Genomic DNA, 144179 nt, shown 5'->3' with positions numbered 1-144179 from the left:
GGATACCAGCGGCTTTCAAGCATCTGTGTCAAACTACTCGGCTAATGGGTGACTGGCGATTGGACCTCAACACTGATACACAGCCAATGGTGAGGTCCAGTGAGCCAGTGCTCAGGACCGGTCGCCTGCTATTGAGAGAGCGCTGCGATGCACCTCACCATTGGTTGTATACTGCATCCAATTTGAGCGAGTTGTACGTTGTGGTCTCCAACCAGCCATTGGCCCGGTCGCTTGTTCCAGACGCTTGAAGTATCAAAATGACCAATAATAGAGGACCTAGTGGACGCGAAATGGACAGCCGAAAATGTACAGCTTATAAAATACGGCCCCAGGGCAGCATTTTGCGTACTAATAGTGAGATACTTTCTTATTACGCAGTTGACCACCACTGTTGTGCAACGAACTCTGCCACAGACTTCCAGCCATCTTTCTTCCGAGTTATTAGATGCCACCAAGGCAAGAAAAGTTCCTAACCTTCCCGTCTGATTCTCTGCTATCTCCCTTGATATTAGCTCTGCTCCCTCATCAGTCTGTCTGTTTTATGGTCTCAGCAGAAAATGCCCCACCCCTTTGCTACTTCTGCAAGCACGATATTATATATAATTTTTTCTAAAGTTTGTTTCTGTCTTCCTTCAAATGTTACTCCAGTTATATTACTTTGCTAGACTTCTTAGCTGCCCTTAATTTTTCTTCAAACTATTCCATTCAAGCGGAATGTAAAGGTGTACACTCGCCGTCAAAAGTAAATGAAAGGCGACTTTGTCAAAAAAATTTAATTTCTTTAAATCTAAAGCATAATGGTCCATGCTTGTTGGTGCACAGTGCAATTCGCAAAATCACAATTAGGCTGCACATATGTATTCAAGGATGCATGAATTGGGGGGCCAATGATTAAATTTTTTCGTGAACATCACCCTCCATTTACTTTTGACGGCACCTGTACGTGTGTTGTCCGGGTTGTTTTTGAACTGGGTGGTTTTCAAAAAGAGTTACGACTCAAATTTTTCACTGATTCTAAGATCACTGCTTCGCACTAAGCCGCGAACAGAAATAGGGGAATTTCACCTAACATAGTAATGCTTGTTGGGGGGCTAGTTTGTGCATGTTTCCAGAATAGTAGCGCTGAAAAAGACAAAACACAGCAAGCGAGACATTGCTGTGCGTTGTTTTTTTCGGCGCTACAATTCTTTTCTGGATTCACCTAACATCTGTAAGTAATAAAAAAAATTGAGTTACAATAACGCTTTATGCGGTGTAATGTCGTGAGTGGAGCTGTGCTTCAAAATAGAGCTAAAAGATATTATCTGGCAGGTACGTGACCAAATATTAGTAAAGTTTTAACTATTACAATAAGGCTACGCTTACATTTAGTGGTTGGTAGCTTACCGTAAATAATATCTCTATCTGTTTCTAGATACTCGAAAAAGCGATCCTCTCCGCCACTGCAGCGCATGGAATTATGTGCACGCACAACGGCGAGAATTAAACAACACAGCAGTGTAGCGCATGCAGCCATGCTTAAAACCGTGCAAGAAGTGGGAGACTAGCGAGAGGAGAGCACGTGATACACTTGCCGTTGTGTGACGCCTACTCTCATGCATCGCTTAATGAGGTTCGCGACCGCACCGGTCTGGTCTCGCCCGTGGGCGGACCCAAAACAGTGAGGTGAATAACGAATGAACTTACCTGATCGACACCAGCCGTCCTCATCGATAAACTCCCTCGTCAGCTCCGGATTCTTGTAGTATCCCGTCATCACGCTGGGGATCCTGAAGTACAGTTCGCCATTTTCCCCCGGTCCCACCTTCTCACCCGTGTCCAAGTCGAGGAACTGCGACAACACCGAAAGGTGGCGAAATTGCCGGTCTTGAAGCAGGTACCCAGTTTGATTATGGCAACTAGGACGCATCGCCGTGAAACGCACTTTGTCCGCACTTCCTTATCGGCTTGATAACTCAGGCGCGAGTTAAAAAGAGAAAGTTTTCTCCAGTTCAAGGCTAGAAAGATCAGTGGTCTTGAAGCAGTCACCCCAGTTTGATTATGGCAACTAGGACGCGTCGCTGTGAAACGCACTTTGTCCTTGAATAAACAGCGCGAACGAAGACGAGCACAAAAGAAAAGAAAATGGACGACACAGCGCTGTGTCGTCCATTTTCTTTTCTTTTGTGCTCGTCTTCGTTCGCGCTGTTTATTCAAGATGCTTAACCAACTAGCCCGCCAAAACGTGTTAACGCACTTTGTCCGTATTTCCTTATCGGCTTGATAACTCAGGCGCGAGTTAAAGAAGTGAAAGTTTTCTCCAGTTCAAGGCTATAAAGATCAGTGGTCTTGAAGCAGGCACCCCAGTTTGATTATGGCAACTAGGACGCGTCGCTGTGAAACACACTTTGAACAGGGTGAGCTCACGGGCTAGTTGGTTATTCATAATAATTTTTTCAACAGCGCATGCTTGACACGTGCAGTGATTTTAGGTTTTACCCTAGTGGGCGGTTCCTTGAGGGTATATATGTAGAGGTTGGCGCCTTTTCACAAATAAAGTTGCAGTTCAGCGCTCGTGTGTGTGTTTCCTCGTCTTGTGTCCTTGTCTAGCATGCGCTGTTGAAAAAATTAAAACGCACTTTGTCCGCATTTCCTTATCGGCTTGATAATTCAGGCGCGAGTTAAATAAGAGAAAGTTTTCTCCAGTTCAACGCTAGAAAGATCAGTGCCGCTGGCAGAGCACATGCGAAACAACTGAAAATGCGATCAACTTTCGCGTAAGTGGCACTTCCCTTGCGAAAAGGCACCTGCGTTTAGAGATATAAGAGGAGCTAGAAATCAATTCATAAACAAGAATTCAAACCTGTTCGGACTTTACAGCATTAGCATGGTCGTTGAATTAAGATGGAAGTGTGGTATTGGGCAGAAAATGTTTTTAGCTTCCGTTTTCGGCATACCGCGGCTGACCTCTTTGCGGAATTGTAATAATTGCAAAATGTATAGTTTTAAACTGCCACAAAATGGCCAGAAGATCATTTACTTAGTGGATGATCGATGGTTGCGACAACCTAATATGTGCACGCAATTTCACTGCTTTATTCACGCATTCATTAGCCTCAAGTGTTCTGCTTCGTGAATATATTTAATACCGGCAAGATAGAATGAAAGACATGAAAAGTGGTTATTCGCATTAAGAACCTATCTTCTCTATGCTTAGATAATTGGGCATGCTTCTTGAGAACCTGTTCAGCAGTTATGGGAAGCAAAAAGACGCAAACAGTGCCTTTAAACTGCTGGCTTCTGATGATAAATGATGGAACTATAGTAAGCTGCAGGCTGTATAACTACAGTTTAAAAATGGTTTGGCTCAAAGACTGACTCAAAAATGCGCTTAGAACCGCCAATTCACGACTTGCTTCTCACCACTTTTTGTTGGTAAATATTTCCTCCTTTCGGCAAGAGATCTGGCTGAAGTCAATGCAAGAGAACGCTAGGAAACCGAAAGGAAAGAAGGCAGCCCAAAATAGCGTTTTGGGTGGCTACTCTGCATTTGGTGAAACAAACACTATTGCCAAAGAGAAACAGGAAAATTAGGGATAAAGCAAGAAACATGGATGGCATGTGAAAGTATTCCTATTGAATGCGTCCTGCCTGTCACTCAAGCAGGATGCCCTCAAGACCGGCAGTGCTTGAGAACCCTTCGGGCTGAACGATTGATGTTGCTCTGGGTCAGTAGGCGAGCATTGGGGCGGTCTCTAACATACCAAATTGCTTGTCTTTACTAGGGGATTCAAAAAGATGTTCTGTTGTCGCATCAAAACCACAGGTGGCACCACCAGGGCTGTAGGTCACGGCAATGAGGAATACGTACTGGGGCTATATTCGCTATGCAACCGTTCGAAATTGATACCAGGGGTCACTTTCTATAAGCTGTCCACTTTCCTTTGTCCATTTCGCGTCCATTCGGTCCTCTGTCAGTGGTCACTCATATATAGCCGCGGCTTTCGAGTGCCTGTGGCAAGCGACCAGGCCATTGGACGGTTAGCGGCCGGACTTTGTCATTGGCTGCATATCGCAGTCATAGGCAGCCAGTGTTCAGGTCCGGTCGCCTGATGCTCACAGAGCGCTGCAATGTACCTGACCGTTGGCTGCATATTGCATCCAATTTCAGCCAAAAGTAAGGCCCGGTCGCTCAGCCACTCAACCGCAGGATCGCATGCCACAGGTACTTGAAAGACGTGGGTATTTCTGAGTGATTATATTGACAGAGGACCCAATGAACGCGAAAGGGGCAATGTAAAATGGACAACTTATAGAATGCGGGCCGAGTGTTTCACTTAATTGGTAGTGACATCGTTGTGACGGCTGCATCACACGAAAGCCGCACGCGGCTGATAACAGAAATCACAAGGTGGCGGGGCCCTGCGTCGACTGTAGCCTTCTGCATTCGCTGCAGGCGGCGCTGAATCAATGTCTGTGGTATGCAGCCAGTGAGGAGGCCCTGTTGCATATGAGCGAATGGTCCAGTCGCTGCCCTCTGACGCTTGAAAGCCGCAGCTACGTCGCCGAAACTCAGTGAACAATGGAGGGGATTAAATAGGAACTGAATGGAAAATTAATAACTGATCCTTATAGAATACGGAATCTGGTGTGTGTCAAGAACGTCAAGCCATAAGCAAAATAGGAAATTTGCTGTGTTTCACGGAAAGGGGAAGAAGTAACGCAATTTAGGAAATATGAATGCCTAGGTCAAGGAACTCACCCGTGTTCAAGAGGCAAGAGTGAGTTCGAGCGCACGTATGCAGAGCCAAACAGCTGCGTTCACCCTCGATATAACAATAGTTGCATAAAGAGCATTGTTTTGAGGAGATCAGGACGCTTCTTCACAGCGGTGGTTTCATGCAATACCGCAGTGATAGCGATGCCAGAAGAAAAAAAAAGAAAATTGGCTGAGGCTTAGCTAAGGTTAAGCCTAGTCAGATGCGAAGCATATTGATGGCTAGGCTTGTTCTTCAGTTGTTGTAGAACGTTGTCGCCGAGCCGCATATTGAGCACGCCGCTTAGCCAGACGTTCATCCGCTCTTCATCGGTCTCTGTGGCACGCTGAAGCTTTCGCTTCTCGTTCAAATCAGCCCTGCTTCTAGGCGGCATCCCAACACCTGGCCGCCTCGTAAGTGCCCGGAGAGCGAGGCAAGCTCAGCTTTATACCGCTGCTGTAGCGTCACGTGGTCAGCTGCAGCGCCTCTGATGTGGAGCCTCCACCGCCGCGGGCGACCGCGCGAGCCGGCAGCCCATCTCTCCTCTGCTGTGACGTCATGTTGTCACGTGGTCAGCCGCCGCGCCTCTGATGTGGAGCCTCCACCGCCGCGGCCGACCGCGCGAGCCGGCAGCCCATATCTCCTCTGCTGTGACGTCATGTTGTCACGTGGTGTCACGTGGTCACGCTAAAGGTCAATGGTAGCTCCACCGCCGCGCTCGACGGGCTGTAGTGTAGCTCTAGTAATATGCTTCGCATAAAACATATCATCGCCTCTAATGACGGCGATGTGGCAAACTTACCCTATTTCTTAGACTACGTTATATTGATCTATGCCATTGTGCAGATTGCAGAATTTAGACGGCCGCTTGATATTAGAAAAAAGAGACCTCTTTCAAAGAGTCTCTCTTAATGAACTGAATGGTGGGCTGAAGGATATGTAGCTGGGCACAAATTGGAAAAGAGGCGAGTGGCAGGGTGTGATAGACGCGGAAAGCAACCGCCGACCACGCCGCGCAAGTGAGTACCTTCCGGCGTTCTGTTTCTCTTCCGGCGGACTTACTTCAGTGCAGCTAAGATCGAACCATGGTTTCGTAGTGAGGCTTTGGTGTATTCTGAAAACGTCCAATTGCTGAACTGTTTCTGAAGACTCTTCCAATGGAATACCTCATAGGCGGAGCGTCAGCTCGTACGCAAAAATGAATAATTATAGTGAAGAATAGTGTGATGGAAACAGCAGAGAGAAAAGCTTCTATTACGTCTGTGGTGTGTACTCATTATAGAGCAGCTTTCATTATCAGAAGTTTATTGGACACAGTCCGCCCTTCTATGGCTGGACCCTTTCTGCCTAAACCATAAATTAGAAGTTTAGTGCGTTGGGACTTAATCCCGCCCTCACTGATTTCACGCTGTCTGTCGAAAGCCTGTAGCAGGTGGTCCACCTGCTAATGATTAATGATCAATTAAGGAGTGGTCGGGAGAGGTTGACCGGGAAGAGCAACCTGGGTCTCACATGCCCCACAAGTGGCAGTTACTGCCATCCCAGGGCAGTGGCGCATCGCTTAATCGCTGCACCACTGCACTATAAGTGTTGTGAGGACTCCCAGCTTGGTATGAAAATGGAGACTCGATCCAAAGCCGAAGTTCTAGCGCACCCAGTTTGCATTTAGCCGAAACACGCTAGATCGCTCGTCATTGTGTTTAATTAGACCGAAACCGCTAAAAGCTGAGTCGGTAAACTATAGATATACTAGGACTATAAGCTAAAATTAGAATCGGCGTGAGGATGACAGGTTACGCTCACCTTCAGTTCTACCATGGGCGCGGGAAAACCGACGTTTCCAGGGGATATATCTCCTTTGGGCGGCGTGCATACGACGCCACAAGACTCCGACATACCGTAGACGTTCCGTAGAGACTGTAGGCCGTCGAATGCCTCCATGATCATCTTGGCGAAGTCTTTTGTCAGGACAGTGCCGCCTACGTTAATATATTTTACTGAAGGCAGCTTTATTCCCTTTCGGAGCATTGCAGCCACGTAGTAATGCAGACGCGACGGGCCAGCCGCAAAGGTCGTCACCTGGTGACAAAATATGGCGGAGTTCTAATGGTGCACGTTAGAAAAAAGTTGATTTTGCGGTTTAGGCAAGGTGCTATATCATTTTAGATATAGTGTTGTCAAAATGTACTCGCAAAATAATTTTCTGTAGAGCCCCATAGAAGATTCATTGACCCTCTTACTCCCTGAACCTTAAGTAGGCGACGGCTGAAAGATGTCTCATTTAACTGCCTGCTTTTACTTATTTTTGTTGCTTTATTGGGTTTTAAAGTCGCAAAACGACTCAGGCTATGAGCGACGCCGTAGTGAAGGGCTCCGGAAATTTCGACCACCTGGGGTTCTTTAACGTGCCCTGACATCGCACAGCGCACGGGGCTCTAGAATTTCGCCTTCATCAAAATTCGGCCGCCGCAGCCGGCATCGAACCCGCGTCTTTCGGGTTCGATCCACTGAGCCACCGCAGCGGGTCCTTTACTTGTTTTGTATTATAATAGTGACAAAAAAAATATCTTCAATCCTAACCCTGATTTTGTATTTTAATGGAGACAAAAAAAAATGTCTTCAAACCGAACTCTGAAAGACCAGTAGGCCGGCCAGCCCAAGCCAAAAGTATTCTCTGACTGCACCCGGCAGTTGTGACTGACATCAGAAATCAAAGTACGAAAAAGAAAATACCATCGGCTTTCGTGAAATATTTTTTCGTCGTCGAGAATTTCTCTCGCAAATACATGATGTTTAATTTGTGTTTTGACACCCAGCGAAGGCATCATAAGGCAGAGAGTTAAAAACATTGGGAATGAATAAATCTCTCAAAAAAGGCCATAATATGTGTAACATCGTGGAGTTGGAAATCTCGAGTCATACCTCAAAGAACGGTCGGAATTAGGAGGAACCAAAAATTCAGGTTGCCAAAAGTGAGCACAGAAAGAGATTTACAGAAGATGGCGTCATATTTTGGTAATTGTCTGAAGGTGAAACAATTTACACCTGCTGGGGTTTTTACATTGCCGATCAGAGATTGCCTCAGCAGCAGGTCCTACTTCTTACTCACCTTGTACTTGTTCACGTAGTAGACGAACTCGTCGAACGACAGGTTGGGGTTCACGACGAGGCAAGTGGACCCCACACAGGCAGCTACAGGAGTGAACATGAAGCCAGAGGCGTAGGTGATGGGGTACCAGGCCAGGAGGACGTCTTCGGGTTCGTAGCTCACAAGCACTCTGAAGTAAAATTAGCCAGAAATGCACATATCGATAATAGCTGGACATGACAATATTGGAGCCTGCTGGTAGCTGGTATATGGCTGGCAATGGTTTATTGATTCACAGTACGAAGCTGCTTCGAAGGCCAGTGCAGTTAATGTATAAAATTCCGTGCGATGAGGAACCTTGTTCCTTTTTCCGGAGTCGGGTTCAAATGGCGTAAGTAGCCATGAGTTCATCTGTTCAATTCCCCGGAGATTCGCCCAACCAAAATTTTTTTTTCAGCAAAAATATTCATTCGGCAAGTAAAATGAGCTGAAGGCCTCCTGGAGGGATTATCTAGAAGTGACCAGTTGGCAGTGGTTCTTTTTAATTGCCTTGATGACGATTACAGCAAGCTTGGAGTGTGTGCTTGGACAACAGACAATACACAAAGGTGCGTATAGTGAACGCTTCTTTTAATGCGTAAAACCTCGCCTTATATAAACCTAGCCTCAGATAAATTCGAACAAAACGAATAACGGCTAGTCCTTTCAGAGTCCCTTCTCTTGCTTTGAGTGATTTTATCACGAGGGAACAAGACGTTTAAGTTTAAAAGCTCCACCTACTGGAAACAAGTCAACCTACACTTTTTTCAAAACTCCAGAAGTGAGCACAATGCACATTCGGTTCTTTGTGAATTACCGCAGTGGGCATACGCAGAGTAACAGTGACCTCATCTTTTACATTTGCTCTTTCTAGGCTGTGGTCTTGTCTTAGCCCAAATTAAGCGACTTACTAAAAATGACCCGCTGCAGTAATATATCACTGGAACATATAGGTGCTGCTAAAACGTTTAGGTGTATATATAAAAGAAAATTGCTATTAAAATAACCAAAGTTAGCAACCTAACTTAGAAAACAATAATTATGTGGGGAAAAGGGAGTTGAAAACGTGTGGTTCATTTAAAGGCTAATACCAGTCTTTTTCTCTTCCATGAACATGCCTTATTTGCTGTTTAATGTTACCGCTGAATTTCCTTTACTCCCTCCCAAAACATGCCTAGGTGATATAGCACCTGCTTAGGGCACACAGCTGTGCCTTCGAGGGATCATATTTTATTATAGGGGTCCTGTGGTTCGTGTAGGTAAGTGCAATGTTTTCCCGAGTTATTTTCCGACGATGTAGTGCAAGGACCCAGCTGCGACGTTGTGAGCTGCTGATGCATCACCGTCGGCGTACCTGCGGAGCCACTAATATAAAACTCCTCCATATAACCAGAATATGCTCTGAGGGCAATTGTTTGAGCTTAATCGTCAAAAGAACTCACTTTGTCAGATGCAGGTTAGCCACGATGCTGTAGTGCGAGATCTCCATTCCCTTGGCGTGTCCCGTTGTGCCCGAAGAGTAGAAGAGAGCCACGGTAGTCTTCTTGGGGTCTTCTATTCGTACTTCCTTGAAGTCGTCCTCGTTTTTATTCACGAATTCCGACACGGACGTAAAGCCGGGTGCAGAGCCGCCAATCATAAAAAGCCCCTGGGTTGAATTATCAGAACAGAAGTTGCAGTACATTGTCAGGTAGTGATGACGCCAGTCCAGACAGTGTTCTAAATGTTCTGAAAGGAAGCTGTTTATTGGGATGACCTGCGCTTACAGTGGGCTGAATGACTTGGCGCTTACGAAAGCAAGAAGCGTGCTCTGCGGTCGTCGAACAAAATTGCCGCGGGTCTCGGCCATGCTCAATTTAAAGCTGACTCATACTGCTGTGACACCACGAGGACAGGGACCGAGACAGAGTGACGACAATACAACTGCTCACTAACAACTGACAAAATTTATTAAAAACACAAAATATATAGACAAAACCAACGGTTATGTGCACAGTCAGAACACGGTTTCAAAGGTTACAGGCAATAACGCATGTTACATCACGACGAATCTACCCGTTATCATAGTTTAGTGCTCTTTGAAGATAATCAACCTCGGCGTCAAGCAGCAGCAAAGATGGCGAACTCACGCATACATCTGCCGACTTCTTTATATGGAAGGCCTCCATAATCTCCCAGGAAGTCTTATCTTTATGTTGATGTGTAACGTGCGTTATTGCCTGCAACCTTTCTAACCGTGTTCTGACTGTGCATGTAACCGTTGGTTTTGTCCATATATTTTGTACTTTTAATAATTTTTTTCAGTTGTTAGTGCGCACTTGTATTGTCGTCACTCTTTCTCCGTCCCTGTCCTCGTGGTGCCACAGCAGTATGAATTCGTACCAACTCGCCCAATTCTCAACCCTTTTAAAGCTGACAGCGAACTTTCAAGATACGGCGTGTAAAGTTACCTCAACAGTCTGGGACAACGTGGAATCGGCTCCAAGATATAATCGAGTTATATCTGGTCGCGTCTTGCATCACAAATAAAGCGATAAAACCTCGTACCGGCAGCTTTGAAGAATGAACAGACAAATAGTTCAAGGATTCGCGGCAATATTTTGACGTATGTGAAAAATTGAAGTTCAGCTTTCAAATCAACTTCTTGGCAGCAGAGCTTGACCGCCATTTTCAAGAAGACCGGGTGGATGTGAGGTTCAGTCAAAAAGCAGGCAAGGCTTAGTCATTTCACTGAGGTTTCTTTATTAATTACTGTTTTCTCCTTAATACCGCACGCATGCTGTCTTTAAATCTTCTTCTTCACGCGCCACCGTTAGCCCGTGTGTTTTCTGGTGATAAGTGTATAGCTTCTCGAAAGAGGCCTGTTGTAGAAAAGGTGTTATCCTCTGTTCCCGAATATGCTCACCGTGATGCATATGGGTGAGCATGAAATTTACATGCTCTGCATAAAGACAAGGTATTCGAGAGGTTTAGAATTCTTCATTGACCAGTGTCAATACGCGTATCTCTGTTTGTTGACGAGATCGAATGTTCCTCTTACTCACTCACGACTTCAGACAAAGCACCGTTCGATGCGAAAGTGTGGGCATGCCTTGTTTCCTGACTTATTTGTACCTACCATCACAGGTTTTATGACGACTGCTGAAGCAGCTGTGGTTAGGGTGGACATGATAAACACTACACTTGGGCTGCCACCGAACGAGCCTCACTTGGAATCTAGTGGTACATACCAAAGGAGTGCTCCGAAAGCAACTAGGAATTGCTTCCTGGAGAGCCAGTTTCGACTTTAGCATCTGTACTAGAGATGATCGGATCCAAAATTGCACAGACAGGCGCGTTCCTACCATAGCTCAAATGTTTAAAATTGTTTCCCGTGTTCTGAGGTTTGGAACGCACGGAACCACTGTCATCGGTTGGGATGAGGTGCTTTTGGGAGACGTCGCGCGGCGCGCAGACGGTTGCATGAGCTTTTAGAATTCTTGAATATAAAACTGGAGCGGACACTTAAGAACTGCCTTAAGAATAGGTCGCGATATCTTTAATCGGTTAATGCCCATATATGCGGTATTGGTAACTCTCTACTTAACGTTCAGAGTTGCTGGGAGTGCTCGTACCACTCTTGGCGAAGTAGTGAAGCCATTAAGCAATGCGCCAGTGCCCGGCGATGGCAAGTGCTGCCACCGGTGGACCTTGTGGGACTCACGTTCACTCTTCCCGAGCAACCTCTCGAAGCCAATTAATAATTTAACTGACACCTGCCATGGGCGGCAGGTTACGATGAAGCCATAACATCACGTGACCTAGGTGGTCAACCTACCCCTTTTTCTTCTCTGGGGATTCTCAGCGGATTTTGCGTTCGCTCACAACGGCGCCGACGCCTACAATGACGACGGCTTTTCTGCGATAGAACCTTCTTTACGCTATCGCGTGAAATAATAATGGCCATCGTCATCCAAGCTTGATGCACTGCCGAAGAAGGGATCCGTTCATTGAGTTTTATAAATATCTTCGGTGTAGCAACTGCAGCACCTCCTTCCCCCTATCTCAGCAGGTCTAATCTAATCCTTCAATCTGGGTCTGTCGGCTTCTCCTACATTTTCCGTGCCTTGGAATTAAACCCGTTACACTAAAGGGCAATAGAATATCTGTTACCCGCAGTTCGAAATACATCGAGTCGCGTTAGTTTTATTGCCTACTATGTACCTTTCATATCTTATTACATTGCGATATTATTTTCCCATGCCTCTCTGCGCTGGTGCATGAACCTATTGCGCAAGAAACAAGCCACGTGCATAGTGCTCGGCACGTCTACTAGGATCTTCACCAGGACAGTTCATGAAAAGCAAGTTGTTAATATTTATCTCCAGAACAGCCTCCCGTTGCTGTAATGTGGTTAATACACAAGGCATGCAGACAATAAAAAAACACTGAAGAATGCGATGCTAGGGCTCATGTTGCAAGAGGCCTATGCAGATCAGGTTTATTGGTAAATTTTGTGTAAGCGTACGTTCACCTTACACTGAAGTAGTGAGCTTAGCACATAAAAGGTTATGAAGAAGGGAGCACATTTACCGTGATAAAATCGAGCGTAATCCTTACTAACGGAAGCATAAGTTAGGCTGATTATTCAGCTTAGCACTGCTAGGATAATGGGGGGTGGTTAAATAAATTTTCATGTCATTATCAGAAATGTCAGCCTGGCATTCGTTGCGAAGAAACATTGTCATGGTATGAACGTTTTAGAACAGTTTGTGCAGGCGTACAGGTGTTTCCAGTCCTTTAGAGAGTGAAAAATAGGCACTGCGAGCGCTGGTGTCGGCGCATAAAGCCAGAAAAACGCAACCTCTGCAATCTCAAAAGTCAATCATGACCACGCGTGCTAAAACATCACCATCATATCGTGCTTTAAGAGCCATGGCAGGCTGCATTACTGTGCCACAAGCAAGCTGTTCGGATGTCAATAATCACATCATGTGCTCTCTTAGGCCCACGTAAATTAGTTCGGCCAGATAAAAAAAGTAATAAAAATAATTATGCCCAGCCCACACCACTGTTAGGCCCACAGCGAGATAAATCATTTTTACGAAGTTTTTGGTTGAGGCAAAATGCGCGCTTCGTTTGAACGACATGAGAGTATTAGCTTTTGAGGGATGCTAATGGCATCAGCAATATCATCTCCTGTCCTAGGGTCTTGATGTGCGCAACACAAACGATCGTACAAAGTTACTTACCTCTAATTTCACCTTTTCTTTAATAGCTAGAGCCTTCTCTGAATAGCGTGGAATGGTCAAAATGTGAGTTGCATCTGCGTGCTCGACTTGAAATTGAAGCTCACCTGCGAATCATTTATCATCACTGTTGATTGCGTGCTGAATGAACGATAATATAACTTACACTCTCTGACAGTTATGAAGCGGCGCACTTCAAGAAAAGTACTTTTATAATAATAATGTTCTAAAATTAGCTTTTCTATTATGATACCAGTTTTTATTTAAAGACACACGCAAGTAATGAACTGTGACCAGGCTATGAAGGCTAATTGGCTGTGAACATGCAGGATTCAAGGCCGAGAAGCGCGTATAGTTCTTTCATCGATCACGACAAAATGCAGTAAAATTTTAACTACTGTGTGGTGCCCAGCTAAAGAAGAACGTATTTTAACCTCCTCAGCCTAATTGCTTTAGCACGTTCAAAGAAGAAAGGTGCAGCGCTCCATCGCAAAGTGAAAGAGAAATTGAGAGCTAGTCAACTGCCACTTACTTTCATTCAGCACTGGGTTTGAAAGCAACACCGATGCTCCCGTGAAAGTGAGGCTGAAGAGTACCACCATGTTGTCCACGCTGTTATCCAAATGAACACAGACGCAGTGCCCCGGCCCGACGCCATGCGCCTGGAAGCCAGCCGCAAAGCGGCGTAGACGAGTGAAGAACTCGCCTCTTGTCAGCTGCGTTTTGTCGTCCACCTGCGTGCCGCAAAGAGTTCGGACTGCTTAAAGGCAATGTAGATGTGGAAGGAGTAGAGTGGTTGTTTGGGAATCGCCTTGAAGACAGAGGTGGAAGACAGAGGTGGCTCTGGTGTTGACAAACTATGGCGCATATTCCGGCGCTAGAGCAGGCTTAAACAGCTTCTGAAGTTGTATTTATGAGGATATCAATCAAATAGCGGCGTGAGTTACGAAGTTCGCTAATTATTTGAGAGGGGTCACGTGAGATATAGGCGTCATCACAACCTGCCAGTCGGCGCATGTGGCAACTGGCAACAATCTGCCCATAGGAGCAAGTGGCAACCAGCCGACCGTATTATGAGCCCACCGTGACAGGTGTGAATTGAAGTATTGACTGGTATAGAGAGGTAGCATGGTCGGGTGACGTCATCACTACCTGCCCACTAAAGGAAGAACAAAGAGAAGGAAGAAGACATGGCAGCAAATTCCGGTTAGTGCAAGTTCTTGGTAGAGTCCAAAACCAAAATGACATGCAAACATCACAGTAGGACCAATGGGAAATGTAATGTTGCATCTCACTTTTAAGTTTGATAAGTGTTGCCCTAGTTTGTAAAGATCCTGCGGCGCTTTTGAATCCAACAAAACATAGAAAAGCTTAGCCAATACAGTACGCCCACTTCGTTTTTTGTGACCTGACCCCATTTTAAGGTAAACTTGACAAACACTCCAGAAACACTTGATTTCACGTGAAAAGTTTTGCGAAACAATAAACTGGGCAAGGGACCACGGCTCTGGAAATCGCTGCTCTACGAATGCGATATGCGTTTCTTAAGCTTGGAATATCGCTATGAGGTGACTAAAAAAATGGTCTTGACGTCGCAACAGTCGAGTATCATTTTTGAATTTACCTGAGCCAGAATATTATGCTAGAGGGATGAATTGCTCTCACTCGACACACACTTGAAACAGGTAAGTCATCAAATACCCGCTTGAGGCCACTATATCTATCATCACTGAAAAATTCAGAAGTATCCATAAAAAGAACAGCTGAAAGAAATCTATAAAATTCAGTGGGAATGCTAGACGTCTCAAAATATCAATGCGTACAGAAAATCGCACTCTAAGAATCTCACATAATTATGCTTTCTGCACGAGGGCTGTCGCTATTCTTTCGACATGAAGAAAGCCCACAAGAAAGTCAACTTGCTGTCGTGTTTGACGGTGTTTAACGGCTGTTTGCATTCCTTTGAGTGTCTTTTTCACTCTGGACGAAGCTCATTTACAATTGCACATCCTGGCTTTGGTTATAGCTATGCTCCTTGTGAAAAGGCCGCGTTAGAAAGGAAAAAAAATTATCTCCCTGGAAGGCGATTTTCAATGGCTATTGGTACTGGTCAGCACTCATCCTTTTCAGCTGCGTCCACAAGCGTAACAAATAAGAACATATTGTTTTGTGTGCTTAGCCTGCTTGGAGGAACACACTGAAAGGTACAAGCATGTATGACTTACACGAAATTGCTCTTCCACCCAGGCTCACTAGGCCACAAGACCCACATTCACCAACGCCAACTAATGGTAGTACCTATAGTCTTATGTAGACAGTAGAAAAATTTAAGGAATTAGGCAGTGAGTTTAAGCGTCATTCCTGCGGTCATTTTCTGGCCTCGTTTTATTTGTTATCTTTCACAAACTTGAAAAAAATTTCGCGGTGCGCATTTTCTCTTCATTTTTTTTATGCTTTGAAAAGGGTTAAGACTTGTGAACCAGGTCTGTAGCTACAAAATAAGCTCTGCTGCAATCAGTACAGGTATCTGAAGGAAATGCTACTTAGCACGTTTTTCTCGCGCTCATCGAAACATTGTCGGTGTTGCCCTTCGGCGGTAGTTGATAATTGATTTATATGCTCTATGTCAGAAAAGCCTGAGTGCTGTCTTGAGGATAATCACATCAAGTATGGCAGCTGCCTCATAGGCCAGTTAAATATAAGAACTCAACATAGGAATAGTTGCTCCTTTTACTTTCGCTCATTGTTCGTCGGTGAAGTGCTCGAAACCTCTTTTTAGCGGAAGGACAATGAGCGTCTTACCAGTGCCAACTTTTCAGGAGACTTTGTCAGAAATTCTTTCATGGCGTTGTACACCGAGCATGTTGGGATGTCCACTTTGGGATACGGCGAATACAGGACCCCGTCCTTGATAGTCGCCTTCATCTCGACTTGGTTCTTTTATGGCTTTTTTTCTGCGACCAAGTCACCCTGGTTCTGACTTTGTCAGGCAGACCTATGTTTCAGAAAGAGTACAAATAGGAGAGACAGATGATTATGCAATTCTTGTTCTAGACTAAGAAAGATCAAATCTCGCGCACTAGACAACAGCTTTATTCCTGTGACCTTTATGCAGCGGATACCAAAGCGTTGAACAGTTGAAAGCCAACTGAAAAACAGCGCTGGCTATAGCGTGAATAAAAGCTGTCTGCTGTATAAGAAAGCGGGCAGTAGGCATTGCAAATGATCCAATAATTTAATTAATCACCGGTGCCGCACAAATTTTGTTTTAGCTAATGCTCTTATTGGCCCGCCTGTGGATGGAGCAGCTATGATATAGATGGTGGTGGCGTAAGCTGTTAACGGGACCAGAGCTAAAGATGAAGATCCTGGCGGCCGCCGCTTATCAATGCGCTTTTTTGTGGAGAATACAATGACGAAAGACGTTCTTCCGCGACTTCTGGCAGACCAAACGGTAGTGGTATTCAGGTGTGGTCCCTTCCCCACGCTGACCTTTCTCAAAAATTACAATAAAATAAAGCGTAGCGCCACCGAAATCCTGCCCGCACAGCCGCTCTGACAGACCTGAAGCGCCGGCGTGGCCAGGACACCGCTATTCAAGTCGTCGAAGCTGAATCTCGGAGCTAGCGTTGAGATTGTAATTACTGTTTAGTGAGTAAAGCAACCTTCTTGTGAGTCTTTTTTCACCTATACTGATGTCTTTAATTCTTATCTCTGATTTGAAAACGTTCACGAAGTTGCAACATCTTTGCTAGCTCCTCTATTGGTAGCAGGACTCGTGCATTTTCCCTACAGTAGCGCATGCTGCACTGACAGCAACACGCCAGGCGCTTCCTTGAAGACAAGATGCCTGCGCAAAAAGCCAGGAACTTCAAATTTCATCTTTCAGCAGGAGGGCTACTGAGTACTTCAGACGAGCCGGTCATAACAACGTACTTTCAAATGTTCTGCTAGGACTGAACACATAGCATGAAAGATATTCTTTTGCAGACCAAAGATTTTCTTGCCCCTGACGCCAGAGCGTCCTTTCCTAGCTTGTTTTTCTAACTTGGAAGTCATACCACTGTGACACACTTATTCACCCTAAACCTACTACAATTTTAATTTGTTATAATCGTTTATTACTTATTACCAGTACCATCATTTGCGCTAAGGTGCTTGCCTTGTTGGTGTTTACACTACCTGTGTCAGACATGCAAGCTGAGTTGGTCGAAAAGTTCAAGTTAACTTATTGCATAAGTTTATGAGCTTGATCGTCATAACGTAACCCTTGCTTTCCGCTCAGTCTCATTGAACTGTGCTTCCACTGCTTCGGCTGACCTCTGCTCCACCGCTGTCGTCCATCGGTCATTAAACAGAGAGCGAATAACTGCGATGAATGTTTGAAATGGATCGATAGAATGAGGATAATAATAATTACTCACTCCACAATGACAGCAAAAAAAAAAGCATTTTGGCACTTGTTAATGGCTGAATAGACACCACAGAAACACTTCAAACGCCGGAGAGAAAGCATAACGCTTCTGTTTTACCTTTGATGTGGCGCAGATCTTGCGCTGGTTCTTTCAGCCTCCGGTAAAATACTATCCTGCGTGGATCGGTGCGCGTATTTGCCGTGTCTGCTGCTGAAACACCAATAAACTGCAATGGCGCCTCCCACGTGGCGTCCCAAAAGGTGACTGCGCCTTTCTATGGCTGGCACTTGGAGCTAATACAAGCTAGCGCATACAATTGATGTGCTATGCCAGACTTCGGCTGTGAAATGATTGTTTCCTTTCCTAGTGGAGCGTTGAGGCAAAGAGAAGTCAAAAGAAAGAAACAGGATGGACGAGCATTCAACTCTCAGATTTTGATACTGCAGCAAGAAAGAGCTCCTAGAACCCAGTACAGACATCCGCTGTTCCAGATGCTGAAATTACTGTCAAGCAGGACTTCCCGTTTGATCAAAGCCTATAGCGGATGAGGAATGCTCTTTCGTTTTTCCGGCAAAGCACATAAATATGCCAATGGACATTCGTAGGTAGGTGACGTGGTAGGGCACCGGATGTATTTTTTTTACTATACTCTGTCCGTGGCCCCGTTTTCAGCGTTTTGCTTGCCCAGCTAAGCTCAAAGGTTTTCTCTTGTCAAGTAATCGTATGATAGCAATGGGGTGGCTTCTTACTTTGACGTTATTTTGAGGCTGCGGTGCCGTTTAATAAAGGTGGTGACAGAGTAGGCATAGCAGTGCGGCAAATTTAGCAAGAAACCTGAACCTAAGTGAATTTATTTATTGTGAAGGCTTAAATACCCTCCTTTCATTATGAAAATATTTTTACAGCCTTAAAATTTCGCACAACGGGCTGTAGGCTGATTAGAGCCTCAGTATAATTCTTCACATAAAACTTGATGTAACGTCTCAGATGTAAACGTAGATTCGACTTTGAAATTATGCCCATCGGATTTTCTTCAAGTGACCTGTAAAAGCCGGGAAGAAAGGCTAAGCAAAAAGGGAAGACGCATAAACTTTGATGTTTGTTTAAAATATAGTGTGTAGTAAATTATGTTGTTGTTGTTAGTGGCTATTTAATTACCCCGGTTCAAAATTCAAAGGTCCTGTTTCAGAGACAACCAAACATGATAATAAGAGCCTATGCCTTGCTCTATTAAAAAGTTTAAATTTAAATTTTAGTCAATTTGTTCCTCTCTAACTTTTCACTTAAGACAATGTTAGAAGTGGATATTAACTTGGAAGCACGACATAGATCTAATATTTAAATGTAGCGCACGTGCTACTTGCGGTGCTTCTGAGGTACAACAGTTCATGACGCGCTGCGAATAAATTATGTAAATATATGGGTTTCTACATTACTCGAATTAAATACAGTTTAATTTCCGCTCTAACTAAACGCTTTATAGCGAAATAATGAATATTACAACGTGACAGCTGTTCTTTATACCGCCCACAGAAAACCATGTATCACAATGAAATCTCGTTTTACGGACTAAAGGACAGACGATGCAGAGAGAGGCTCCATGCAAGCATGAACGCTTAGACTTTTGCTTTGGATTCTGTGCTGTAAGGCTGCGTGTGGCCGCTGTACGCGGCAAGTTCAGAACAGCTGACTCTTAATAGAATTCACACTGTGCTGTGCTTATTAGGCGGCCTGAGAAGTAGTTTCATGCTCACTACAGCCGTCAAAATGGCTGGTTTGTGCAAGCTTCGGCCGGTGCGAAAGTGAAAAGTATTTGGTTCTTTTTTGTGGTAAGCCCTCATGCACACACGCGCACGCAAGCACGTTGTCACCGTCCGAAGCACGATGCTAGTGCATGGTTTCCGTATTTTCTGCGCAGTGGAAAGGCGAATGTGCTTTGAGATGCGCTGAATATTATCTGAGAAGTACCACGTACATGCATTATTAATTTTCTTTTAGCAGATAAGAGAAACACTTTTCGTACTGCAGGCAATCATGAACAGGGTTTTACAGCTTTTATTCGAGTTCTCGTTCCCCACGGCGAAGCTGCTTCATACAGATGCGACATCCAGCTAAATCAGTATAATGGTACAAGCACTTCCGCAAGAAAGCCGTTCAGCAAGCGGATGCGAGTTCTTCGGTTTTATGTGTGTATTCCCTGCCATAAACTAAATCCGGCAGGCAGCACTGCAGCTGGGCGGAACGTACCCTGGTTAGTTTCTGCTTACAGCCGGCAGGAAGCAATAAAGGAACGTAGAAGCAAAGGCCACAGCAGAGTCGAGCACAAGGGTCGTCTGTGAGCATACTGCGTAGCTCAAAAAACACGCAATAATAAACAGCGCAATGCGCCGCTTGATGAACGTTAGAGAGCGACTGCTGCTCGCATGCTTTTGAGGATTCCTCGAGGCTTACGTGAACACTTCACGAGAGCACACAACGCACCGAAAAGCAAAATCTCGCTTTAGTGTTGCCGAATTATAGGTGCGTGAGCGCAGTAAGCGGTTTGTGGTGTAGTCTGTGGCTGTTCTCGATAACTTCATGTAGTGACCCTCGGACGCACGGAGCCTATTTGTACCGAACGCACGCGCTGCAAGGAGACGTAGACAGAGACGAAGCAGCGGTGATCATAGGCTTTTCGGTACTAGGTGAAGTACACAAAGGAGGGGGGCGGGGGGGTGATGACCGACAGTGACAGCGGACCCGCCTAGTCACGGGACCGGCAGGCTAGTTTTGGCTTCCGGCCGTGTTTCCTGCCTTTAGAAGTGGCGCCTCTGATAGACGTCGTTGCAAAGGCGTCATTGAAACGACTTCACAGCAGTGCATCATTCGCGGTCGGGCGATTGAATTGTGGAAGGGTTTCGAGAGTTTAATGTAGTTTTCTCAGCAGCGCAGCCACATTTCTGTACAAAATAAAGCGTCGGTACACGCTCACGCGCCTATGTCCAATTATGACGAGCGTACTATCGAAAGCTTCTGCGAATATGTGCAACCTGGAATGAGCATAGCAAAGACAAAGAATACTTTACTCATGGGCGGGTGCAACGCCAAGAGAGGCAAAAAGCAGGCGGCGGATAGCACAGTAGGTGACTATGGGATAGCTTCTAGGAACAGAAGAGGGGAGATATTAGTAGAGTTTGCAGAACGAAAATGCTTACGAAACATGAATACCTTCTTCCGTAAACGGGAGTTCTCTGAAATTGACTTGAAAAGTCCCAACGGGAAGAATAAAAAGGAAATCGACCCCGTTCTCTCTTGCAGCCTGGCGGAGTGCGCAATTTGGGGATGCTCGACCAGGTGAGATGTAGTCACCTTATAATGGTTAGGTCGCGAATTAACTTAGATTTGAAAGGGAACTTAGGACACTACTACTACTAAGGATGAAGCACGCCACTGAGCTAGCGGTAAGTCTAAAAGGAGGTTCAAAATCTCGCTAAAGTACAGATATTCCCTTTTTGCGGAGGATGATGGACGTAGTGCTGCGGAGAAGAATCTCTCGCAAATATTATTATGGAGTGCACAATAAAGGGGGGGGGGGGGGGGGGGGGGGTAGGCTGCCTATACAGGAAACTGGCAAGCTTTCTTAGGAGACTAGAACTCTGATTCTGAAGCGCCAAAATATGAAAACCTTTAACGTCATAGATATAAAAGAGCTGGCAGAGCTGTGAAAGGCTACCAAGAAGCTTAAGCTAAACGACTTAACGAAGTCTAGTACTGACAGAATAAAACAGGTTACAGAGAAGGAGGACCGGTGACCTAGTGGCTGAGCATTCGCTTCGGATGCGGGAGGTGCGGGGTTCGATCCCCTGTGCCGATGGGTACTCACAGGTGATAAAATAGGTACAAGCTTCTCGTGGCCTGGAGCTCAGCTTAATCAGGGTGAATCATTATCAGAAGGAGGATACTCTAAAAGCGGTCAAGAGGAAATAGCCATAGGAAAAAATCAGAAGGATACCGAGAATTTCTTGATGCATGATGCAAAGTAGAACTGCTATGCATTGCTCACATATGTGTGCAAAAAACAAATAACAGCTTGTTCGTAATTTTTTAAACAGACCTAGCTTTTCAGTAGTCCGGAAAATTCAAAAGGCCGTCAAAGGACAGGAAAATATTTCCCGAGAAATAATTTACTTTGAGAAATTGCTTTTGATGGTTTAATAGAAAGCCACAAATTTGCTGAAATAAATCGGAGAGGTTCGAGCGCAATCTGTGGTGGCTTTTGCTTGAGTTGACCCAGAATAATTGGTCTCCCCTCGCTGCTGTATTTTTCCATGCAAGCTCATCCTACATAACCCTGGAAATATCAAAAAAGCAGTCTTGGTTAGGCTACGAACGGCAGTTTATATCCAAGCTGAAATTAGATACAGTCTGTGGACATTCACAGGACGTGTAAAGCGAGGGGCTAGTAAGAGTTGGTTGCTTGAGGTGCTGAGTCATCCCGCTGAACAGAGCCCAGGATTAGGAAAGAAACTGAAAATTTATGGTCCCTGATAGCTTTGGTCGCTTTGGGACGTTAAGCCCCATGAGTCCAAACTTTATGTTGGACGTACGTATTGAGCTTCTGCGGGTAACGAACGCGCATGCGCAGAGCACTGCGTATCTCACCGCGTCTTGCGGGCGTATGCGCGCTTAAAAAGATCGCATGCGTGCGGTACGGGCATTTTGCGTGCTGCGTTTATAAGCTGGCAGCACGCTGCACACCCACTTCGTAACAAATACAAGCCGCGGTTGCATTCTTCCTCCCGATAGGTCGCTCTGAATGGTGGTGTCCGCTTTTATTTTCCCCATTGTCACCCAGTCGTCAAAGCATAAGCGGAAACTGGCTCTTGGCTTGCAGGTAATATGGCATCTCTCAGCCTTTTAGACCTCAGTATATCCAGTGTACAGTTTGCCATGGCAACGACACCGGGCTAAGCAGTCAGATAGCTTTTTGTTAGCCATTATGTTTAAATTATTTTTTATGCGAAGTATATTACTAGAGCTACACTACAGCCCGTCGAGCGCGGCGGTGGAGCTACCATTGACCTTTAGCGTCTCCACGTGACACCACGTGACAACATGACGTCACAGCAGAGGAGAGATGGGCTGCCGGCTCGCGCGGTCGGCCGCGGCGGTGGAGGCTCCACATCAGAGGCGCGGCGGCTGACCACGTGACAACATGACGTCACAGCAGAGGCGAGATGGGCTGCCGGCTCGCGCGGTCGGCCGCGGCGGTGGAGGCTCCACATCAGAGGCGCTGCAGCTGACCACGTGACGCTACAGCAGCGGTATAAAGCTGAGCTTGCCTCGCTCTCCGGGCACTTACGAGGCGGCCAGGTGTTGGGATGTCGCCTAGAAGCAGGGCTGATTTGAACGAGAAGCGAAAGCTTCAGCGTGCCACAGAGACCGATGAAGAGCGGGATGAACGTCAACCAAGGAAAGCCATGTATTACCAAGCCTAGCCATCAATATGCTTCGCTTCTGACTAGGCTTAACCTTAGCTAAGCCTCAGCCATTTTTTTTTGAGCAAGGTAAAGGCAGCGAATGCAACCACTCTTGTCATCAGTAATTCAGTATTCATTGCAGCACTAATATTATTTGACTTCTTGTGGTTCTTTGACTTCTTGTGTCTATGTGGCGCCATAGTGTGTACGTACGTGCCCAGAGTGACTGAATACAAATACCTCGGGATATGGCTAAACAAACGGCAGATATGCACTAAAAGCATGAATAGTCTGTTAGGGCAAAAGGGAGAAGAGACGCCGGGATAATGAAGCATAGGGCATTATGGGGGTCCAACAAATATGAAGTACTAAGAGGTATTTGGAAAGGAATAATGATGCCGGGGCTTACTTTCGGGAATACGGTTTTGTGCTTAAGGGCAGAAGTTCAGTCGAGATTAGACGTAAATCAGAGAGCTGTTGGAAGAAGATTAGCACTAGGTGCCCAAGGCAAAATGACAAATGAGGCAGTACAAGGGGATATGGGCTGGGCATCGTTCGAAGCACGGGAAGCTAAGACTAAAATGCTATATGAACGCCTGAGGAAATTGGACGATACCAAGTGGGCAGCTAAGGTATTAAAATACCTATACAGAAAGACCGTCGACTCACAGTGGCCGAAAAGAACCAGAAAACTAACCAGTAAGTATGCCGGACACGAGGACGGAGAAAGAAAGAGCATTAAAGGACAGGTTAAAAACGCGGAAGTTAAAATTGGATTAATTCAATTGAAAAGAAGCATAGTGTAGAACTATATCAATACTATAAAAGGCAGATCAGGAAAGAATTTTTCTATGATAACTCAAGAGGCAGTGCCCTACTTTTTGAAGCTAGGTCAGGGTGTCTTAGAACGCTCAGCTACAAAAACAAATTGAAGATGATACATGTGGTGTGTGTGGTAGATCTGTGGAAACAATCGAACACCTCATACTCAAATGTGATGGCAACCATCAGGATGTCGATGCAGGCGCAGTCATTCTTCCTGGAGGCGTAGAGTTTAAATATAACAATGGTCATGTAAATAAATCTGCAGTGGAAGTTAGCAAAAAGCGATTGGAGGATTGGTGGCTGAAAAGCAGAGAGGTGACATCAGGTTAGAAGTGTAGGAAACCGCAGTAAAAGAAGATGGCGAATCTTAATGAGAATTAACAACACAGCTGAACAAAAATAAAGTAAAAAAAAAGCTGAGTGTGGTGGCAATTTACACCATCCCGTTTCAAAGGGGGCGCTCCTATCCATCCACCCATCCATCCACATTCGAGGGACGCTGCGGCACAGCAAAGTATAAGTGTTGTGTTTTTGTTGTTTACAGCACACGCAAAACTGTGAGGGATGCGTACACAAGCACACTGCGTATGGCCATCTGATCGCGTCTGGTAATGATGAAGGTTCGGTCACGCTAAGAGTACCTTTTTTGAGAGCAACGAAAATGCGCTCTATTTGCGTGTGTTTTGCATGTGTGCACTACGCATGTGTGCACTTTAGCATTCGACTTTCTTTTCTCATACTGCCACATGTTCTAGCCCGCTTCTTGGGTGCTTCAGCATAGATGGCTTAAAGTGGCAAGCATGGCCTTCATAGAGTAACAAAAATGTGTTAAAATGTTTTTTTCGTCTAGTGTACATCTTACTAGCTTTAAGTGCAAGGTATAAGCGGTGCTTCTTTACAAAAACCGAGACAAGAAGTGTTGCGATTTGTACTGAACTTTTATAAAGAAAAGAAAGTGTTCCTACGTCCTTGTGATTCAATTTTCATTAGGGTGAAGCTCACACAAGGCGCAGATTAGCTCCTTGATTCAGCGCAGTAAGCGAGGAAACACGTTTAACAAACAGTTCGGACAGAAGCTGTTGCTGGTACCGGCACTGATATTACTATAGATATTATTATGGTTCGTCACTTTGAAAAATACTGGAAGATAATTTGAATTCATGTACCACAATTTACATTTCGTGGCGCGTTTTACCGCCCACAAACATTACAAGAAAAGATTGTTAGGTGCGTTTTACGTTTCTTCGCTTATTGGAAGTGTACCTTTTTTTTTTCGTGGCTCGGAAAAAAAGATGAGTGACAACTTAATACAATTTCCATATATAGTGCAGCATTTCTATAACATGAGAAGAGTGAACGGCGTTATCACGTTCAGGCACAGGGATTCAATAATCCGGACATATTTTGCTCAAACGCAATGTTTTGCTGTGGATAGAGAAGACTATTTTCTGGTTTTTAGTCCGATCGTGTTTAACTAGCCCTGTGCCAAAAACTGAAATGTTGAACGAAACTTTATCGAAATTCAAAGCTGAGAAACATGTTCTGTACTCCTAAGTTCGCGTGCAAACGTCAGCGACCCATTTTCGTTTCCAATTAGGTCCGTACAAAGGTATTTTCGCACATTTTTTACCTGTGTAAATAGAACAAACATCACCAAAAGAGACCTCCTGACATTCTGCGCAAAGCAGACGGAAGCATTCATGCATATTAAAGACATGCCTTTTGAAAGCATGTCCATGGAATAATTACCAGTGCGAGCGCGCAGCCTCCGATCTAAAGAAAAATAATTGTCGGGCGCCTCATGAAAATGCGAGTGTGCATTTTCAAAACAACTAAATTAGCGATGCCAGCCCAGGGGCTTTATTCTGTAAGCTTTCCGGTTTGCATGGTCCATGCCGCGTGCATGGTGCCCTGTGTCAATTGCCACTCAGGTATACCCGTGGCTTTCTAGTGTCAGTAGGAAGGGACCCCGCCATAGCGTGACCTGAGACGAGACGTCATCTTTAGCTGTACCGTTGGCTGCGATATGCAGCCAATAGTGAGGTGCATGGTAGCGCTCTGTCAACAGCAGGTGGCCACATTTGATCACTGGCTGCCATTGGCTGCGATAGGCAGCCAATAGTGAGGTGCATGGTAGCCCTCTGTCAACAGCAGGTGACCACATTTGATCACTGGCTGCCATTGGCTGCGATATGCAGCCAATAGTGAGGTGCATGGTAGCCGTCTGTCAACAGCAGGTGGCCACATTTGATCACTGGCTGCCATTGGCAGCGACATGCAGCCAATAGTGAGGTGCATGGTAGCACTCTGTCAACAGCAGGTGGCCACATTTGATCACTGGCTGCCATTGGCTATTATATGCAGCCAATAGTGAGGTGCATGGTAGCCCTCTGTCAACAGCAGGTGGCCACACTTGATCAATGGCTGCCATTGGCTGCGATATGCAGCCAATAGTGAGGTGCATGGTAGCCGTCTGTCAACAGCAGCTGGCCACATTTGATCACTGGCTGCCATTGGCTGCGATATGCAGCCAATAGTGAGGTGCATGGTAGCCGTCTGTCAATAGCAGGTGGCCACATTTGATCACTGGCTGCCATTGGCTGCTACATGCAGCCAATAGTAAGGTGCATGGTAGCACTCTGTCAACAGCAGGTGGCCATATTTGATCACTGGCTGCCATTGGCTATGATATGCAGCCAATAGTGAGGTGCATGGTAGCCCTCTGTCAACAGCAGGTGGCCCCATTTGATCAATGGCTGCCATTGGCTGCGATATGCAGCCAATAGTGAGGCGCATGGTAACCGTCTGTCAACAGCAGGTGGCCACATTTGATCTGTGGCTGCCATTGGCTGCGATATGCAGCCAATAGTGGGGTGCATGGTAGCCGTCTGTCAACAGCAGGTTTCCACATTTGATCACTGGCTGCCATTGGCTGTGATATGCAGCCAATGCTGAGGTGCTGTCACCAACCATCCATGACCAGCTAGCTTCCCACAGACGCTTGAAAGCCACGGGTACATCTCAGTGACCAACGACAGACGATCAAATGGACACGAAGTGGACCATGGAAGATGGAGAGCTTAGAATACGGCCCCAGGTGTAACAATGACAGCACTCATGCTGCTTTCTCACATTTTCTCATGTATAGTGCTTTGAGAAACAAAGAGATACCTTACGAACAATTTAACCGCAGCACTTACGGATGGCTCTGTCACGATTTCTATTTTGATCTCTTTTACTTGCACCGCATCTAAAGGCGCGAAGTGACGTTGCTGCTTGTTCTCTGTAAGTGAGATTCCGATCGCCGTATCTCTTTAAGCACTCTCAACAGCAAGCGCCCCGGCAATTTTCAGCAAGTTTCCGTTCTCTAAATCTTAATGGTGGACAGTATGACAAGCTTTACTGTTTGGTCTCTTTGATCGGACAGAAAGCGGTTGCAGAAACGTACCTCCTTGTGAAAAGCTTAGAACCCTAGGGGCTTGCATCTGTGGCACACCGTGCCGCTTGTGTCGAATATTTAGCGATTAAAATCTTTTGAATGTAAGAAGATTTTTGGTAGAGCCGCATCCAACTTGTACGACTTTCAGAAATGGCAGAGGAGCCTCCCTACACGGCTTAGAAGCCATCCCGCTGGGCTCTAAACTTTTGACAAAGGCTGTACATGAGGGTGTAAAAAGTAGAGGTCGAGCACTTGAGTGCAGTTTATTGTTACTGCGTTAAACTGTTCAATGTGGCTGCATAGCAATGAGAATCCAACACTTTCTCATTAATTAAATCTTGCGCTCCCGGGCTGGCCCGTTTCTGGCAGTGATTTTCTTTTCACGATATAGCAAAAGCGGTTGCGTTCGAGCGGGTAAACTGCAAAAAAATCTAAGAGATTCGTAAAGAATTCATATTTGTTTCTTGTTCCCAATTGCGCGAACGGCACATCTCCTTCGAAAACTGATGGTGCCCCTCACTGGCTAAGACTACATATTGAATTTAAACTTCTTAAGTAAGACAGGTAAGGAGGTTACGAATATAAAAGTTGTCATTGATCTGAATAATTAAAGCGTTTTTTTAATTTAGTTCGGTCATGAAAAATACTGATGATATTTATTGCTTGATGAACTGTGCAAGACCTAAGAGTATTTTTTTACATTGGTAAAATAAATAAACTAGTCTTATTAGTGAGCACGCGGCATACCGCTTGTGTTTACCGCTTGGCACACCACTGGTGGAATTGAAAAAAAATTTCTCCGGGTACGGCACGTGGCATGTGACATGTGCACACAGGCCGAATAATGTAAAGGCCGGAATGGCAAGTGTGATTAATATAAAAAGTTCCACAGCCAAAAGCATGCCGGAGTCAATGCGAGTACTAAAAAAGGGTTTCGCTAGGCGGAAAAAAACTGAACCGAAGTTGCAGAGGAAAAAGCACTCTTTGTGAGAAATAAAGCCCAGGGCGGCATTTACTGTAGCCATTGCGGGGCTGTAATTTTTCGGATTTCTTTTACTACTATCCCATTTGGTATGTTACGACCTCAAAAACCGTATGTTGCAGGGTGGCTGCCAAGAAGATTGAATTTTTTTGGTTCGCTTTGAAGAACTAGTGAAAAAAAAAACGGAAAAAGGCACCGGATACTATCGTTCAATGCTTTCACATATATTCAAATTGTCGGTTTCAAGATCCCCCGAAAAGGCCACTCGGCAATACTCGCCGGAACGTGGACATACTGTGCCTTCAATTAACATGCAGTTACCTGAAACATCACTGTGTTATACTGCACATCTTCCAAATCTCAACTTGCAACGAATTTTTGCTTTACGGATAACGCACGATAAGCTTCGCACTTCGCAGGATGCAATGCACCGCAATAAACCAAAAAGAATGCTAGTGTTCCCGACTTCCAAAGCAAGCATGCCTAAGTATTCAAATTTTTATTTTTGTGCAGCAAGCAATGGCTAACACTTAAAAGCATACTCTACGCAGCGTCTCTTTCTGCCCAACATTCTCGGCTTATTACATATAGTGAGAAGTTCGTCCAGATTGAGCGCGAAGAGTACAAGCAGTACTGGGACTACAAAACACTTGAAAGCTTCTAAGCGGAATATGTTTGGTTTATGGGGCTCAACGTCCCAAAGGGACACAGGTTGTGAGGGACGTCGTAGTGAAGGGCTCCGGAAATTTCGACCACATGGGGTTCTTTAACGTGCACTGACATCGCACAGCACACGGGCCCCAAGAATTTCGCCTCCATCGAAATTCAGCCGCCACGGCAGGGATCTAACCCGCGTCTTTCTGGCCAGCAGCCGAGTGCCGCAACCACTGAGCCAACGCGGCGGGTTTCTAAGCGGAGTAATACGACATATAATGGGGAAAGTTCTTCCTCAGGGTAACTTTTTTAACGATTTGGTTCGTCATTACGAAACTTGTGGCGCTTGAAACAAAAGGATATAGAAAGTGTCGGCTGTCTCCTCAATGCGAACTCGCTGTTTCAATTCAATAAAAAATCCATGATTTATGCGTCAGCAATAAAAGTCAAACGTAATTAATAAAGCTGTAGCGTTTAACTGGACAGTTAAGGTACGGCAACGAATTCCGACAAGCTTGGCCTTCAAATCGTGCTTCTTTGGTAAAACACCCGTCAAGTTAAACTGATCCGCCAAAACGGAACGTGATTGAGCGCTGCACGTATATAAAAAAGTGAAAGCGACACACATTATTATTCAGTTATTATCAATTCACAGAAATATGCTTTAGTAATGCGACGCGCCTGGCCAACCATGTTTTCTATATCGAGAGTTTCAGCCCTTGAGCTGTTTTATGGAGCCATATTGCCCTCTGTTTCAAAGTTTAAATCAATGTGAGGAAATCTCTTCCATTGTCAAGTCACATGACTACACAGTGGCCTGTGGCTTTAGATATTTCACATATTTATTATGATGCTTCATACTTTCTTGAATTACCACTGATCTGGAAGGTTTGGTGTTCGCCAAGATATAACCAAACAGGGCAATATATTACTGTTGAAATCAATTCTCATAAGCCGTAAAGTAGCTTAAGCATGATATGTTATATTCTCTGTCTAGCCCATTTCTATGTGCATATCTGCCCGACCGGAATGGTCAGTTTCGACTACGTTTGACCCGGCATTACTGTTGGGTCCTTTGCTCATATCAGGGCTGACCCCATGATTTTGTTGCTAACATATTCATGAAGTCACCTTGTCTTTCCCTGCGCAGCTGACTTAGAATGCTCGTAAACATTTAGGGCAATATGATCACAGACCATAGGCTTTATTTATTAGCCTGGTTGTCAGAAATAGAAAAGAAAATAAGAGTTTAGAGAAAAATTCTAAGGACGATTGCGATACTCTCTAATGCGAAATTTGAGCGTAGCTCCACCTAGCTTCTACTTAGCCACCGTGAGCTCCTGGGTTCTCTCGGCGGCGGCAATGAGCTTGTGTTTAGGTGGCGCGAATGGCAGCGTCCTACTTGAGTGCTTAGGCGGCGATGAGCCTCTGCTCGGGCAGCTCGTTTAGCAACAGCGGCAGACAAACATTTCCACCGGTTGTGCGCTCATTCTTCAGAAAGCACTGGCTGAGACTATTTGTCTTGTGCTATATAAGCGGACAGTTTATACCAGGAAGACAACGCTGCTAGTAGCGTGGCCAACGCGTACAATCTGTCGCATGCAACACATTTCTCAGCAGCGCCCGCCAACAGCGAGGTTTCACCTTTAGCCTACTCTATATTAAAGCGCGCAGTAAGGAAATCGGCCCCTTCGCCCAAACGCATAGTTTGGACTCCGGGCCATCAGGGCGTTAGAGGTAATGAGGCTGCGGCCGCGGCTGCTCGAGCATTTACCTACAGGGCACCTCATCCAGGCTCTTCCGACTCAGAGATTGTGCAACCTCTTCTGCGGTTCAGGGAAATTCTGGACGACTATTGCGAACGCCATCGGCTTTTCCTGGTCCCTGCTAAGGGCCTGAGTAAAGCCGATGAGCGAACTCTGAGGCGCCTGCAGACCAACACTCTGTTGTGTCCTGCAATAGCGAAACATTTCGACGCCCCAAAATTGATGGGCGCTGCCCTCACTGTAGGGAAGTATCCGATACCTTCCACATGGTTTGGGCCTGTCAGAAGAATCCTTCCCTTCCCCCCAATCCTTCCCCTTCCCGAGAGGCATGGGAGGCAGCCCTGCTCAACTGCTCGGGGCTGGAGTCTCAAAGGGCTCTAGTCCAACGGGCGCGAGTAGCGGCCTCGTCCAGCGGCGTCCCGGACTATGGACTCCACCTATGTAAAGGGCCATTTTTGGTCTGCAAACTCTTCTTTAGTTTATTAAAAAGTTGTCACCACCACCACCAACGGAGCCGAGTGTTGTGCGACTGCGAGGAGACGGTGCGTGGGCGCGCGTGGGCTCGTGCAGCCGCAGACAGACTCCCCTTCCTTAGCCACACGGCCTCCGCTCATGCACTGGTGATGGACGACGGCGCTCACGGATGGATGGATGGATAGATAGGAGCGCCCCCTTTGAAACGGGGTGGTGGCAATTGCCACCATGCTCAGCTTTTCTTTCTTTATTATTTTTTTGTTTACTGTGTTGGCAATTCTCATTAAGATTCGCCATCATCTTTACCTACGGTTTCCTACAATTCTACACAGAGCGCACCACTCTGGCGCCATCTGCGAGCGAGCGGCCGTACTATCGTTCACTCGGTTACGCCGACGACAGCGACAGGGCTCAACCCACGTACTACTCATAGACAGCTGAAGGAGGTGAAGCTCAACAGGTATAGAGAATATGTTGCTTTCTTATGTTAGCCTAAGTCGCTTTAGGAAGCTAAACCCCCATAAACGATAAAAAATCTTATATGCCATCAGTAGCGATTATAAAGAACAAAAAAAGTGTTTCCCACATTATATACGCATAACGAAAAACAGCAGCTCTTGAAGCCATACAAAGTGGATAGATATTTAAGTGCAAACACACACCGATGGAATCCCGGTACGTTTTCATAAAGTCGTGAGATGTACGCGTAGATCTCCAAAGCATGTTTGCAATACCACTTTCAAAAAGCCTGCAAGAAAAACACCGAACGTACCTGTTGGAAGATGAAGTCCATGGGGTGTCGGAAACATTTTTTGCTTCTCTTTTTGCTATGCTGAGATCTGGATGCATTACCCTCGAGCGAAGAAAAAATTATTAGATGAGCATGTGACTGATAAATACGACAATGAAATGAATTCCTTCCATAACATTTGAAAATAATTTCATTGCAATTCATCAGTTCCGATTCACACTTAGATGCATATATATCTCGCTCATGTCCGTGATATTGCCCGATGTGTCTTAATATGATTCTTAAAGTCGGCCTGGACAGGTCATTCGGACTATCACGCTACGCCGATAGGTTTATTTTGCAAGAAATCATTCAAGCAGTGGAAACACGGCCATTCAAAATCAAGTTTTAGAAATACCAATGATCTAAAAATAAACACACACAAGAAAACATAACAAGCATCCTGACAGAGTTTATTTAAACTGCGCTCTTGAATTGAACAGCAGAATGCGAAGTACAGGGCACTACGTTATTTATTGAGCTTGCTGAGAATTGCAAAATTAATGCTTTTTGAGCAGCTGATTTAAAAGAATGACTGTAAAAATGAGTTATTGCTGAAATTATGCTGTGCTGGTCCGCCCAGCTCACTAGCGATCCGCCCTCTTTCAGCTGTAGGTCAATCTACGGGCCATGTTTTGGCAATTTAACACCGTAACAAAAATCTGCTTCTTGACTCTTGTTCATGGTAGGACCATGGAACATGGGATTTTTTTTTTTTCATACTGGTCGTAAAGAATGATGGGCTTCAGTCTCAATGCTTGCCCACATTCTTCTCTATTATAAGGCAAATGATGTCTTTCCGCCCCATTGCTGATAATCCCTGTGCTCCTAGTCCGAAAGGAAAATCTTGCGGCAATTTTCTTACAACTTTCAGGCTTTCTCGCTGCGTGTTTGATAACTTTACGATCGACAGGTGGACTGAGACAGTTTCGCCACTAACGGTCTGATTTCATGTTCCGTGAACATGACCTTGGGAAGTGCAACGTCTGGAATTTCCACACTATTTTCTTTCGTGTGTCATTCAAGATTGGATACTTTGCGGGGCAAAACTGAGCTTTGCGATTTTAGCTATTGAGTTTCAGAAGCAAGAGAGCTGTTTCTAAAATCTGGCGCTTTGTCTTCTGCAACAAATGAAGGGCTTTTCAAAAGCCATTTCTGAACAAGTCCACCGTGGTGCCGGGCCCTCAAAACGAAACCCCCTGTATGTTTTACCGTCTTTTTAAAATTTATTACCGAAGGCTAAATTCAAGAGTACAATTAATAGATTTTCAGAAATAAATAATTTACTCGGTTTATCAGTTTGCATTTGATTTCTTCAATACTCTTCGCGAGTTCATTTCAAGGTATGTTCGACTACATTATTTTATTAGGTGAAGCCATCACGCTTATGAAAGGTACATCGTAGATGTGCGCCTAATAATTTGACCACAGGTAACCTATTTTACAGGGACGAAAACAGTTAAATTATGGCGAGATTTTGCGCCTCGTAAATATTCGGTTGACAGGACAGAAAGCTGCACGACAAGAAAAAACCATTTATGTAGTGTACACTACCCCTTTCCCTGCCGCTACACAAACTGCTTTTCCTGTACGTATCACAGAGATGTGCGCATGTATTTGATTGAGGCCAGCAAGCTTGGCATGTAGGGAGACAGCTAACGTATTTTTAAGACCGCAGGAACCAAAGCCAAAGTTGGGCAATTTCGTCACTGGCGTCCCAGAACCCTCCTCGCAGCGCCGCCTCTCCTCCTCCGCTCTTTTCTCCCTTCTCCTCTTTTTTTCTTTCACGGCTGTTGCGCTCTTCGGTCTATTCCTCCGGCGAGTCTGCCTCCGCGCACCGCCGCCGCGAATCTGCGCGTCTTCTGGACCTGGTCAGCGCGCCTCTCAATGTGCTGACGCCTGAACACGTAGGTGGTGGTGGAAACGTTTATTGCCAATGATGTAAATCGTAGGGGGCGCCTGGTTTGCCGCAAAAGTTTGCATGATTACGAGCATTGGTCTGGGTATCGGGCATGCAGCAGTATTGGGTATTGAGCATTCCCTGCTCACGACAGTATGAGGCATTAAAGGCTTTCGCCTTAATAAAGCGATTCTGCTCGTATTGTCTTTCACAGCTGTTCTGCTCCTGGCGAGCTTCTAGGGCGGCCGGCTCGCGATTTTCGCGTTGCCCTTCGAGCCATTTGTGTGGCCGGCACGTTCCTCGCGCAAAGAAGGCGACTGCGCACGTACTTAAAATGGCGTTAAAGGGCGATTCACACGACGGTCCGTTCGCCCGCGGCCCGCGCACTACCTGGTCTCCTTCCGTGATATTCTCTCGTATTACCGAGACAAAAGAAGGGAATACGCACCCCCCGCTCCGTCCCTCACCATAACGCAGGCTGCACATTGGCGACAACTACAAACCCGGACTGCTCAATACCCAATACTGCTGCATGCCCGATACCCAGACCAATTCTCGTAATCATGCAAACTTTTGCGGCAAACCAGGCGCCCCCTACGATTTACATCATTAGCAATAAACGTTTCCACCACCACCTACGTGTTCATGCATCAGCACATTGAGAGGCGCGCTGACCAGGTCCAGAAGACGCGCAGATTCGCGGCGGCGGTGCGCGGAGGCAGACTCGCCGGAGGAATAGACCGAAGAGCGCAACAGCCGTGAAAGAAAAAAAGAGGAGAAGGGAGAGGCGGCGCTGCGAGGAGGGTTCTGGGACGCCAGTGAGGAAATTGCCCAAAGTTGAACGCATGCTGTCTATACGACACATATGCGACTGTTACATACAGCCATGAACTGCCAACGTGCGGGAGTATTGACCCCCGTACTTGTACTCTTTGACATACTTGTCCTAGATGCCAGGGCAAAGAAGCGCGTTTACGACAATCTAATAGAGCGCTTCGCGTACCTGTATTTTTCTGACTGGGTTCTGAAAAGTGACACTAGTTTTTTTTTTACTTTCCCCCAGCCGTTTCAATTCGGCTGAAAAAATACCAGTGTTAAATTTGGCGCCTCTATTTCGAACAGATTGAAAAGAATTGGAAGGTGGAAGATCATAAGAGAAATGCCGCACCGATACTTACTTTTAATGTATTTGATGCAACCGCGGTCCGAATGAACACTTTGAACTTGCTAACTGATTACTAACTATAATAAGGGAGTAATTACTCATTGACATCCACCCAAGCGCAGCCCTGCGGATACAGAGGAAAGCTATACAGCTTTCTCAGAGTAATTATGAGTAATTACTCAATGAGTAATTACTATATTACAAATTTACTCCACCTTGGGGGTTCCCCTAAACATTTGACCAACACTGTTCCCACTTCGAGTTATTGATCAATTCGCTCTCGCCCTACCATAAGCTTACCGTCCCGGTTAGCTGAATTGGTAGAGCGACTGCTCCGGTGAAGCGGTGATCCCAGGTTCGAACCCCGGACCAGGACGAATTTTTCTTTAACTGCGAAGTTTCTGAGAAAGCTGTATAGCTTTCCTTTGTAGCCGTAGGGCTGCGCTTGGGTGGATGTCAATGAGTAATTACTCCCTTATTACAAATCTACTCCACCTTGGGGGATTCCCCTAAACATTTGACCAACACTGATTACTAACTCTGGCGCAGAAGCAATCAGACACTCATGGATTAATACACCAGTGTGTGCCTTTCGGACTAGGCTATTGTTATAAATCTGACGTCGAGTATATTGATGCTTGAGACGATTCATCATTTAAACGGAGACAACTTGGAGAAATTTACAAAAAAAGTAACAAACTGGTTGCTCTGACACCTGGGAATAATACGTGAGATCTGTGGATAGATGGGCGGCAGTGATATCAATGCCGCATACGAAATGAAACGAGAAGTAAAACAAACAGGCGGAAGAAAAAGTGCGGTGAGCATGTGCAACCACAGTACTTTTAATGTCCCGATATCATCCAAGTGTGTCACACGAGGTGCTAAGGCACGTAGCGGAGTGGCGTAGCGGAGGGTGTGATAACTGCATATCTTTCAGAGACGGCAGTGGGCAGCCACAAGGACGAGGTAGAATACTGGTGGAACATCCACGTGCTGATTAAAAAGTGTAAAAGAGCGACAGCTCGGTGCATCCCAGCAGAATCGTTAGCGAAAAATCGTCACGATGATAGTGCGAGACAAAGGTGAAATCAGATCGATAGATCTGAAATCGAAAGGGAACACGGTAGCAGAAACAAGACTCAATAAATAACGTACGTGGCATTTGGACGCTAGTGCGCGTTAGTAGTGAAGGAAACAATACAGACGTTAGTGCGCTAGGCACACTTATTTCGCAACCGTCCCTTCCAAGGCAGTAACCAATGCATGTGGCAATTATAATATAGCGTGTCTGCTTTCTACGCTTTCAGAGTCGGTCGCTTCAGCTGCTTGCTATTTCTTGTAGACGCCGAGCGTGGCGCTGACTGCGCGAAAATGACAGGCATGGGAGCGAACAGACTCTACTATGGGTGACACAAATGTCCCTCTTATATGTGCCTCTTCGCAAGTGCTAATAAATAAAGATGACTCCTTTAGCAAGCGTAAGTTTTGGCGTCGAGAATGTAATGAAGAAGTCTCTTGAATCAGAACGCTCATGAAATGACTATCATCTCCACTACGTGTCTCGTTATTGCCATTAGTCGTGGTCGTTTATGTGCAGATGGGGAGACGGGCCCGGCATTCGAGGGGAAGTGGTAGGTAAAAATGCTTCCGTTCCAAAGATGTGCAACTGCATGATGAAACGAAGAAGCTATGCTGTGTTGACTGCAAAGAAGGGAACGCAAAACTCACTATAAAAATAAAAATGTCGCTATAGAAGACTTCGGTTTTGTCTTTATTTCTACTAGGGAGAAATTTTAGAAGCCATAGAAGTGCTCCATTGCGTTTTTTACTAACGTTATTGTGAAGAAAGCATTAGTTGCAAAACAATAAAAAAAAAGGGACGGAGATGTGAAGGAAGGAGTACTGAGTAGGACGCATTTAATAACTGGTCATTTCAAACTTAGCCAATTTCTTAATAGAAGGAAGTCCAAATAGTGAATAAATGTGGCTGATCGCGCTAATCGTATCGCGGATGGGAAAGGTGACCAGAGTTCTGGCAAAACGGTGCACACCGGTCACGGCTTCAGGGGTGAGATATTGTAGTGTATGAAAAGCAAGAAACCGTGACACGAAACGCAGCTACGTTGTCGAAGGGTGGCCTGTCGCGTCAGAAGCAACCACAGACAGAACTCTCTCAGTTGGCAGGTTTGCACCTTGCAGAGAGTGGATACTGGCCTATCTCCTTCAATGTTCTTCTAAGTTGCTCTCTCGTTTACTACGCAGGAGGCGGTCACCTGCCATTTGTGGTTCGCTATCCAGCTGCGCATTATGTATTGCCTAGATATTAGAATTTCCTCACGAATTCTTCCCGTTGTCAGTTTCTGTTCCTGTTTCATCAGGAGTGCGCATGTGTTTACAACCTCGCAAACAATTACCTCGTGTACAGTAGTTTTTCATCACGCTTGTAATTTAGCGGCCTTCTACCTGTAGCCGAAACTAGTTCACCTAGGTAACACGAGAGATCCATTTCTAAACGAAGTGTATTTGTGCTACTATGTGAAGAAGCGACGGGTAGTTCCCTATCTCTATTTATTTCTGCAGACTTGTAGCGTCCCTTATGTTGAGAAAATACTTAATGAAGCCTGCTTTACTTTCTAACTGCAAAGGAATACACGTTGTTGCGAATAAAAAATTTTGACACACTCTGATTACTCAGCCCTTGGCCGCTTCCCGCTGATGTTTACCCTAACGCAGCAACGACACGTGCGGGCAATCGTGCGTAGCAGTTGACCACGCGCGCTTGCACATTTTTTTTTTTTTTGTGGCTAGGAAATCCAATGAAATTGGATGTCACGGCTGTAGGTATGCTTGAACGTTCAGCCTGCCAGCTTGGAAGCTTAAACACGTTGGCCTGAAGAGTGATGTGACTACCTATACTGCAGCGGTGTTTTCGCAGCACGGTTTAATCAGAAGCCAGATAATTACCTTCATCATTGCGCAACTCGGGTTTTAGAAACAGAAAACGCGCTACGTATGAACGTATAAGCTATAAAAACAAGTGCTAACTAACCTCTGGTTTATTCGCCAAAATTATGGTTGTACCGCAGCTATAAAAACAGAACATCGACAAAAAGTAACGAAGGCAAACGAACCTTGTAAAAGTCGTGCGAATCTTTATGGCACTTGCTGATTTTCATTCAACCAAAGGAAAAAGATTGCCTGAGAAAGCATCGTAGGACCTCAACTTCTTCCTTTACCCATTACATACTGATCGCGCCATTCACGCACAGCGTCTTTTCCGGGCGTCATGGCAAACGCTGCAAATAGCTCTAGAGTCAGCCTATCTCTAGACTGCACCAACGCTGCATTCTTTAAAATTTCGAGAGCTTTGACGTAGACTTATTTGCAACCGGGCTTCCATGGCGCTTATCAACGTGCATGAGAACTTACGTTCTTCACTGCTGTCACTCATACAACGCTCAGTTTGGCTAAGGTTGGCATCGTGGCATGAAAGCTGTATCCTCCACACACGTATACTCATGCGGAAAAGGTAGACCTCATTATGCCTTCATCTATATGCCTTGTCGCTGTTGCTACACTACGGCTTATTTATCATTTGCACACAAGCAATTCAGTTCATTTGAAGCAGAGGAACAGTACAAGGCCCTAATGCTGTTCAGCCACTTTCTTCAACGTATGCGATAGAGATCACGTGCAAGTAAGCCAAGACCACAGGCCGCATGTTCTAGTCATTTTTTTCCTTCCTATTTCTTCGTTGTTCCTTTGTTTTATTTGATTAATTATATTTTTCTGCAACCCATTCGCTACACTCTTGGCAACTCTAGCAGGAAGTTGGAAGGAACTGAAATGACTTTGGTAACAAATAGCGCAGCATAGCAAATAGACCGACCATGAAGGGGCAAACACTTATATCAAAAACTATTTCTTGTCGCGACATGCAGCGGATATATATGATGGCAATATTATAAACAATAGATAAAGGTAATAGCGGAGAAGTTTCGTAGTTAAAAACTGAATAATTATTTGCTCCTTCAGTTTTTCGGTGACATTCTGGCCATTTTTTTTTCCTCTATGTCTATAAAAGGTGAAGATTTGAAAAAGCCATATCTCGTACTGTCTTTAGCCTGTTATCAGAGAATCGAATAACTAGCCATACCAACAGGCTTTGGATAAAGCCACCAGTCACGCGGTGCACCCACTGGTACGTATTAGGTGGTCGACTTGCACTGCAGGTTTTTATGACAAGACTAGCCTCGATAAGGGAGCACACTACCAGAAATTAAAGTTCTTTGGCGTTATCTACAATATTTTCGGAATTGAAAATGTCTGTATGAACGAGCCCTTAATATCTTTCAAAAAAGCGGGAAGGTGTGTCTCTTAGATACACAATAAAAGTGAGTTTCGACAGGGCCACGCTTCACAATCAGCGATTAAGATATTGGGCTCACGCTTCTGTGATGTGCACTTCCTTGTTTTTCCTGACTGTTTTGCTTTACAAGAGCACTGAGAAAATAGAATCTCTTGTCAGTTCACATACAGTGTGTTATCAACTTTTTACATTCACTTTGCAGCGTATCCGGGTGTTCTATACACAGAGATGTATCATCTTGATTTATTCACGGAATGCCAGGTAGACTTTGCGCAGCGCTATTAATTGGAGACTTGAAATATTCTTTCTGATTCGACCTGGAACGTCCAGCAGTTATTGCAGTGAGTATCAAAATCCCATTAGGTTTCTCTCCTTGAAAGGAAATTTAGGGACCTAATATTACTGAACATTCTGTCAGATGAAAAACCAGCAATTTGTCTCGAATGTTATACTTGATACCAGTAGTTGTAAGCCTCCCTTAAATTATAAGGGAAGACTGTTATATGCACTGAAACCATGTAGTAAATGATTATTGGACATTTAGCTGAAATTTTAAAAAGAGTTAAGGTGGTGTCACTGAAGGAGGCTTCTGCATTCCGTTGTGATTTGCAGGAGCGATAATAAAAATGCGAACAATGCAGCTCCTACAAATTCAGCTGTTACCACTTTTTTCCATCATGTTTTTGCCCTAGGGGCAGCAAAAAGGCGCTGTAGTTGTCTACGATTGTGTCATGCATGACTGTTAGAGTCTTTTTCTTACCACCAAGCTGAGCGCTAATGTGCCGCGCTGTGCCGCGATCTTTTAATTCGAAAGCACTACTTCACGCGGTCAAACCGGCTCACCGGTTTGTGTGAAGCTTTACTTTAAAGGTGACCTTGAGCAAACCATAAATAAATAACGACTGTCGTGACTAAGATTCAAATCCGCGGCGGCGGGAACAAATAAGCTTCGCTGCCCACTGTATGAGAGTACTAAGCTATCGCCGGATTCCTTTTTTAAACATAGTATTTACTAGAGTGGAGCGATGTCTGTGCCCATGAACTATGCACAAGCCATGCATGAAAAAGCAACAGTAAATCAACATAACGTTCAATACGACGCACCTAAACAACCGTGCACGAGAAAAGACGCAACAACAAAGGGGACATAACTACTACATCATGATACGACACACCTAAGCAACAATGCACTAGAAAAAGAGCAGTGAAGAGCACAGCACTAGGAGTGGTTGCCTCTCTGGTTCAAATCAGGTCTAGGCATAAAATCCTTCGAAATGAACAATCATTCTGCTGAAGTGGTCTTTGTAGAAACAACAGATTCACATAGTCGGTCCATCATGCGGTTTTCCAGAGGCTGTGTAGTCCAATCAGAGAGAACATGTCTAAAGGTGCACCATAAAATGACAGCGCAGTGAGATACCACAGCCGATCGCGCCTGCTGTAAAACTGCAACACGCTTCAGCGCTTTGCATTCTACATCGCTTTCTTCATCAAATAATACTACTGTTAAATTCATATTCTCTCCTTGAGCTATGTGGCTGTAGTGACAGAGATGTGTGCTGCATGTGTTGGCGTGAGAAACGTTGCGGCAGAAACATAGAACTAGAGCAATGCGCTTAGGCGCTGAAAACATTGCTGCAGAAACGTGGTACCAGAGCATAGGACACCGACATATAATGGGTAAATTGGCATTGGCGACGAAAAATTTGAAGATGCGTTTAACTGGCTCTCTGGGCCAATGGACACCTCAATCGCGCTTTCAGATGCATGACGGCGCTGTACACCTGCAAAAAACTGTGCTTTCGCCCAATATTTCGTGCTTAGGAAAGTTAAACCACCAGCAATTTTTTTTTATCGTGATAGTACGCCGGTGGACTTAATATGGGACAGCTGTGGCAGTTGCCACAGGTCATCCATAGAAGTGTGACGGATCGGGCTAATTTGTGCATATGTGTCGTTTCAGAAAGGGCTGCAATCAATTTTGTCTGTCTCTTTCTGTGAACGTGTTGCTTTCAGCGCTTCCAAAAATGACGTCTTTTGTAGAAACTAAGATTCGCCGCGAAAGCTTCACAATGCGATCCCAGCGACATCGTCTCCCGCACAATTTCTGGAACGTGATGGTTTGTAGAGAAGACGCACACGCTGCAAAATCAACGTGCCCTCTACTTTTGACTTTTTCTTCTTGACCAGTAATGTTCCAGATCGTAACGTTTTCACGCAGAATATTACATGAATTCTTGTACTTGGTCGAGCCTTTCTGCTGGATGTCGCGAGTAGCGGTCGTGGCACCAACGAGGACCACGGGTGCTACGCAACTTTTCGCAAAAATTTCGTAATCTTTTTCGCACGTAAAAATCATAGCGGTTGAATGATCGCTCAGCGCGCGCCATGATAGTTGCGGAGCGCGGACATCCCTAATCGAAATCTAACCTGTACCCCCCTCTACAAGCAGCTGGAACTGAATGGAGCTCAATCATATTTTTTACAAACGATGTAGTATAATACACAAAAGCCAAAAAAATTGGAATTTGGGAAATTCAGTAGTCCATCTGGCCAGTAATACTCACACTGATACGCGTTAGAGTTGGCACAGGAGAGTTAACGATCTGTCAGTCCATACAACAGGCGCACAAAACAGTAAAAATTCATTCGGAGACAATTTATTGCACGATATGTTGATGATTTACCGCTCATGAGTGGAGATCACTGGCGTCTTTTGAAATAATTAATTCTATTGCGAGCTATAGTCAGCTTCAATAACGCTCTCGTAGACCGTTCACACTCTGAGAATGCTGTAATATGATGCCTTCATAGGCATGTTCTGTGTCAACTTGTGAAGATTTAAGATGATTCACGGGACGTTGTACTTAAGGCAAATGTCTTGAACTCCTCCCCAGCTTTTGCGAGACACTTCATATACGCGCCATTATTATTGAGTGGCTAGGCTTACATGCGAACATAGCATTTAGCCGATAAATCAATTTTTGAACGAATCTCTTAACAATTAGCTAAAAATAAGCTTTGCGAATATGTGCAGGTTTTCAAATAAATACGCTTCCTATATTATTTGCCTCCTCGATTGTATACTACCTAAAGGCTTCTTTTTTTTACTTTATTACAAGAAACATATTTGCCTGATAAGTGAACACGTGGAAAACCATTAGTGTGTTTTTATGTCGGCCAAGGACGCGGGAAGTGAAAAAATATCTCCATTGCGCGGCACGTGGCGTGTGACATGTACACGGAGTACAATTAATGTGAAAGTAGAAAACATGCCTGACTGATTTATCTACAGCCCCGTCCTAAAAACGTGTCGCACTGAAGGCCATCAGCAAAAAAGGGTTAGAGCTTATTCTATAGCAGCAAGATAGTTGAGTCTAGAGTTATCGAGAAAAAACATTATTGGCAGAGAATCTAGCATAGGCTTGCATTTACTGCTGCTATTTGTAGGGCGTAATCGTCGCTAATTTCTTTACTGCCATTTGATATCGCATGTTATGGCCAATAAAACCGTAGCTCACTATGCGTCTCTTAGGAAAATTCGAGTTGCGTTCGTTTTGCAGACCTCGTAAAAAATGGAGACTGAGAGAAGATGCTGTCTCTCTGTCCTTTCACAATTAATTGAAATAGTTTTCTCGATGAACTGCAAAATGGGTTACGCGACAACATGAACGGGAAAATTAACATCCTGGTACATGAATGAATATCTAGATCCATAGCTATTATGGTGGTTTAGGACATGCGTTTCTCATTCTTGACACGTTAATGTATTCCGTCCGTAGAGGTGAAGACGTTAATTTTATTTTTTAGTGCTTTGGAGTTAATCCCTTTGAAACTCGCGTCGAAATTTCTAAATGAAACATGCCTCAGTATTTCATCGTATTTATCTTTTATAGTGCATCGGAGTTGGTAACTTGCAAAACTGGCCTCCCACAAGTCTAAACCAGATATGCCTAACTGCGTCATGTTACGTTTGCTAAAAGCAACAGCCAACCGAGAACCGAGAACACATGCTACGTAGCGTTTCTTTTCGGTCCTGCATTCTGTGCTGATTACGTTGAGTGATCATTTTTAAGGGCTTAAGAGGAAAGTCTACGACCGGCATGTGAACCAGAAATGCATCTGGAAGCTTGTGGTGATTATTATTACGACAATTCATCAGAAGCGCGAAATAAGTCTTGAGTACGAAGTCTGAGTACGCTACAGGTTTCAATTTTCGTCTTAACGGCAAGTAAGTCCAGCTTTTGCGCGGGGTTTTAGGTGTCGGAGGATGAGAAATATCGGCGCTTATGAAGGCATTTTTTCCGCCTTCTAGGCCGTAATTACTCTGCAGGGGGTGGCAGTAACCTCAGTGGGAATGCATTCTTGCAATGCTTTCAATGACAACGATTTATTCTTCAGGAATGAAAACTAGGCTGTAGCTACTAAAGCGGCAGCTGTTAACTGGACAGAGGAAGTATGATGATATAATACGACAGCCTTGGCAATGCAAAGGCTTTTCTGCTGGATAATACGCGCCAAATTAAACTGTTCTTACCAACAAGTAACATGCTCGGGCGCTCACGATGCAAGTGCATCCAACACTCATTAAATATTTTAAGAAACATTTACGAGGGTGCTTCTAAAGAAAGGTGCTTGACTATTGGGGCGTGGCAGGGCGATCTACAGTATATATCGCTCGGCAAACGCTTCAACCTTAGTAGGCAATTATGCCTACATATTGCACTCTATATCAAGCTATGAATAGTTGTAGGCATGCTGCTCCCGTGAATACGATTTACCGGAACATAAATACGGTCGGTGTGATCATCTTTTTTATTGGAGATTTCAGATTTTGGCTACTTTTGTTCCCGTATTTTTCGGGAGACCTTCAGATTTCGCATTGCGGGCAGAACCACCGCCCCATAAACGTCGTTGTTCGCCAAACTGTAGCTAAAGAGGTCAGCTTGGTCTCACTGAAATAAATTTTCAGTAGCTGTCAGGTCGCTGGCATGTGAGCTGTTTGCTCCACGTGTGTGACCTTATTTCCAAGTAACTTAGATCCGTGTCCAAAAGCTTGCTTCCTCGACGCTTCGTCTGACATTATTGTAGCGTGTAGCTCACATAAGTGCAGTGTCCTATTACTCATCCTTACATGTTCATTAAGTCGATTACTGTTTCAGTTTGAAGCTGACTTATAAGGCCTGCAAACATATAATGCTGGACCTTCGGAGAGAACAGGAATTTGTATTATCCGAGTAGTTGGGGATAGAAGACATTTGCAGTTGAAGAAAAAAGGGAAAGGCCGAAAAGCACATCCCGTGTGGGCTGAGGAGGCCACACGGCATACACAAGTGAAAACGATAAGCGGTTCCAAGGTAAAGAACTTGGCGAGGCCTTAATAATTTGTTAAAACGCTAGTATAAATGGAGGCAAACGTTGACAGCATGCAGAATATGTTAGTATCACTGATATGCGATCAGTAGGGATAGCATAGAAAATAGTTCTTTTTTTTGACGTTGTAACATACATAGACGCCTAAAAAGAAGAGTAGTTTGACCTAAACAGAATTAATCCATTTTTATATCGCTTAATGGTTTGGTTTATGATATGTAACGTTCCAAAGCGGCTCAGGCTATGATGAACACCGTAGTGGAGGACTCTGATAATATCGACCACCTGCGGTTCTCTGACGTGCACTGACATCGCGCAGTACACGGATCTCTAGCATTTTACCTCCATCTAATTGCGACCACTGCGGCTGGGATCGAACCCGCGTCTTTCTGGTCAGCAGCCGAGCACCATATCCACTGAGCAACCACGGCGGCACTTTAGATGAAAATATGCGGTAAAAGCAGTTCAATACATGAGCGTAAAGTCGCCTAATGAACCTACAAAGTCTTCCTAGGTTGGTATTAAGGATTCCAAGAATCACCCGGGAAAGATTGGGCGTAAGTCCACGAGTGAATACCGGTTGCAAGATGAGCCCCATGAAGCGAGGAAAAAAAAATAGCATAGTTCCTATTTTCAGGTGCAGAGCCCTCCATGGACATCTCTCAAGCGGAAAAATAGTGAGCGGAAGGCCAGGCAGGTTTTGCGTCTTTGCCACGAGAAATAAACTTCATCCATAAAAAAGAGGAAATGTTGATTGTATTTTATCAATACAGATTCACGCATAGATGCCTTTGTATCTAGCTCACATCAGCATTTATGGTCCTTCGTTTTCATCCAGAGTGATCATGAGTGCGCGCCCAGCAGGCATACAGAAAGACGCACTGCCTCGGCTGGTAACTTTTCATTGACCGTATTCAGTTGACCAATATAAGAAAACTGACAGCTTGAACAGAACTCAGACACACTGATACCAGCAAATAGCAGTAATTAGCAAAAAAAATGTATTAAATATCTACATAGAGTTTCTTTACACTTCTTGTCTAAATTGAACAGCCGAGTCAAGTGTAGGAGAAAAAAAATCTTCTTGCGTGTTTCGTGAGAATTATGAAAACTTTTTGTTGAGTAGATGGTAAAAAAAATTCCTCGCAAAGATGACTTTTTCCCCACATGTTACCGCACTGCAACGTCCGGCTCGCAAGAAATTCGGCGTTCTGAGTCTGTGTTTCAATCAGCACGCCATCTTTTCAGATTTAAGTGCCACGGTGATCCACTCCATAAGAATTGTTTACGGTGGTGCCGTAGAAAATGAACATTAAATTTCTTGCATAACGTAATCACAGATTAGGGCTTTGATCCCAGTGCTAGTCGGGATACCTCTATATTATGCGCCAACGGACGACTTTCCTTCCTTGATTGATGATGTCTGCGTACTAAGTACGGCGGGAAGAATGACAGCAGTTCTCTTCTGATTTTTTTACTTATTCGCTGCTCAGTGATCAGCGTCACAATCAGCAGGCGAAGTCAGACAAGCAGTTTCGCCAATAACGGAGTGGGTCATTGGGGTACTAACTTGTCGCTGGCGAGTGAAACGTCTTATATTGCCACGTTCTTTGCTTTTTTATGTACAGAGGGCAAAACACATGCCTAGAACAACCAAACTGTGTGTTCCGCAGCTCCCAAGGCCGCTGCGACCAAGAAGGCAAAAAATGAAGATAAAATTCTACAAGTTTACTGCACATGTTTACATCCAGACCATTTTTAACCAAATATTATTGCTAGTTATCGCGTGTTCAGCACGAAACAGGCTCAGAACGTGTTCTAGACATGCGTTTTGCCCTCTGTACATGGAGCTGAGATACCTAGCAAGAAAGACCAATATTTTTCAAGTTTAGTTTTACGGTCCACAAAAGTGCAGTTTTGATGTCTGAGAGCTCTGTCTTCAACTGCAAGAGAACCATTTTCCAATAACGGTTCCTAAACTAGGCCGCTGAACAATTCTAGGATAGAAACTGGACCCCCTATTAGCTTTCTATCTCAAGGTGATCGACTGCAGGCGGCTCAACGCAATTGCCAAAACATAAATTTCCCGTAAGTCGTTTGCTTTATTTCTTATTCTAAATTTTTAGTTCATAACTTTTTCGCGCGTACAGTACAAGTTTCATTAGCAAGAAGTCGCCACCAAACATAGTATCTCTCCAAGACAAGACCTTCAAAACATGCGATGTCAGTTCACGTTAAAGAACCCCGGGTGGTCGAAAGTTCCGCAGCCCTTCACTACGGCGTCTCTCATAGCCTGGGTCGCTCTAGGACTTTAAGTCCCCATAAAACTTCAAAGAGACTGAAATGTCATAAATGGATCGAAAATACGTGGTCGGAAGGCATCCAGCATAGGACAGCGAAATAAACATGGTAGTAAAGCTCATAATAACAAACCTACACATCAAGACGGAGCGTATGGCACGTGGTCCAGCGTTAATAATCCTGCTCGTTGAAGACACTGTAGTTACGCATCGACGATCACCTATACCCGTCCGGTCCTGCAGGAATGCACCATCGTATTGGGATGACAACAGTCGAATGCTGGCTTCTTCCCGTGTCACACTAGCGTAAGGTTGCCAGAAAAATAATACGAAGGACTAGAAAAAGGCTGAGGCTTAACTTGGTTAAGCCTGGAGAATGCGAAGCATCATCGTGTCGCGTAATTTGGAGGCGCACAGCGACGGCGCGAGGTGGGCCCCCGTTTCTCCACTGTCGTGACGTCATCGTGTCACGTGGTGTGACGTCATGTATCACGTGATTTGGAGGCGCACAACCACAGCGACGGCGCGAGGTGGGCCCCCGTTTCTCCACTGTCGTGACGTCATTGTGTCACGTGGTGTGACGTCATGTATCACGTGATTTGGAGGCGCATAACCACGGTGAAGGGCTGAAGTGGTAACTAAAGTAGTATGCTTCGCGTAAAAATAGTTTCTCTTTCTGTACACTGCACTCCTGTTGCTAATCAATGACGACATTCGCTCAAGCCGCCAGGTTCATACATGGTACATCGCCGTTGTGCACCTTACGCTCCGGCTCATCTACCTTCTAGAGACGAAAACAGGAAAGTTCCAGCCAGCTTTTGACTGTCGCATTTACATGGTGGCCAGGAGGAGCTGCCGCACGAATGGAAAAGACATTTACGTAATATACACTGCGCTGTCACTGCTGCCACACAAACTGCTTAAGCTGTACTGCACACATGTGCATGTATAAGTGTGAAACCACGGGGCATGGCGTGAAGCCGGAAAGCTAGCGCACTTTTACAACCAGAGGTGCATGCTCAAAGCCAGACAGTTTTATGCACCAATGATCTACAGGCATGTGGGAGTACTGTCTTCTGACATTTCGGCCATAGTTATTGGCCAAAGTAATTTCGCTAGCAGATGATCCATGTAATTATTGTAGTATTTCTATAGTCAGGTACGTTTTGCTTTTTTTATTTTTGGCCAGATTTTCCAGTTCGCCGACAAATACCATTACATAATTGACTGGCTCGGTTTCAGCAATTATGCGACAGGATTGGAGGAGAGAAACGAATAAAACTAATGGCGCTCCCCTAATTGGTCTTAACATATTTTTACAGCAGTTCGGGAGTGAATTAAAACCTTTGGGCTAGTGGCGTAGCGGCAGTGTGGAGGTCATAGATCAATATTACATGGCTTGTCACAAAGCTGAGATTGTCTGAACCCTGCCTTCGAAAAAACCAAATGGACACGATTCATTATTTAAAAGGTGACAAGTTCGCCTAACCTAAAAAAACTTAATGGCTTTTTGAAATAACGGCTGGGTGTTATACATGAGGATTAGGCATAATTGAGGAGCTAATTTTATCAAAAGAAATGTGAAATAAAATAAAAGAGACGACAAATCTGCTCAGGAAAAAGAAGCTAGGACAGCATCTTGGGTCCAGATGCCCCAAGCAGCAGGGTGGCTATCACCGTGATATAACTCTTATCAGAGTGATAAAGTCCTGGCGGTGGTGGTTGTGTATTCGTTTAGGGGCGGCAGCTTGCCCTGAAGCGACAGCGACAGCGTTATTCACCTCACCCTCATTGGCAATTGAACAATGCAGAAATGACGCGATCACTACACCTGTGGACGGGAGAATTAATATGCCAACTAAACAAGACCCCAACAAAACACTGTACAGCGTTTGCTCGGTACAAAGTACTGGCAATGAATGAAACAACACATGTTTTCGTGTAGAGGCCATTTTATAATGATCTGTAGTTGAACGAGTACGCGAAAAGTAAACACGCAGAAAACTGCAAATAGAAATGGGACAAGAACGAAGTGACACAAAAAGGGCGTTGACTGCCAACTGAACCTTGGTTCTGCAATCAATAGGAATCGAAAGCAATGTGGGCGAGAAGGAAAATACGAAAAATGAATGAAAATGAATAAAGAACAGACAGAGTTCAACGCACAAGATGTCAGTGGACCTTTCCCGCCGCGTTTGTTGGCTCGTTTTTACCGGAAAGTACGCCTAATTAAGAACGGTTTGGTTTATGGGGCTTTAACGTCGCAGAGCGACACAGGCTATGAGAGACACCGTAGTGAAAAGCTCCGGAAGTTTTGACCACCTCGGATTCTTTAACGTGCATTGACATAGCACAGTACACGGGCCTTTAGAATTTTGCCTCCATCGAAATTTGACCACCGCGGCTGGGGTCGAACCCGCGTCTTTCAGGTCAGCAGCGGAGCAGGATGACTTCAAACCCCTTAAACGCGGATGCCTGTAGGAGGTAGTAGTAAGATCCCATACGCTACAATGGCGGGAACGGGAGCAGGAAATTTTCAGGGCGTCGGGGTAGCAACCTAGGAGGTGCTGGTCGGAGAGAGGGACTTCAACGTTCCCTTTCAAAATACCACGGCGGACGGAACTGGGTAAGAAAACAAAAGGAAGTAAAACGGCAAACAGACCGACAAACACCACCAGGAAAAGAAAACTGTACATAGGGACCGCTCCTCAAAACCTAGGAACTGGGGAAATTCGCCATCCAGGTATCTCAGCTAAGTATGAAAGAGGTCGGTACCAGGAGCCCGCAGCCCTTTGTTGCTTTCGTCTTGGATGCCTGCCGAATTTGCTTCGTAGTGCGGTACTTGTACCCCCTACTGGTAGAGAAGTTCTAAGCTATAGACCTTTGCATCAGGTGAGGGAGTTGTCGAAACGCCTCCTCCCTCGACTGTCCGGTTCCAGCGCTGCTTAAACAGTGCTAGAGCGATGTGCTCAGGACAGTCCAGGGAACAATATGACAGCGCCCAGGGAGCCCTTATTGCAAAGGTCTACAGGCACGCACCTACGCGACACAGCATGCTAACCAAAGCTACTACCGGTGGTGTTGATTTTTGACCCTTAGCAGGTCGTTTACAAAATGCTGGTTTCCCCAATCTCAAATGTGCCGAAGTTGAGGGAAATTTCGTTGATCACTTTGGATCATGAGTTGATGTACCGGTTAAGTTCTCGTGCTCTGGCCCAGAGGTTGCCGACCACAGTAGACCTTCCTGCACAGAAGTGCGAGCCGATTGTGCGCCGGCTATTTACCTTTAAGGTAAATAAACTGAACTGAACTGTAAAGACAACATGAACGCTTGCATGCCGTGAGGTATTCATGAGGCGTTGTGAAAGACCGTGAACGAAGGGAGCAGATGCTGTTTTTGGGAACTTTTTTGGGGGTTTCAGAGCCTGGGCTACCTTTGAGAATTTTCTTTAGGAGCACCTCACAGGCAGTGAAGAAAAAAGAGGGAGGTTAGCCATATTTTTTGAAGTGGTCGACCGGACATTGGAAGCTTGGCTGAGTTTATTGCGCGCAGGACATGATCGGACAGTTTCACAGAGTAAAGGTGTGTAGCCATTTACCAATATGACAGCGAGAAAAGGTCAAATTCGGCGGAAAACCCGGTGTTTGGTTTAACCACGACTGGAAAATCCTGATTTGTTGCGAAGGTAGTGACGTAGCAAACCAGTTTCTCTGGAAAAATAAATGGAGTCAAGGAAAACGGAAGAGCTGTCATTTGGGTCGGGAGTACAGGAAACGATAATTCAACAGCAGCCTGGATTTCTTTCTTGATTACAGGCTTGGCAAAAACAAACAGAACGCGACAGAAAACATTTTGCTAAAAACACTGATTACAGTTTTCGACGTGCACTATGCTTAAAAGGTTCTTAAAGAAGTCAGCTACGATACCTCACACCCTGTAGAAGGACTTAACACCGCAGAGTAGGCGAATTATATCACAGAACCACTTAATAATTATTTCTAACTAGGTTTTGTTTATGGGGTTTAACGTCCCAAAGCGACTAAGGCTATGAGAGACGCCGTAGTGGAGGGCTCCGGAAATTTCGACCACCTGGGGTTCTTTAACGTGCACTGACATCGCACAGTACACGGGCCTCTGTAATTTCTCCTCCAAAGAAATTCAACCGCCGCGGCCGGGATCGAACCCGCGTCTTTCGGGTCAGCAGCCGAGCACCATAACCACTGAGCCACCGCGGCGGCTATTTCTAACTAGCGTCACGAATAATTATGGGCAGTGATGTGAAGTAAAGCAGTATGTGATAGCAACACTCATGTCTACGTCTGCAAAAGGGTGCGCCAGGGCACCCTCAAGTGACCATGGAAACCTTTAATGCTGTTATTTGCTTTATGGTGTTTAGCGTCCCAAAGCGACTCAAGATATATGGCGGACACCTTAGTGGAGGGCTCTAGATTATTTTTACCACAGGAGTCCTTCAATGTGCACTGACATTGCACAGTGAACGAGCCTCTAGAATTTCGTCACCATTGAAGTGAAGCCGCCGCGTCCGGGAGCAACCCGCTTCTTTCGGACCGACATCCGTGCACCATAAGCAAGGAGCCACTGTGGCACTTGAACCCTTCAAAGCTACCACTTGAAGTTTACTTGAGTGTCTCCAATGTTAAAAGGGTAGAAAACTGAGCTAGTTGGTTCATACTAGTTGGTTTGTTCCTTTCTGTGTCTGCGTTTTGTTATTTCGGCTGTTCCCACCAAGAAGTCTCTAATGTTTTTTATTGCGAAAGCAATACTGCTTGCACATTTCTGCCATCGATGGAGGTTCATCCTTAGCTCCGGCGCAGCTGCGGCGCGCTACCACGTGACCGCGTGACGTCACGACAAAAGGAGAGCTGGGGGCCCAACTCGTCTCATCGATGGCGGCTCATCCTTCGCTCCGGCGCCGCTTGCGGCGCGCTACCACGTGACCGCGTGACCGCGTGACTGCGTGACGTCACGACAAGAGGAGAGCTGGGGGCCCAACTCGTCTCATCAATGGAGGCTTATGAATTTAATTTATTTATGTAATAGATTGATTAAATTGTATTGTTAATTGATTAATCAATTGAATTAATTATTTATTAATTAATTTTACTTAATGCCGAAGAAGAATCTATGAGTAGTGCGGAGCGATAGAATCACAAGAGAAGAAAACGCCGTGCGGAAAAAACGCCAGAACAGAAAGAAGAGCGGCTTGCTAAAAGAAGATTGCAGTATGCAGCCAAGAAGAAAGAGCAGAGCATTGTGGTGATTCGAGACGGTGACATCGTGGCTCAGCGACGTGAAGAACAAGAGATAAGAGTTGGCGAGTTCGAGTCTGCTACGCGTGAATTCGAGAAACGAAACTACCAGCAGAACCAAGCGCAGCCAGGTGTTATTGCTTTCGCAATCAGCCAGGCTTAACCAAGCTAAACCTTCAGTCAATTTTTTTTTGCATTCCCTCCCTCCACGGGCTAGACTAATCGCTTCTTTAAAGTAGAAACATAACGCGACGGTTTTTTTAGGATTTAAGCACAGGAGCCTTCTGCTGCTTGCTATTTTTTTTTTGCATGCCAAAACATAGTAGTCAGGAGGTGACATCGAGAGGCAAGGATCTTGATAGACGAGTTGTTGCGACCGCTGTCTCTCGCGTTTCTCTTGCTGACGTCGCAATAAAATTATGATAAGTGGTACTAAAAGGGCGACCTAATTAGCGTGTATTTTGGCGCCATGAACGCTCCTGGAGAAGAACCCACCTTATAAAGGAATGACGCAGCGGCTGTAAACATCATTACTTATCTCGTTATTGCTAGGATAGCTGTTAGCTTCAAAGCAGATGCAGAGCGGGGCTCGGTAGTTCAGAGGACGATTCAGATAAAAGATCACTTATTTTGAATTCCATTGGATTAATGTTAATGTGTTTGGTTCAAGGCGAAAAGCTACGTCCGTGGATTTAAATGAACTCAGAAAATACCTCCTACAAATAATACTTGCTGCCACTAGGCATTGCGTTTCAAAGTAGAACGACAGTTCCTTTCGCTTTTTTTTTTACTAATTACTAGTAAATATCGGTTCCTATGCGAAAAAGTGTAGCATGCATAGACAGTAACGGAACGTGTTGTCCTTGACATGCTCGAACATTTCGTCGCCTCAAAAATTGGGATATTTCTAAATAAACAGATGTTGCTTTGCTGTGCTGACCCCAGTGCGAAATTTCAAGGTTAGCAGACCTCAGAGGAAACGTTGCACGACTTTTAAAAGTTTGAGGGTCACATATTATGGAATATGAAATTCAAGAAACCTAACTTGTAACTTAGTATACTGCTTTCTGTGTTATTGCACACGCTGTTGGACGGTGGAATGGCGCGTCGAGGCAACCTCGAAATACGTAATCGCTCCACTTCGGCTTGTTTCTGCCTCTGCAAGCTTGTTTACTGATTTATTTCTGGCTGTCCCTTAAATCGGGGGGGGGGGGGGGGGAATCTGACTCTGCAGCCTGCTCGTGGCCCCCCCCGCCACCGGATACGGGCCGGTGTAGTTTCGGCTACTAGGCTTTGTTTCGGTGCAATGCCAGCAGTGGGGATGGGATGGCCGGGACCCATCCTCTGGGGATGCAAACCCCCAATGGGAGTGGCAGCGACTCCCAGGCGACTGTGAGGGCCAGTCGCGCACGTGAGGTCCGATGCCTGAGCGGAGGCAGGCCTGGGTTTATACTCAGGTTGGACCCACGAAATCCGGCCCGGAAGGCATGTCAAAACGCCAAAAGGTTTTCAAATACATGCTACCTTCCTCTGCGCGCGGGGGCGTGCAAGTCTGGCTACCGACGCGTCGGTTTCTGGTTACGGAGAAACCAGGTCCGCGCGGGGGTTCATAGTGGCCAGGCTCTGAGGACCGCCGCCTCGGGGAAGCGGCCTTACGGCCGGCCGCAGGCTTAACCGCCTGCGGGATGCCGGGGGATGAGGGCCTAGTACTGCCTCGTAAGAGTCTGGCGAAAACCGAAGATGTGTGGAGTACCGGTGGAGTAGGCCCGGGTCATCTCATCCTAAGCCACGTTCTTGGTTAGTGGCCCGGTCGCCCAGCCTTGAACACTCTCTCCTCAGTAGGAGAAGAGCAAGCTAAGAGAGGAAATAAGTGCATGGATGGTTGGAGGAAGCACAGATGGGTCCCCCCGGAGCGACCAGTTCTGAGGCCGCGAGGCCGTTGACGTTCTGGACCTCTACTGGCCGGGACTATCACACATACTTCCGGAGTCTGAAAAACCGCGAAAAACCTTCGACGGCTAGTAGCCGGCAGGTGGGAAAAGCCCTCTAGTGAGCGAAGAGGAGCCCCAGGTAGCTACTGACCCCGTGTTAGGTTTTCCTGTCTCCGACGGTCGGAGCCCGTTGCGTATGGTGGGTGGTCGGGCATCCCGTGAGTGGGGCCGCACCATTGGGTAATCTCGATGCTCTCCCTGCCCTGGCCAGGCAGGCCAGTAATGGAGTCGAGATAATTGAAGGATCAGAGCAAAAAACTCGCTGTCCCCATTCCCTTCCCACGTCCTATTTCCCTTTCCGCTACTTCCCAGGGGAGGTCAGGGGAGCCTCCCCGGGCCCGCTCTCTCAGCTGTGGGTCGCTACAGTAGCTTTTCCCTTTTATTTTACTTTTCCACCCACGGGTGGTAAAATTACAACTTGCCTACGGGCCTCCTCTTTTGTTTTCCAATTGGGTTAAGCCTGTTGTGTGTAAGCGGTGCAGGCAGGGGCCTATTATTTTTATTGCCTTTTTGGTTGCCCCAACCTATTCAATGTCCCTTAAATCGGCAGCATGTTTGTGACACGAGCGGGGACGATCTCTTATTTGCTTCTTCTTGTGCACTTGGCAGTTTTAACTGGCCAGAATAACGCCGGAACCGTGTTACTTTTCTTGTTTCGATGTCTGTTGTTTAGGCGCCTTCCAACCAGTGGCCGATTTTCACTCACAAAAATTAACACAAGACATTCATTTTTAAGTAAAGAGCGTTTGCACTGGATTGTAAAAACTCGAAGCGCAGTTCGTGCAGTTCAGCAGACTACGAGACTACGTATGTTCAGAAAATACTAAATGAAGGGTCCTTTAGATTGCAAGGGCATGTTAATTGAGATAGGTGCGAATAAAGCTTTGACACAGGCCGCTTGCACTGACCTTGAAATAAAGCCTTTCTATCTTTCGAAATTAGTGAAAATTTTGGCTAGCCGCGCGTAAATCCGGACCCGCTGGGGCGGAGCGCGAAGGCGAAAAGGTCGCGTGTCACGGACCGGTCAACCGAGCTCTGACCTTATAAGGCTTGTCACAGCCTATCGCACGATCAGCCCATCCTCCGATGTCTTTGAGCGGTACTCTTTGGAACCCTCGAGAGAGCGCTCGTGTAGTATTCGCTACCTTTTAAAAATAGAAGAGCCCTAACTTGGTAGGCCTCCTCTCATGTGTACCCTAAACCAACGACACGTGCTTGGCATGCGAACAATGTGCCCGTAGCTGGAGACCTCATGTAGTTGCATTTTTTTTTAGTGTGGCGGCGATTCCAATTAAACCGGCCGTAGGCGGCGAACGCGAGCATAAACGAGCTTCAAAACCTGAACCCAACAACCAAAAGAATGCAATGGCTACAAAAATAGCAGCGGTGTTGTTACTGCACGCGTCGAATTATCTAATTATCTAGCTAATTATCTTCGCCAGAGCGCATATCCGGTTATACACACAAAGCGCAACATGGGAACATAAAACCGAGAGAAACAAATAAGGCGTGGGCCAAAAACCGGTTTCATCGTTTGAACATTTCACTGGGGTTACATCTTTAAGGACGAATTATGAACATAAAGCAAATGAGGGACGCCAACAGTCACCGAAACCAAGGAGCATAGGGTAATGGAAAGAGGTGCTCTTCATGACATCGCTGAGGGTGACTGCTGGCTTCCGTCATTTATGTCATAACGCGCACCTCTTTCGATTCCGTCTGTCTCCTCAACAAAACGTAAGGAATACAAACACTGCATGTAGCACCATGCACGTCCACATTGCAGTCGCTGATATTCTTGCATGCAGAGAAAGATGCGTCAATAGAGAGAGCTTCACAGAACCTCAAGTTCTTGGTTTATACATCACAGATTTAGGGTTCTCTTCATCACATGCCTTCCTCTCTGTGCGTCGCGGCAAACGCTGCAAATAGCTCTCACGTCAGCTTGTCGTAGGAGCTTAGGAGCTTAGGAAGGCTGCAGTTTTGGCAAAGGCGAGAGCTTTCGCGCGGATTTTGAAACGGATGCACAGCAAGGTCGTCACGTCCGCAGAGCAAAGTGTTCGAGTGCTCGCGCTCTTTCTGCTGCTATTCGATTCACACATAGTTCGGGTAAAGTTGGCCCGGCACCGTGATATTCGTTGGAATGGAGCGAAATAAAATAATGAAGAATAATAACCCTTGCCGGCACCAGTTTCGTACAACAGGCCCAAGGGCAATCAGGACTTTTGCCACCCGAGAGTGGAAATATAAACTAAAGGTAGGGGTGGGGGAGCTACTGTGGCGATCCACAGCCAGGGAAGCGTGCCAGGGGAGACTCCCCTGATCTCCCTTGGGAAGTAGAGGTAGGGATGGGCTATAATAGTGGGATTTATGGTTGTTACGAACGGGGTTATAAAAGTTTGGACGGAAATGGGTCAGCAAGTTTTTTGCTGTGATCCGACGAATATATCTTGCCTCCGTTACTGGCCTGCTTGGCCAGGACAGGGAGGGCGTCAAGATTGCCCAATGGTGCGGCCTCCACTCACGGGGTGCCTGACCACCCCCCAAACGCAGTGGGCCCCGACCAGCGGAGATAGATTAACCTAACATGGGGTTAGTTATCGAGGCCTCTTCAACACGCCTGGTTCCGCAGCCCGTTCCAACCGCAGACCTGGTCATCGGTTATTCCGAATGACAGGGGTGTTTCCAACCTGCTTGACACTTGCCATCCTGTGCTTTTCGTGGTTTTTCAGACACCAGAAGTATGTATTATGTGACACTACCAGCAGAGGATTAAATCGTCAGCCTATCGGCTGACCTCTCGGCGCCATGACCTAACAACTCCAGGAGGACCCGTCCGCACTTCCAACCAACCACGCACTTATTTTCTCCCCTAGTTTGCTCCGCAGCTGAAAGAGGAGTGTTCAAGGCACGGCTGACCGGGCCACATACCAAGAACTCGGCTTAGGGTGCGATTACCCAGGCCTACTCCTCCGGTACTCCACAATATCGACGGGTACTGCGTTCGGTCGTACTACTACCCCCTTCCTCGGCGTCGCGCTACGACCTTTACAGCCCTGCGGCCGGCCTAAGACCGCTTCCCCGAGGCGTTGGTTTAGAGCCCGGCTACTATAAACCCCAACGCGGACCTGGTTTCTGTGGAATCAGAAACCGGCGCGCCGGTAGGCGGACGTCCCACCCACCGCGTGCGTAGGGAAGTATCATATCGCAGTGGTACCATGCATGAGTGCAAAACATGCAATTATAATTATGACATTTTCCTTTTGTGCACAGCCATTTAGGTGTGTTAGTAGTTGCAGAACGGTACCCATTTATCATGCTGTTTAGCCGCTCACCTAATACACACAGGACGCATGTATGTTAGGCAAGACCACCGGCTGCTTTTTTTGTATTTTCTTTTTCTTGTTTTTTTTTTTGTTGATTGCGGGAGAGCTAGCCTTTGCGGGTTTTTAGCAAGTCTGGTATACTCTTGCTTGTAGAGTATTGTCAGCAGTTGACATAACCTCGGCGACCGATCACTACAGAATACGTAGGGAGAAAAGATAGAAGGAAACTTAGCGCTACAGAACCCTCTTTGGCTTTGGAACATGCTGCAAAGAAATACTCTGTTTCAATTTCTACAAAAAAACAGTGACAATAGACATCCCACAGGCAAAAAGGTTAAACATTTTTTCACTGCTATACAATACAAGTGAAAATCTGATAGTTATTTACGCAAAGTGTGGGCCTAAAAACATCAGTCAGATAAACGGGGCGTCTCGCTGTCTTTGTTGAGTTATCAAGAATTCGATTAACTACCATTCAAACAGTCCTTGTATGAAACCAGCAGGTACATGAGGTGCCCGGCGGCAGTACGTGGTAAATTTGGAGCTTTGTTGCACAAGACGACTCTAGCTTAGGTTGCATAAAAAACAAGCGCCAGACCTACTTGCGGGAATTAGCAATACCTGAATTTTAGGTGCATACGCGCAACAGTGCCAACATGTCAAGTGTCGTTCGTGACCGTTGCTCATTTCAGACTCCTAGACAATGATTAGATGAAAAAGTGTGATGAAGTGTACATAACTTTACAAAAGCAAAAAAAAAATTACGTAGATCAAGAGAATAAAACTTCCCTAGGCTCGCTTACGCTGCTCTTGGCAGCCCCTGCTGACTTTTACCCTAAAATAAAGAGACGTGTGCGGTATGCGAACAACTACTCCGTAACAGTTCTTCACTTGTTATTCCGTGCGCCAGGAAACCCAATTAAAAATACGCCAGTGGTGTATGCGAGCACAAGTATTCAGCATGCGAGCTCGAAAGACTCAATGCCACGGCCAAAAGGGTGCAATGATTAAAAACACTGCAGCGGTGTTCTGACAGCACGCTTCCACCCAAAGCTTGGTAATTACCTTCACCCGTGCGCAGCTGTGCTTACAGAAACGCAGGATGCGCAATGCGGAAACGTCAAAGCGTGATAACCAAGTAACGCGGAAACTAAAAACGCGGTTTATCACTCGAAAACTCCATTCGGACTACCACTTCAAAAACAAAAATTCGGCAGAAAGTATACCAAACACAAACGCTCCATGTGAAATCGCGTCTATACTCTTCGCAACAGCTGACTTTAAGGCATGCCCAGAATGGACTGTTTCCAGATAGGGCTTCATGGAACCTGATGTTCTTGCTTTATCCGTCCCATAATGATGGGCTTGCTCATAACGCGCTGCGTTTACAGTGCGTCATGGGAAAAGCTTCATATAGTGCTCCTGCCAGCTTATCTGGTCACCGTAAAAAGACAGTTGTCGTGTCAAACAAAGGAGAGCGCTTTCACCCGGATTTATGAGCAGCAATTAAGCTTTGTTTGATTGAAGCAGCGCCAGGCCGAAAGCCAAAGAATAGAGCAGAGAAAGAAAGAAACGGACAACACAGCGCTGTGTTGTCCGTTTATTTCTTTCTCTGCTCTCTTCTTTGGCTTTCGGCCTTGGGCTGCTTCAATTAAACAATGCCTAACCAACTCGCCCATCAGCTCGTGCTTTCAATTAAGCTTGTCACAGGAGCTCATCAAAATGCACGAGTACTCTCTATCATCTCTTCTGCCATTGAAACTGCACCCAGTTTGGCTAAAGTTGGTCTGGCAGCATGACAGTGGGGTTTTGCATACAGTTCTTGAAGCGCAAAACGTGAACATATGCTTGAACCTTTGTCCGCATGCCTTGCCACTATTGCTGCACCTGTCATTATTTACATTTTCCTTAAAAGCATTCTTGTTCTGCAGCACAGAAACAGCGTACACTCGTCACCCTGTCCAGCCTCTTTTTCAGCGTATGCGAAGCAGGGCACGTGCATGTAAGGCAATCTATCTGCCCGTCGTTCCTACACGTTTTGATTCTCTTGTCTTCTTTTCTGTTGTTTATTGTTTCCTTTGTTGACTGCACAAGACAAAGCCTTGGACTGCTTTTCGCCTCCTCTGGCGTGCCCTTGTTTGCGGAGCATTGCAAGTAATTCGAATCCCCACTGCAACAAATTCTCTGTACAACACTCGAACCGAGGAAGCAAAGGAAGACACTTAGCGCCAATGAGCAGTAGTTCCTTTCAGGACGTGCAGCAAATAAGTAACCATTTACTATTAAAATATGAAACAAGATTGAAATTACATATGTTTAGCAGGTAAAAAAATAGAATCTTTTACAGGCGCCCTAATCCTGTGGCGACATTCCGTAGTTATTGATCCAATGCACGATCCTAAAGAAGTTCACTAGAATAAATGTTTTGTTAAAGAGTCTAGTGTGTCCTATTTTTCGGCTACTCTCACGAAATTGAACAACAAAGACAGTTTGGTTTGGTTTGGTTTATGGGGTTTAACGTCCCAAAGCGACTCAGGCTATGAGAGACGTCGTAGGGCAGGGCTCCGGAAATTTCGACCACCTGGGGTTCTTTAGCGTGCACTGACATCGCACAGTACACGGGCCTGTAGAATTTCTCCTCCAAACAAATTCAATCGCCGCGGCCGGGGTCGAACTCGCGTCTTTCGGGTCAGCAGCCGAGCACCATAGCCACTGAGCCAAAACGGCGGCCTCAAAAGACAGTTGGGAGCGCTTGTGTATGGTAACGCATGAGTGCAATCACGAGGTCTTGTTATCATTTCTCGGCGTTTCTTAAAATGTCGTAAAAAAGGTCCAACTATGAGGTACGTTGCTACAGAAAAGTAAATCGGTTTTTTTAAGCCCCCTACAACTTAAGGAAACGCTCGTGATCCTAAAGTGAATAATTGAAATTTTGCATAATATAATCTTAGCTAATTACCTAATTATGCGGAATTGAAAAATACTCCGAGGAGCGCCACACGACTGGAAAAAATATGCCTTTGGTTTCACCGAGCTCCGGAGAGCCACTTTTTTTTTAAATCCTTCGTGCATGTTACGTGAAACGTCTTGTAGCGGCTATTTGGACCAACTTGTTCTAGTAGCGGGCTTAAAAAATCAAATATCTCATTGAGTCACTTTCCTCCATGCCTCGTTTCTCAAATTTTTTGGAGTGCAATCAGGTCTACTGACCGCATTTTGCTCCATTTTGCACAAATCGATAGCACGGGTAGAAATGAACCACCCCGATGGCGGTGATTGCTATTGATTATACCTGCAGTCCATTACCATAGTCACGCTCCAAGAAACATGGGCTACGCTTTGCCCACCTTTTATCTCGATAGCAATGTAGATCCATCCTGCTTAAGTTCTCTTTTTCTTTTACAGATTCATAGATAACCGGTGATCATCATAGACGTACTAGCAAAACGATGGTAGGGCTAAACAATGCGCCACTGGCCTGGCAGGTAGCTCTTTCCAACACTGCCACTGATGGTGATTGTAAGATCCAGGTTGCTCTTCCCGAGCACCCGCAAGGCTCATTTTGCAGAGATATTTATTTGCAACGCTGTCAGTCACTTGGACAATCAGCTAAAGCGCAGTGCCGGGGTGGTTCAGTGGAAATTTTATTGAGTATGTATGAATTAATTTCAATGCCACCCACCGTGGTGAGCGGTTTGCCCACAATCGGGTAGGAACGTTGCGACTTGCCCACCGTAGCAAGTCGGCCACCTTTTATTGTAAACTCTCAAGAAATGAAATAAAATAAACAAAAAAATTGGAGAGGAAGCCCGCACCCAACCAGAGGTTATCGCAGGCGATCCAATTAAACATAAAAGAAAAGGGGCCAACGCCCAAGGGAAATTTTAGGAAAAACCAATTACAAGAGAGGAAAAAAAAAAGGCACAAATGATGGTCGGGGAAAAGTGATTTTTAAGACAAGACGCTCCTGAAGGATTACGAAGGATGAAATGAACATGAAACAGGTATGGGTCCAGCGTGCCTAGTTTCTTCTGACAGGCTCGCAGGCGGCCAGGAGGAGGGAAGGTGCGGGGATCTGTAAGAAGGAAGAAGAGACAGGAAAAGAAAGCGAGGAGAAAAGAAAAAACGAACAAACAGGAGATACTGGGGTTAAGAAAGCAGAAGGGGTACATGAAAAAAGGGGAAATAGAAAAGAGGATCAAGTAAATGACAAAAGGCAGGTTAAAAAAAAAAGAAATAGAACGAGCTAAATTCATAAAAAGCAATTAAAACACCTGTGTTTTCGTGAGACAGACGGTCGCAAGCTTTTCGAGAGGACTGGACCTTTGATGCTTGCGGATTACAATATTTCTACAACTGGTGCAGAAATTTGGTGCGGCCTTCATATTCAACGTTCATAATGCCACGAATCTTTGTAGTGTTTGTTCATTCCTCAAACTGCCGGCGCGCCGCTTTATCACTTTGGTTGTGAGATAGAAGCGATCAGATTTATCTCGTTTGGTCGCAACCAGCCGCAGCAACTTCTAAGTTGTTCCAGGGTGTTCTAGTAACGTTGCGCGCTATATCTCGAAAGTTCGCTATAAGCTATAAATTCAGTACGGCCGAGAGCGGCGGGGATTCTGTTCGACGACTTCCGAGCTCGCCTGTTGCTAGGCCACCGTCGAGTCATTCAGTTCTTTGCGGGCGCAATTCACCCCATTTAAAGAGTTTCGTTTAGAAGCCATTCTCGCTGTTTTCCTGTTCACCGGATTCCAGCCACCACTACGTGACAATATCAAGTCGTCATTCCGCTACGCGATAGACGGCTTGCCACTTTATCACTGCAGGAGGTCGCTTAAAAGACCTTCCTTTTCGTAGCAGACGCAAAAGTGAAGTTACTACCAGCGGTGCAGTATGCTTGTTACAAGCCTGGAGGCAACAGCACACCGTGGTACTGGATCGCAGGTTGATGACGAAATTCCACGGGGCCATATGGCATGATGATCTCATTGTAGTCGATGCTTTGCGGGGATTTCGTACTGTCGTTTTTATAAAATTTTTGTTCAAGTGTTTCGGACGTGACGTAACGAGCTTCATGTTTCTTTGACCAGAGTGTATGTGACGTCAGCGCTGGATGTTATGAAGGGAATATAAGGGCAACCTGAAATCCACAGGTGTCGATACATTTCCACGCTTTAATGCGAAATGTGGTACCTTCCCTAAAAATGGAGAATTTGGACCAGTCAGTACAATGGTTGGTATTACCGGCCGCTATCGGAAGCAGCGGAGCATATGAAAATAGTTGTGTGCGCGGACGCTTGAACCTTGACTACACCGCCATTCACTTCTAAGCAATGATCATGTAGTGTTTCCCCCAGTCTTTACGTTGCGTTTAAGACTTAAATGAAGAGAGTATTTGCAGTTCAAGTTTTCTGTACTAATTAAACCGTCTTTTGCTGCCAGCCAGACAAGAGCATATCCAGAGAGAGGAGTAGAATCGATTTATACTAAGAACAACCTTTAAATTTTTTTTAAAAATGCTCGTTTGCCATCTCATTTTTGTGTAGCAAAAAATTTGGTTTGGGGTTAATCGTTCGTTTTTTCTTGCGATAGCAATAAGGCTCCCACTCACCAATTTCGGCGATAACGTCGTCACTACGTATTTCCTCGCACTTCCCCGACGCAGCGAGGAGAAGCCTTAACATCGCCGCGGATTTAATTGATGATTACGTCAATAGTTTAATGCTAGTGCAGAAATACTTTGCATGCTTTGTCGTTGCATGTATTGTCGTTCAATTTCAGTAGTTAATGGGAAAGTTGCTGCCTACGAGACTAGACTGATTGAACAACCCTCCTTTTCCCATGTGGGAGGTAGCTATGAATTAAGAATACTTGCTTCGAGCAACAATACTGCGCGCAACTCAGTATTTTAGAAAAGGCATATCAAAGATCTTTACCAAAAGTAATTAATTCCGACTACATACATGCAGCGCATTTGGATGGTATAATTAATTACAGTACACGTCTGTACAGGGGACATCCTCTATAGGACAGCCAGGCATGTCAAGATTTAACAATCGCAATAACTGAAATCGCAAGGACTTCTTAAACAAGAAAAACAATCCAGAGGACAGCGCGAATTTCATGGCGAGCCTCTTTCCTGTCCTTGATAACACTACGCGAAAAGCAGACGATAGGCAGGTAGATGTGTATACAACACGAGGTGTGGGGACTTATTCTATGAGCTGTCCATTTTACGTAGTCCATTGCGCATTCTTGACCCCGCTGCGGTGGCGCAGTGGTTAGGGCGCTCGACTGCTGACCCGAAAGACGCGGGTTCGATCCCAGCCGCGGCGGTTGAATTTCGATGAAGGCGAAATTCTAGAGGCCCGTGTACTGTGCGATGTCAGAGCACATTAAAGAACCACAGGTGGTCGAAATTTCCTCTACTTACAACCTCTACAACCTCTACTTTCAAGCGTCTGTGACAAACCACCCGGCCACTCGGTGATTGCCGACCGGACCTCAACATTGGCTACATATCGCACCCAATGGCAGCCACTGGTCATGTCCAGTAGCCTGCGGTTGACAAAGCGCTGCGATGCACCACACCAGTGGCTTCGTACTGCATCCACCTTCAGCGAAGTGAGGTCCGACCACCAACCACCCAATAGCTGGGTCACTTGCCGCAGACGCTTGTTATCTGACAGAGAACCACTGACAGAGGAACGAATGGATTCGAACTCTACAACGGAAAGTAGACAGCTTATGGAATGCGGCCCCTGGTCTCCGTCAACCTGTCTGTTGTCTGCGCTTTTTTTTCGCTTTGTTCACATAAACAAACAGCGACTCTGTCTGTTTTCTCGTCTCAGCCATGCTTCGTCTCGTTTTCTCGACCTTCCATACGGCCCAACTGTCAGATGAGCTGCAAGTATTTCACGAACGAACGCAAGCATCAACGTAAGATTTCATCATCATCATCATCATTAGCCTGACTACGCCTACTGCAGGGCAAGGGCCTCCCCCATGTCTCTCCAATTAACCCTGTCCTTAGCCAGCCGCGTCCACCACATTCCAGCAAATTTCTTAATCTCATCCGCCCACCTAATTTTCTGTCGCCCCCTGCTACGTTTGCCTTCTCTTGGAATCCACTCCGTTACCCTTAAGGACCAGCGGTTATCTTGTCTTCGCATTACATGCCCTGCCCAAGCCCATTTCTTCCTCTTGATTTCAACTGGGATATCATTAACACGTCTTTGTTCTCTGACCCACTCCGCTCGCTTCCGATCTCTTAACGTCACACCTATCATTTTTCTTTCCATAGCTCGCTGCGCGTCCTTTACTTAAGCTGAACCCTCTTTGTTAGCCTCCACGTTTCTGCCCCATAGGTGAGTACCGGTAAGATACACCTTTTGTATACTTTTCTCTTGAGGGATATTGGTAAACTCTCATTCATGATCTGAGATAACCTGCGATATGCGCTCCACCCCATTCTTATTCTTCTAGTTATTTCTCTCTCATGATCTGGATCAGCTGTCACTACCTGCCCTAAATAGACATATTCTCTTACTACTTCCAGCACCTGGCTACCAACTGCGAACTGCTGTTCCGTTGCTAGGCTGTAGAACATTACTTTCGTTTTCTGCATGTTAATTTTTAGCCCCACCGTAAGATTTACGCTCCTCCTATTCGTCACAAAGTTTTGAGGCTATTATTAAACAAAGGACTGACGCGACTGCATTTGAAATTTATTCAAATATTGTATTTCTTCATATATCCACAGCGAAAACCCTGGGAATTGCAGACGAGAGGAACCTATACACAGTAATAATGAAGTACGAGCAGAGACGAAGTGAATAATATTGCCCGCTTAAGCGTGCCCTGAAAGAAAACTCGTAAAGTTTTAGAAAATGAGATATCTCCAGGTTTCCAGTGGTTGCACAGAAAATCTAGACGAAGCGAAACATGTTCTTGGTTTCAGAAAGGGACGAAGGCACTTGGTAGCGTGATTGAACTCCAGCTTTTATCGGTGATCAGGGCGTTTTTTGAAATGCCGTGATCTTGTATGTAGCTTTTCTCTAAGATTAAGGGAAGGTTTCTAAGAGCACGAAAGTTGCATTGTGAACAGAGGCCTAACGGAGCGCCGACGATCCGAGAAGAGTGAAGTTAACACACAATAGCCTGTTTCGGCCTCCTGGAAGAGCGATATTGATGACTCGCCACCAAATGTTACCTGAAACCAGCTCTGCTCATTCACGTTTCAAGGGAATGCCAGATTAAGCTGCTTTTCAAGAAAATAAACTTGTTTTGAAAATATCAGGTAAATTTTGTCCGGCCTTTTTCGTTTTTTTTTTTCAGTGCACCGTGCAACCTTTGCCCAGGCACCACTTTTTTTGTACCTCCCAAAAGTATTGTCCTGAAACACCGAGCTATAAAAAAAGGAAACACTGCAATTTATCGAGAGTACCTGCTATAAAGAAGATATCAAACCTGGGACTTTCTCGCCTGACTGCAGTCAAGAAACACTATCCTTGAAAATGAGACGCTTTCAGCGCTGCATAAGGCAAACATTTTTCACTGGTGGTGCACATAGGGTAAACATTATGTCTGGGCGTCCTTTTTCTACCCCAACACATTTTCTTGCGATTACTCTATTCCACTACCAAGGCCCAAAGAAAATGAATCGAGTCAAGACAAAATGGACTGGGCTTCGAACGAGACTCAACAAAAATAACCGGTGACCTGAACCGCTCTATTACTATCGCCGCGCATGTCCATAGGTGAGCTATAGGACAACTGGAATACGTTTTTGATGCCAATAAATTTTATTCGCGATTACGCCTAGCGGTCGTGCGTGTTCACTGACAACTGAAGGGATCAGAGAGTTGGAGAGGCGTGAAGTTGGAAGACTGAGAGAATTTAAGCACAACGCTCATATTGCAAAGGACATGGTTAATTGGAGAAACATGGGAGATGCCTTTGCCCTGCAGTGGGTGCCGTCAGGATGATTATGATGACGACGATGATGATGACCATGCTTATGAGGAATGACGCCGTCTTTATGCGCGCTATTGATGGACATCTCCACTCCGTCGATATTGAAGGGATAAAAGAGCGAGTTAGAAAACAAAGAAAGAGTAGTTTTGGAGTAACTGCAATTTGGAGAGCATTCGCTTTCCTGAACTGATTATATAAAATAATTTTTCCGGGCTACTTCCCTCCAGTACTTTAAAGTAAATGGTATCTGTGTTAGGACAAACACCGTCTTTGGAGAATTGTGCTGTGCCAGAATGAAGCCCAATATTATCTGTACGTCAACTTTTGATAGTAGAAATCACGGTTTCTCAAATGCTGAGAATAAAATGCAATAGAATCCCGCTAATTCCCATTGCCTTAATCCAAACTTTCGATATATGCTGAGCCAGCATTGGTTCTTTGAAATAGTATGTTTCAATTTAAGAAAACTGAAATTTTAATCACATGAGGGCCTTCGATGATTGAATCTAACAGGCCTCTCAAATGATCTTGCTGAGCCGGTGAAGCACAAGAGCACGTCGCCTGGCTCTCCAGCCCAGATAACAAAGGCTACCAATCACGTGACCACATTTAGTACGTTGCTATCTCGGTGCTGCAGGTACTCTGCTGACAGACAGCTTGCCATTAATTATCATGACCACATTCCGCCAGCACAGTCCACTGACCAATAGCTGGCACTCATTGCCAAGTCTGCCCTACGCACTTCGCCTTCTCACTGACGTAGCAAGTCGGTCGCAACTTGGGGTTTTAACACAATGGTACTAACGGCCCCTTGTCGCTGAATGGGCGACGCCATTGTCCAAGAGTGAAATATTTACGACAAATTCTCAGAAAGGGAATCTAGGAGGCAGTTGAGCCACCTAGGTCGCGTAACGTTGTGACGTCATCGCAACCTGCCCCGGATTGTAAGAAAACTGCACACAGCGCTCATATTAATGATTAGCAGCGAAAGGCTGCATGCCAAGAGCAACTTTGGTCGCACGAGTTCCATCGGCGGACGCGCGTGCCATCGCAGGGAAGTAGCGGATCGCTTAACAGCACCCTATGAATGTAAAGTTGAGAGAGACCAATTCCGGACATGTGAGGATAACCATCATATGGCATCATACTCTTTAGGCGGACCTTTAGTGTCTTCTCTAAGTTTCATAGCGAAAGCTCTACTTCAGGGCCAAAGCTGCGAAAGTCCGATAATCGCTGAAGTCTTGACCTTTGCCTTAAATAAATAAATAAAGCCTCGATTGGGAATCGAACCCGCGGTGGCGCGAACAGATAAGCTTTGCTGGCCGCTGCACGAGAGCAGTATGCTATCGCCGTGTCCAATCATGCGTCGTGTTAAAACTGCAACACACTCTCGCGCTGTGCGTTGCGCAGCCTTCCCTTAATCAACTTGTATCTGCAGCGCGAGCAGATCAGATCAGATTAACTTCAATTATAGCTTAACCTGTATGTAATATCACCATACGTGCCGATGGCCCAGCGAAGCAAAGCCCTGTACCAATCCGGCTCATTGCATGCTTCCGCATGTCTACTTATTCGGTTTGACTACGTTAAAACACTGACATTTTTTCCCGCTGCTCTCTTGCCCAATTTCCCCCTAGAAACTGCTCACGCTGGTCAGCGGCTTATTTTATCAGTGATCACTGATATGAAAAATAATTGTTACATCAGCTTATCTGATATAGTAGTAGTGGTACAAGACCTTTATTTGGCCATAATTTACAGGCCGAGCATGTCGACCGCCTGGGCGACCAGAAGTCGCTGTTCTTCCTCCCCTTCAGCGCCAAGCCAGTCGAGCCAGGTGGTGATGGATAAAGAAGGTGGGGGGTAGTAACCCGACTGCTGGGCAGCCGGGCAGTAGAAGAGGCAATGGGCCAGGTCCGCATAGATACAGGGGAAGTTGGGACAGGAAGGGTCTGATCGATAGCGATAGAGAAAGAGGCGAGACAGGGTGATAACTGCATTCATTTGGATGTGCCGAAGAAGGCGAGACTCCGGCACAGTGAGCGATGGATGAGGGGGAGGGTAAAGGCGTGTAATTGGTACTATGATGGGCCCGGTCCGTATAAGTTCGCCCTCTGCTGATTGAACTGGAAAAAAGGAGACTACCGACCGGAGCACCAGCACCAAGGACTCATGTTACAGTACCTGTGACAAATGACGGACCTGGCCATGGATACTGTACTTGATTGCATGCTTATAATTGCCTGCAGTTCACTCGTGGCACATATGAGTTATGGGAAGTACATGAAAAACTCGTTCAGATTTCTCGAAAGGTGTTTTCTCACGGCTTACTTCGCAATTATCAAATTAAATATAGTGACATTTGACCATCACGTTTTTGGGGCCCAATGAATAGGTGCGCGACCGAGCATTTAACTCGCAAACACATCACTCAAGGAGAGCGACAGGGTCATTAGCTTATACATGAAAGTGATTAAAACTGAACCTTGAAAACGGCGTTATAACAACTTATTTCGAAATAAAAAAGCAAGATATTTCGATTTATCGCCATTGCTCTTTTAATGCACAGTGCATACACATGCAAAGTACATTCTGAGTTCCAAACACGTCACTCAAATAATGCGACAAGTTAATCTGTTTTTACACGAAACAGCTAAGCTAGTGATGAATTCATGAGCTTAAAGCTTCGAGCTTTTGAAATTAGTTTCCCATTCTAGAGTATAAAATGTCTGTACTCAAGTCCCTCCTCTGAAACAATCGCCAGCATGAACACCTCTTCAGGACTCGTTCTGGCCTTCCTGGCTATCTTCCTCCTGGTAGCGACCACCAAAGCAGCGAGAGGACCAAATGTATTGGAGCGTGATGTCCCGGACGCCTTTGAAGTAAGAAAGAAGGAATAGCGAAAAATATCCCTGCTTTTGGCACTAAACTTTTTTCGGGCCAGCGCGCTTAATGTTCGTTCTTTGCATATTTAAATGCTGAGAGTAGTGCACTACGTGTTAGGTAGAATCTTTTCAGAAATGCCTTTTATGTGGTTATTTTCGCTCGAAGCCTGGCAATCGTAGATTTCTTTAGTCTACTGACGACTAAATCTCAGGAGCGGTATACAGCGCAGAAGCGTTTCCGGCGTGAAGAGCACATTCTGATTCGCAATTATAATCGGTTCTCACTACGGAGTAAGGCCACAACTGAAACGTTTTTCTGCTCTGCTGGAGCTGTCAAAAAAGCGAGATTAAGCACGAGCGTGTTCCCTGGTGCCAGGCAGAAAAGTGGGCGCATTCATGTGCATTTGAGCTCGCGATAAAGCATTCTTGGGCACCTATAATGTTTTTAATGGTACAAGCAAAGCAAATTGGTAACATTTTATAGCATAGCGTGTTCTGAAATTTCTCTGCGCTTGAAAACGTTCAAAATTTTGACCATTTGGAGATTTTTTAGTCCATAGAGAAAAGTTCGAAACTACGCCAAGTATAATTCAGTCCGTTCATGGAACCAAAAATATTATATCTTGAACTTTTAAAAAACGGTCGGCAACTGAAATTCAACTCGCGATCTCAAGATGACGTAAAACTGCCAGGATTTGTAATACTTTTTCACACACCCTTGCTAAAGGAGCTGCAGAGCTTTTCGGCAAGCCTGAGAGGTGCGTATCGATTGTTGTATGTGGTGAGCCGTGAGTGCTTTTCCGTGCTTGAGCCACCGCTAGTGATTAGCTCAGACAGAGTGATATTTCCCGGCATTTTGAATAGGGCACTGCAGCGCTTCTTAGGAACCTAGCCGGGGAGACACTGGCCTTTGGGGCCACGTACGAACGAAAAGCCATGCGGCGTGGAACACGCCATGTAATTATGCAATTCGGTGTTTGATACGAACCTTGGATGACCGGCTCTCTTTAGCGATAATTTAAAGGGAAATGTAGCCCTCAGAACGATGTTTCGGCCGTTGTTACTTTTCAGTGGCAAAGTACCTGTTATCGGCTCAGGATGTTTTTTATTGACGACGCTGCCTGCAAGTGTTTGCCTGTTATTGAACTATCACTGTTGAAATGTGTCCACTCATCGCTTTTACTTTCCATCGTTTCGTGCTCACTTTGTGAAGATGTTTATGGGCATGCACACTTTTGTTCTACGGAGTAAAGGCGTGTCAGCACAGGTCTGTGTCAAATTTGAGCATCGTCCGTGTCTGCTCTTTGTTTCGACCAGTCCGTTTGTGAACATAACTTTTAGTACTGCCCTTCATATACTAGCACTTAAATAGGGATTTGGCTGGTAACAATAAGTCCAAAGTAACCTAAACGCCGTCTCACGTAGATGAAATTTCGCAATTTAGAAAGGTGGCGAACGAGAGTACAGCGCTTTTCGCCTCAGTTCCACGCTCCTGTTTTCCGCACATTTCATATCCTTGCGAGAAACTTTTAAACAGTTTACAAGGTATTAGTTGACGTCTACAATAAGGGTGACAACATGAGGAAAGTGTAGTGAGCCTCAGATAAGACATAGGAGGAGTGAGAAAAATCGCGCTCATATGGGTGAACGATAAAATGAACAGCCACTTATAACCGGTTGTTATCTGTTTGCGTCAATAAACGTATGCCTATTCGAAACGGCACAGCCAAATTATAGGAAGGGGTGGACCAGGATTCAGTGTGTATGGAAGTTGAAATTTAGTGGAGCTATAAAGAAAATGCGCCACAGGTGTATCAGCATTGAGGGTAGGTGGTTTCAAATTACACCGATAGAATTAGACCGCGATATATCTTGCGCAGACCGAAGGCCGAGATATCTGTGTTCCAGAACAATATTAGGGGAATTATCTCTTAACCACTATTGAACAAGAAATTAGACATGCGCCTGCAGAGTCAATTGAAAGCTTAGGATACTCAATGTTCATTACCCATTTGCCCACTCTGTGTGGAGGTTTGAGAAAGATCTATTATGGTGATGATGATTGAAAGGTGATTTAAACCTATACTAAAACCCACAGTTTACAACGTACAGCCATTTGTTAATACACGAAGGCTTAAACAATTGTTGTATAACATGGACCCAAATAAACCCAGAAGAAAACCTTGTGATATCTGAAGTTATAACAGTGACCGATCTAGTGGGATTTAAACACACAGATTGTCGGTGTTAGGAAAGAAAACTAGCTATCCAGTTAAGGAAGTTAGCATTTTTCAGTTGAGTGAGGCTCATGCAATAGTTTGCAATGAGGGGCAGACCAAATTGCTTTATGTTTATAAATATGCAGTCAACTACTTTGCCGATGTGTCATGAGACCATTCAGTTAAATGGTGTCAGCGTGGTGAATACATTCAAAAGGCATGCTGGAAGCTGCTCAGCGTATTGTAAGACTCGAGGAAAACTGTGATATACTTTAAGATCACATGTTCTTACAACTTACATGAATAGGCATTGGGGAGAATAGATATAAAGTTCGCAGTGTCTGCATTTGAGAGGATTTGTTTTGGGAGTGGTTATTTCGTAGCTACATGACGTAGTAGTTGAGTCGGTGGAGAGAGATTTCAGATAAATAGCTGTGAGCTGGTCGAAACAACGTAACGTATTGAAATGGGCAGCGCTTTCACGTAGTTAAACCGAGCAGACATGCGAAAACTTGTGTTTGGCTAGGCTGGCTAATGGTTTGGTTGAATGAGTCGTTGGCATATTTGGCGATGATGTCAGGCTCAGGTTAAGCTCCGATCAAGGTTAAGCTGATCTGATGTCTTCGAGCTGCAGATGTAAGTTGATGAAGACGGCGACCTGCAGTGCACATCGCGAGAGTAGTCAAGATGGATAGGTTTTGAACAAAACTAATTTATTCACGTATACGACTCACTTATTCATTTATTCGATACCTAGTCGTGGATATTGATATCATTGCCTATTAACTTAACAAGCCAATGTTGCTGCTACGAAACGGCACAATCAAGATCGAGGCGAGATTCATGGTCGGTGTTGGTGAGCGTATGAGTGCTTTCGCAATAAAAGCTAATAGCTGGGGATCTTATCGGGCGCACAGAGCCTGGCATTGTTCACAGGTAAGATCAAAAGAAGAACATCTTGATTACAAACACGAGCAAGAAGTAAAGAAAGTATTTCTGAGATTTGTTATAGTAAACCCGTACTGAAAGTATTGAAAATGTGCACCGTATGCAGATGCTATAGACAGGCCACACATGGGATATAGTTAGGTGGGCAGATGAGAGTAAGTTTACGGGGATACGGGGGCCGCAGCTGCCGCAGGACAGAATTAATTGGAGAGATATGGAAAAGGCCTTTGCCCTTAGTGGGCATTGTCATGCTTAGGGTGATGATGGTGAGCCGAGACAGCACCTAAATTTCTCATGCAACGACAACTGCAGAAATTTCAATCGAGATAAAGTGAAGTGTGGGACGATGCATACTGCGTAGACATACAGAAGGTTCACCGGTGTTTTCCTACAGAACCTCAATGAATATAGGCGCAGGAAAAGTGTAGGCATGGGTGTCAGAAGCTTCGTAGAGTGTTGAGTTGCAAACATTGCCAGGCTTTGATGCCCGCGACTCATAGCGCCCTAGAAGAGCTGGTGAACACTAAACTTACTCATACGCAGTGAACCGAGTTCAGCTCGGGATCGCAGTGACAGCCGAAGAGGCGTTCCTGCACTGTGAGCAAAAAAATAGGATGGAAAATAGCTTGTCGTAAAACGCACAGCTACAAGAAAGTTTCGTTTACTTCCCATGCACGTAGTCATTTATTTACTCCTCTATTGAAATGTTTATTACGCAGAGAAGAAATGAAACACACAATGGCGTCTTGTTTCCTATTCTAATTCAGGCCGATCATCAGAGCAGTGCCAGCGGGGAAAGCATACAGGGAGTTGCACGGGCAGTCCTAGACATAGCTTGCGCAACTACGTTCGTTTATGTACCCTGCGTGGCGTGTTCTTTTCGCAGTCTGTAAGCCAGGCAGCCGCTTAGGCTCAGGCTACAGAAACCATGTACTTGTCATCTGGTAGTGTTTTTATGTTTCATGGGAGTTTAACGCCCCAAAGCGACTCAGGCTATGAGGGACGCCTGCTAGTGTTTTGTCAGCTTCTTCGGTTGCCTGTTAGCGTACATAAAGCGTATAACTTGCCAATCAATAGTTCGTAGCTGAAAAGGGGTTTCATAGTGACTTTTAGTGCCATGCACTCTTTTGTAGGCTACAAATAACAAGAGAGGAATAAGTTGAAATTGGGAACACTACCAGAGACAGCCTGCCATGACAGTTCATTGCAAACTTTATGCTTATAAAGCTTCGTTCCTGTAAGAGTGAGAAAAAAATGCATGCCGCCTCAAAAGCTGTATGCAATCCACAGGAGTTAAATTTTTTTCCATGTAGCTGCATTACAGGACAGTCCACTGCAAAGCACCGCATGAACCAGACCGAAAAAAAACTGGCAGAATGAGGCCAAACCGCAGGCTCAAGTGGGGCGGCAGCACGAATATAGCAACATAAGGTATTGTGGTAGAGCGATGGTGGCTTCAGAGAGCTGTTTAATGTAGCTTACTGCAGCTTAAAATGCAGCAGAGTCCGATATCTTGTAACCGCCGGAGGCAACCATGGTGCAATATATGTGACCACGGAGCCAGCGATGATGGTAACGGAGAGGGTGTCACCAACCGTCATTATCACATGACTCAGCAGAAGCAGGCTAGATGCTACGAGGTGAAAGAGACAGCTCAAACTGTTTCTTTTTCTCCACTGGGGTCTCGGAGAGCGTTCAGGTGAAGAAGCTCCATTTCGAAATGGGACTTAAAAACAGAGTAATCCTCCTTTACTCCCTAATATTCAATGAAGCAACTAAAATAGGTTCTTTACCCCATCCTTGCCTCATAGTGACGGTGCGCATGTTCCTACACAGGAAGTTTAACGGCTGACTCGAATCAGTTAAACTTCCATTTGGGCTGATTCTTGCTTAGAGCGTAGAAGCTGCGGCAGTTCACACTCATTACCTGCACACTCAACAGCACCTGTGGTTCTTTATGTATCTTTTTATTTCACATCGCTATGAATGCATGTATCGTTATGCTTGGCTAGAAGCGTTGTTATAGACTGCGTCTGGGAGTTTGCGCACTACATCACATTACACACAGTACACCCGGCCAAATCTTTAACTGGCGTGATTTTTGCATCCTTAATTGCACCTAGTAAAAGGTTCCTCTCGGCTAGACCGCTGGATATTCATGCTGTAATTAGACACGTGTGGTGGCATTTTGTGGTCCATTTTTTTAATATTAAGCTTGAGCTGAGTACTTGCTGTTTGGAGTAAACTGTTATAAATGCACATTGTGAGCAGCTACGAAAAGCCAAAACAAGCGGCACACGCAGCAATCGTTCTCGTTCATCTCGCTTCTTCCTCTGGGTAAACTACCTCTCTTCCCATGACCCACCGCGGTGGCTCAGTGGTTATGGCTCTCGGCTGCTGACCCGGAAGACGCGGGTTCGATCCCGGCCGCGGCGGTCAAATTTCGATGGAGGCGAAATTCTAGAGGCCCGTGTACTGTGCGATGTCAGTGTACATTAAAGAACCCCAGGTGGTCGAAATTTCCGGAGCCCTTCACTACGGCGTCCCTCATAGCCTGAGTCGCTTTGGGACGTTAAACCCTAATAAACCAAACCAAACCAAACCTCTCTTCCCATGCTAGACAAGTCATTTACCCAGAGTAAGCGCGATGGCGCCACTAGAACCTTTGCCATGTATCCCCCTTGTTTGCCTCTTCGTAGCCGCAGACGATGAAGATTACTAATAATTTTGATTTAATCAGGCCATTACTCCATTCAAGAATAATATAAAAAAGTATGCCAGCGGTACACCGAAGTACAGCGAGTATGCCAGCGGTACAGTGAAGAGAAGCCTTTTACAAGGTGCAATAAGCAATGCAAAGATCAGGCCAGTTAAAGATTTGGCCGGGTGTACATATCAGGAATGCAATGTTTGGGGAGCTGGTTAGAACTAAATACGCTTATATGGGCTTATTACCTTTGCCCGTTTTTAGTGCGGGAGTGCTGCTAGGCGCATTTTGCGATATCGGCATACTGCGGCAGATGAGCTCATTTGCTCTGTACACCTGGCTTAAGGCCTTCAAGATAAACGCCTTCAGGATAAAGACCTTTAGGCCCAAAGCGTTTATAGTAAGGGCTTTTATGTTAAATGCTTCATATAATGACCTTAAACTCAGTCATGATAAAGCGTACACAATTTTTTTTGCTTTATATTACTTTGTTTAGTTGCCATCAATGCTTATTTACTAAAAAATATTCAGAGGACAAGCAGAGAAGAAAAATTCAGAAATGTCTGCGACCTTTTGTCCGACCGGTCTTTGCATTCTCAACTATATTTGCACTCAGTTCAGGCAAGGTGCGCTGACAAGGTAAAACTATATGAACACGAGGACACGTTAGGCGCAAAACAGCAGTGGCCATGAGAGAGAATCTCGGAGAAAGATTATTTTATTCCTGAAAAAAAAAACAGCAGGAGCTTTAATTTTCTAGCAGGATGAAAGATTAAAACATTGGCGGTAAGACATCTTGAAAATAACACACCTGGTACTACAGAGATCTCAGCGTTATTTTGTAAGGCTAGCTTGTAATTATTCCAAAGCAAGTTAAATTTTAGAGGTACGCCATTGAGAGAAAAAATCATTAGAAGGAATTCAGGTCTTGTCTTGAATTTAAAAAAAAGTACATTTAAACACATCACTATATTTTGACGCATTAAGCACTATTCAGCCAAAGAAAAGAAAGTCATTAGGAAATGGTCGCCTCATAAGTTTTATGCACGTTGATATATGGCGCGTAGGCTTCAGCACACAGAAAGCACGGGAGATGTATTTAGTCTGCGACATAGCGTGGCGGTGGTTACAGGCCTGAGGTTTTTGTGCAGTGACCCTCTATTGTGCTATGACCCTCTTTGTGCAGTGACCGCATAGCACCGCGCACTGTAAAGTCCCCGAAGACCACCTATCCTCGCCCGAGACCAAGGGAACATTCTTAAATAAGTCGCGTTTACATGAATGCTACAGAAGTGAAGTCGACTCGATACCTGCTTTTGATGGAAAGTGCCAAAGCATCGATGAAGCGAGTATAGAACTGGTCGTGCCTTTCATTCTCAAAATTCATTCTTCCTCTCGAAAAATCGAGAAAAGTAGAATTACATCGCTGCCATATAAACGCTCCTGTGTAGGGCACTCATTCTTATTTTCATGACATTGCTTCACCGTTGTTAAAGATTTACGCGACACCGGCCAAGGGACACCGCGAAAAGTCATTGGAAAATATTGGTCCTATAAAAAAAAAAAGGAGTTCTTGTTTTACACAATCAGATAAGGAAACACTGATTCCTCTGTTTCTGGTTGAGTTGATAAAATTGAACTCTCTTGCAGATCTTTGCGAACTTTCCCTACGGTGTCGCCATCACGGACATAGACAACGACAACATCCTGGATTGCTTGACCGCTAAACGTAAAGATTTTGATCCTGAGGCGAAGACAGTCACCTACGTATGGTCGTTGAACGGCGGAGAAGGAAATACAAGGTAAATCATGGTATCCTGTTAAATTAAACGTTACAGGGAAACGAAATCGCAGCCAACATTAGCGCCGAAGTGCATGAAGTATTAATTCTTTCACAATTTCTTGAAGAAGAAAACAATCTACACCGAGTTTCCTAGATCATTAGCAATATGTGGCACAGTTTTCTGATTGCAAGTCTTCATAATCCGTACCTAACTGTGTTGATCGGCCTTCTCAGTCGCCATATGCTGCAAAGCAGAGTCGTGCGCCCCCGCATTTAGAAATAAGGAAAGTACTTCACGATGGTCAAGTCCCTTAATTTCCTCTAAAAATTCGTCACGAAGGTCACACGTTAGCTTTAGGAGCGCCTGTTACGAAGCCTACTGAGGCTCCCTTTAGACCACGAATACTATGGCGGAATTTTAAATGGCAGAAGCTCCTTAATTCGAATGGCCGGACTTAAAGGGACACTGAGGATAAATTGAAGTTGACTTGCATCGACAGAATACCAGCTCCTGATTACAAAAACGCCATTCATACTGACAACAAAGCTCCTGTAACATAGAAAAGAGCAAGAACCAAAATACAGGTATCGCCGCCACAGGCCAAACTCGCAAGTACAAGCTTCATGGCGTCATAGAACAAAACAGTGTTGCTAGAACCAATAGTTCTGGCAACACTAGGACAGGAGAAGCTACGAATCACTGAGGCGCAGCAAATGCATGCGCAAATCTCCTTGACGTCGCCAGATGGCGCCACGTACCCGATAGCTACGCGCGCTCCTGCAGCGCCGGGACCAATCAGCGCTTGCTCTCAGCGGTATGGGGGCTCCCGGTATTCCGCTAACGGTAACAAGGTACACGGTATGCTAAAGGCGTCTATTTGCGAGAACTTCGTTGACGACTTCGAGAACGGGATCCATTGTAACGCTGGCAAAACGCCGGTGCAAATGTAAACGAAGTGACGGCCGCAATAGCCGATAGATAACTTCAACGTGCGACCGGCGGTAGCTTTCTTTTCGGCTGCTGCTGGGCCGCACTGCTGGCCGCCAGAAATCACGGAGTCTGCGTTACGTCATGTGAATGTCATGTTTCACGTCACTTAGTTCTGTGTCGTCATAGCAAATCCCAAGTTTGAATAAGAGCGGCGGGAAAAACTATTTCAACTTCGAATCCAAATTTCTTAGAAATAAATGCATCTTTCGCTGCCGGCCAAGTGGCAACAAAGCCATGAAATGCCGAACTATCGGATTTTGCTATAAAAAATATTAATAGAGCTCTCCTCAGTGTCCCTTTAAGGCACCGTAAGCCTGAATTATATTTTGTTATTTTAAGCCTAAATAATTCGTGAAAATTTGCTATCACTCTTCTTTGAATGTGTTGTTTGTTTTGTTGGATGCGCTCCGAGATGCAAAACAGCCAGTAAAACTCCGCGTCACTGACTTCAACACGAAGCAGGAGTGCCTTGATATGATTAAGGAAACGTCAATTAGTGCATGAGACAAATTTCAGATATTGCTGCTGGAAGACAATTTCACTCTCTTCACAATGATGTTTGAACACGGGCGTTGTTTATATTTCCTGCCACACACTAATAAAACATAATTTGCTGTACTTACTACTGACTGCCCGAATCACAGACGAGTCACAAAAATCCTGCAAAATCACTCAAAGGAATTTGGTATTCCTCATATCAGAGGCTTGCAAGATGTCGAGAGAAATAAAGCAGTCAGTGAGCCATTCATGAATTGCGCTTGCTGAGAAGGCGACTTATTTCCTTCACAAGTTTCCGGGTATCCACATTTTTAGAGGAAGTTGTTGGTTTGGTTTCTTTTTTTTCTCAGTCCCGTGCTGCATCTGCATTGGGCAATGCACATTTGTTAAAATTTTCACCTTTTTAAGGAAGCCGAATTTCGGCGTTAGTGCTTCTTAGATACTATGTAGGTTCGCTTATGGAATTGTTACTTTTTCTTATCCTAGAACCACATTTATTTCGCTGCAGTATGCCAAAATTATCAGGGTGATTATATTCACTGTTTTTTCGGAAAAATTCAAGTGTCATCACTCCGCCATCAATCGGCATGAGCTACGGCGTTCGCGCGAGCCACTGTAAAAACCTGGTAGTTCTCAGAGGCTCTCAGGCTTTCAGCTGAGTGTTTGGAGCGAAATACATTTTGATGTCGATTGTGAGATCCCTCGTCCACTATCCTATTTGTACTATGTTCAGGTATCGCTCAAAAATAATATAAAGTATCACTCTAGTTTTGTTGCTTCTATTTAATTTGGCATCACAACTTCAGGTCAAAAAGTCTATATACGTTTCTTCAAGCTAAATAGCGCCCATTGCCTAATCATTTAAAACCTTCTACACCTCTTTGTGCTTATGAGCTTGTTCCACTGGACGGAGCTTTACCTGTTTTATCTTACCAGCAGCTTGGAAACATGACTTCCGCAACATCAGCTTGAAATAGTGCAAGTCGAAGAATATGTGTTCGCTAAACTTTGAGTGCTCATGCTAAGAAACCATGTGCGTTAAAAAGAAAAAAAAAAGGATGTTTACAACTCAACAACTTTGCGAGATATATTCATGAAATGAAGTGCACATTATGGCTCACGTGTCACTAAATCTATGCAAATCTTTCCTACAGTATTGTAATTGCCATTGATCACTTCATTTACATAGATCGAGAAAGCGGAACACGACATTTGTATTGAAACACGCTTTAAAGTCCGCGTTTCGCACTGGCCGTTCATAACAATGATTATGCTCAATCATATGTTTGCGATATGCCCACTCGCGGAAAACTCACTAAGCTACTCTAAGAATAAAGGGGCTGGGGAAGACCAGCTTAGCGGTTAAGGCTGAAGGAGTTTGAAGCATATGGGAAAGAGAAATTGTTTTTTGGCTTTTCATTATTTTTTAATTGAATAATTATTCTTCCTAGTGTGGTCAAGCAGTCAGAGCCATTGAACAGCTAGACAGAATGTCATGTAAGATAGCTCGTCTTTTTTGAAATCATTGCAGATATCATGTGGCTTTCCACCATACAGCGGGGGCCACACCAGATAGCACCAACTTCACAGTGGGCAAGGGTAAGCAATAGAAATTTGCTACGTCCAACTCCCTTTGCTGCAATAATGGGCGTGGCGGATACTCCCGTCGCAAGATGACTTTTTCTGCGCAGGAAACGTTTTAGGCATGAAGCGGCCTTGACGTGGAACTGCTGCGAATACCAGAGAAAATATGTAAACGCTATCATGCCCTACAATATTTTTGTGTCAATAGCTTTGCCGCGATACTTCATAAAATATCTTAATTCTTGAAAATAAACTGAAATCCGTCCTTCTTAGCGGGAACCGAAAAAAAACTGAATTATTTATGAGTTTCTCAAGGGCCGCTTTCTTTCTGACCCGTAATAAGAGAAATTACTGAGACTCTCAGGAATTGGGAACATAAATCTTACGGTCAGTCGTCCTTCCGCTGCATAGGCTATCGGAAATAAACTTGTGCTCAGCATTTCCGAGTTTATATGCTATTGCGTAACTCTTCGTACATTTGATGATACTTTGATGGATGTTTGAGGAGCACGCTGGAGAGAATGGTAGTTACATATAATTGACGTTGTAGCTGACAGCAGTATAAGTCATTTCTGTTCCTATCGAATACATTGTGTTAGCGCTCGTAGTTTACGTATGATCGCTTTGAGGCGTGGCTAATAGCAGATTGCGCTGATTGAGATGTACAGTCAAAATGTTTCTGGCTCGCTTATGACTACATGGTAATGACAAATGCAGACTCAGACACCGTGGAAGTGGCGACCTTTCGATACACCGACAACAAGGACTGTGCCATTGTTGAAGTTCCGCACTTCGGAGACGGTAAGAGATACTGATGCCGTTTTTTTTAACATTGCGTACCACAACACAGTGAATCCAGCAATGACCGGAAAAACGCCGTGTTAGATATTACACCCAGTAATCGAACAGAAGAGATGGCAAACTTACTTGCTGGTAGCGCTCCTTTTACTTTCTGCTTAGTTTTTGCTGAGCTTCCCGCGTATGTTATACAGGAGAAACTATTATTCACTATAGGTGCGCACCATTACAACCGGTCTTGGTAATTGATACCAGTGTATGACAGAATGATTAATGCATGACAAGCCTCTAAGACATACTCAAGTTTCATTAGCTGCCGTAATTAGTGAAAAGAAAAATTGAAGACAAACAGCTAGCGCCATTCGGAATGACTTCAAAGAAGTCAACGACCGAACATCAAGGCTTTATTTGTGCGACTAGTTGGGTGTGCAGTGTCCCACAGCCAACAACTTTACACGCCGCATCTCTATGACGCTGTAGGTTTGTGTTAGTGACATCGTTTTTAGGCTATGTCGCGCCATTTACCTATGTTATGAGTATTTTTAGGGATGTACGAATGGGGCTTTTGCCAAAAGGAATCGACTACGAAGAGTGTACATTTACTTCCGAATCAAATACGAATTGTGTAGCTAAAAACTGAATCAAATGCCAATCGAATAGCGATAGGACCGAATGAAATACGAATCCAATAATAGTCATAATATTCGCTACTGGTGCAAACATTCGTACAAAACAAGCAATCATGCGAAACAATTGAACAACACTTATGGCACTTCTGTATGGTGCTATAAGTTTAGAGGTTATGAAGTTGGATGTTTCACTGCTAAAAGACGCAACGCTAATTTTCACTAATGGGTCACAATGCGAAGTCACTATATTAACTCTAAGAGCAGCAAGTTATAGTCATAGAAAAATTATCATTTGTTTGGTTCGGCCAAAGAGATCTTTTCCAAACATTTCTTCCCAGAGAAGCAGAGCACCAGGCCGGAGGAATCCTTGTAACCATTCTAAAACCGTGAGGTAGTCAGGGAACATGAACCACCCCACAGGAAATGAGACTGATGGCACGTATACGCATGATCCATGGCCTCCGAGATCGGACATTAAGGCAGTGTTTTCTTGAATTTGCCTGAGTCCTGCCACGTCGTACAGTCTTAGAGGCCATGTATGTGCAAGCACTATGAACGCCACCACACAAATGGGCGCGTTGTGGCACAGAAGCCTTCATCTCCGTCATACTCTTCGCGGAAGGAAGGTGCTAGGTGTCGATGTGGAACACTAGCCTAAGAAAAATACGTGGGCCTTATTCGAACCTCGAGCCATTATTTGAAAACTATCCAAAAATTTGAGAATAAGTTCGATTCTTTTGGAATAATTTTGAAGATGCAATGCTTAGTTTGTTCGAGCAATCGGATAACATTATTGGATTCGTATTCGAAATTTTCTAGTGTTCACACGCGCCAAGTATTTTCTTTTCTTTGGCGTTTTTATAGATGCAGGAACCACGTAAGCGAGGTGTGACAGCAGAATAGGCTCACGTGCTACATATGTATGCTGGGTCTTCACAACTATTATTGTCTTCACCCAAGGAAGTGACAAATACACAATAGGATGTCAGGCGAGAAGACTCAACCCGTAAGATTTTATTCTGCGGATGCTTAGAAGTGGGCTGAACGGACAGGAATTGGGGCAAAAATTATTTCAGTATACCTCAGTAGCCTCTGTTTTGGTATTTGCAATGGACTTACGGGACCCTGTACTTTCGCGTGTACGTCGCAGATTGGCGACGAAGCGTCAGGGCAAAGCTGGAAGACCGAGCGACTGCATTGTAGAGAGCAGCAGTTCATGACCGATGAGGAATAAGATGGCAGTGTCTTCTTCGTCTGTCCGTTCATTCAATAATTCGTAAAGAAGCTACAACATTCTTCTCGACCAAAAGATGATTTTAGGTAGCCTTCATCAGATGCAATACATGAATGGGACGACCGACAACCGGCGTTCGCGGCATCTTAGGCCACCAAGATCGGACACTCCCGTCGCGTCTGCGTTCGAAATCCTCAATTCCCGTGAGGGTGCAGAATTGCATTGGCCGTTGTTGGACACCAAAGAGCACGTTTCCAGACTTCCGCAGGCCGATTTGCTTCGCTTGGTTAGTGAGAAAGTTCCTGAGCTCACTCAAGTAGTCTTTAGCCCAGCGTGACCAAAAAGCTTGCAGCTGTTCTTCACATTCCTGTCAAAGCATTCTCAGCTGATATGAAAAGAAATTAAAATTGAAGAAGAAACTACCGGCATAGTCAAGAACGCGTCTATGAATGGTCAGAAATGTTACGAATGTTCTGAAAAGAAGGGACTTGATGCGGCTCCGAACAGTGTTCATGTTAATCCTGATCTCTTCTTCTGGCGGGCGTTCCACGCACTTCGGTAGCATTTTAACCTACGGGAGATTGTGCATTTCTTCTCGTCCCGTAACGCTCTGAAGCAAGGATTTCTTGGCGTTGGCTGTCACTGCTACCCGCTAGCGTCGCAAACGATGCAGCAACGTCTCAACGTCATGATACAGGGTGGGACCAGCCCCCAGATTCTTGCTCAATGACGACCCACTCTTCTTATGCAAAAGAGTGGCGAACAATAAAATTAAATTAATCATAAAAAAGGTAGGCACAGAAAGAGGGAAAGGAAGGAAGGAAGTTTTACCAGCTCAGTCCAGCTTAGTCACTTAGTCGCAGTCGCTTAGTCTCTCCTAGCTTAGATGCAGAATGCCACTTAGTCGCAGATTCCCGTAATTCGGACACAGTCTTTTAAGCTCATGTTCGCTATCACTCCACTCTCCCTGCACTCGGGATTCCTTTCTGCTCGGCTACTGTATATCATTATCAGAGGTTTGCAGATCAACCGGTTAATCTCTTTTAGCAACCGTTCAACCTGGGCAACAAGTTCAACTTCACGCTTTCAGTACCCCCACCCGCCTCACCTCACAACCACATCCCTTACCGGAACTTCCTCCTCGGAGTAAAGGCCGGTTGAAACTCCACCAATTACAAACGCTTTGCCAGGACTAAGACAAGTTCGTTTATCGAAACGTTAGCTAAAGGCCCTGAGGCTCCCTTGTTCACTATGTTATTATTGCCAAGGAACCACTATTCCTGCCCTCCCTTTACCGTGGAAAGAAATTAGGTCGTTATTTCACACAAAGCTGGAGCCAGCATTTGAAACCTTGGAAGAAGCACGAGTATCGTGGAGGCTTATGTGAAGTAAGGACTGGTCTGCGCTAAGTGCAAGTGGTGTATCTTATTACTGCTGAAAACTAAAGCAAAAGCTTTAGTGATGAAAACAGGCAATTTATCAGAAAAATATTGCATTTCTTTCTTTATTTTCGCACTTTGCGCCTGCATTTCACATCTTATTGGTTTCTCTCTCACAGAATGTGTCCTCTTCGTGTCGCAAGAGAAGGAGAACGACGTGCCTGAAAACTGCCTTGAGCAGTTCGCCGACATCTGCGGTGAGGCGGTGGCTGTACGCGACAGACACCTCTGTGTGGACGACGACACCGACGAAGAAGACTACTAGTAGTTGAGTCTGCCGCTGCTGCATAGAGGCGCAGCTAGTTTGCAAATCATCCTTTTCGTTTGCCTGCAGCAAAGAATCTCTCGGCCACTACTGTGCACTGAAAATAAAATAAAATTACACGTGTGCCTACGAAAGCTAGCTGCTAATTCAGTTGGTCCAACTGCCAAGCGCGTTTGCTCAGAATGTGTAATGCTAGTTGCAGTGGCAATGTGAACGAATTCAGACCATTCACATTGGCAGCGGCAATAAGCGCCTAGGGTTGTTATCGTCAAGCGAACTTTCTGATGACAGCTTCACAAACACCTTCGTGATTACAAGGAATATAAAAAGGATGTTCACCGGTCGTGGTAAAAATCAAGAAAACATAGTGCCCTTCAACGAAGCTAAACAGTGAAGTGGGAAAGTTGTATATCAGGGTTAATCGTGCTGTAACACTGATTCCTCCTTTCAAGAGCTTTGGTTTGTATGGCATGCTGTGCAGTGGGAATTTTTTGTAAGTGTAGTCCGTCGGTGACACTATATTTCGTAGGTTGCAGGCCAGAACAATATATGCCGGCAGTTTACTCACTTTGTACTTCTTGGTCATAAGGCACATGAGTACTCAGCCAACATCGCCAGTCGCCATCATCCCTGCAGTTCGCTCGTCGGCTGGTCATCTTTTGTATGACCTAGCCGCTGACACCTCTTTCAAGCTCTCTAAATGTTTTGTTTTTTAGACACAAAATGTTTTACTTCCAATCATTGGGGAACTGAGACCGGTTTCTTATGAAACCAGGAAGAATCTATGCCCGAAAAATGAAGCGAAACCAACTGCACACACCCTGAACTTTTCGGCCGAAATGACAGGGAGCAGAAAAAAAAAGAACTTATGATACACTAACACCGAACGGGAATCCAACAAGCGCCGACCGAAACAAATTACGCCATACAAGGGTTGTCGTTTTTTTCCCTGCCTTCATTGAGCACATGGCCATAATCGCAATCTCTCGAGCTACACGTTCTAGACTGTCGGGTTCCAAAACTTTCATTCCTTAGTTCTGCGAAATGCGCGGCAGCAGTAGCTCTGGTGCCACGACTATGCATAGCTGCGCCGATAGAGTCAGGAAAGAAAAAGACTCGACTGTGTCTCCAACACGAACTTCAAGTAGCCCAATGAGAACGCGCCAACGTTGCTAATAAGTGCACAACAAGTCAATAATATTGATGAGCAGCGGGCAAGCATTATGGCACGTCAGACCCCAAAAGCGGGTATGGGCGCTGACGCGCTGCCGAGCACAACAATCAGAAGGGGCTGAACGTGGTGCCATGTAAAGGACAAGAATTCGTGAAAGCAGCTTAGTGCGCGGCTGAGCTGAGAAAAGCAACCGCTGAAGGAGGCTCCTCCATCCGCGAAAGCATCCAGGGTTACCATCCGCGCAGCCTACTTCAGAGAGTAGCGGGCAAAGAGTAGCCTTCAAAGGGTAGCCGACTTCAAAGAGTAGCGGAGAATGAGCGACGTGGCATTCACCATCCAAATTTCCTTTCCAAAACCCACATCCGGCAGCGACCGTCTAAGAGGCGCACTAGAATGCACTACGTCTTTCTGTGATGAATGACATGCTTACACCTATTGCGGAGGGCAAGATGGGCTACGGTCTACAGAGCACCTGTTAAGCGCCCGTTTCTGGCTTAGCGGCATTGGTGTCTTTTGTATGAGAATGACGAGGAAGGGTTAAAGGAGGAAGGTGTAGAGAGAGTGAAAACGCCCAGAAGACGAAGGAAGTGAGAAAAGGCGAAAAGAGGTTCATGGGGCTCTACCCGCTTGTACGTCATGTGACAACTCGCCGCCTCCGGTTGGCTGAACCCCGAGCACCCCAGGTGGCGCACGTAGTACTGCTCATCCTCCATTCTCTTCCTTGCTCAGCGGACACAGGTGGATCTGTAGCGAGCGCATAGAATGGGTGCGAATTATTCGTGAACAAAGCTACTTGCTACTCCACCAGAACTGCAGAGCAAAGAGCAAGTTTCTGCTCATGCTTCCGGTCTGTTTAACGACTCGCATCTCCCGCATTACTCAGGTAAAACAAACATGATGACACACTGGACAGTAATGAGCACTATTAAAAGAGAGTGCTGCTTTTGGTGGCCTCCTCGAGCGAGTTCTTCAGTGTCGGCATAGGATGATCTGCCTACTGTACATTTTGAAACTACTTCTGACAACTTCTCTACCATGTACAGAATCTGCTAGCTAAAGCAGTTGCAAGTCGCAATATCCAGATGATGTTGTGTGGTACTGTTTACTAGAGGTTCTAGAAACTCCGGCCTTTTTTTGTGAGCTGAATTATGTGGCTATAGCAGTAACGTATTTAAACAGTGGACTTTTTAAGACGCATATCTCAATAGGTCTCGCTCCTCGACGCCACGTTTTTCACCTTTTTTGGAGCAGTGCCTTTAGGTAATTCGAATTCAATTACCTCTATATCTCACCAGCAATAAAACGGAATATATTGAGCCTCCCGGATGGCCCATTATACGAGGCTGTTGATTTCCTAGCTTTCATTACAGGCGCAACCCTCCAAGAACATTTCTACAAGCGTTGCGGAAAATACACGAAGTTTCCCTATTTGACGTCGCTACCAAATCAGGAAATAGAAAATAAAACTAGCGCCAAACAATGCATACCACAAGAAAAGAACGAGGACGAGGAGTTGGTGCATTTCAAGTATGCACCAATTAGCCCAAAAAGAGGTGTTAATGTAATATCAAATCAGATGAATCCCTTGCGAGACAGACGGCTCGCCGCTACATCAAAGCCAGAGATCGGTTTAAAGACTGATATTCGTAGCAGACACAAAGGCGATGTTATGATCAGCGGCGCGGTCCAGTGAGTCACAAAGCAAGTTTCAATAGCGCATCGTCATCCTTGGTCAGAGGTTGACGGCGAAATTCCATGCGCTATGTGTCATATTAACCCCTGATTGGTTTCTGTGACATGGCAATTATTAAATAATGTCCAAATGAACTCACTGAAAACATTTTGCCATTCTAGACAAGCGCCTAAATAGGAAGTCACACTGTTCATATTTTTCTTCTGCGGTCAAGCGCAGTTGCTCAAGATATGCCTTGGATTGTCACGGCGGCAAAATTGACAAAGCACATGCTTGTCCAATATAGGTATACCTGCCAATCACATAGCTCTGTGTGCATTTAGGCTCGTTTACACCAAAGGGCTGTCACCCACTCATGATGAGAGGATACTGGATTAGCGGCCCGACAGCAGAAAAATGAAAGGGTCACCAAGCCACACAGGTGTTTCACGGTTTTTGAGAGACATCGCGATTGTGATGCCAACAAATTTGCCTGCATATATTTTCATCTCTCATCCCAACACTTCGTCCGCCATCACAACTCTTTTTCTTCCCCCCTTCACCACCTCTAATGTAGGGCATCAGCCCACATATTCATCCCTTCAGCTGACCTCTCTGCCCTTCCAATGAATAAAGTTACGTGTCTATCTGGCCAAATTTTACTTTCGAAACGAGCCCATATTTTAGGCTCTTTTTGCTGACAAAGGTACAGCAACATGTCTTCATCGAAAGCAAACACGCACATACAACTTAAAACTGTTTTTATATCTGCCTAATCAGTGCTGTACTTCCCGCCATGATAGTTCCGGTTTCAAAAAGCAAGTCCTTAGCTGACTGAATGGAAAAATTGTGCAGAGCGAAACATGCATACGAAGAGCGCAACCATTAGTACCCCTGCCAAAAGACTCACGAGCCCACGAACACTGCGTTCAACTTCCTTATTTTAATTATCTGTCACTCACCCGTGAGGCGTACGCACGATGGGAAGCTAACTATGTTCTCTTTCGCAATCCTGAAGAGGTGCGCTTTCGCAGTACTAATCAAATCAATTTGACAAACCGCTATCTACTTTTCCAGCCGCAGGGCACATTGGGTGATATGAACAGTCTAAGTCAAAAACACGCCACTCAAGTAGAGCGACAGACTAATCTACTCTTTCGTGAAATTGCACACAGCTGGTCACGCAATAATGAGCTTAAATTTTTGACCCCTTCAAATCAGACTAGCTTTCGAGCGTATAAAAATGCTTGCAATCAGAGCTCTCCTCTCAAACAGCCACCAACATGAAGAGTTCGTCAGCACTCGTTTTGGCCTTCCTGGCTACCTTCCTGCGAGGAGCGACCACCCAGGCAGCGAGAGGGCCAAACGTACTCGAGCGCGATGTTCCTGACGCTTTTCAAGTAAGACAGGGACAATGGCGAAAAAGTGGTTTTGTCACTGACACTGCACTCTTAATTGACAACGCGGCGAATCTTCGTATTTTATTATTTTTTAGATTTTTAGAGTACTGGATTGCCTATTACGTAGAATATTTTCACAAAACCGTTTTGTGCTTCTTATTCTCTCGAGACCTGGAAATCGAGAATTTGTTATGCACTTCACGACTTAAGTCGACTTCAAGACTTAAGAATTTAAGTCACTGTTTGGAACTCACGTTATCTCCTAAGCGCCTGAAAGAGCTCGATGGCGCAACTTGCACTGAGGGTTCAAAGTGGATGTTATAGTGGAAAAATGTAGTTTAAGTGAAAGATGTGCGCTAAATTTAAAAACCTTATTAAATCTTAACGAGAGCTGCAGAGTGGCTCGCTCAGCATAAATGTTAGCTGCCGACCACAGGTGAATAACTATTATAACTTGCAAACTCTCAGTAGTTTTACGTGTTAGCACTACCACTCACCCTCGCCTAGGGACAAGAAATGTTGTCGATATAATTTCCGCTGTTAGAGCGTAGAGCTTGCTGCCAACCGCAAGCGGTTAAAGACGGGTTTGCTGAGCCAGGTTAGCGCGTGGGAATACAGCTATGAACTTGCCTTTGTAATTCCTCATTTCAGTCTTTCTAAGAATCTTAGATAACCCATGCCCTGAAAATCCGGATAAGCGCATTTTTCAACGAAAAGTTGTTTATGAATGCATTTTTTTTTCATATATACAGTATAACAATCAATACACCCGCATACCTCCCCTCGACAGGCTTGCATTGCTTCGCTATTAACTATTCCCCTATCGTCAAAAATGTTCCCCATTGTTTTTCTATGGTAGGCTAAACAACTGCAAACTAGCGATGGAACAACATTACAGTTCTCGCGACGCATCGGAAAAATGAACCATTACCTTCCATACTTCCGTAGAGTACCTTACAATATTTCGCATATTGCTCAAATAAAAGGTGATGTCTAAGAATCCTGTATTTGGGCTCGCCTTGTCGATAACAATAACGAAAAGCTCTAGCTATGAAATAGGTCACGGTACGCTGAGGTGGTACCATTAGCAGCTGTCGTTCTTAAAGGGATACTGAAGCAAAATCTGAAAATTGAACAAAAAGGCTGAATATAGATTCTCGGAATGGGATTACACCGAAATCTAGTCGTCACTGCGCATATTTTTCAGCGGATGGTTTTATTTTCGATGCTTCATGAGCGCGCGCCAAGCCCTCCCGGTCGGTGCGAGGTGGAAAGCCTGACATCATGGCACCCTCCCGCGGCGTTAAATATGGCGGCGCCCTTCGATGCATGAAACCTCGCTTCGGACTGGTTGCGTCGTTGTTACTGGCTTCTTCAGCGCGTTCACTGGCCATAAATGGGCCACGTGTCTTTCGCTTCATCTCCTGTTGCACATAAGAAAACTTACGAGTAATAAATTTGCTTTACTTTTTATTTAGAGTGACGATTCCACCCCCTTTAGGCTAAGAGGGGTGTCGGTTTGTTGACAACAATGCTTCCCCTCCTAACCACCGGATGGCGCCACTAGTCTGAACATCGTCGCGCTTCTGTTTTAAAAACGAGAATGCTAGAAATGGCACACGGTCCGGAAAAAGTACCTGCATTTAGCGGACGTAAGCGTGCATACGGTTATGGTATGTAGACAGCATCGATTAACATTTTGACATATCTGTGTACGCCGTGAGCAGACGACAGACACGGAAAAGCCGCGAGTAGCGATGGCAATCGCGCTTCTGCGGGAACGGTGGGCGCGCGGGTGTTATGACGTCTAGTCGCAGCTTCCACAGGCGGCCACCAGGTGCAACGATACGGCAATAAATCGCGAAAAAAAGCGTGTTATCCGCCTTTTTCGCTAAAATGCTTATCATATTTATCAATTTTAGCAGTCAAGCTCTTGTTTACATGCAAAAGAGCAGCTCCAAAAGTTTGGTTCAGTATCCCTTTAAGAAGGAAGAAGTTAATACAGTTGCAAACAGAAACGCTGGTGCTTGCGTTTCGTTCCTGCCAATAACACAGAAAGCTTTCAAATTGCATTTGATTATTCTCTTTTACAGATCTTTGCAAACTTTCCCTATGGTGTCGCCATCACGGACATTGACGACGATGACATCCTCGACTGCTTAACCGCTAAACGCAAGGACTTTGATCCTGAGGCGAAGACTGTCACCTATATTTGGTCGCTGAACAGCGGAGAAGGAAATAACAGGTAACCTAATTATGCTAACTTGCAAAACGATACGTTACAGGCGAAAGAATTTGTAGCTAACAGCAGTTCACAGCTTATTTTTTCCTGCACTTTGAAATGATCTGTCGATTAGGAAACAAGCTTCAAGGACGAGTAATACCCCCAAAGCAAAGTTTGCACGTTTGCCAAAAAAAAAAAGTGTGAGTGATCATAAGCAACATTTGGTCCCACGCAGAAAAGTGAATCAAAAAAGGCTCAGTGCTGGTTCACACGCAAGCAAAACGCTCGCGAATCCCGCGGCCGCGGCGCGTACACCGTCTCTCCAGCCGCGAGGTTGTGGCAAGTTGGAAATTCTTGGCAAGTTGGAAACCAACTAAGGCCGACATTGCCACGTGACCATTAGTATCAAAGTTTGTACGCCGCACGTACAGACCGCTGTTTCAAAAGTAAAAATCTATACTAAGTTGTAAATGCTTAAATAGGAAGATATATATTTGTTTATTTCATTTCATTTCATGAAATTTATATTTGTTTAAATAAAATAGGTGAATAAATGACAAAATAATGCTCATATATTACGGTTTTTCGTGCTTGCAGAACACCAAAACCGGTTGCAAGCGCATATCTTTTGCCAGCAACATTGGTGCTCGCAGCGGTGAATAACGCGCAGCGGTGACGCATGTGAAACGAAAGCTCGCAAAACACTCCGCAGGGCCGCACTGCTGTTCGCTCAATTCGCCGAATCGCTTTGAAGTGAACAAGCCTTAATTGATACCTTAATGCGATCATTTACATTATTGCTCACTACATGCTACATTAGGCCGCTGTTCACCACAGCGCCTAGTAATAAGAAAAAGCTCTGCTCAGTTATCCAGCCACTTCATTACTTGAGAGTATTTGATACCTGGTACACACACTGGCATTGGTCTGTTGTGCCTGTTGTAAAAATGTAGCAAACCCCCGGACTGATGGTGCATGCTTTGGGGGAGTTTCATACTGTTAATCTGATTAATTTGAAAATCTGCGCCTTCCAACCTCACAGGGCGAACTTCCGCTTTGTTGGGCCTAAATACACGTGACGTAAACGTCGCAGGTATAAAAGGACGAGAAGCATTACTTGAAGTTCACCTGCATCGATAGCTTAGCATGTTTTAATATCAAAGGTGATATTTTTATTGAAACTGAACTTTTATTATCTAGAAACGGTCAGACAATGATAGCTGTCGCCACCACCGGCCAGCAGGCGAGCTGCCGTGTGTCAAAACATTATTTTTGCGTGTGGATACATGAAGCTAGGCAGTACCGCCATTACCTTCCAAAAAATGATAACGGAGATCTTTTCACTCTTTGCCTGAAGAGCTTAAAATGAGGGAAATAATATTCCTTAATCCAGTTCTCTTAGCAATAAATGCGCCTTTTTTTGCCGCATAAATATCAAAGTGGCCAGAAAGATTCAGAAAAACAATTTGTGCTACGAAAAAAATTCATTGAAGTTGTTTCAAGTCTCCCCTTAAACAAGCCCTTTCGGGAGCGCGTTTCATGTGTGCACAATTTACGGGTACAGAGCCCTGAGATTTCCTCTCGTTTGCTATTCTATCATAATTTATTTCGTTACGCAGGAAGGTAATTCTAGAAACTAAGAAAATAAAGTAACAGAAGTAAAGCAATAAACATTCCCGTACACCTTCCGAACCCCCAGAGTCGGGTCCCTTCTTTTTAAGACATATCCTAACTATCCCCACAGCTCGCTTGTTTCATGGGTTTAAAGCAATAGTAAAAAAAAAGACAGTGCAATACCAGATTAATGGCTAAAACCAATACAGCAGAAAAGACCTTGAACTGCAGAAATGTTCTTTTCGGGGGATTCCTAAAAAAACAAAAGCATTTTACCAATTGTAAGGCAGATTGCAAAGGCATTTTTGAGCTGCAGAAAGCGACAAAATAAAATTTGGCTTGAAACTCGCTTCAAAGTGGACCTTTCGGGCTAGCCATCAGTAACCTGCCTGCTACCCTGAATTGTATTCTGGGTATGCTGAAAACTAAACACGTTACTTAAGCGCGTGTCCGGTTAGGTTTGATAGCTGGCAGCACACTGCGAGAGGCCTCCATCCAAAACTGTTTAATTTAAAAATGCTGATGTTCAGGTACGCTCTCGGCTCCTTCCTCATTGGTGAAAGGGAGTTAAAGCTTGCGCGAAAGCTAATTAGGTAACTCTAAATAACGGCGGCGGAATGTCAGCCTAATAGTTTACGCTGTGGGAGGGAGCGGAGGAACTCCGTGGCTGTCTCAAGAGCCTCGGTATCCTTTGAATACAGGATCTTGGAGAAAAAAAAAAGAAAATTATGTTCAAGACTGTCTTTTTCTAACTGTAATGTTGCAGTGAATATTTAAGGTGTGCAGTCAGTAGACAATGTGCTTGCAACCTCTAACAAAGCACATTTCTTTCTTTGTTACAGTGCAGTAATACAACATTAATGAGCAGGAAAAAAAAGCACGATCACTAGTAATGGTTGTTTTCTGGCTTTCTCACTCGGTTTCATTGTTGGTTAGGCATAATTTGAACCTGATGTGATTCAGTTGTAAAAGATCCTTACCAGCTAAGGTTGATGCCATAGTTGAATACATTAGTCTTCATTGAATTCATTGCAGATATCACGTGGCTTTCCACCATACAGCCGGTGCTACGCCAGATGCCACTAACTTCACAGTGGACGACGGTAAGAACCTGAATTCTTGCACTTCACTTTGGTCTAACATAGGCATGCCTGATGCTCGAACCGAGGTTAAAAGCGAATTCCTCTGGTTCAGGTATGCTGGCAAATTTCTTTGTTGCTTACTTTTGTCGATGTTTTACGGTACACGTAGGCTCAGGCACTGTGGAAGTGGCGCACTTTCGCTACACCGACTACAAGGACTGCGCCATTGTCGAAGTCCCGCACTTCGGAGACGGTAAGAAAGAGCAACGCCATTCCATACAACTGCGTCTTTTCGCCCACAGCAGATCGCGTCGGAAGACATTGAACCAAGCAGTGGCAAGCGAGTAAAGCATCCAGATCATGAAATAGAAATTATGAAAAGAATGCGCTAGAGCTCCAGCCATTTTGGCAGGGTACTTGCACTTATAAAAAGCAACTTCTTGATATTCCTAGGCTAATTCTATGAAATTTTTGTCCTGCTAGTATTCACTTATAGCGCCTGAAGCTAGTTTACGCAAAATATTTCAAATCGAATTGAGGGCATCGCTGCAAAGTGTGGAATGAAAAATGTTAACGGTAGTGCCGAGTGGCCTAATATGAGCGGAGTAGAAAAACAAGATCCCTGCAGTCACAGCGTCCCGGATATAAACAGGAGGCAACGAACGTGGCCACAAGTTTATTGTGCAGAGCTGAAGACCGTTAATTCCTCAGAGCACCCGAGTGTGTGCCCATGGGATGCAGACCTAAAAAGGTGAGGTAGAAGCGATGCTGGCCAATGAGAATAGGGAGTCCGAAGAGACAGCGGCACGGTGGCTAACGGAAGAGGTTTAACTAGTCACTGTTAGAAAAGACCTTCATAATCAAGTGAACGGAGCTAGGGTGCCTTCGTCGTCGATGGAGGCGGTGGCTTCGGTGTCAGTGTGTAGCCTCCATCTCCCCACCATGGTAGGTGGTGTTCAGGAGGATCTGTCTCTCTTCACCTTCAACCTTACAAACATCCCCCTCTCGACTTGAATTAGAGAGGAAAGAGATGCCGGACTTTTTATGACTATGAAAATATTGAAATTGCTTTGAATGACTCAGCAGCAATGAATTAAAGAAGTGATTACGAATAGTAATGGAAGAAGAAATAATCAAATTGGCATAAAACCAGAATGCAACGGGAAAAAAGATCATAATTATGATAGATAGGCCGCTGAACGAATCAGCTATCGCCTTTTCTCTGCAACAATACAATTTGCCCCCCCCCCCCCCTTTTAGTGTTTCATTTTTTTGTACTTTTATCACAGATGCTTGCAACATTCATCCTTGTTTGTCTTTTTTTTCATTCTCGCACGCAGAATGCGTCCTCTTTGTCTCGCAAGAAAAGAAAAATGACGTGCCTGCGGTCTGCCTCGAGCATTTTTCCGACATCTGCGGTGAGGCGATCTCTCTGCGAGAGAGACACGTCTGTGTGGACGACGACCTCGAGGACGAGGACTAGTATTCGAGGACACTACTGGTGCCCACAGCCGCACTATTTCCACAAGCTACGAACTGTTGTTCCATCTGCTTGAAGACTGAAGAGCACTATAAAGACTGTACACGCGAAAAAAGAATAAATTTACCTTTGTGTATGCAAACACAATCGCCAAGTGAGTTCATCCGAATGCGTTTGTCTTAAAATCCAATTCTCCTAATAAGTCGCTCAGGATGTTTGAAGTGGCGATTGCAGTGAGAGTGGCTCGAATACTAAATGAGGACAAAGGTTAGAAGCACAATGAACTGTGATACACAAGGGAACATAGCGATTAGGGGGTCCCAAATGCGGCGGCACATCGAGAAAAGTAGAAGAAATTTGAGTGGACACAAGAAAAAAGAAAAAAAAGAATCCACAGCCATTTCAACAGGCAAACCTGAAGCAGCTGTCCTCACTACAGCTAATTAGAGGAAGAAAATTTCGCCCCCAGTACCGCGGATCTGGAGGATCGGTGGTAGTCCCTGGCTCTATCCCTGGACCAGGACGAATTTTTCTTACAGTACTATAGGAGGCGGAGATGGAGATAGGAAGCCGGGGAGTTTAACCAGGACAGGAAATTGGTTTCCTTCCCTGCACTATGGCAAGGATGAGAGGATATAAAGGTGAAGAACACTGTTTGCCGATCCTATTCCTCAGGACTGCACCCAGCAAGTAGGTTTCTAAAAAGTGGAGTGAAATCACGCTCTGCTGGACGAATTCTGGGCAGTTTTCATAGAAGAACACTTTCGTGCCATCCAAATCAAGCTGAAAACATTAATTTCCAAATATTTTAGTGGTTCTTGATAATTAACCGTGCACAATACTCGTCTCCCGGAATACTAAAGGAATGAAGCTTAATTGTTTCGTAGTTCATACTGAAAAAGCAATGGCAGACCCCCCAATCATCCGGGATGTGCCTCCTCTTTTCTATCCATGATCTATGCTCAATATGCGAAGTGAACATTTGTACGATATTGGGAGCGAAGCACAGAGGCAATACAGGCTCACAAATTGATAGGAACCCTTCTATGGCGCAAAAATAAGACATTTCATCCGAAGCTTAGGAAACTCCTTGTTCACGTTAGCTGTTTTCGCGAATTGGTCGCTCATGATAAAACCTGAAGTGCTTGAAGTCCACTTCGATCAGCCCTTGTAATGCAGTTTCTGTGAGTTTCATCTCTGAGAGAAATTTATGCCCGCTTTGACGCATTCGGGAGGGAAAGAGGTGGGGGGGTGGGGGGGGGGGGGGGGTATTGGACTGCCTGATTCAATCAGGCCGTTTGTAATTATGACGCTCTGTCAGCCTTCCACGCTATCTTTGCTCAGCCGACAGGGCAGTGTGTTCAGTGGGAACTCTTTCTTTTCTTCCGTCAATAATGCAGGTATGATTCGTCAGCAATTGGCTCGACACTGTACTAAACTAATAGGCTTGGCTTTGTAATCAAGTTTCTGTAACTATAATATACGAGCCCATTTAAGTTTGTCTTGCCAACGTGTAACGATGTTTTGCGTTCAGTCAGCAAGTGGACTGAAGATTAAATAATAATCCAAGGAATGAAACACTTCTGAATGCCACTTGCAAAGAAAGGTGTCTGGCTGATGGGGCGCGCCAGGGCAATACATATTTTGTACAGCGAACGCTTAACTCGAAGCACATCTATACGCCGACATACTGCACTCTTTTTTTTTTAAGTGAAAATAAATGTGGGCCAATTCCTTCCTTAGTTGGCATATTACCGGAGCACTAATGCGCCTGGCGAGAAAGCTTGTTGCTTTGCGTGTTTTTGGATATTGAATATGGTTTTTCGAAACTATCTGGACTGATCTTTAGACTACACAGTCAGGGCGGAAAATCAGCACTAGAGAATTACTGTTCGCTCAGTTAAAAACCAGAGGCCAATAGAGTATGTTTGAAATGCGTTATGCATAGCCATCTCAGCACTGGCGTGTGAGGTGTGATGCTCAATGTCGCTACACTATTTCCCTGCTCATCTTGTGCCCAAGTCCGCAGGTCGTCGCCGTTTAACCAGACATTACAGTTTGGTGCTGGCTCATAAGAGGGCACTCCGCCATATTGTATTGGAGCTTAGTGACGTCAGGGTTTCGCTTTGGGCTAGTTGGTTGACTGCAAACATACTAACCCGGGGAGAGGAAATGAGGACAATAAAAGAACACACAGAGCACAGGACGGGCGCTCGGCCTGTGTTGTGTGTAATTTTCGTGTCCTCGATCCTTCGCGTTTGGTTAGCCTGTTGCTTAGTAAAGGCTTTGACGCAATGCCTCCTGGTCACATACTGGAAAAGTAGAAAGAACCTTACCTCCTTGAATACTTCGTCTGGTTGTCCAGTGTGAACAAACGACAGCCAACATATTTAACCAATATTTAACCAACCAATATTGCCAGTGAACAATGACTGCCGAAACATCACAAACAACAGGCATTATTAGCCAGCTGGATAGCACTGGACTTAAGTTATGGTTGCAGAAAAAAAAAGCAACACCGAGAAGAAGGGAACGTTTGCAGAGGGGAATCAACAATACATACACAAATAAACACCTCCGGTGGTTCGGTGAGAATGACAGCCGAGACCTTCGGAAGCTCTTAAAACGCAAAAATAAAAGCAAGTAAAATATGCGACAGAGATTACTAAAGTTCAATACTCCAAAACAGATTACCACGCAGAAAAACGAAATATGTGTGCCAGAAAATGTGCGGCGACCTGTGGTCTTTGAGGTCCGCAAACGAAGGCATAATTTTAATAGTAAGCCAAATGGTGACAGCGAAGTGGAACCACCAGTCCGTTCTTCTATGCAAGCAGTTCATCAGTCAACACAAAGCAACGCCCAAGGTTCATGTACAGGTCGTGAACATTTGCAGATGGTAAAGGTCGCCAGAGGCGCGTAGAATACATTGGTATCAAAGATATGCAATCGGTAGCGAAAACGAAGAAAGAAAAATGATTCTTGAGGTAGCTATGCAGAGAGAAAACAAAATCCAAGGGCTGTTTGATCCGTATACAAAGAGTACATAGAAGCATGCACTGAAGGTACTGCAGTGCGGGTTCATAGTCCTGTCTAATGAACACGCAAGTTAACAAAATTGCTTGAATATACCGCGTTTAAGTACCGTAAGGGAAAGCTACCACCTGCGCGACTAATAAAAAATTAGCGCCGCTGAAAACAAAACTTGAACTTGTACTCATATTCTAAGCTTATCCTTTTGTTTTTGCATGAAGCCCATGCGCTCTAGAACCGAAAGTGTCCTAACAAATGTCACACAGCAGTGAATACTTGTACCCTGCGATTCACGCCCCGTATTTTTTTTCGATTTATAGTACACGCCCATCTGGCGAAACATCCCTTAGCAACCTGATCAGGGAAAAGTGGCTGGAAGAGCGTCAAAAAAAACATAATCAACTATTTTACACAAACGAAGTCTTAACAGCGGTAGGAAGTAATCAACCGATATCCTTACAGACCGAAATGCGATAGGGAGCGAACGTCGGACAGTTCGTTATAACATGACGGTTGTTTCAAATATTTCCGAGAGAATCAAACAGATAGCAATAAAAGGCTAGGACCGAAAGTGAAATACGATTATACAATGCGTTCCAGGTCATGCCGTCAGCAGAGCTGGAGAAAAATTGCGTCTGAAGAATGTTTTGTGAGTATTTAAATATCCAACTAAAGAAACATTCCTGATGGACAAGAGCAGAAGTTTGTCCCACATTGCTAATACGTTACGCAATAATTGACGAAGGTTGCCAACAGCATTTACATGTAATAGAAGACCAGCATCTGTGCACATCCTTCTCCGTATTAGTGGCTTTGTGATTTTTCCTCCATGAGAAATCTGGTCACCAAAAGGGCATGTCTTCGGCGACTAAGGAAACACTTCCCAAAAATGGCTTCCCGAAGCAAGTTTCTCCACAACGCTACGAATAATGCAGTTCAGACGCCAGGCAGAAAACGATAGCTGGCCACAACGGACAACGAAGGTAAAGTTCACTGCGGTTCCGGACAATCCTGAAATTAACGTTGCTTTCGCACCTGTTTCGCGCACGTATCTCATGCACGCGCCTACCAGCAAGCTGAGGACACAGCTTTCAAACCCCGGGCCGCATTCTGTCGCGTTAAATACTGCGAGCTTTTCCGAAAAATCCAATTATAAAATGCGCCGCGCTGGCAGGCGACGGACGCCTCTGCCGTTGTATATCGCTATTAACTATGTCCGTCGTCTGGTCATCAACCTCCAACGCTATTTCGGAGTACGGCAGGGCAGCCGGACACCATACAGATTGTCAGAGGCACATCAAAGGCGTTCATCTCGAGGCGATAATCAATCGAATTATACCCGCCATGCTCTGGATAACATGCAGAAATCTCGCACACATCTACACCAGATCACTGCGACAAATTATCAATGCTATGAAGCCCACTTTCACTAGAATGCTTTGTTCTGAAGAAGGTTCCGTGAATAGCCCGAGACGTCAGTTCTTTTTTTTGCACTTTAGTGAGAGACCGTTAATATACAGGGCGTTCGAAATTATTCGATACAGATTTTCATTTGGAAAACTGGGAAAGATACACCTCTTTGGTTGGTGCATGTTGATTATAAAGCAAGGCGGATATTAGTTACTTAATAGAACACTACGAAAAGGGGAGTAATTACCTCAAATTAAGTATTCAAACTTTTGAATTCGTTGTTTTAGGACACAAGATTATATTGAAGAATTTAAGGCCTTCCACATTGAAGGTGCCCTGGTAACAAAATTTCTTTATCAGCATCGTGCTGCAAGATGTTCAGTGTAGAAAATAAGCGTTTGGCAGCTCGTTAAATCGGGATTTCCGTTTTGCGTGCTAATAAAATGGTGTCGCAGTTCGTGGAATCATTAGGGAAATCACGTCAACGCCATATATGTCCTAAAAGACGCAAACTGCGTCTTCATTTGTTTCAAGGAAAGCAAATCTTATCAATACGCAATGCGGGAAAGCCAACTTGAATAGATCTCGCGAGGGTTTTTTTCACGTTCGACATCTCGAAGCATGTCGTCAATCCTTAATTAAAACTACTGTGTTCGCCTTTAATTTGTACTTTCTTCAATTTCGCTATATAGCATTGCGCCCTAAAATAAAGAATGAAAGGTAATCAGTTAACTTTAGTTAATTATTGGTATTTTCACTGCGCTAGATCTGTTACATAAATAATGCCCGCCGTCGTGTAAAATCAAACTGCAGACACCGCACCCAAGCATCCCTATCGGCATTGTAAAGAAAAATCTGTAGTGAATAATTTTAAACAAGATGTGTATTTGGTTGTTACAACTGGCTTTGCGCACGCTGCCGAAATGTTTCGCGGCCATATTCAGTGAGGTGCATCCAAACGCACTTGCACAGAAAGAAAATGGCGGCCTCTCACCAGCACAAATACTCACGGAATAATTTCAATTGTTAGGTAATAATTTTCAAATATTCACGCAGGAATTCGGGTCCCTGAACGAACCGTATATGGGAATTGGTTCGGGCTGCTTGCGTCCAATGCTTTAAATGAAATGGTGTCTCTATAAGAGAAAAGGCATTTGCTAGGCAGTAGTGTTACTCCATAACCAAGCATTGTATTATCAGTGCGTTAGGCTCGTTGTAATACAAGTATGTCGCAGCGGTGGATGAGTACTTATAATGCAGGGCTACTAACGTGAGAGACGCGGGTTCGATCACGGCCGGGGAGCTCGCGTTTTGGTGGATGTCAAATGTTAGAGAAGATGGGTGGACTGATGAGATTAAGAAATATGTGGGGATTCAGTGGATGCAGCTGGCAAAACACAGGGTTAATTGCAGAGACAGCGGCGAGGTGTTCGCCCTTTAATGGGCGTAGTCAAGCTGATGATGATGATTATGGTTAAATGCCAGAGGCCCGTACAGTGCGAGATATCAGCGGATGTTAAAGAACACCATGTGGTTAAAATTATTCGCAGCCCTTTAATACAGCGTTCCTCATAAGCTGGGTCGTTTTGGGACGTAAAGCACATGCCCCAAGCTATCTTCATAATATACACCCTTCTTCAGTAACTCCGCAATGAAAGTAGAATTGAATCTCGATAATGAGAATTATCATAGAGTGTTAGCCTTCTAGCCTGCGCGGTGGCACAGCAGTTACGATACTTGACCATTAACCGGAAAGATGTGGGTTCAATCCCGACGGCGGGGGTCAAATTTCGATGGAGGCGACATGCTAGAGCCCCGTATAATACGCGATATCAGTGCACTTTCAAAAAAACGCAGTTAGTCAAAATTAGCCGCAGCCTTCAACTGCAGCGTTCGTCATAACTTGAGTCACTTTGGGATGTTATATCTCATAGACCATAAACTGAAGTATAAGTTTTTCTAGCTCATCCCTTCGGTCCTCTCCGAATAGCGTGTGTTTCAATGTACGAAAACCTTTGCATTTCGATTCCATGAGCATGTGCGACTCTTAATTTAAACTAGTCACTCACCAGGGGTCCGTATCCATTAGCTGTTCATTTCAAACTGCCCATTTCGCGTCCGTCTGATCCTCTGTCATTGATCAATTGCATATGTGCGCGGTTTTAAAGCGCCTGGGGAAAGCGATTGGGCCATTCGGTAGAAGGCGATCGGCACTCACCGTTGGCTGCATATCGCAGCGAATAGCGACGAGTGGAGAGGCTGCTGACTGCTGCTGACCGAGTACAGCGATACGCCTCACCAGTGGCTACATATGGCAGTCAACGCCAGCCAGCGGTAAGGTCGGTCGCCAATCAGGAAATGGCCGGGTGGCTGTCCACAGACGTTTGAAAGATGCAGATATACCTGAGCGACCAGACAGCCGCTAAATGGCCCTTCTAAAATGGAAAGCTTATACAACCCGGTCCCACAATTACCCGGGCCAGCGAAACACTATGGCACACCAGCTTGCCCTCCAGCCCAGATAACCGCGGGAAGCGATCACGTGATCAGGTCGAACATGCCATTATCAGATACTTGGTTCACTTGTGGCTTGTCATTACTGGCACCACATTCGCCAGCTGGCGCCTCTTATCACCGGCTGGTTGTTATTTCAAAGCACGCCTGAGGCAACTTCTGCGCGCTCACCACCACAGTAAGTGATGGCGTACTTCGTGGCCATCTCTACGCCCTGATGCCATATTTTTTTCTCTCAAACCAGTTCACATGGGAGACCGCTTTTTTTTTACAGATTTGAATAGCATTTTTCGTTACAACCTGCTAAATCCAGCAACTTTCTGCCATAATAGGTGGGGAATGAATAAGTTACTATTGTGCTCATTGAATAGGAAAAGAAACTACACGGATTGGTTTTGCGTAGAAGACGACGGTGAGCAGGCAGCACCGCGGGACGGAGCAGATGGAAGTAGTTTATGACGACGCTCTCCAATGCATAGCGCGAGAGTAGAGTGCAGTTTAATACGAGGCGTGTTGGCTGCGGCAATAGCCTTGTGTTTATTTTACATGGCTATGTACAGGAAGGATATATTTATTTATTTATTTATTCAATAAACCCCTAAAGGCCCTCAATCGAGGGTATTACATAGGGGGCAGCATTGACACACAAAAACGCAAAACAAGAATGAGCAAGCGCCAAGGTCCAATACATAAATACAGAAAGCACAAGTAGAAAACAAAACAAGAAACAAATAAAAACCTGTAGTATACATTGTAAATTACACGAAAAAATAACACAGTGTTTTAGGGGTATAACAACCGCAGGAACAAAACAATATAACAACACAGCTTAATGCAGCATGTGGTACAAACAATTAGTAAAGCTAAACAGACATTTGAGTTAGAAGGTCCTGAAACTTGTTAAGATTCCTTTCAGAAGCGATGTGTGATGGTAGATTATTCCAGTCGACTATAGTACGTGGTATGAAAGAGGTCGCAAAAGAAGTGTGGCATGATATGCGTTTAACTTTCAGCGGGTGGTCGCGACGTGGAAACAAGATTCAGGTGATTGAAAAAAATCGTCATGGAGCAGAACATGATGGTAGAGTTTATGGAAAAGGGTCAAGCGTGATAGTTTGCGACGATGTGATAACTTATGTATTAAGTTCGGCGCGAGCCTTTTGTGCGGTGACGCTAGTATAAGGAGAATAATCCAAAAAGATGAATCTAACGGCAAGGTACGCTTGATCCGTGTCCCAGATGGCTGACGCATATTCGATTTTAGGCCGTATTAAGGTAACATATGCTAGTTTTTTTAGGTGAAAAAGCGGTTGTTTAATGTTACGTTTTAGAAGACCAAGAGAGCTGTTAGCAGCTGCAAGAGTTTGGCTAAGATGGTAATTCTGTTAAATTAGACTGAAGGTGTAGTCCCAAATACTTGTAGGAAGTAGAAAGTTGAACCGGGTTAATAAGGAGAGTGTAAGATGTCGGGATGCGGCAAGACTTCCGAGTGAAAGAGACAAGTTTAGTTTTAGAGGAATTAAGGGCCATTATCCAAGAAGAACACCAGTTACTAATTGAATCTAAATCAGTTTGGAAAGATTGGTGGTCAGAGTCGTTAGAAATGTTACGGTATATAACACAATCTTCAGCGAATAATCTCATTTTAGATGATACGCAGGCGGGTAAGTCATTTATGAAGATTAGAAAAAGTATATATATATATATATATATATATATATATATATATATATATATATATATATATATATATATATATATATATATATATATATCTGGGTGTGTGTGTGTGTGTCACACACACACACACACCAAGGGCCTCGGTTCTCGCAGCCTTGATGCCATAGGAAGCATAAGAGGGTTCTCACACAGCTTCCGTTCGATGACGTTCCACGTCACACCAGCGGCGGTAACCCAGGACGTACTACCTACGCCGCTTACGAACGTGGGTGGCGCTGATGAACACTCTCAAGTTAGGTCCCTTGTAAACATAAATTCCCCTGAAAGCAGAAGATCTCACAGCCGTCGCCGTTGCTCAGAGGTAGAGCACCCGGCGCGTAATTCGGAGGTCGTGGGTTCGGTGCCCACCGGCGGCATGTACGTGGTTGGTTTTCTTCTGCTTTTCTTATCAAAGTATCTTTAAGCGATAACATATTTAGTGATATTTTTCATTGATTAACAGCACAAAATAAATAAATATAAAATAAAAATCCCCTGTGTTCTTTGGTTTCTGTGGCTGTTGGCTTCTCTCATGTATACGAGGCCTGTTAGAAAAGTATCCGACTTTATTTTTTTTTTTGCGAACACCTGACGGATATGAAACAAGCGCGCTTACAGCAGCCGACCTTGAACCCTCTTGAGCATGCACGAATTTTTTCCCGCCTGCCGATACTGTCAGTCGCTGGGAAGCAGCGTTTGAGTGAGGGAGTGCGCAGTGCTCTCGTCGGTTTTTTGTTGCAAGGAAAATGGCGGAGCGAGAGGAGCAGCGCTACTACCTCAAATTTTCCCAGAAACTTGGCGAGAGCCAAGTGGAAATTATTCGAAATGTTCAGACGGCTTTCGGTAATGATGCTATGAGCAGCACACAGATTAAGCAGTGGTGCAACTGGTTTAAAGACGGCCGCACATCCGTGGAGAGAGAGCCACGCTCCGGTCGGCCATCAACATGCCGAAATGACCAGGTAATTGCCGAAGTGAACGCTGTGGTTATGCGGGACTGTTGTGTGACTATCCGAGAAATTGCGGAAGAGGTGGACATCAGCAATTTTTCTGCACATTCCATTATCACCGAAGATTTGGCCATGGAGAGAGTTGCGGCGAAATTCGTGCCGAAGCTGCTGACGGTGGAGAAAAAGCAGCTTCGTGTTGAAGTCTCACAGGAGATGCTGGATTCCGCAAACAGTTACCCTGACTTCACCGACGCCGTAATCACTAGTGACGAGTCTTAGGTGTACGGGTACGACCCGGAAACCAAATCCCAGTCGTCACAGAGGACGCATTCCACGTCAACAAGACCAAAGAAGGCCCGACAAGTGCGCAGCAATGTCAAAGTGATGTTGACTGCTTTTTTGACTCCCTCTGTGTGGCACACCACAAGTACGCACCCCACAGGGTCAAAGAATGACTAAACAGTACTACAGGGATGTCCTCCATCGCCTACGTGGTGCTGTGCGGCGCAAGAGACCGGAATTGAGGTCAACAAGAAATTGGCGCATCCCTCGCGGCATTGCTCCTGCACATTCCTCGCATTTGATTCAGACTCTTCTGGCGAAAAACCAGACTCCTGTAGTTCAACAGGCTCCTTACTCTCCTGATATGTCCCCCTACGACTTCTGGCTGTTTCCTAAAATCAAGAGGTCATTGAAAGGAGCGCGATTTCAGAAAAGAAAGGACATTATGGCTGCAACGACAGCAGAACTAAATTCCATTCCGAAAAGGGTCTTTTCGGAATACTTCCCACAATGGCAGCACCGCTGGGAGATGCATATAGAGCCCCAAGGAGACTACTTTGAAGGTTATTAGGTTTCTAACGCTCCAGTTATGCCAGTTTTTTTTCTTCGGCCAAAGGTCGGATACTTTTCTAACAGACCTCATATCTGTTGCAAACACTATTTACAGAGCACCTAGGTAGGTGCTATGTTGCACAAACTTGATAGAAACATAACAGAACTAAAAGGCCGGCAAGGATATACAGCGCATCAGGAGAAGAAACCAATCCGGTAGAAAGTCAAATTCTTTGTAAATCTCTGTTACCTGCAGCAACATTCGGCTAAAATGAATTCTGGGCGAAACATTAGGTTCAGCGTTGCGGTCTCGCATGCGCGTTTTCCAAAGGCTACGAAGTCCAGTCAAAAGAATCATATCCTAGGGTTTCGAGTCAGGTTGGGAAACAACAAGGTAGCGCACATTTTAGGAATTTGGGAGAAAATCTTTCTGTAGCGTCCTCTGCAGAACATCGAAAAAAAAAAAACTCGTCTTTGCAGTCTATACAACAATGTTCGATTGTTTCAGGCACATTGCACAAGCGGCAGCTTACGGAAGACACAAAAATGTTTTTCCTATCGAGCCACGTGTTGATAGGTAGAGTTTCGGTGTGCAGTCTCGATGAGCAACCCTTAAAGGAGATCTCTTCGTGCAACGGCGGGTTCGACTCCCAGTCATGGACATTGAGTCAAGTTCTTTTTCTCTTTTTCATTGTTTAACCTCTAACCCAACTGAAGGTCAAATTCACACGGTTCGCGACTGAAGCCCGAGGACTGTAATGAAGCTTTCTCTTTAAAAAAAATTCCAGAACACAGCAGGGGTGCAAAGGACGAAAAACAGTACCTCTACGAAATGATGCATCTGCTCAAAAAGCCTGCACTTTAGCGCTTCCCTGTAATTATCTGTCACTCACTCGTGACGCACAGCAGCAATGAGAGGCTGAAGAAAATTTCTTTCGGGACCACAAAAACGTGCTTGTAACTGGTTGCTTGTAACTGGTGCTTGTAATTGGCAGTAAGAAAGCAAAATATTCTGACGTATCGCCATAGCTCTTGTAAGGCTCAGTACATACACGTGCGAAGGACATTCTAAGTCAAAAACACATCACTCAAGTTGAGCGACAGGTTATTCAGCTGCTACATGAAGCAATTCCACTGCTAATTCATTCATGAGCTTAATGCCTCGTGCCCTTGAAATCAGTCTCCCGTTCGAGTGTATAAAAATGCGTGGACTCATGCGAGTCTACTGAAACAGCCTACAACATGCAGACTTTCTCAGCTCTCGTTTTTGCCTTCCTGGCTACCTTCCTGCTAGCAGCTGCCACCGAAGGAGCTCGAGGACCAAACGTACTCCAGCGCGATGTTCCAGATGCCTTTCAAGTAAGTCAGGAAAAATGGCGAAAAACCGCCTTAGCCATTCGCATTGAACTTTTGCGAATATTCCTGGTTCACGTCTGCAGAAACTGAGAGAAAAAAACTATGTAACGAATACCCTTTTCGTAAATCAGTTATATGTCTGAAGACAAGGAGTTATATTGTACTGAAACCCGGAAACCAAGATTTGTCCAGTATACTTGATGACGAAATCGCAGGCGCGGTATCCACGGAAGAAGGTTTTGCGCTGTAAAAAGCATTTCTCCCCTATGTATATAACCACTTCTTTCTAGTGAGCGTGGTCCACGCAGTATTCCTTCTCTCCTCAGCAGGAGGTTTATAAAAATGGGGAGTTAGCGCGAGGACGTTATACGATAACAGCCCAAAAAGCTAGCGTATTCAAGAGCAAATAAGCTGTAGCCAAGGCTTGCTCACTCAAGCCTTGCTCACGCAGTTAATATTCCTGTGAATTGTAGGCTGTCATTTTTCTCGACGCCGTAGAAACTCTGAATTTCTATGACCTCGACATTACCAATCACGTTTAATTGCGTTCTACATGGAGAGAAGCATATTTCAGTCGGTTTTCGGACACCAAATTATGATGTCCTAAGCGTTTCAAAAAGATCGGGTACACAACAGGCACTCCGTGTCCCTGGTGGACATAAAACTGCCATAGTATAGTTCAAGTGAAAGGCAGTTATCGTGTTTCTAGTGTACTGACTTACCCAACGAGAGCTGTATAATCGTTCGGATCGCTTGATAAGTACCTATCGATCACAGCTGAATAATTATTAGAATAAGGAAGGTTTAGTGATTTTCCGTGCTAGCACCGCCACAATATAACATATTGATTTCGGCTCTTATTTTGATTACTCCCTTTTACAGATATTCGCGAACTTTCCCTATGGTGTCGCCATCACGGACATAGACAACGACAACATCCTGGACTGCCTGACCGCTAAACGCAAAGATTTTGATCCTGAAGCGAAGACAGTAACCTACATATGGTCATTGAACGGCGGAGAAGGAAATAACAGGTATCTGATGCTAACGTGCTAAACGATGCGTTAAACGGGAAAGAAATGGTTGGGAACTATAGCGCACAACTTCTGTGTCCTATGTTTTGCACAGATCCCTGATACAAAACTTAATCAGCAAATGATTTTTCAGGAACAGAAGTATATACACGCAAAGCGCAATTAACAAGGTAAAAAAAATTGAAGCACTAATGGTCAGTCGCAAATTGTGCCCCATTGTTTATATTTGCAACAAAATAGGATAATAATGCACGCTAAATGTGATGACCGACTTTCTCGGTCGCCATTTTATACGTGTGAGATCGATTCACCCCAGCAGCTACTAATAAGACAATCACTTGACTACTGTCAAGCGGCTTGTTTAGCTCTCAGTATGCGGTACGTCATATACAATGTGGTATTAATCAGACTTCTGTGTTGTAAAAAGATACAAGACCACGCTTTAAGCAACGGTTGCTTTCTTAGGAATTTGATATTGCAGAAAATCTTTTTTTTTTCAGATCTGCGCGATCATTCGAGCTCTAATTTTTCCGCCGTAAAAGCAAATCTGTTCGTATATGTCTGATTATTTCCAACACTCAAGTTACAGCGTCGTCTGTTCTTAAGGTGAACACGCGAGTGCGTGGCCGCGCACTTCGGAGCGCCAGTGTTTTCTACACGATCGCTCATGGAAGCAAAATGACGCAAGGTTAGAGGGATCTAGAAGTGGTGCTTCGCGTCGTCTACCTCTCATTTTGATGAACGGCTTCGACAGACGCACTGGCGCTCCGAAGAGCACGGCCCGGTTGAATGGCGGACTTTCGACAGCCCCGTCAGTTACGTGATGAATATGCTAAATCTTTTTACTATGTAAATGTGCTCTTGAGCACGAAAAGTCACCAGTCGACTCTATAAAAGGGCGGTGGAACGACAGCATGCTAATTAACGCCGAAGTGCATGAAACCTGACCAAACAACTCTAAAAAGAAAGGAAAGCAAAAGACCACCTTCCTATCTAACGCAGCAGTACCAGAACAAAGCTCCAGCACTAGCGTTTGTTTTTTGGCTATATCGTTGGCTTTTTGCGTTGAAATAAAAAAAATCCGCCAGTTGCAATCAGGTTGCCAAAGCCAATTAGAAGGTACAGTGGACGCCATACAAATTAACATGTCTCCTTTCAAATCATTGCAGATATCACGTGGCTTTCCACCATACAGCTGGTGCTACACCAGATGCCACTAACTTTACAGTGGGCAAGGGTAAGCATTTGAAATCGGTTATCATAAACTTCCCTCATGGCTGCAAAATGTGTGTTTTGGTCGCACTGCTGGCCGCGGATAACGTTTCAAGCATGCGCTTACCGTGATTGGCAACTACAGGTAGAAGCGACAGTGAAACTCGGGAAGAAGATTCGAGCTTTGGGACTCTTTCTGTGTCTGTAATTTGACCTCAGTGCTTCTTAAATAATTTGAGGATACCTTTGAAGTTCCTTCGCGTGCCAGTGAAGCTGAATAATCGCTGAGTTTGTCACATGTCAGTTTTCTCCTGGCATCTAAGCAGAGAGAAAAGCAGCTATTGGGAAAAGAAATATGACCCAAGCTTTGACGCTTCATTAGCCTTGCTAAAAAAACGCTTGTTACTTCTGCTAAGCATTCCCAGCATTATATGCTACTGCTTAGGTTAGTGCACAGTTGATGGCTCTCAGATACATGCTTAGTTATTGGAGGACTCTTTTGGAAAAAACGGAGATTACGCAATATTAATGCTGCAGCTCAAAACAGCGCAAGTAATTTCTCCTGTTGCAATCGGTTGCACTTCGATAAGCGTACTTAGCTGACGCATACTCGCTTTGAGCAGTGGCGAATAGCAGATTGGGCTTATTCAGATGTATAGTCAAAGTGCATTCTGGCTGGCTTATGAGTATGTGGTGACGGCAATTGCAGACTCCAGCAATGTAGAAGTGGCTCACTTCAGATACACCGACTACAAGGACTGCGCCATTGTCGAGGTTCCGCACTTCGGAGATGGTAAGGAGCACCTATGCCGGTCATTTAGAATAGTATTCGTTCGCTCACAGCGCATAACATTGAAATGCGCTGAACCAATCAAGGGCCGCAGTAACACTGTGTTAAGTACTAAAAGCAACACAGGTAATGAGCCCAATATTCGCAAAGATGTCAACCCTACTGGCTGGTACTGCTGAACTCGAATTTTCCTTTACTCTTCGCCAGGTTTCCCACTATATTTCTACACTAAACAATAAATAAAAACAGGCGGCGATGACGTAACATCTCGTTTAACTACCTGTTGCGTATAAAAGGAAGCAGAGTACACGGTGCTCGTCTAGGGCATATTCAACTTCAATTCGATCTATGTTGAGCGAGTGAAAAAGTCGGAGAAAATCGCATGGGAGCGTTTAAAATGAGCTCAGAGACATTAATTACACAGCAGGTGGACTGTATTCATTTCTGCAGCTGCTGCCGCAGAGTCTCACAGTGAATACTCTCACAAGCTGATCGTATATTAATTTAGGTATTAGTGTTCCTGACACTATATTAAGCTCTACTATGTCAGTTTTAACTATTATATGAGTATTTTATTACAGAGAGCTTATAATGACTGGTAATGATTTCAGTCTTACTAGCCTAATAGTTAGTGGCTCGGCTAGTGATACACCTTTCACAGGATTCACGTGGATGCCCGTGAGGAAAGCGTGTTGAGAGAGCTGTCATGGCTGCACACGCCTTCTTCACTATATCTTTTAATTATGGTTACCAGAGGCGGTAAGAATGTAACTGAGTCTTTTTAACGCAATAGTATTAAAATATTCATCAGCAAAAAAAATGTGTTGTTCATCATAAAATTCGCTGATTGGCTGGAGAGAAGTCAGGTCTCTAAACTGGACGCCACAGCACCAGGCCGGAAATATCGTCACTTCTGATAAAGGCAAAAACACCTTCCAAATCTATTGCCAATAGATATTGTAATTAATGTCCCTGCGAATATTTTTTGCGAGTATTTCTAGGGCAAGACAATGAAAGCGCTGTATATCGCACCCAATAAATCGTTAATTTTTAGGAAAATATGTGCATCGTTGATGCTGTGTGTCAAAAGTCTACACGACGCGCATTGCCAGCCTGAAATCACTTTGCATAAATTATCGAAGTAATTTTCAATGAACCTTCTCGAGATAGTGCCAACTTGCCATAATGTGGCCTTGTTCAGAATCTTGACTTAGAAAAGGCGCTTTTTTGAACGCTGTAGATGCTTAAACTGTGCCTAGAAATAAGTTATTTCTTTCATTCGACACGACCGCTGAAAGAGTACATGAAATCACGAAGAAATCATATGTATCGATTTGGCTTAATGTAAGTAAGGACGTGGATGATCGGTGTCCGTTTTTTACTTTCACAATTTGCGTGCACGCCGCGCATGATATTTTTCCTCTCAAACAGAATGTGTCCTCTACGTCTCGCAAGAGAAGGAGAATGACGTGCCCGAGGTCTGCCTCGAGCAGTTTGCCGACATCTGCGGTGAGGCGGTGGCGGTACGCGACAGACACCTCTGTGTGGACGACGACACCGATGAAGAGGACTACTAGTAGTCCAGTCTTGCATGGGCGCCTAGATGCGTAGCCATTCGGCGCATCATCGATTGTGTTTGCTAGCGAGAACCTTTCGATGACCATTGTACTTTAATATGAGAATAAAATAACGCCCGTGCCTACCACTTTTTTTTTTTATCGCGACAGTGTGCCTGCTGGCATAAAGTATTTTTTACAAATATAGATACACACTGCACTCTCGAAGAAAGTACAGTCTCGTCCGGTGATGTGGCCCAAAAATTCATTCTCCTACATCCGGTCGACAGTCTGCGTGTCTACTACTTGCAGTTGAGTCTTGTACGAGTGCCTAGAGGCGCAGTCATTTCGCACATCTGCGACTGCGTCTGCTTGCGAGAAGCTAGCGATGAAGATTGTACCCTAAAATGAGAATAAAATTTTCCCCGCGCCTACAAAGCCGGTTAAAAATAGACTTCCCCTAAACGATACTGTTTAAACCAACTGGCCTCCAAGGTTGCTCAGAACGTTTAATGTTAGTAGCCATATGACACTGTTTGTTATCTTGAATAATTCTGGACGGAAACTTCAAGAAGGCCAATGGACTGCGATCAAGTTAGGAACGCGGCAAATTAAAGCTCCCCAAACGACTGCTCGAAAGAAAATAATGCCGTTTTGAATTTCTCGCGGTAAAATCATAAATATCCATCTAGTGGGCTTTTACGAAACATAATATAGAAGCAGCCATTGTTGCGACAGCCATGACACTAAAGCCTTCATTTAAGAGCTTCAATGTGTACTACATGGAGTACACTGTTTGGCTCTGCTGGTGATGCGCGCGTGGGAAGAATATATTTCGTTTGCTCGAGCCAAACACAATAAAAAGCAGGATACTTAATTTTATTGTTTCGTGTTACGGACTTCCCTGTAGCATTCTACATTGGCACTCAGACATCGCCGTCGGGCGCCATCTTCACTTTACGACGTTGATAACGAGATAAAATTGTGTAGTGTTTGGCCGTTATCGTCCTGTCTAGCTCTCGAAATCCATTTGTTTTTGAACTTAAATTTTTTTGGGCCGGCATTTAGCGAAATCAGGCCAACCTGGTGAGCAAAGCCTAACGAATCTCAGGCCGATAATGAAGCCAAGTCTCTTAAACACACGTTCATCTTTTCTGTCCGAATTACCGCCATAGGAAAAGGACTGATGAACAAACACTTACGGGAGGTACTTCAAATAGCGGCTGCATAATAAGGTTAGGGTCGTTTTTCGGTACCTGTTGCCGCAAGGGAATCACTGTTTTCATCTTCTGTCTCTATTGTGTACGCGGCCATCATCGCGGCCTTTCGGGCTATTCATTGCAAATAGTCGCCATCCTTCTTCTGTTAGTTCGGCGAAATGCCATCGCTACCAATGTGAGAAGGCGGTCAAGGCACGCAAATGCGAAAGTACTGTTCATTAACAGCGGGCGCCTACTATGAAGTGCCCTCAGTGAAGCGCACTAGAATTCGCTGCACCACTCAGCGATCAACGTTCTGCTTACACTTAGCGCGGAGCACAAGGTGGACAGCGGTTACTGCAGGACAGCTGCAAAGCGCCCGTTCCTGGCTTCAACTGCGTTGACGTAGGCGTCTCCTCGATGAGAATGGCGGTGTAAGGATGTAAGGTGTGGATAGAGCTAAAGCGCTTCGTGCAAGATGAAGGAGATAGAAGTGAGAACTGGCGAATAGAGGTCCCCGGGGTGCAGCGGGCGTGTCCGAACGCTCTCCCCGCTCGTAGACGACGTGTCTACTCGACGCCACCGAGTGGTTGAGGAAGGTGCTCCGGCTTTGTGGAACAAAAAGTAAGAGCAACTGAAAAGAGGCTTGTAGGGTTCAACCGTAGCAAGTATGATGCAACACGTGCAAAACGTGCACTTTGCCAATCGCATTGCTGAAAAGCAGTTTCATACAGAATGTTCAGTGTTTTCTCGGTCTCCTTCGCTCCATGGGGCGGTCATCTTTCAAATCTGTTGTCCTATCGTTTTAGATGTGTTAAAGCGGTAAACATTTTCTGCCTCGGCTGTAACCTTCCTCTTTGAAGACAGAAATGAGAGATGTGACTAAAAAAAGGAAAGATTTAAATTTTGTTTTTCCCAGTTACTGGAGACATCTTGACATAGGTGAGATTTGGAGCGATCCTTTTCCATTACCGGTGCTCAAGTCTTTAAATGTCGTAGTAGAGTGCGTGAAAGAAAAAAATTATTTTCTGCACCTCAGCCCGCCAGTCTAAGAATGCTTTTATTTGTACAAGTGCCTGGCCAACGGGTCACGGATATGCAGGATTAAGAGCTGCATTGATATTTCTTGGATGTTTTAGGTAGACGAGTGATTATCTCTCACATGAACTAGGATGAAAGGTTTGAGAAAACTGCTTTATGATGTGCAGATTAGGTTACTTGATGGAGTAAAGGGTGCTATTCCGAAATTATATGTCATGCAAACAAAGCCTCAGAAAAAAGGCTTAAGAGCTGAATCGTAGTGCCAACCGGTTGCAGCTAATGCATCCGTGAACTTAGGGTCATAGTTATCACAATTTCGCTGATCCTAATGCAGAGACTTTGCTTCCCTAGTAGGTTACAACTGTGGTCGAGGGAGAGCATTATGCTTTGGAAGATCCTTTGGAATAACTGTCCTTTTTAGTATCGTCGATTGTGCAATTGAAGAGGGTACTTTAAGCTTTTTACTCCATCACTTTAAACTCTATTTCAAACTGCACGGCATGGGACGTCTTACTGTTTCGACCAATTTCAGCTCGCTTAGAGATCATGTTTTGTTGTATGGCAGCTGTGGAATTTTGTAAGATACTGTTGCGAGAATACTGATGAGAATGCTGTAATCTTTCAATTAGGGCCAAATCTCTCTTTTAATATAGGTCCTGCGCCCACGCCATAAGAATCCAGCAAGTGCGTTTTTGACAAAAATTCAGGGGGCACTTGGACTGTATAAAGTGCATGGAGGCGAAAGCGTTTTCCGCATCAATTTGAGTATGTGGCACTGGCGACGTCATAACTGGATGATGTCACACATAATTGATGACGAACTAATGACAACTAGCTAATTAATGGCTAATTAGTGATTAATGCTACTTGCATTAATGTTACTTGGAGCGTCACTACACCATCACTTTAATTGATTGCATGGTTACTAGCCAAAGTACAATTGGCCCCATTTGAAGTTCACGTACTTTGACGTCACGACCATTTCGACCAATTCAAAAGCGTGACATTTTTGTCGACAACTACTGCTTACAACGATGAGGCATTAAAGGCTTCCGCCTTAATAAATAGCATAAAACTTCCGGCGTCCCGAGGAAAGATCGGCGGCCATATTGATTGCGATGGTGAAATATTTATTTATTTATTTATTTTATTTATTTCAAGATACCCCTAAAGGCCCTCTTCCCGAGGGTATTACATAGGGGGTGGTAAAAATTACAAATTGTATACATAAAAGGAACATTTAACATGAGTAACAGGGCAAAAAAAGAAGCAAGAAAAGAACAATAACTGGTAGTCAGCAACAATCGAAATGGGGCGGAAGAACAAGACGCAAAAAAAAAATAAAAACATTGGAATAAACAGAACGAAAAGCGAAACTCAAACACATTACGGTGAACAGTATTACGATATGCGAAAACTTTGCGTTCGTAGAAAGCAACTTTTCTTTTGAAAAATTCTCCAGAATTTCTGGGTACTTTTCTTGCCTTCTCTAATGAATTTTTCCGAGCTGAAGGACCATCTGAGGGGCGTTCACTTGGCGACTGGCGGTGTTGTCCCTAATACACTTCACCTCTCCGAACTTCAACAGTGACGTTCAATCTCGAAGAAAGGCATGCTTTCACAGGTGGCCAAAATTAAACGCCGCTTCTAGGCACCATTTAAAAAACGCGTACGCTGCTGTGAAACAGTTGTGGATGTTAATTTGAATCTAATACGTTGGAATTTTATCATTTAATGAAAGCTTGCAGCCTGGGAGGCCACTTTTTGAACACCCTTCTCGTACACTGTTCAGCCTGGCTAGATACGTTGTTTATTCAAATGGGCGTGGCATCTATGAACAATCAAATATTACTTTTGAGCGACAAGACTCTGTGCCGTCTCAGTATGTTTAAGCGAATGGTGAAACAACGTTTGAGCAGCAAAATTATTTCGAGTACGTAGGTACACTCTGCTTCCAGGTTGGAGTTTACACGTTAATACTGAGGGTCATGACAGCCAGGCACGTCAAGATATGACAGCCTGAATCGAAGAAATCACAAAAACTTATGAAACGATAAAAAATTGTACACAGCAAGGCAGATGGTTCATGGCCAGCCCTTACATTATTAATTTAAACGCGGCGCAGAAATCGCAGACACAGATATAGACGTTCACAAAGAGCTGTTGTCTCTTCTTGTCTTATGCCTGCGTTGCCGCCGCGGTGGCTCAGTGTTTATGGTGTTCGGCTGCTCACCCAAAAGACGCGGGTTCGATCCCGGCCGCGGCGGCTAGAATTTCTTTGGAGGAGAAATTCTAGAGGCCCGTGTACTGTGCGATGTCAGTGCACGTTAAAGAACCCCAGGTGGTCGAAATTTCCGGAGCCCTTCACTACGACGTCTCTCATAGCCTCAGTCGCTTTGGGACGTTAAACTCCATAAACCAAACCAAACCAAACCTTATGCCTGCGTTCTTCGCGCTGTGTTCACATGAACCCGTAGCAACTCTCCCAGCTTTGTAGCATGAGCTACATTGTCCACAGACTCGCCGTTTCGCGTGCTCCCTCCGTCGACCATACTGCGCATGCGCGAGGAGCGAGTGACGTCACTGCGCACAGCTGGCGCGCCTCGCCGCGCGCGTTTGCCGTCGCCCCGCCGCTGCCGCTGCTGCCGCCGGCGCAGAACCACGTGACGTCACTGGTAATGCTACGCATATCCTGGCATAGCAGAGCTGAGCCACTGCCAACTTTTTCTTCGTCATTATAACGTGTTAGTCCTTGCACAGGGTCGGACTACCATAGGGCCTGCACATCGTTCGCCAATAAATGGATGCACCCAAACCAAATTCATCTCCCTCTCTTTCCCTCACTTTTACGCTGTCGGGTTAGTCAAAGGAGACACGCGCCAAGAATTTATCCTTATTCAACGCTTGTGTGCTTTCATACATTTTTCGTCGAAAAAGACAGGGCTTTCAACCAGTGGGTGCGATAGGCAGATAAAAAAAAACGTATATTATCTTGAAGACCTTGTAAGGTATTTATCGCTTTTAGAACTATCCAGGTATGTTACGCAGGAAGAGGAAGACAAAAATGGTAAATCAGAGTAAACACCAAACGGAAGGCCTCTACCCAGGATATACGGTCCCAGAGTGCACCAGAATCATGAATATACGCCGAGTTGCTTGAACACTCATTCGCGATATCAGTGTGTCAAAGCAGTGGTGAAAATTTGAAACCTTTAAAACAGTACATGGGTGATCATTGTATTGAAGAAGCGTAGCTTGTGGGGACTGTTTGTGCATAATTGGGGAAACAAACCAGCCAGAAAGGACGCGTTCATGTACCCTTTTGTGCTATTTTTATTTCTTAAAGCCTAGCGAATCTGTGTGAATCGAAAATTAGAAGAGGTATGGTAATATTTATTAAAATATTGAATACAGCGGCACCTACACAAAACATATTAAGAGCGTTGCAAAATTAAGTATTCTAAACGAGTCCAGCAATGGCGCACTCGCGGTGATCAATGCGTAGAGAAAGATGGGGTTGACTAGAAAGTAGTCTTTCTTTAGGATAAACGGCATGTGGAAAAAAGCCACGAATTCTACAGTATGAGAGTACTCTCCAACCAGCAGCCTGGTGCTACGAGGATGCGTTCAAAATAATAAACAAAATGTACGGTTTCAGACCGCTTTCGTATAAGAAAATTAGGATTCGACAACGTTGCCTAGCGGCAGCGGCCTAGCAGGCATGGCCGCGAACTCTTTCTTGAAACGGTCACAGCAGCAGCGCGCAGCGAGACTAAATTAGGCTGTTACACTTAAGACTACTTACGTGTGGGAATGTGAAAGCTTGTCGTGGACGCATGTTGTAGGCGTTTGGTTGCAGTTCGAGAAAGTTTTCAGGTGTGATACCACCCGAAATATTATTGAAGTGTGATGCCACCGCCCCCTCCCCCCCCCGACCGCAACCCCCCCGCGCGCACGCACACGCACACACACGCACACACGCACACACACACGCACACACGCACACACGCACACACGCACACACACGCACACACGTACACGCACGCACGCACGCACGTACACACGCTCACACACACACACACACACACACACACACACACACACACACACACACACACACACGCGCGCGCGCGCGCGCGCGCGCAAAAACGCACACGCACGCACGCGCTGGTATGACGCCACCCTGAACGCTGTACGCCGAATTGTTGCATTACGATTTCGATACCATGGTCTGTGAAAGCATATGCTTGTTGTAGGTGAATATGTTGTCGGTTCGAACCCTTGACGCAAGCTAGCACCCATCTGTACTAGCGCATATAACGTATAAGCAACGAGAAATGTTATCACATCACCCGGAATGCTGTACGCAAATAGGGGTGGCAGAATTTCGGTACCAATGTCGGGAAAACTGGCCCCACATGGAGGACGGCCAGTGGCGGGCATATACAGGGTGTTTCACCTAAGACTTTCTGCAATTTTTAAAAATAAGCTATTTGAATTAGATGCGCGCTTTTTCTGGCATAGCATTGTCAGTGGTGTAGTACATCATAATGCAGCTAAGACGTGCTAACTAGCAGGCTTGTTAACCAATATTTAATAGTTAACTTTTAAACTATTACCGTTGGGCTCCTTAATTATTGAGAGGCATGTAGCCCACAGTAAGTAATGTTCATATCCGTTTTTAGAATTTCGAGAACGCGATTATCCTCGGCGCTGTGGCCCAACAAATTTTGGCTATTTCGACGAGTTAGGTTCACTGGAGAGGTTGCTTTGACTGCAAGCTTCTCAAACCGCATGTATTTTGGCGCGATGTAGGCGAAATTTGTTGGGCCACAGCGCCGAGGATAATCGCGTTCTCGAAATTCTAAAAACGGATATGGACATTACTTACGGTGGGCTGCATGCCTCTCAATAATTAAGGAGCCCAAAGGTAATAGTTTAAAAGTTAACTATTAAATATTGGTTAACAAGCCTGCTAGTTAGCACGTCTTAGTTGAATTATGATGTACTACACCACTGTCAATGCTATGCGAGAAAAAGCGCGCATCTAATTCAAATAGCTTATTTTTAAAAATTGCAGAAAGTGTTAGGTGAAACACCCTGTATAGCCGAACGACATGCATTGAACTATATGATGCGGTGGTGTTTGGTTTCCTGTCTGCTGATATGAACGCTTGATTACGTCACCCTATTTTTCTTGCCATCGCTGGGATTTTCTGTACCGTCGGCGAGTACGCATACTCAGACACACCCGTCGCCGGCTTTCTCGCAGTGGGACAAGTAATGCTTTGGTATTAAAACTAGGAACTCCTAATCAACCCTTAGGAAGCCTAAAGCGGCGGCATAAGAGTTCACGTAGACTCACTTCGCAACCTCCAAGTACCATTACGGTACGCATGCATCCGTCTCGGGGCCTCTTTTTGAGGTCTTCGCCGCTCCTCTACCCTCACAGCCGTGTCAGGCGCCCTGTTCATGACTCGACGCGCCAACGACAGAGTAATGGAATCTTTCCGCACGCTATGACTACTACGCAGCTGCCGCCCCGCCTACCTCCCAACTCTCCGAGTCTGAATCAAGCCTCTCTCTCGTTGGTTGACTGTGGTGTGATGCCACGACCTCTGCTGACGGATTCTGGCTTAGGGTGATGATGCGCATGTGTTTTTCTCTGAATGTCAGGTATAACGCAGACATTAAATGTGCCATAGCTTCCGCCAATGAAATAATTCACAGCGTTCGTACCGCTTATTCGTTGTTGGTACCCACGGAGATTCACGGGTACCACAGTGAACGTTGAACATGTTGACGCAGGAAACATGATGCCGTCTCTGCCGCAAACAACTATCCACTGAAGTAAGTCGCATTAAGCCATAACTTTAATCGTTTATATTTTCTTCCCTTCCAGCAAAAAAATTATTATATTAGCAATTTCACCTATGCTAACTCGGATGATCAGCCATATCATGTCCACATGATACCCCTTAGCGATTGTTGAATTTACTCTGAATGCGGCTGTATGCATGAGTGCATGACTATGGTGTTTTTGCGTCCGCAGGATTAGAACGTTTGCTTCATCGCGTGAGAAATTTATCTCCAGCTTCTTGATTAGGAGTGCGTAGAAAAAATGGTATTTGGAAACCGCAATTGGTTGTAAGATATACTGTAGCTTCGTTTCAACGCACATTTCCTCCTACTTCTTCCGTAGCTGCTTCCAGGTGCTTTAAGCCGAGAAAAATGGCAGGATGTTCAGCCTTGCTAACCACTAAATATTGTTCGAAAGCAAAGCTTTTTCGGCAGATTTGTCCGCCTTTCGGCGTCACGGCTTAAAAAGGAACTGCGCTGAGGGTGGGAATCGAACCAGGGTCTTTGGCATCTGAAGCGCGGACGCTACCACTCCGCCACGAAGGCTCAAGGTTCGAGCATGAATAAAGGCGCATCTACTGAATGAATGGGCTTCATAAATAAAATAAAAGGAATAAAGTCAAGAAAAAGCAAAATAAAAAATAGAAATAAGAAAGTAAAGAAATATAAAAACAAAATAAAAATAAGATATGAAAATAAAAATAAAACAATAAAAGTAAGAAAAAGAGCAAAAAAACAAAAAACTAAAACGAAATATGAAAAATAAAAAGTAAATAAAAACGAACAGTGCGCCAGGAAACGCTTTCGCCTTGCAGCACTTTAGAGAGCCAAAGTGTCCCCTGAATTTTTTGTGAAGCGGCGTCATTTAATATCCTAGGCATACCGCAGCTTTATCGAGAGCCCCTTTCAGCGCCCCTTAAACTGCCACCCTGGATATCCCATGAATAGAAACTTGTATACAAAAATAGCTTCAGGTATGTCTCGTGTTCTGCGCTTAATTATCCATGTTTTTGGAGAATGTTAGATTAAACTTTGGAAGTTTCTTCATCTGAGCAAAGTTCCTTGCTGTAGAGAGGTATAGCCACACCGCATTTCTCAGCAAAGCGCTCGAGGCATTCGTCGGGAATAGAGTCCTTCGACGTCTCCGCAGTCCAGAGAATGCACTCTACGGGATGAATAAAAAGAGGCGATTGTAATTAGAATCACATTCAGCACTTAACTAAGCATTCTTCTACTTCGTTACGAAGTGATATAATGCATCCAGGAACATGGTGTCCAAATACATCTGAGCGATGTCACGGCTAAAGATCAATGAATAAGGCCTGGACTACCAGCCATTTATTCAGAAAATTCAAAGTGCCCGCTAAAGAAATCCGACGAAAGAAGAATTAAGAAAAATAAAATTAGAACATTGGTAGTTTCCGTTCGGTAACGCAGTTGATTCCCCCCTGCGCACATACGCGACTAAATAAATAGGTAGCAGACGTGAAACTTAATCTCAGGTATATCCCGACTGGAACAGGTCTTAATATTGATGAGCATTCTGTGCGCTTCATCAAAGAAACATTGTAGCTGGGTGGCTAGCTTATCTTTAGATCTAAAATATCGTTGTTCCTTTTCTGCACCGATGTTATACGGCGAAGTCTTGAGAATCAGAAGCGAGCATGGCCTGTTTTGTTTTTGTAACCTTGTACTTTATATTTTGTGTTTAAGAGAATTTTTTTTTTTTGGGGGGGGGGAGGTCAAACGCGGAGAACAACAGCACTGCCAACTGAAATCTTTATGTTAACCAATTAAAGTAGTTGCATAACGCAGGACCCCGTTCGAGGCATATGCGTGCCTCGTCGTAAGAAAGGGTGCAAATGAGCTAAGCTTTCTCGCACCAGCTATTGCCGCCCACTACTGTGAAGTAAAACAACCATATTGAGAATTTATTTCGCCGCCTACTAGCTTGCGCTGAACAACTGTGTAAACCAGTAGTGAAAGTGCGAATAGGATATTTTTACCATTACCTGTCCTCTTTGATGTCGCTTAGAGAGAGGGTCTTTGTTTTCCATTTTACGAAGTTTCGGAAAACAGAAAAAAGGAAAGCTTCACTTTAATCGCAAGAAATTCGCGTCTCAGGAAATGTGTGGAAAATGCGGCGAATCTTTTTCTTCACTCTATCGTTTAAGAAAGTCAGGTCGCATCCTTGCATGGCACACTTACGATTTCCGTTGAAGATCATTTGAAGGATGGCGCAATGATTGTAATCAGTGTACAGGAACTTCGCCTCACCAACATGGGTGTAGTCTGTAAAAACGGAAAAAATATCCATCGCTTTGGTGTGCATAATCTTTACACCAACATATCGGGAGATACAATTCACTTTGAATGTAAAACAAATAAGCGAGACAATTTTATCACACTATTACGGATCCACATTTACTAATGCCGATTTGCTTTTAAAGCATCAAACTCAATATAATTTACTAATGTCAATTGCTTAGGTTGCCAAATAAGGTCACGTCTGCAAACTTCAGACTACAGCGCAGTATTAACACGGGCAAGACACAAAGAGTATGTAAGCACAGGCGATGACAAAAACTTCCTTCAGTGCCTCACCTGGATTATATCGGCACAGGGCTTGTGACGACACAGTGAAAGAAAAAAAAACAGCTCACGCATCCATGGGCACGATTAGTTTATCCTTCTCCTCCACCCCCTGCACGATACCAGGCAACTTTCTAAGGGGGAAGGAAGTGTTGTGTCCCCTTATTGCTTTTGTGTGTGTGCGCCCCCGCGTCCTCCTCCTAACGACAGTTCGCATCCTCCTCCTAACGACCACTCAATCCTCCTCCTAACGACAGTTCGCATCCTCCTCCTAACGACCACTCAATCCTCCTCCTAACGACCGCTTGCCCCTCGTCGCACGCTGTCGCCGGATGCCCCCCCACGGTGCGCCCCCGCACCCTCCTCCTGTTCTGGGAAGCCACTCCCTGCCGTGGACGCTTCTCCACTCCCTCCTTTCTTCGGGCGGCCAGTTCGGCTCCTGCCTCGGTCGACGCTGGTCGCACCCTCATCAGCTTTAAATAAACGAAGTCTAAAAGTACCGTGTGCGTCTTTCGCTGCATTCAACACAGCGACCGGACACGACAAAAACTTAAATATCTTTTGAGAGAAAAACTACCGTGGAATGAAGAGAGATCCTCACCTGTGTCCATCGTGTAAAGGAATATGTCGGGACTGCTTCCTTCCTTCAAGTGAAAGGTGATAATCTTCCTGTTTTAAAAAGACATACGTAAAGGTGTTCTTCATCCTTAGTAACGATATAATCAATCGATAAAAATGAGTTAGCAGAAGCATGTCTTTTGAAGTACTAAACTTTAAAGTAACATCTGTACGTCACAGAAGTAAAATTAAAGTTTAAAAAGAATGAACCCAAAGGTCACGCTCCTACGAAGACTGAGAAAAACGAAGCAGCGACAAGCTTCAGTCAACTGTGTTAAGGACATGTTTGCATATTCGGTCCTCTGCGCTGCGAGCAACAGAAAAGAAATGTTAAGGTTTTCTAACATACAGGCGTTCGCTACCATGCTGATGTTTTGGTAAGGTGAGTGACGCGGAGCCCCGGGCGACTTTTGTAACCGCACTGCGCGAAGCAGGGTCGTACACGTGCCTCGTTCTCCGCATCATACAAAACACATGGATAGAGGCGCACTGACAATTTTACCGCTCCTGTGTAACTACATAGAGGGCGTATGAAACTACTTAAGAGGAGGACAGCGGAACGGACTCCAAGACATTATGCGAAGCACCGTTTGCCCGTCTGTTTCCTCGCCGAAATTAAGGAGAATTATGGCAAGTTTTTCCCACAGAAAAGAAACTGCCTCGTCTTATGACATGGTGTGAATGCTTGTAATTGTTGAAGATAAAAATAGATTAACTAACTGCGTTCATGATCGTTTATAAACCACTCGAGTGTTGCGATGCGTAACAGCAGCTACGAACATAAAACTCACTTGGGTTTTCCATGCTGCCCCTTCATAATCCAAATGTATTCGGCTGTTCTGGCTTGCATATTCAGTGAAATTTGATGCGCCAGAAGGCACTCAAGTTGCGTGTAATTGTTGATGTCGGAGACAGCTGCAACGTATGGTATACTCTCGAAGATCTGTGGGTGAAAGAAAAGAAATGACTGAATAAAATTTAATATGTTTCTTTTGATTGCCGTAAGTCGAGGTCATTGAGATAATCATCAGTAACTCCGGCTAGGAGTGAAAGAAAAACATAATGGAAATATTTTAGGATATGATATTTATTTATTTACCCTAAAGACTCAGAAGAGGGCACTACATAGGGGGGAAATGATTAAAAGAAAGCACTCATAACAAATCAACTCAACGCCGCCGCGGTGGCTCAGCGGTTATGGTGCTCGGCTGCTGACCCAAAAGACGCGGGTTCAATCCCGGCCGCGGCGGCTAGAATTTCTTTGGGGGAGAAATTCTAGAGGCTCGCGTACTGTGCGTTGTCAGTGCACGTTAAAGAACCCCAGGTGGTCGAAATTTCCGGAGCCCTCCACTACGGCGTCTCTCATAGCCTTAGTCGCTTTGGGACGTTAAACCCCATAAACCAACCAACCAACAAATCAACTCATAACAAATGATAGTCAATATACAGAAGGCAGAGTTTGGGTAACATTTGGTTAAGTGCAGTATAACACATTGAAACAGCAAAATTCAACACGTTCAAACAAGTGAGTAATAATTAGGGCAAAATAAATAAATACAAATACAATGGCACACAAAAGAGGCTCCGGAGCTGTTCAGCACACAAGAAATGGCATAACATAAGCAAAGCAAAAAAGGACCGCCAAAAAGTTACGGCCGTCATAACGCGGTAAGTAATCTAGCACTCTATGACGCATTTTTCGTGTTCAGAAATGTTAGTAAAGCTGTTTGAAAAGATGATAATTCAGTATGGCCGACAATGCTGGGTGGCAATGAGTTCCATTCATTTATTGACAAGACCAGCGGTGACTTCTGGTATTTTAGTGTGCGAGCGAAAATCGGACGTACCTTATGCGCATGATCCAGGCGAGCTGAACAATGAGGTGCAGGAAAGATAACCTATTCTCTCACTTAAAAAAATTCTCTAACAGTGGGACAGTAGGTTTCCTCTCTTTAGATTATCACTAATAGAAAACGCACAACATTCTTTCAAGTTTTAAAGTACTGCTTGCCATTATTTCATCACAAAGAATAATGATTTCTCAAAAAACATTCCTGCGACCGTATAGTCCACATTAGCCTCTCCTCAGAGGTATGCGGGTTGAATACGATGAATTTTTTTGTAGCACAAGGGCAACGGCGGCTAAAGAGCGCCATGACAAGGTATTTTCTTCTACTTAAGGTGGGGTCAAAGACCTATTACTCGAGCATTTCATCTAAAGAAGCCGAGCACTAGGCCAGGGGAAGCTTGAACCCATTGTATCACCTCTGGGTACCCGGCGGCACTGGGCATCAAACCCCGCCCCTCCCGCATGCGAGGCGGATGCTCGAACGACTGGGCCACCGCTGCGGTTGACATAGGGGGTTATTCCAAACTCTTCAATACGCGTATCATGGGGTAATCTCTACTGCAGGGAACGCCAATATGACCTGGATAAGGCGAAGGTTCTGCAAAAGCCGCTCCTTTAAGTAGATAGTGGGTCATCCTAGTTGAGCGGAAAAATTACGGAGATGACTTAAGAGTACCTACTTGCTTTGACTGCAAAATAGTTGTATTTTATATTTATTTTTTTTTTCGTCGAATTTTCGCCTTCAAGTGCGAAAGTGTAAGCCAAGGAGGCTTACAAGTCCTTTTTCATGTTTTATTTTTATTTTTTTACCATTCTATTCTAATGACAGGCCTACTCATTAGCATACTAGATTAACCTTTGCTCGTTAAGAAGCACCGTGATTTTGCTGCCTATGGGTCCCATGTTCGCCTCACAGTCTAAATTTCCAGGGTTCAATTCCCCACGCCTTCGCAAGGAACTTTATTTTTCTTTTCCGGGCCACCACGTCTTGGAACACCATGTTCTCTGGACATCAGGTTTCGTTGCCGCTGGGCTATATAATGGCTCATCGCTCCACGACCGAAAGCGCAGTTTGGAAGCAGAAGAGTCGCGCGAAATCCGGAATGGCAACAGTTCAACACAGCTAGAAGGCTGGCAAGAATAAAAGCGCAACAAGACGACACAAAGAAGGAGGAAAAACGACAGGAGATGCGCTAACTTGCAACACTTTGCAAGTTAGCACTTTGCAAGTGTTGCACGTTAGCGCCTGTCCTGTCGTTTTTCCTCCTTCTTTGTGTCGTCTTGTTGCGCTTTTATTCTTGCCAGCTATGAACCAACATGCCCAGGAGAGTGTTTTACTGAAGCTAGAAGGCGAGCTTTAAAAACAGTTGAGCCTATGCAGACTCTTGCTCTGACAGTTCACGAAGCGCTAACTGTTAGAACGGACGGTGGCAGCCGCACAGGGCATTACCCCCTTGCATTGAGACCAGTGGGCGCCGAATAGAGGGTGGGCGCCGAACGCGCCGAACCTCCCCGCACGACGACCTCGGAGGGATTATATGCCCTTTCTGGGAAAGGGGTTGGACGGTCGCGGTGGGGACGGGAGAGACGGGTTGTCAGTTGTCAGGCAGGATGGTCAGTGAGTCGGTCGAGGGTCAGTGTGTGTTAGGAATGTGTGCTGTGTTGTGGACTTGCCGTGGTCGGTGATGTAGTGTGCCGCCTTTTCTCATCCATGTAAATAAATGGTGGTCGTTGTGTTGTAGAAAAAGAATGTGTGTGGTGGCGAGTGGTTATAATAACGCCTAACGGATCTCTTCGTTGCTACACTAACATTGCCTGCGCTTTGCATCGGCTAGGATACGTTACCCACTCTCTTCATAGAGCAAAACTGGCTGCCTTACTTAGGTCACAAGGCTGAGGCTTTCCAGAAGAAGGTTATAGGTTTTCCGTTCTCATGAAGCTATTGGATTACGGAAGCGATTTTTCTAAATAAGATGTTTGCAGGTGTCACGAGGTTGAAAAGACTGACTATTTGTTCGCAGTTCGATTCAGAAATTGCTATGCGGCTATTGGACAGAGGCAAACTGGTACACAATTTTAATCAAGAATCCAACAACTGGTAGTATGAACAAATCATTAAGCATTACCAGAATTGCTTAATAGCAATTTGTGGTCATGAAACCTCTCCGTAATGCTATGGAAGAGTCTGATGCACTCTTCAAAGCGACCACACGACAGTATACTGGCGTAAATCATGGAGCGTTCTTGGCACGTGGCGGAGCGGGGGGATGTCTGGTGCTATGTCGTTGTCTTGTTCTGTCGTTTTTTCAGGCGCAATGCCGAAATATTCGAAAACGTGTTTTTTTTGAACAAGCGATTGCTGTTTGTGAACGATATCTTGTGAACTTTGTGACGCACCGTCGCTCCGTCTGCAGGAACGACAATGAAGACGAATTGTGTTCCGTCTGACGCCAAGCTACGAGAGAATTATAGATCAGATGCGTCATTCCCGGAAAAGAAGTTTGTACCTCCTCTTTCGATTCGGTGAATGTGCGTTTTTTTTGCGAAATATTTCGATCTCCCGGAATCGTTCGGCACTGCCAGTTTGTATAGTAGATGGCGAGGTTGTGTCGCTGCGACGTGAGTACCCCAAGCTGAAGACTGGCGCTGTTGCTAGGCTATTAGGAAGGCCCCACGGTACTTCTATAAACCCAAACCGCGTTCTCAGACATCAAAGGGACGCCGTATCGCATCAGATGCCTGTAGAGCAGCGGTCGCTCCCGTTAACTCCTGCTCGAAATAAACGGCTGTCGACTGAACCAACTAATGACGGTGAGCCTCAGTGTCATTCCAAAGCTCTCGCTATTGTCAACGTGTCAATACTTCAAATGGTTAAAAGGGGCACTGGCTGGAATTACACCTTTCTGGTAAAGCCTCCAGAGTGAATATACGCGCCAAATACCGATTGGACCGATCGGAACCAAAAAGCCGAACCACTAACAGCTGCTATGCATTCACTTCCTTTTGTGCTGTTCGTAGTATATGTGAATAAATTGTTCATTTTTTAGTGGTGTTAGCTATTTTGTCTTATGAATATACACCGCCAAAGAAGGCATCAGGTAAGTAGCGAAAATAACTATATTACGAAAAAAAGGCGATTATACGGTGTTGTAATGAAATGCACTGTAATTCCAAATCAGAATTCAGAACGCCTTTATTTTGATCGGCATCGTTACAGTTAGGAACCGCAGGCCGTAACATTGTCAACTTACAAATAGCGGAACCCTGCTGAAAAAATCGCAGATATGTTATCTGGTTATATTGCTCCTTGTCATTGGGTTCACCGCCCCTCATACTCTTTCATAGCTGCGATTCGGTGTGTAGCCTGGTTACGGTTCGACCTAGTATGCAAACTCTAGAATGGGAAAACGGCTCCAGAAAACACCAATAAAATAAGTATTTCGGCAACATGATCGGAGACTTTGCACTTGGTATAAATGAAGTTTCTGTATGCTTCGCCTCAAGGCGGCGGCCGACGGTAAACTCTATGTTAAGAACCGGAAGGTGTCATTCGAAGCGGCGAACGCTTGAACTATGGGGCAAGGCGGTGTCGCCTTGTGTTTCCAGATCCACGCGTTGATACAATGCGTCCGAGCGAGTGATTCTAGTCTTTTGCTTGGTTGTGTGGAACGTGTACCTTGGTTGACGGCGCTTAGAAGCTTAGTCATCGAGTAAGTAATGCAGACTTTCGAGCACGAAGTTTCTAGCACGATCGACTACAGAAATTCAGCATACGAGTTTTCCTCGCAGCTTCCGTTTTTATGCCTGGGCGAGAGAACCTGTGCCCAATAGGAAAGTAAATGACATTATCCCGGCACTGATGCGAGCACATAACAGCTGCCGGAACCCTTAGTGGTTGTCCTTCGCAGCATTCCGGTTAAACGTTGCTCCAGCCTACGCGAAACGGCCGCGCTCCGTCGCGAACACTGCTGTTCATCGTATGCTCGCAAGTTCATGGTGATGGTCCATCCTCTTTAGTGGCCCCTGTGGCATATCATGATGAGTGAGTCCTTATGCGCATCAAGAAATTTATAAGGGAATGCACCGTCGGTATTACATACAGAATTGCCTCTCACAAATTCAACACAACAACATGGTGGCTGCAGTCAACAGTAACTGCTGATTCTCCTGTGGGCGATCATTTGGTGAGGCAGTCACTGAAGGACAAAGAAATTGACGACCGATATACAGCATAGCTAGTGAGATCGCATAAAGAAGGAACGAGCGTTTAACTTTAAAGGCCTAGTAGGACGCTTGTGATGTTTATTCCCTGTTTCATTTCAGAAAAAGAAAAGTTAGACTGGGAAGTTTCTCTGTAATTAAGCCTAAAATGAATCTGAGAAATTGCATGCACAGTTGGCATTGCGGGCCACCTGTCTACGAGAGGAACGCTATACGGCACCTGTTGTGTCAGAGTAGACGAGTCAAAATGGTGAGTCGACCAATATGCGATGGACCGGTGCCTACGCGTGGCGCCGGCGGCGATAGTGACATCATCTTCGATTTGTTTGCGGGAAGTAGGGATCGCCAGCGAGCACCAGAGGGGCGCAAAGCCCTCTGTTTGCTGAACCCGAGAACTTCAGTGGCAAATGATAGCAGCCGTACCATTCCCACGGGGCGCTGCGGACCGAAGACAATGAAAAGAATACAGAGGACCGAACCCTGCTCTCCCATTAATACTTTTAGTGATTTCCTATAAATGTTTTTCAGTTCAGTTCCTACCACTTTTTACCCATGCTAGAGACATCGAAATCACAGGAGCTATTTAACCAGCTGGAGCATGAGCAGGTGCTTCTGCTTGTTTTAAGCATGAAATGCTTTGAGCGCCCGTTGTCGGCAGTGTGGTGACGTCACGCCGAGACCGAGAGCCAACATCCGGACACTGAATTCCACTCATCCGGGCACTGAAACGAGAGCATCCGGGCACCGTACGAGATTTAACGAGACTCTCTAAGAGAGAGGGCCGCGCTTCCGCGCCGTCCCCAAGGATGGCGCTGCGGTCCCACACTCACGCATGTAAAAGACCGGCCGCTGGGCCTTCAGCTCATGAAGGTTCCCCCTTTTGGCAGGCAGATGTATACGCGCTCGCGGAGTATTCGAACGCGCTGCGGATACATTCTTGTCAGGCCTGCGCCTCGTCGTGTCCGGGTACGCTTCTGCATCGTCCTGCATTTCATTGCCGCCACCATCACAGCTGCTTAAGCCGAGAAATGGAGCCTCATGAAAGGAGAGATAGGAAGCGTCTTGCGGAAAGCGATCGATTTGCGAGTGATGCGCCACAGCAGAAGACTGCTCGCCCCTGCCGACAACGCCGTGATTATGAGGCTGCTCCCCAAAGCGACAAGGCCGCCACGTTCGCGGCTGTCTACCTAAGCCCGCACTATTGGAGGCGATCGCTTCGACGCAACAAGAAGAGTGTGGTGTGTTGAACACTAGACCCATTTCAAGATTTTGACTAGTACCGTCTACAACCAGTGTGTTATACCCGTAAACATTTCATGCTTACTCTACTCTCGGTTACGGGAGAGGCAGAGATTTTTTTTAAGGGTAGCCTCACGTGCCCACTGCGTTTTTCTCACTGATGTGCTTATATGAGACAACCTTCTGTGGCGCCCTTCTGCTCTCTCTGGCCCTACAGCAACTCATCGAGCCGGAATCCTGTGGAACTGTACATAAATTATTGAAGCGCTCCAACGACACCACTGACCCACTGTGCTGGCTCTGAACTTTAAGATTCGGCAGCTGATCCCAAGGTCTCGAGTTTGATACTGACCGCGGCAGCCGTTTGTGGATGGAGGAAATTTCAGAAGCGCATATGTGCTGCGCGATCAGAGCGCATGGTCATGAGACACAAGGGGTCGAAATTTACCCGAAGCCCTCCACTACGGCAGCTCTAAAAGCACATATATCGCTTCAGAACGCTAAAGTGCGCAATTTACAATTTCCAAATCTAAACAGCTCCAATGGGTTCAGGTACTGTGCTGAGAGACAATGAAATTCGACACCATAAACATTCGACTACGCAGCTGAAAACTGTACGATTTACTGTGGCGCTTAATATAAGAGCAGAAGAGAAGACAAGTGAAGGCTAAACAAGTTGCGCCTTGCTCCAAACTTTCAGAATGAGAGAATGTAACTAGCAAGCCACCGTTGCGGTTAGTGTTTCCTTAAAAATATCTCGATACCTGAGTCCTAACGTGAGAAAGTATGCACTTCGGTGCTTCTATTTTCCTTCGCTTTACCGCGAAAATCTGTCACCGACTCTCCGAATTGCTGGCCACGCTCGCAGAAAGTTCAGCGCTTCTGCTAGCGCTGATGACGCTTCCATTGTCTCCCGGTTCTGTCGCAGAGCGGAGAGACAACCGATTTATTTGCAGCATATCAATCAGGCTCCGATGAGAATGTTTCAGACTGGTTAATTACATGCAGGTGGTGCGGCCAGTCTGCTGTCCGCGGAAACCGAAGCACTCCAGGTTAAACGAGACAGGTAGGATAACAGAAGGCCTTGACTGTTACGAAGCAGCGGCTGTGCTTCCGGGGTTCTCAGAGCTCGAGACAGTTATGACCGTAAGGTGACTAGCGTCGCTAGCGTTATCGTAATTATTGATATACACGTCAGGGCGCCCGGAAGGTACTGGAGAGTGCGGTCCACCTGGTCGAAACGACAAGTAGAATCACTTCCAGCATATGGAAGCAGCACAGCCCTCGCCTCATATTGCCATGAGCCGCCGCGGTGGCTCAGCGGTTATGGTGCTCGGCTGCTGACCCGAAAGACGCGGGTTCGATCCCGGCCGCGGCGGCTGGAATTTCTTTGGAGGAGAAATTCTAGAGGCCCGTGTACTGTGCAATGTCAGTGCACGTTAAAGAACCCCAGGTGGTCGAAATTTCCGGAGCCCTTCACTACGGCGTCTCTCATAGCCTTAGTCGCTTTGGGACGTTAAACCCCATAAACCAACCAACCATCATATTGCCATGAATTTTTGTACTGTTTGTTCAAGGTCACAGCCGCCTACACACTGCTTTATGATTTTCTTTGAGGCGTGATGCTACCAAACTTATTTCGAATGATCGCAGCCACGCACCACTGCTTCCATACTGTTCCACGTTGTAATAGCGGCCTTGACGTCTTATCTCGCTGGTTCTATGCCAGCTTTAAATTGAGCGTGACGCAGGATGGCTAGCATTCTATTCGACGATCATCGAGCACGCTTGTTGCTATCGTCGCCGCCGAATCATTCAATTCTTTCTGGCCGCGAGTCAGCCCGAGAAAAAGTTTCTTTTGGAAGCCCTTTTCACTGTCTCCGGGACAGCCGGAATGCCGTCAGCACTACGTGATAACAGTGCGGTTTGGACGACTCCAGTTATGTGAAAGTTATCGCTTTAGAGGTCGGTGGTTGTCATGATGGTGAGAATAGTGGTTTCCTGAGAAATTTTATGTAAGATCAGCATCTAACGCGCCAGTCATGACGTAGGATCCTAGCTGGCGTGCACCTTTTCTTTTCGGAGTCATGGTTCCTTGTATTTAGCCTGACAGACAACACCATACACCCGGAATATTGTCGCACGTACAGCCGCACGAGCTAAATACTTATTATAGCCTACTGTCGACATTAGAATTCTGATTTTTTATAACTAACCGCAATAGCAGGGGTACGCAAAATTTTCAAAGAAAATGTAGACATATGGTTACCTTGAAGCTATCGGGAACGTCGGTGGATGCCTGCCCAGCCGCCAGTGAAAGCTTTAGTCCTGCAAGGGCTATCGCGAAGTAGACGGAGTGCATTTTACACTGGAGTGGAGTTTGCGGCGGGGAGCCTTACTGAAGAGCATCTATACGTGGTCCTTCCGTCCTCTTGCACCTGCATGCTCTGTTTGACGACTAAATTAAAGTTCTGTCATCTCTGATTGAAGCAAAGCAAGGACTGGCTGTGTGAATGAACCCTGCCTTCGGAAAAAGAACATATTTAGGCTTCGCACGTATTTCACACGTGGCTGTATCCTAGTTCTCAACGAAGCAATATTCCTGACATGCACTGATTTGAGTGATGAATATAACTGTTTGTATTATCTTATGTTCGTGCTGCGCGATGTCAGTGGGAACCCCAGGTGGTCGAAATTTCCGGAGCCTTTCACTACGGCGTCCCTCATAGCCTGAGTTGCTTTGGGACGTTAGACCCCAATAAACCAAACCAAACCTAACCTAACCTAACCTATCTTATGTTCGTACAGTATTTCTAGTTCGAGAAGAAAAAGATACATTCTACAATTCAGTGCTACGAACACAAATAGATACGCATAAGATATTGAAAGCCATGCTGCTGGAAGCTGAATTCAATAAAGCGCGTTGGTGTCCAACTCACACCTATAACTTTAGAAGACATTTTTTATTTTGATGAGATTTTTATTAGTGCGGACGGCTCGCAAGACAGAAATTCGCAGACGCAAATAATATCTCATGAACACCTATAATTTATTGCTGCAATAAATTTTTTCAACCAGATTGGTGGAGACATGAACTATTCGAAGAAGTAACGTGTGATGTGTTGTATTTGTGATTTCTATCTTGAACTACGAATAGTAGCTGACGATATAAATAATATTAGGAAAATTAAACTCAATATTTATCCGCGTGATAAAAATTAGCCACCTTTTATCACTACCAATAAACTTTGCTCAATTTTTCTGTTGTCTCATGGTGCGTTGCACTCCTATTCTTTAAAAACGCCGCGTACCTCAATTAGTTCACATTTAATTTCTCGTACTAGCTCCTATGCTCTTTATATAAACGGCTTGTACGAATGTTACGAATTTTCGCAACCACTTTAAAGTTTATTTTGCTGTACTTGAGTTAATTTTGTACTGCAGTTGTGGAACAGTAAATGGCACCCTCGGAATTCTTGGTTTTGGTTGTCTACCTTGAATCATTTCATTCTTTTCAATGTGTAGCTGAGCTCGAATTTTATATTGCCGTGAAAGCATTAGTAGACCTGTGACTAGACGTGCGCACATGTACCCAACGAACAGTTGTCTGAGCAGCACAAAGCTTCCACAATAACACGTAGTGCCTGGAGACCTGACAGTGCCATTCTCACAAATAGAAAGCGTTTTCAACTTGTCTCCCTGTGACATCTTAGGTAAAGGTGGAAACAGAAAAAGGGGCTTGAAAAATTAATTGTCCTATTGCGTTGGTGGCTTGCTGCAAGCAAGTGATGAACTGTGGCCGAATGTGTGTTGCAACCTAGCTCAGTAAAACACCAATAAAATGACCTTGTTTCACGGGCTGAAAGAAATAAGCTGTTTCAAGGCAATTTGCGTTTATATTTGGAATGATTCTCGGCAATACACGGGTCTTTTCAAATTGCGTACATAGTAAGTGTGCAGCAGCGATAGCGCAGAGGTAGAACATACGCCTCGTTTACAAGAGGACCGGTGTTCGAAACACGGTGCCGCGTAATTTTCCACCGGGTTAAAAAATAATTATAATAATAAAGAGCATGTCGATGGAATTGCATAACCAGGCATGGAGTGCGGTGTGATCTCGGTGATCAGAATCGACAACGCACTCCCTCACCAGAACAGGGTTCGGCCACCCTGGTGTAGCACTTCTCCACAGCCTCCTATAGGAATACACCGATTAACCCACGCCCTCAGTCCTCAGCGGCAGCGCAGCAACTGACCAAGACGGCGGTCAGAACTCTGGCTCAGCTGAGGTTGTCAGCAATCTCTTAGTCTCAACAGTCTGCCATTGCAAACTGAACTTGGCATTGTTTAACTCTATAACCTTATCCAGTGAGACCGGTGTAGTAGCGGTGTTCGAGGAAATAGTGGGTATTAAATGGGATGTCACAGGGCTTAGTGAGGGTAAAAGGATAGATGAGGCGTATACAGGGCCAAATGATGGGCACGTACTATGCTGTCGTGGCTTAGCGGAAAGACTAAAACTAGGTGTGGGATTCCTCATCAATCATGATATAGCTGGCAAAATTGATCAATTCTGTACTATTAACCAGATAGTAGCAGTTATTATGTTTCAGCTGATTAAGAGGTACAAACCGAAGAAGGTACAGGACTGCGTGCCTACCCTGGTGTAGCATTTTTGAAGACTACACAATTTTATCTAAGACTACACAATTTTTAAAAATATGCTTTCGAAGTTAGCAGACCGCTATCATCACTAGGCTCTCCAAAGCACATGTCGCAAGTAGAAAACAGTAGTCTCCCGTTCTATATTGGTGCCCAAAAATTTCGCCATCTAAAAAAGAGTTAAAATCAAAATAACTTCGACTGGCCGGAAACGCTGCTTGCGTGTATATACAGGGTGTTTTATCTAAGACAACACAATTTTTAAAAATATGCTTTCTGAGTTAGGAGAGCGTTTTTTTTTCAGCATAGCAGTGTCGGCGGTATAGTAAATCATTATTTAATAGGTAACTTTCTAACTCTTATTGTTGGGCTCCTTAGTTAATACCCATACCAATTTTCAGAATTTTGAAAGCGCGGTTACCTTCGGCGTTGTGGCCCAACTTGTTTTGGCTGTTTCGACTAGTTGCGTACACAGCAACGGTTGCTTTGCCTGGAAGCTTCTCCAAAGCGCATCTATTATGGCGCGATGGAAGCAAAATTTGTGGTCCACAGCGCCGAGGGTAAAAGCGTTTTCAAACTTCTAAAAACTGAAGTGGATAATAATTACAGTGGGCTATTCGTACGTCCGTAATTAAGGACCCTAACAGCAATAGATAAAAAGTTAATTATTCAGTATTAGTTCACCAGCTAACTAGCATGTCTTAGCTGTATTCTAATCTACTGCACCACTGACTGTGATATACCGAAAAAAGTGCTCCTCTAACTCAAAAGCCCTTTTTTTTAAATTATGCAATCATTAGGTTATACACCCTGTACGATGCTGCGCAATTCTGTAGGCTTCACAATAAATGAAGCAAGCCTTAGCTCACGGGATTTTTCTGTACGTTCACTTCGCTGACTCAGGCAACGAGCTGTCGCAATTCCTTCTGTAAAGAAGGAATGATTGTCGATTCATAGTGCTCCTTTGTTACGGCATGCATTGTTACAGCATAGAGGGCGGGGGGGGGGGGGGGGGGGGCGGGCATTACTGCATTGAACATTGGGTCGCTTAGTTCGTGGTAGGCACCTATGCCAGTGCCTACCACTTGTGGAAACGAAAAGGTGCGGTGATCGAGAATGTGGATGCTTATGAGGGTCATTTTTGAGAATGAGCCTTGTGATGGACCCAGGCCGCCTTCAGTGAAGTATATCCTAGGTGTGGGTGCTTACGGGGTTTTTCGTCTATCTAGGTAAGTAGGAGGTTTTCGCGTTCATTTATTTATTTATTTATACATACTGCAGCGCAATTTTTATGCGCTATGGCAGGAGTGGGAAAAACACAAAATGCAAGGAAACAAAATGCAGCAAAATGTACAAAGTGAGAAAAACAAAAAGTTAAAATCACAAATGAAATATCAAACAAGAAAGGAACTGTTAACAACAGGGTAAGAATACACAGCTATTATGCGTCTTCAATGGCAGTTACAAAGTTTTGAAATGGACGAAAACGAATGGACCCAGGTAAAGAATTCCAGGCTTCTATTGAACGGGGAAAAAAACTGAATTTGAAAAAATTAGCATGCGCAAAATACGGTATCAAATTAAGCTCGTGATGACTTCTTGTAGATGATAATGGTGCAAAGTTAATGTAGTGGTTAGCTGAGAGCCTTACTGAGCAATTGACAACACAATGTAAGAATTTTAATGATTCAGTGTGGCGACGGGCAGACAGCGTGGTTAAATTCAATGAGAGAAGTGTAGAAGAGGGTGAGAAATCGCGATCATAACGATGACATATAAAACGCACAGCTTTCTTTTGGACTGCTTCTAAGATGTTAATTTCGAATTGCTTGTACGGGTTCCACACTACAGCTGCGTAATCAAGAACAGGGCGGATTAGAGATTTATACAACAGTAGCTTTGTGTCTTTTGGTGAATTGGGTAGCGTGCGTCGTAGATAACCTAGTTTTTTTAGTGCTTTATTACATACGTAATCAATGTGTTTAGACCAAGACATGTTATGCGTGAATATGACACCAATATATTTGTACTGAGAGACCCTATCCACCACACGGCCATTGAAAGAGTAACTAAAATGGGAAACGGAAGATTTGTTACAGAAAGACATGAGGACGGTTTTGTCGAAATTAATTCTCATTTGCCAGGTACTACACCAACTACAAAACATAGCAAATGACTCTTGGAGATGACGATGATCATTAGGGCCATTAATTACTTCGTATAAAACGCAGTCATCAGCGTAAAGACGAATGTTAGAAGAAATATTATGTGGCAAGTCATTTATATATATTAAAAAGAGTAGTGGTCCAAGGACGGAGCCTTGAGGCACTCCTGACGTTACATCAACAGCAGCAGAATGAGAAGAATTATAGGAAACGAACTGGGAACGAGATGAGAGAAAGCTAGAAATCCAATCAACCAAGTGAGGATTGTTTAGTATAGCATTTAGTTTAGCAAGAAGCTTGGAATGTAGAACAGTATCGAATGCTTTCGAGAAGTCTATAAAAATGGCATCAACTTGGTTACCGACATAGAGGTTATGTAATATATCATGAGCGAATTCTGTTAATTGTGTTACCGTACTAAATCCGCGCCTAAACCCATGCTGAAAGTTAGACAGCAAATTATTGGATTCAAGAAAAAGCATGATGTGTTTATGAATGACGTGTTCCAACATTTTGCATGACTTTGATGTCAATGAAATCGGTCTGTAGTTCGACAAGCACTGTCTATCACCAGATTTGAAAAGAGGGAGCACTTTGGCTAATTTCCAAGAAGAAGGAACGGTAGCAGATGCTAAGGACTTGTTGAATATGATGGTCAGATATTTTGAAGACCACATAGAGTAACGAACCAGGAACGCATTGTGTATTCCATCTGGGCCGGTACATTTCTTAACATCGAGGTTTAATACAAGATTTAGGATGCCATCAGTGTTTACCACAACATCACTGATTGCTGGAGAAGAAATTATATTAGTGAGTGGCGGAATAACGTTGTTATCCGGAACGAACACCGAGTTAAAATATTTGTTGAAAGCATCCGATATTACAGCCGGCTCACTGATGACGTCATTATCTACAAAGAATTATCTACCAACAAGCCCAAAAAGCCACGCTACTGTCATTATCTAATCTGAACGAAGTGGATGCAGTATCACGAGGTAAGATGGATGACCAAAATTTTCGGGGGTTAGTTTTTAACAGATCGCGCAGGTGGACACGAAAAAAGAAATCCTTGGCCATGCGCAACTTAAGATTAAGTTCTTTTTTTGCCTTGCGAAATCTGTCTAAGGTTATGGGATCGTTGCTTCTTCTAGATAGCCTTAGTCTACGAACGCGACGAGATAAATGCAAAATGTCTCGAGTCATCCAAGGAACATTAGTATTTCTTTTCTTAGTTTTAATAGGAACAAAGCGTTGGACACAATCCTTGACAAGACATTCAAAGTAATTAGTAAGAAAATTTACGTTGTGGCTTGCTGAGAAAGCAGAGAATGTATCGAAACGATCAGCTAAAACCTCAATAATGGAATTGTCGTCAGCACGAGTGAAGTCAGGAAAAGTAGTAAATAAATAGGGTGATTTGGAGACTGCACAAGAGAGTGAAACTAACACGCCTTTATGGTCTGAGAGCCCATCAATTACTTCACAAGAGAAGTCATTTTGGGCCAAAGTAGAGCTTAGAAAAACTAAGTCTAGGATGGAATTCAGCCTAGTAGCACTAGAAACAACCTGAGTTAGTCCAAACAATAAGGAAATGTTTATTAGTTCTTTACAAATTGTAATGTCACGACCAAATGCAGACAACGATGGCCAGTGGATGCCAGGAGTGTTGAAGTCTCCCAAACAGATAAATCTTGATGAAGTAATGTTGATCTTGGTCATGAAATTTGCGACAGCGTGAAGGACATAAACGGAAGAACCAGGTGGACGATAAATAACACTGATTAGAATACTATAATTGTTTAGATAAACTTTGCACCACAAGGATTCTGTATCAGGGGGAGAAGGCAAAACTGAGAATCGTAAATCCGATCTGATAAGCAATGCCACACCGCCACCAGTACTGCAACTTCTGTCTAAGCGCACGGTAACAAAAACTGGTGGAGTGAATTCGGAGTCGTAAATTCCACTATGCAGCCAAGTCTCCGTTATGCCAATAATATGGGGGGAGTGAACAGAAATAAGCGACAGTAAATCTGGAAATTTTTTAACAATGCTGCGAGCGTTAATATTTAGAACAACTAGCTTATCAGGACGGCCAGAGCTAAGTCAGGGAGTCGATGATGCGGCAGTCAAGGACACAGGCGCAGAACAAGCAGGATCATTGTATGCTTTTACCAGCGAGTTAGAACTTTCATCCCAATTGTAACGAACCTTGTCAATGAAGACATGATCGAAACTTAACCTCACGACAGAACCGTTGTCACGAAAAGACACTGATGCGTCCCATATTTTTTTACGAATGGACCTAACCCTTGCAGAAAAATCTTCTGTAATGAACAAGGCGGAGCCCTTGAGTTTAGAGACGTTTTTAAAAACCACACTCCTGTCGTTGAAGCTAGAAAGATTTAGGATAACTGGACGAGTATAACCTCTGCGAGCTGCACCGAGCCTGTGGAAGCGCTCAATACTGGGACAGCTAATCTTCAATTTATCAGTAATTACAGATGAGATGCTAGCCAACAATGTGTCAGCGGTTTCGTTCGGGTCTTCTCAAACGCCGTGTATTATAATGTTATTTCTTCGAGAGCGGTTTTCAATGTCATCATTATTTTGCATCAGCTGTGTTACTCTGGAATTTAAAGAGTTAATTTCAGCGTGAAAATCAGAAAATAGAATGGCATTTTCGGGCGTGGGTAAAAACTCTAATGCAGCCACACGTGACTCCAAAGCATCTAAGCGGCAAGCAAAAGACTGCTTAATGTCCGCGATGTCACGGGCCAACTGATTCTGCCCAGCTAGTATTCTAGAAAACATGTCAGACACCGAAGGATTCGAAGAGATTTCACTGTCAAGATTTACAGCGGAAGAACTCGCATCGTCAGCCTCCCCGAGAGTGAGACTGGAACCACTCACAGACAGGGTTAAAGGTCTGGTACCAGATGTACTGCTTTTACTGGAGTTCGCTGACTTTGATGGGGGGCCTGGATTGAGTTCCACGTCACCACTCAGGAGGAGATGACATGAGCAATAAAACGCGTGCACGCAGCAGGACACAAGAGTACGTGGGCAAGGGTACAGCAGCAAGAATCGATCATCAGACCGGACGCACTCAGCGTCAGAATAGTAACATACCTGCATGAAGAGCAAGCAGTGATTTAACATGACGCCGGTGCCGCTGCAGCCTAGCCCACTGAAGAGCCGATCCGCGCACATGGCCTTTATATCCTTGGCAGATGACGTCATAGACCAGCAGTGCAGCGAGATTGGTTGACCTATCGAGAAGTTGGCGAGATAACTGGCTTGCAGATATTGGAAGAATGCGGGAAACCCGAAGCCATCACATAGGGTATCAGCTGTCAAGTCCAAGGGTAAGCACACGGTGGTATCCACGTGCCCATCCAGAAGCGAAGAAGCCAAGCCAGACGAGACGATTCCGCAAGGGCCGTGGTCAGCAAAACAAGCGATGAACTGCATGAAGAGCAAGCAGTGATTTAACATGACGCCGGTGCCGCTGCAGCCTAGCCCACTCACGTGTCGAGACGTCGTTTTGGGTGCCAGCTATAGCGCTGATTGGCGCTGAGACCTCCTTTCCTGATCACATTTGTTTCCTATTCATTGAGAACGGTGCCTTATTTGCCTCTCGATTGAATGTGACTTTTGGTGCAGATGGTCTGGATACTTAGACAGTGGTTAGGCTCGGAACAACATACCACCAACTGTAGATAGGTTTTTTGATGTGTCAGATGGCATTCTGACGGCAAGCGCCCCATAAACACCCTTCATTTCAATACGACAGTCTGCGGTGCGACAAGGAGCGTGAGGGTAATTATAAGGACAACATAAACACGTGATCGTACACGCCACCGAATTCTTTCCAAGAGATAAAGACAGCTGTCACCTAACAAATAACGCGAAGGAGTTAAGAGTGCCGGCTAGCAATTGAAATGCAATTTCACTAATGTCGCAAGTACAGGAGAAAGTGGATTTCAGGAATAAGAATGCGTTTATAATAAATGATCTTTTAGTTCGTTCCATGATATGCGACGAGAGTGAGTCGTTACGCTGAGGGTAGAAGGTATTTTTTTTTTTGAAGATGAAATGTTTCTAGTTGCGATCTATTAAGCACACTTATTTTACAACGCTTGCAAGAACTCAGACTGCAAGAGGCCTCTAAGAATCTGGGAGCCGCCGCGGTGGCTCAGCGGCTATGGTGCTCGGCTGCTGACCCAAAAGACGCGGGTTCGATCCCGGCCGCGGCGGCTAGAATTTCTTTGGAGGAGAAATTCTAGAGGCCCGTGTACTGTGCGATGTCAGTGCACGTTAAAGAACCCCAGGTGGTCGAAAATTCCGGAGCCCTTCACTACGGCGTCTCTCATAGCCTTAGTCGCTTTGGGACGTTAAACCCCATAAACCAAACCTAAGAATCTGGGAAAATGCAACGTGCAAGCGTTGCTGCTATCATACGTAAAGAACTGGAAGCCGCTCGCCAGTGGCAGAAAGCGAAGTGGGGTAAAGCGAGCGTGACCATGAAATTTGAGCGGTTGATATTTAATGCGCAAACACTTGCACTTTCGGCCTACTATAGCGATGTGTACAGAAAGCGCACGGGTTGGCAATAGGGAAAAAAATGATAATCTCCGGACACGTCGCACGCGCATAGGGCTCAAAACGGATGTTAGGCTAATTGAGCAGATTAGAATGACTTCCAGCTAGAGGAACTGGCTATGACCAGAGAGATGAAAGAGTTGAGGCTGCACAGCATGATTTAGCATATTATCGTTTTTCCTTCATATTCGGGAACCGGTAATCGTAATGCCGGTTCCGGTTTCAAACAATATCCACGACGTGCACCCAGACACTGCCGCAATTCTCGTTGTTCAATCAGAATCTATAGCTAACCTGACAACTCTTTTGAGGTATTTTGCTTGTGGGCTTTCACGGAGTGCCATATAACTGTTAGTCCTGAGAAAGATACTATTTCTTCCATCATAACAATGACCCCTTTTTACCTAGCGTACTTACATGTTGCTCAGTGCTTTACTATGGCACTATTTCTCTTTCCTTTTTCTGTAGTATTCCAGTCCCCCAACACATCTCACCCTCGTTAATTCATACATCAAGATATTTGTACTCTCCTACCCGGCTTTGTATTGTGAGAGCATCTTCAATAGTAACTTTCAATATCCATAACTCTGATTAATTTAAACTATATATAACTACTCTAGCGTCGCCTTAGTTTGCAGAAATATCCACAAGGACCTGTATATAAGTACCGCTAACAGCTAAGAGCACACTATTGCCGACATCCATTAAAAGCCAAGAACCGCTGCTCCACCAATTTTCTCGGAACTTTTGAAAGAGGATATATCCTATCTTCCATCCTTTTAGCAGGCTTTCTGTTTTTTTGTTCAAAACTTGAGTACCGGTAGTGATAACGGACCACTCGTCTCAGCCTATTACAGATAGTGAATATCGCTTAACTATATATCTCTTTGAATGCGCCTTGTGATTCATTATTCTGTAATAATTATTTCTGTAGGTTTTATAGATCCACCGATCATCCAAGTTCCCGCAAAAAGCTGATATGAGCAATTGATGCGGTCTCGACAAGGTATCTTTTAGCTTTTTTCGCGGAATGCAAAGAGGCAGAATCCCTCAAAGTAGCGGGTTTATTTCTTTGCTGATTAATGCAAAACAATGAGCTTGAATGTTTTTCGCTATTTACTCAATTGGAAAAACTTAAACCTTATGTATTGTTGGGACTGGGAGTCCGAGCCAGGAAACGGTCGAGGCGACGGTGAGTCAAATGACTTTTATGTACAGTAAGTACAAGGGCTTTTACATGATACAAGGGACAAGAGCACCACGGGCTAGGAGGGGAGGAGGAAGGGTCCGCACCAGGCGCCGGCGAGGCAGGATGAATCACGCTGCAAGCCGCGACATGTCCGAGAGAGTCTGGGCCTGCTTTGAGCGACGGCGGGCGCGCAGCGCTGGCTTCCAGAGAGGCCAGCCAGCGAAATGTGGGCGCTGGCACTACAGTATTGATGTGGCGTACACTCTGTCATGCGCTGAAAATACTGGTGATCTTATCTTTGCCGAGAGTAACAGTTTCAAAGCAGCAGCCGAAAGCAGCGCCTGCCACTGAACATGCAACCAATGAACATGCAACCAAATTCTGTGTCTCTCAAGTGCAATGAATTAGCATTCAACCAAACTTAGCAAGCGGCAATACAAAGCCTCAGTAATGTGATCAATGCATTTTATTTGTTGTGAAGATACGCGACGCGACCTTTTATGTGAAATCACGGACACAGACACTGAACAGGTCAGAGAAAACGACGACCAAAACCGGTAATAATTTACTACCTCGGACAGAAGAGGAATTACTCAAGCGATCATGAGTACCAAGGTATTTAGTGAAAGGGAATGCAGTATTTAGCACAGGTTTTGCTATCAAAATGATGTTATAAATATACGAACTTTTACAAAATGCGTTATCTCTACTGTTTTGCGAAACTCCATTTAGGTGAAGCACCCGGCCTGTTTTTCAACAGCGTATTTTCACTTGGACGTGGTAATGACCTGACTTCGAGATACGGAAAATAAAAAAAAAGCTTTTCTAGCAATGTATACTATGCACTTCGCAAAAAAGGTCTTTTGGACTGTTCGTAATATTTCTGGTTGGGGCAAATGCAACCTCTTGTTTCGTTCTTCTTTCAAATTTTCACACCCCCCAGGACTGGATTTCGCATTTTAAAAAAGAAATAGAAGTCGCAAATGGGAGGTATAAGTTTCAAAGCACCTATTCACCTAGCAAAAACAAAAAGGAAGAAAAACTGTTAACGAATGTTTATTTGTGTTCTTTATTTTTCAAAGAGAAAATCTTTGCTCCTGGAAGAAAATGACAGGCATCCCTATGATAGGCATGCCGTTTTCACTTCTGTGCGTCACCTGATTCTCAGCCGTTCTGAAAGCAAAACAAGAAAAGCGCCGTCAGTAGTGACGCAGCCAAAATGCACCCTCAAGTAAAAAATATATTCCGTGTACGTGATAACTTCTCTCAGCGGCCAAGCTTTTAAACATGAGGACGAATAAGGCATCAATATATATATAATTACGGCTGCTGGG

At 44.9% G+C, this 144179-nt stretch overlaps 5 protein-coding genes across 5 annotated transcripts in view; 3 read left to right on the top strand and 2 right to left on the bottom strand.

Moving 5' to 3' along the window:
- LOC149359290 (putative 4-coumarate--CoA ligase 2) overlaps window positions 1-16016 on the bottom strand; it is a 17416-nt gene extending 1400 nt beyond the window's left edge. Inside the window, exons 1-7 of the mRNA XM_089569009.1 lie at window positions 15894-16016; window positions 13624-13825; window positions 13095-13198; window positions 9306-9511; window positions 7846-8014; window positions 6540-6815; window positions 1687-1831 (exon numbers count right to left, since the gene is read on the bottom strand). Coding sequence (XP_089425135.1) covers window positions 1687-1831; window positions 6540-6815; window positions 7846-8014; window positions 9306-9511; window positions 13095-13198; window positions 13624-13825; window positions 15894-16016 — 1225 coding nt within the window. The remainder of the gene's footprint in view (window positions 1-1686; window positions 1832-6539; window positions 6816-7845; window positions 8015-9305; window positions 9512-13094; window positions 13199-13623; window positions 13826-15893) is intronic.
- Window positions 16017-69296: 53280 nt separating this feature from the next.
- Window positions 69297-84683, top strand: LOC149359289 (uncharacterized). Its single transcript, XM_089571562.1, has 5 exons — window positions 69297-69451; window positions 76979-77130; window positions 80132-80199; window positions 80902-80985; window positions 84404-84683. The coding sequence occupies exons 1-5, from the start codon at window positions 69335-69337 to the stop codon at window positions 84547-84549; spliced, it is 567 nt and encodes a 188-aa protein (XP_089427688.1). The 5' UTR covers window positions 69297-69334; the 3' UTR covers window positions 84550-84683.
- Window positions 84684-88630: 3947 nt separating this feature from the next.
- On the top strand, window positions 88631-95342 carry LOC149359288 (uncharacterized). The gene is made up of 5 exons (XM_089571563.1): window positions 88631-88795; window positions 90889-91040; window positions 93669-93736; window positions 93885-93968; window positions 95056-95342. The coding sequence occupies exons 1-5, from the start codon at window positions 88679-88681 to the stop codon at window positions 95196-95198; spliced, it is 564 nt and encodes a 187-aa protein (XP_089427689.1). The 5' UTR covers window positions 88631-88678; the 3' UTR covers window positions 95199-95342.
- Window positions 95343-106886: 11544 nt separating this feature from the next.
- Window positions 106887-111721, top strand: LOC149359287 (uncharacterized). The gene is made up of 5 exons (XM_089569008.1): window positions 106887-107014; window positions 107894-108045; window positions 109215-109282; window positions 109967-110050; window positions 111479-111721. The coding sequence occupies exons 1-5, from the start codon at window positions 106898-106900 to the stop codon at window positions 111622-111624; spliced, it is 567 nt and encodes a 188-aa protein (XP_089425134.1). The 5' UTR covers window positions 106887-106897; the 3' UTR covers window positions 111625-111721.
- A 9006-nt stretch (window positions 111722-120727) lies between these two features.
- On the bottom strand, window positions 120728-132583 carry LOC149359286 (uncharacterized). Its single transcript, XM_089567630.1, has 5 exons — window positions 132491-132583; window positions 123704-123855; window positions 122896-122963; window positions 121911-121994; window positions 120728-120867 (listed from the first exon to the last, which is right to left on the bottom strand). Exons 1-5 carry the CDS (start codon window positions 132581-132583, stop codon window positions 120728-120730), a joined length of 537 nt encoding a protein of 178 aa, XP_089423756.1.
- Between the last annotated feature and the right edge of the window lie 11596 nt (window positions 132584-144179).

This window comes from Amblyomma mixtum, chromosome 2, assembly GCF_055824585.1.
Source record: "Amblyomma mixtum isolate Tamu chromosome 2, ASM5582458v1, whole genome shotgun sequence".
Taxonomy (NCBI): domain Eukaryota; kingdom Metazoa; phylum Arthropoda; class Arachnida; order Ixodida; family Ixodidae; genus Amblyomma; species Amblyomma mixtum.
Note: the sequence above shows the minus strand (reverse complement) of the source record. Positions and strands in the feature narration are given on the sequence as shown.

What these genes read in the sequence shown, in the direction of transcription:
- LOC149359288 (XM_089571563.1), top strand. Translation starts at nt 88,679, where the DNA reads ATGAAGAGTTCGTCAGCACTCGTTTTGGCCTTCCTGGCTACCTTCCTG. An exon ending in AGCGGAGAAGGAAATAACAG is followed by an intron (nt 91,041 to 93,668) that starts GTAACCTAATTA and finishes AATTCATTGCAG; the next exon opens with ATATCACGTGGCTTTCCACC. An exon ending in TAACTTCACAGTGGACGACG is followed by an intron (nt 93,737 to 93,884) that starts GTAAGAACCTGA and finishes CGGTACACGTAG; the next exon opens with GCTCAGGCACTGTGGAAGTG.
- LOC149359287 (XM_089569008.1), top strand. Translation starts at nt 106,898, where the DNA reads ATGCAGACTTTCTCAGCTCTCGTTTTTGCCTTCCTGGCTACCTTCCTG. An exon ending in ATGTTCCAGATGCCTTTCAA is followed by an intron (nt 107,015 to 107,893) that starts GTAAGTCAGGAA and finishes TCCCTTTTACAG; the next exon opens with ATATTCGCGAACTTTCCCTA. An exon ending in TAACTTTACAGTGGGCAAGG is followed by an intron (nt 109,283 to 109,966) that starts GTAAGCATTTGA and finishes CGGCAATTGCAG; the next exon opens with ACTCCAGCAATGTAGAAGTG.
- LOC149359286 (XM_089567630.1), bottom strand. Translation starts at nt 132,583, where the DNA reads ATGCACTCCGTCTACTTCGCGATAGCCCTTGCAGGACTAAAGCTTTCA. An exon ending in ACGTTCCCGATAGCTTCAAG is followed by an intron (nt 123,856 to 132,490) that starts GTAACCATATGT and finishes TTTCACCCACAG; the next exon opens with ATCTTCGAGAGTATACCATA. An exon ending in AATGATCTTCAACGGAAATC is followed by an intron (nt 120,868 to 121,910) that starts GTAAGTGTGCCA and finishes TTCATCCCGTAG; the next exon opens with AGTGCATTCTCTGGACTGCG.
- LOC149359289 (XM_089571562.1), top strand. Translation starts at nt 69,335, where the DNA reads ATGAACACCTCTTCAGGACTCGTTCTGGCCTTCCTGGCTATCTTCCTC. An exon ending in ATGTCCCGGACGCCTTTGAA is followed by an intron (nt 69,452 to 76,978) that starts GTAAGAAAGAAG and finishes ACTCTCTTGCAG; the next exon opens with ATCTTTGCGAACTTTCCCTA. An exon ending in CAACTTCACAGTGGGCAAGG is followed by an intron (nt 80,200 to 80,901) that starts GTAAGCAATAGA and finishes TGACAAATGCAG; the next exon opens with ACTCAGACACCGTGGAAGTG.